At 48.9% G+C, this 114,499-nt stretch overlaps 5 protein-coding genes across 5 annotated transcripts; all 5 read right to left on the reverse strand.

Annotated features, from left to right (window-relative positions):
* Nucleotides 1–4,671: 4,671 nt before the first annotated feature.
* LOC132653805 (BPI fold-containing family A member 2-like) lies at nt 4,672–10,046 on the reverse strand. Its single transcript, XM_060383245.1, has 6 exons — nt 9,902–10,046; nt 9,289–9,430; nt 8,627–8,734; nt 7,460–7,612; nt 5,242–5,323; nt 4,672–4,758 (listed from the first exon to the last, which is right to left on the reverse strand). Exons 1-6 carry the CDS (start codon nt 10,044–10,046, stop codon nt 4,672–4,674), a joined length of 717 nt encoding a protein of 238 aa, XP_060239228.1.
* Nucleotides 10,047–15,040: 4,994 nt separating this feature from the next.
* LOC110550092 (uncharacterized) lies at nt 15,041–33,952 on the reverse strand. Its single transcript, XM_060383246.1, is given in 11 exon segments — nt 15,041–15,178; nt 17,133–17,278; nt 23,536–23,578; nt 24,556–24,647; nt 25,821–25,881; nt 26,282–26,345; nt 27,412–27,552; nt 29,626–29,730; nt 31,000–31,286; nt 32,471–32,667; nt 33,868–33,952. Coding segments are annotated over 11 exon segments (1,359 nt in total).
* Nucleotides 33,953–51,847: 17,895 nt separating this feature from the next.
* On the reverse strand, nt 51,848–74,364 carry Bpifb4 (BPI fold containing family B member 4). The gene is made up of 16 exons (XM_021639732.2): nt 74,247–74,364; nt 73,310–73,372; nt 72,271–72,784; nt 71,206–71,310; nt 70,465–70,608; nt 68,072–68,135; nt 67,647–67,707; nt 66,542–66,633; nt 64,858–65,061; nt 63,135–63,188; nt 60,796–60,966; nt 58,358–58,425; nt 56,645–56,687; nt 56,168–56,231; nt 54,402–54,478; nt 51,848–52,116 (listed from the first exon to the last, which is right to left on the reverse strand). The coding sequence occupies exons 1-16, from the start codon at nt 74,347–74,349 to the stop codon at nt 52,093–52,095; spliced, it is 1,851 nt and encodes a 616-aa protein (XP_021495407.1). The 5' UTR covers nt 74,350–74,364; the 3' UTR covers nt 51,848–52,092.
* A 6,458-nt stretch (nt 74,365–80,822) lies between these two features.
* On the reverse strand, nt 80,823–92,925 carry Bpifb3 (BPI fold containing family B member 3). The gene is made up of 15 exons (XM_021639717.2): nt 92,814–92,925; nt 91,902–92,058; nt 90,326–90,430; nt 89,862–90,002; nt 88,647–88,710; nt 87,673–87,733; nt 87,065–87,156; nt 86,761–86,940; nt 86,111–86,164; nt 84,655–84,825; nt 84,114–84,181; nt 83,038–83,080; nt 82,281–82,344; nt 81,788–81,864; nt 80,823–81,101 (listed from the first exon to the last, which is right to left on the reverse strand). The coding sequence occupies exons 1-15, from the start codon at nt 92,923–92,925 to the stop codon at nt 81,072–81,074; spliced, it is 1,419 nt and encodes a 472-aa protein (XP_021495392.2). The 3' UTR covers nt 80,823–81,071.
* Nucleotides 92,926–98,966: 6,041 nt separating this feature from the next.
* On the reverse strand, nt 98,967–111,801 carry Bpifb6 (BPI fold containing family B member 6). Its single transcript, XM_021639736.2, has 17 exons — nt 111,770–111,801; nt 110,194–110,294; nt 109,635–109,742; nt 108,322–108,421; nt 107,344–107,448; nt 106,752–106,901; nt 106,534–106,588; nt 105,970–106,030; nt 105,242–105,333; nt 104,606–104,779; nt 103,391–103,441; nt 102,872–103,045; nt 102,288–102,355; nt 100,927–100,972; nt 100,208–100,271; nt 99,775–99,851; nt 98,967–99,170 (listed from the first exon to the last, which is right to left on the reverse strand). The coding sequence occupies exons 3-17, from the start codon at nt 109,732–109,734 to the stop codon at nt 99,138–99,140; spliced, it is 1,350 nt and encodes a 449-aa protein (XP_021495411.1). The 5' UTR covers nt 109,735–109,742; nt 110,194–110,294; nt 111,770–111,801; the 3' UTR covers nt 98,967–99,137.
* Between the last annotated feature and the right edge of the window lie 2,698 nt (nt 111,802–114,499).

Here is a 114,499-nt window from a genome sequence, read left to right on the forward strand (position 1 = left end):
GGAACCTACCACAGAGGGCCTCTGAAAGCCTCTGCCCTACAGACTTTCAAAGCAGAAGCTGAGCCTGATGGGCAACTGTTGGGCAGAGTGAATGGAATTTTATGTAAGAACTGGGAAATAGTAAGAGCTGGAGAGGACAGGGTCTCCACAAGGAGAGCAACAGAACAAGAAAATTTGAACACAGGGAACTTCCCAGAGACTCATACTCCAACCAAGGACTATTCATGGAGATAACCTAGAACCCCTGCACAGATGTAGCCCATGGCAGTTTAGTGTCCAAGTGGGTTACATAGTAATGGGAAGATGGACTGCCTCTGACATAATCTGATTGGCCTGCTCTTTGATCACCTCCCCCTGAAGGGGGAGCAGCCTTACAAGGCCACAGTAGAGGACAATGCAGCCACCTTTGATGTGAACTGATAGACTAAGATCAGAAAGGAGAGGAGAACCTGCCCTATCAGTGGACTTGGCATGCATGCACAAAGGGGAGGCAGGGTGGGATCAGGAGGGGAGGAAGGAGGGGCTTATGGGGGGATACAAAATGAATAAAGTATAATTAATAAAAAATAGAAAATAATTTAAGGCATATGGAAAATGGGAACTATTTCAGATTTCTCCCCGCCTACCCCACCCCCCATGCTACGTTTGTGATTCTGTTATAAGGTTTCAGAAGTTCAGAGTTTTGACATTGATCAGGAGAATTTTGGTTAGTTGGTGGAGTACTGACTGCTTATTATCCAGTCATAAGCTTGAGATTTTGATTTCCTTTTGGTTGTCTTCTGAGATAGACTTGAAGATGCATCTCCTCATACTAAGAACATTTGTCTAATGTGTGTACCTGACCCAAATGCCATAGCTTTTACTAGGTCTTAATGTCATGAGTTTACTTCTGCTGTCTTGTAGACAACTCTTAACTGCCTTGTTTAAAGTATGGATCTCAATACAATGGTGATACTAATATACTTCCTGTTGTAAACTAAAATTCATATGAGTTTCAGGAAATCAAAGGGTCATGAGACCTGGATCTGGTACCACTCAAATGGACAGCAGATGACTTTTTCCCTTGGTCTTGGGATTCCTCACTTTTCCTAATTACCAAACAAATTTTAACTTCTGTCTCTAGTCCAGATTTTTCTCAGCAGATTTTCACCTGGTTGAATCTATTTGGGGATCAGCTATGGACTGCAAGCTGAAAACTAGACTTGCTGGAAGCTGGTATGATTGCTCCCTGCCTCTTCAGGTACATCAACTAAGCAGACACTTCTGAGGACTGCCCCATCGCCCAGCCTTTTGCTGGCATTTCAGTTTTCCTAGTCCCAGAAGGTGCTATTATCAGCCATGAATCAGATACAGAAGAGCCCTCCATCCTAATCCCACCTGGCAGGCTGAAATGCTAAGTCACAGGAGCTCCATGACATTACCTATTATTTTGGGGGCCTGCTGGGTTGGAGCAACAACTGGACAAAAAGCCTGGAGAGAAAGTAGAGAGAAAAAATTTCAGAGGATGGTTTAAATCCTGGTTTAATAATTCTCCTAGGCTCACTACCGCTATATGCATCATGATGGGACCCCAACTCATTTTGACTCTCACCTTTGCGCTGTGTATTTTAAATTGCTTGAATGCTTGGGAACACTATAGTAATGGTGCTCAGATCCCATTATGGGAAGGTAAAGCGAGATGACTCCATGGGTCAAATCCGGAAGACCCATGATTGGGTCTTCAAATGATCATGGGAAGGGAGGAATGAGAGACCAAAGAATTAAAAAAATAGTGGGTTTTTGCGTATTGGTTTGAAGTACAAGCCTGAATAAAAAAGCCAGCTAGTTGGATGCATGTCGAGTCACCTGTAGGGAGGAACTAGCGTTCCCACTTTCTTTTCCTACCCACTAAAGATACAGTTCCTAGGAAACCAGTCTGGATGGCCATACCAGAACCTTTTATGGTCTGGCCATCTACAGTAAACCAATTATGTCAAAAGTCAGTCTCCCTTATTCAATTATGTAACACCAAGGACTCTCGGTGTTGTTAGGCCTGGCTTGTCACCTCACTGACACATGCACTGCTCCTTTGCTTTGAAGCATTTAGTTCAGAGGCTCAGCTTTTGCTCTGCTGCAGGATTCTAAAAGGACCTGTAATGTTGGAGGAGAACTGGAAGAAAATGAGGGGCTCAAACAGGTTTTCCCTGGAACAACTGAAGAAGAGCAGAACTGGGTGTTGAGCCCTAAAGATTGGGGCAGGAGCTACTGATTGGCTACTGGCTGTCTTGGGACACTTCATTGACGTCTTTTCTGAGAGGCTTCCTGAAAGAGGTGGATTGTCCTCCAATTCTGCCCCAAAGGAACTTCCTCGTAGCCTATGGGGAAGTGACATATCTCTTACAAGAAAGAAACAGAACCTGTGCTAATTAATCAACACAGAGTATAAGAGTTCCTTAACTTTGTCTGGTGCCTAAGAATGAGCTCATGCCTGGAGTATCCTGTTGCCAAATTGCATGACTAGTGTTTTCATGGTATAAGTCACAATTACATGAAGTTAGAAGGGGGTCAGCATAATCCTGGTTCTGACCTTTGCTCACTGTGTGACCTGGATGAATCAGTTTGTCTCTATAAGCCTCAGTCCCTGTTTTGGTCATCAGGGTGTGTTAAGTATTAGGAAGACCTCTTTAGTTGCAGCTTCTCTGACATGGGAGGATCAGGGTCAATTGGGTGTCACCAGGATCTCTGACCACCTCCCCTTAAGGTTAACATTCCTGTAATCTGGAGGTTATGTGCAGAAACTGAGTGCTTTGTGATGGCTAAGTGAGGGTGGAGAGCATGAAAGACTGAGATGCCCCTTAGGAAGAGACAGGCAGGGAAGTCCACAACCACCCGACCCTGTCTGTCTGTGTTCTTGGTTGTCATTGGTCAGGGTGGTGCCAAAACACACTTGTGCATGTGTGCCTGATGGCTGTGGTTCTGCCACACTCACATAGTGGCTGTGTGCCCACTCTCTCAATGTTTCTGCAACTCTGTGCATAAGAGAAAACTGTGAGTCCCTAAGTCCCTTCAAGTTCTAGCTTCAGCCACTCGGGTACAATCTCACCCTGCACATAGCCCACACCCTGCCAACAACTCCTGGTGCAAGAACTGAGGCAAGCCACACTCCAGGGTGCAGTTAGGATTTTAATGCTGGGGTGGTGACAACAGCTGTGGAGACTGCTGACATAAGAAGGAAGTGTGGGAGGGTTCTTCAGATGTTCTTAGGTGATCTCTCTGTAGATGACAGTAGCACTTTCCGGAGATAAATGCCACAGAGATTAAGAGGAAGCACTGGTGACTAACCTGAAGTGAAATCACAAGGCTTTAGGACACTGGCTGTCACAGCATCCATGAGAGGAGGCTTTCACGGGGGTTGATTAAATCCATAATGGCCTGGACTGACTGGGCCCACTCAGTCCTACTGTGCCCAGCATGGCTTAGGCCATCTAGAGGGGAGAGACAGCTATAGATTTTAGGTCTTGTTCTCTCATTTTGTCCTGACCCCTTCTGATCCCTTCCTCTGAAGCCAAGGCACATGTAAAATGATGAGTAGAGGCCACACCCAGGAAGCCACGGTCCATATGCAAGCCACGGACAGGTGTCTGTGCACAAAGTTAGGACTCAGTAAAAAACTCCTGGTCAATTCATTTAGTGAGAACGACCCTGGATCAGTCTGGGTTCTTGATGCAGGCTCAGGGTTCAGGGTGTACTCAAGTTCAGAGTTCAGCCTGGAGTCAGGATCAGGTCTAGTCTTGTGACAAAAGCAAAATTACCCTAGTCCTGCCTTCCCACAGGCTGCTGTGCATGGAGTGCAGAGCCTACCTGTGGGGTTTGATGAGAACCACCCACATGGGCTCACATACTGGATACTTGGTTCCCATTTACAGAAACTGTTAAGGAAGATGGAAAGTGTGGACTTGTATGGAGAAAGTGTGTCAGTAGTGATGGGTTTAAGATTTCAAAAAACAATTGGAGTTGGCTCACTGTGCCCAGTGATTGGGTCTCAAACAGAAATCTCTCAGCTACTGTTGCAGTGCCATGCTGGCCTGCCTGCTGCCATGCTCCTCACTGTGATGGCCATGGGTCCTAATCCCCTGGAACTGTGAGTCCCAAATTCAATGGTTTCTTCTATAATTTTCTTTCTGAAAGCTGTTTTCTAATAACAATAGAAAAGTAACTGCCCATACCTTCCGATGGCATCATGGCATTCTCTTTCTGCTCCTTCTAATTCAGATGACTACTGGTAACTGTCCTGTCAGATTAGCTAAAGAAACCAAGTCAAGATCACCATAAATCTTTGTCATGGTAAACAAAACAGAGGCCCACCCAACTTGTTATCTCTGTCTATCTCTATACCGCCAGGTCACCTGGGAGACCTCAAGTACACCTGTATTCACTTGTGCTGTACAGACTCTTGGGAGGACCCCAGGAGGTACTGCATGCAAGACACAGGAGGGTTGTATAGAGGGACACATCCATAGAAGGGCCACCTCAAGGTCTTGACACCATTGGTGCACAGTTTTGTTTCCCCAGCTATTCTGTCAAGCATGGGAAGACAAGGTTCAAATGAAGAAAGAGGCCAGCCTGGGTCAGGAGGCAAGGTCCCTGCCTGGGGCTATCCCACAGCTGTTTTCATGGCCCATGGAAGGCTCTCTAGTCCCCAGGCTGCGACTTACAGATGAGGCCCTGAAGAATATTTGCATTCAGGTGGCTGAGGATGTGCTGGAGCAGTGGACATTTCTGAGAGACAGGGAGAAAGTTGGAGAAGGAGAAAGGGCAAAGAAGGAAAACAGATGAGACTTCACTGGCAACACACTGCCAACCCTCCCCTGAAAGATGGACTGGTTTCTGGGACCCAAGAACTGTCCAGACTCCTGAAAACCAGGAACCTTGGATTGCTTAGCTTCTCAGAAGGCTGACACCTTTGGGGAAACCCACTTCCTAGCTTCCTGCAGAATCTCATTCACAGCTATGTAAGCACAGACATTTAAATAAAGATGAATCCATTGCAGGAAAGCTTTAGCTTAAGGAAGTCAAGGAGCACGGATGTGGTAAACATCTCAAGGCAACATCTGTGATTGCTGCCTCCTCTCTCTGAAGCCCAGCTACTGAGGAGAAGGAGGAGGAGCTGGCACCTTCTAGAAAACAGTTTCCTGACTTTTCAGCCATACCTCTCCTACCCACATCAGGCCTGGCTCTGGGTGCCAGAACCTGGGGACTTACTTGATTCTGAAGCAGGGATGACATCATGTCTGTAAGGAGGTTAGTTGCACCATCCAGAATGGTGTTGATAAAGGGAATTCGTCTGGAAAAAAAAAAGAAGAAGAACTTACAAAGCTTGGTCAAAAGTTCAGTATGGACGAGAAAGTGTCCTTGAGGTCAGGTGACCTGCAACCCTGACCTATGGTCTCATTACAGCATGTTATCCACTGCACCTTATCAATATGGCCATCCCTGAGCATCTAAGCATCTCATGCCTACAGAGCTGCTTCCTCAGTACCTGGGTGCTCATCACAGCCCTAACACTGCATCATTCACTCAGCCCCTACTTACAGAGCACCTGGCTGAGCCTTGGGGCACTGGGCAAAAACAATCAGTCTTGAACCTCCTTCCCAAGCAAGTCTCACTGAGGTTGCCTCTTCCCAACTTCAACTCTCATCCAGCTGTCATCTCCTGGGACAGCCCATCCTGAGTGTGCACCGAAGGGAGTGTTTGCTCTCCTTGTGCCCTGAGAAGTATGATGATCCTTGCAGGGCTCTTCTTCTTCTTTTTTTTTTAATTCACTGATAAATGAAATATTCTTCTATCTGTCTAATCCTCGTGATATATTCCATAAGACAGAGAGCCTAGTTTTTTCACCAAATAGTTCTCTGGATCATAGAGCAATGCCTACCTGCTACAAAGCAGTTTTTTCACTAGAAAAAAATGATGAAGGGAGCCAAGTAAAGAACTCAGTCCTCCTAATATTGCCTTGTAAGCATAAAGACCTGAATGCCATCTCTGGTGACCATTTTTTTTTTAATGGAAGAAAAAGCCACATGGATAGCAAATGCTCTGCATATGGGAGACAAAACTGTGTTGAATCCTGGAACTAGTTAGTCACCCCGCTTAGCCTACTTGGTGAGCTTCAAGCAGGTGACACATATGCATGTGTGTCCATGCACAAACACACGCCTTCCTGCTTCCCACACAAAACAAGTAAAGTAAAGCTCCAATTAAATATATAGTGACACCCGAAATGGTATCACACACCTTTGCTCCCAGCCTTCCGGAGACAGAAGCAGATAAGATCTCTGAGATTGAAGTTAACCAGAACTGTACATTGAGACCCTGTCTCAAAATATGTATGCACACAAATTACAACAAAGACAAGTACTCAAAGGTTAGGTGTATATTCTCTTACAAAAAAGAGAAGTAGTTTATCACAGACAATGAAGATGAAAAGGTCCATTGAGTTGAAGTAAAGAGAAACATTTTTATCAACAGAACACCCATGCTAATGTCTTGTGGTGGGAAACCCTTGCAGGAGGCAGAGAACAAAAGCCAATGTGTCTAGAGGCAGAGCCACATCATGAGAATATTTTTGGACATGGGTATTCAGACCCAGTGAAACAACATGAGTTCCCTAGGGATGCTGGGAAAACTGTGGTCCTGTCAATGATGTGAAATCATATCTTTGGTAGAGGGAGGATGGGTGGCCTCAGGCCATGATTACCAAGGCTTGGAACAGAGGCCATGCCTCTATTCCTGCCTAAGGCTCCCCAGCCTTAGCCTGTGACTTGAAGACCAAGTTTCCTCTCTCAGACACTGGGTAGCATCATCTCACCCACACCTGCCTGAGCCAAACCTGCCTTTTAAAGCATTCTGCATTTAAAGAATTTGAGGATTAGCAGAGGTCAGTGAAGGAAAAAGACAAGATTAGGATGTCAAGATCTCACTGCAGGAATTTTCTAGACTGTAGAGATGACTTCACAACTGTCAGAGCCCATGCTGGCATCTACTTTTCCAAGTGTTCCCCACTGGTGGTGGATATGTGTTAACATGTTCAGAGGCATGAGGCACATTGACCCAGCTGAAAGGTACCACACATAAATGTAAGATTATGGCTGGAGAGGTTAATCCTCCTGCTTCAGCAATGGAAAGGACCATCCCTAGAAGAGACTCACAGATTATGGTTCTTGAGCCCTTATCATGTTCCAGGCTCCCAGCTAAACATGTGTATTTTCTCATGTCTTCATCCAGGAAGCTGATGATATGCATCTCTACTGTTTAAAAGCCAATCTGCAGCCTCTAGAGATGAAGCTACAGAGTGACAGAGCTCATAGTTTGACAGAGTTGATACTCTGATTTTGTACTCTACCATGCTGCTTCCCAGGGACAGGAACATAGTTATGGTCCAGGGTCCTGAGGCCCTATCTGTGCTGGGATGGATGAGCCTTACCTGCCCAACAAGGAAATGGAGATTTTGTCTGTACCCCTAGAGCATTTCCCTGTGGTCACCATGGGAAGGCTGGTCTGAGGATTGATTTGAACAGTGAGTGAAGAAATGAGGTCCAAGGAAGCAGCAATATCAACCACGGGGCCAATTAAAGGCCTGCAGAAAAAAAAAAAAAAAAGAGTCACATCAGAAAAAGGTCAAGAAGACTTTGCAGGTTGTAACGGTTTTCATCTATCTGTGTGGATACAGTGTAAGGTGTCCCTGGATAATGTCAAGAATGTCTAGCTAATGTCAACATGTTACATATTCTCTGCAAAATTTATGCATTTATATTAGACTTCTCTGGGCCATGCATGTTTAATACATATAAGATTTTTGCTTGGTATGAGGTTAATACTCAAAATAATTGCTAAAATTTTGTATCGCAAGTTTCCAGTTGTCATTTCATTTAAAGTACTGTACCTGGTTTAATCCATTGAATAGTATGACAACAGAAATGTGAGAGAATCACACTCTTTTTTTGTGTGTGTGAGTAACCCTGGACATACAGTGTTTAAGGAACAACCACAGGTCTCACAGCTCATGGCTTCAGAGGACTTCAAATACCAGAGCCTCTCAGTGCTGGTGACTGATAGCAGGGTCACACACATACTAGGCAATTGCTCTTTCTGAAGGACACCCACAATCTCTAGAAATTCTTGTTCACAAGTTCGTGGTCATTTTTCTGGGTCTCTCATTTCAAATTCAAACACCTTAAAACTCTATTTTTCTTATTCTGCATTCTTAGCCCAAATCAATGATTTCCAGGTTCTGTGAGAGAGCCTATCAGAAAGCTAATGTGGCACAGTCACCACATTGAGGCAGAACCCTGGTGTTGACCTATGAACACCACAAAGACTTGTGAGTGCTCATGTGAAGCTGAATATACACAAGTGCACACACGCAACAAATACACAAAATTATATTGCATCGAACATCCTTTTGAAAGAGACATCACATGGCCAGTCTTTGCTAGGATACTTTAAAGACTGGTATTTTGTGCCTCAGAAGGTCTCCTCTTTTACAGATTAGGAAACTGGGGCAGAGTTCACACAGTATCTGGGAATTCAGTGCCTACTCAAAACGGCCATGTTGCACTGCACCCCCTAAATACAGGTGACAGATACTCACAGATGAACGGCAGCTTTCAAGGACACAGGCAGCTTCAGGTTGATGCCTTGGCCATCAGGAGATGGGCTAGCTTGCAAGTCCAGGATTTTGAGTTCATCGATTCGCAACCTGTCCAAAACCCACAGATGTCCTCTTGTCATATATCTTTGCAATATTGGCACCTCTCTTCATCGCCCTCTTGTCCTCCCCACACCCTGTGAAGAAATGTGTGCCTCTACACTCTCAGGAGCAGTGGACAGAGGGAGGGACACAATATGCAGCAGAGCCAGAACTTGAACCCAGGACTCTGTGACTCATAACTCCATGACACCTCTGTTTGGGACTGGAGGTCAAGAATTCTACACTTGTGTCCCTTGAAAGAACTCGGACTTTTACTCCCAGCTATGTTTGAAGAAGAAATATGTTATTCTTTGAGAAAGGCTTAAAGCACCAAGATGCAGGTGGAGATGAGGACATATTGGAACACTCAACTTGAGCCTAAACTTGGACTGTGGGAACCCAGATGTGTGACCTGTGCACACTGGCCCTGTAGCCCTGCCTCAGACTTGCTCAAGCTGTAATGAGCCTCAGGACTCCTCAGCTCTGTGGGGAACGAGAGCTTCTCCATCTGTCCTTGATATTGGGTGGTCAGGTAGTCAGGAAGAAAAGAAGCACCAACTCACCATAAGTTATTCCGAGATGAAATGAGATTTAATTTGCTAAAGTCCAGCCCATTCAAAGCTCCCAGAATGTTGTCCTTGGCAGATGGCCAGCTGGTGGTTTTCTGAAGTGACTCCACATCCAGGTTCAGGTTCTCAGGGACAGCTGTCAAAAACAGTCATCAGTCAGTCCCCAGCAACACGAGGGCTTGAGCCCCCAACCTCCAGGTTTTAGAAAAGTCAGTTTCCCTGCACTGTGTCATCCAGCCCCTGCATCAACGTAGTCAGGGTGGCATTGCCACCATCTCTGTTGTACAGAGGAGGAATCTGAAACCCCTATGTTGGGGAAATGTGTCTATATAATTGGTGTGTACAATGGGATAGGGGAACACTTCTCAACAGTTACCATAATTTAAAATGCAAACTTCTTAACAATTTGAAATCTCACTTTTAAGAATTTATCCTGTGCCTATACTTGAAAGCTTCTATTGGTGTATAATGTGGCACTGTTTCTCTCTAAACTGTGAGCGAGGCAGGAGTTGAATGGCTGCACGTATGAAAAACAACACTGCCTCCTCCCAGCAGCCTCTGAAACTCAACCTGAGACCAGCTTTCTGAGGGGCTTATATTGACTCACCTCCAGAGGCAGAATTCAGAATCGTCTCTGGCGCAGAACCCAGAATGTTCAAATTATTCACAGCACTGCCAAGATTGCCCAAAAGTGATTCTGTGGTGCCAAAGATCAGGCCACACAAGACAACAAGGCTCCCAAGTTGGAACATCGTTGGTCCTGGCACCTGGAGGGTCATAGAGGAAGAAGAGAAAACAAGAACCCAGGGTGAATGCCTGTCACTCTCACATTTCCCTTCCTACAAGACAGATCTGCTTCTGTTTACAGTAGGTAAGAAATGGAGTCATCAGAGATGCCCACCCTCAGGAGTGGATAGAGAAAATGAGGCCAAGTGCACGCTGGCATTTTATTCATTCATAAGGAAAAATGAAATGATGACATTTCAGAAAAAGGATGGAACTGAAAGTCATTGTGCTTAGTAAAATTAGCCAGTTCAGGAAGACAAATTGCACTATTTTCTTTCTTCTGCAAATGAGATTCAAATTTAGATAGATAGACAGATAGATAGACATGATTGATGGATAGTAGACTGATAGCCAGATAGATTTTATGTAAATATATATATATCTGAATTGTTGAATATGAGCTGGCATGAAATTATAAAAAAAAACATAAAGTAGGAGAAATCTTAAGAGAAGAGGGGTAAGTAAATAAACTGTAACTAATATAAAAAAGAAAATTTTAATTAAAAAAGAGAAGAGGGGAAAAGAGAGTAAGAAACACATGACATGAAAGCAAAAGGAAAGTTGTAGAGATTAGCAAGGGCTTGGATTGGGAAGGATATTAGGGGAGGGAGAGAAGCAGGAACTAACCATGAAGGAAAATGCTGCAGTGAAATATACTACTCTGTATGCTGAATTTATAATTCATAAATAGAACTAAATAGAGTTGCAGCTTAGGAAAATGAGCAGGCAAGGTTGGGAAGGCAGAGACCTATAGACACACAGCCTGGGAGTGGAGGGATTGGGATGCACAGCCAACCTGACTCCAGCCTGTGCTCATTATGCTCAGGGCCTTTGTGTTCCCTGCCTTCCCTGCTTGAAACATGTTTGCTCTCTGCTTTGCCACCCAAATCTGTTCTCTTGCTTCCGTGAAACTTCAAACCTTCCATGACACCAACTCTAAAACCCTCACCCTGGACCAGTTCTAGGTTCCCCACTGTTGGAAGGGACTTGGGGCAATGGGATCCTTAGAGAAAAGCTATGACTTGAGTCACTGTTGAATCTAGACTCCAGTAAGAAGCCTTTCTTATACCCTAAGACAAGTCATTGATGGATAAAATCTGAACAGTCAACAGGCCACACGAATCTAGGTTTTCATTAGCCTGAGAGTGTCATCTAGGTCTTCAAGATTGTTAGAGACAAAACTTCCCCAACACAACCAGCGCCTTCCCTCTGCTTCTTGACCCAAAGCCTCCCAACAGCCCTCATATGGGTGTCACACTGGGTTGCCCCTACTCACTGATTTAGAGAAGGATGCACACGAAATCCTTGTTTCTCTGCACAGGCTTCTGGGATGTGGGAGTTACAGTGGCCCTTATATTGTGGTGGCAGGAGGAAAAGCAAGCCCCGTTCCCAAAACATTCTAAGGAGACTCCAAAGAAAATACAGATTAGCCAAGATATTCCACCCAAAAGGTCACCCAGGATGCCTGAGTGACAGCGAGGGACCCTGTACCAAGACTAAGGCCCAAAGTTGTCAAACCTGAGGTTGCCAATGAAGGGTCATTTTGCTATGGGCTGGGAAGAAGATCCAGAATGAATCGATGGAAGAATGTTGTGTTGGGATGGCTCATAGTGTTTGCCTAGGCTAGCCCAGTCGTCATTTGAGACTGCACAGAGAAGCCACCAGCTTCTGGTTGTCTAGTGAGTACAGTACAATTGTCGCTCTCAGATCCCTCTAGCCACCCTTGCTATGCTCCTGAGCAAGCCACTCGATGTGGTCATTTGGGAACTGTGGAGAGACACCAACTTTGGTCATACAATAAATAGGGAAGAATATGGCTCTTAGGTCGCTCTGACCACACTTCCTCAGTTCCTGTATCTTGGAGCCATAATCACCTCTCCTGGTCAATGCCAGCCTCACTGAAAGGTGCTTTGAGGGGGCGAAAATGATGCCTCCCCATCTTGCTGACTCAAACATCTGTACTTAAAACTGACTTCTTACATGACTTTATTTAATATTCTCCAACCACCGTTGAAATTGCTCATTGTAGAGAATCCCATCAACAGTAAAGGAGGGAACATGGGCTCGCAGCCTCTGTGCTGTGGTGAAGGTCCTCCTCAGTATGGTGGGTGTGGCTGCGGACTGGCTGCTAGATCTTAAGGAATAGCCCAGAGTTCTCCTCAGGTGGCTGTGACCCAATGAGACCCACAGGCTGTGGCCTGGTGTGGGGGTGTCTAGCCTGTATGATCCAGAGGACCAGTAGGTCTCCTAAGGAACACTGAAATCCTCCTCTCTCAGGGGGAACTCCAGGGGTCAGCTGCCCGGCCACTCACTTGGTTGGTCCTCTTTGGGGTTGCCGAGCACAAGCTGCCTAGACATCATGCAGGCTGGCCGCCAACATTTTGCATTGAGATCCTGTATGCTCCTGAGGTCTGGCTAGTCTCCTCAAGGGAGACAGGTAAAGCTGTGTTCAGAGGCTGGGACTGTTTCCCTGGATCCAGGTAGTGGGGTAGCCAGAAGCTAGAATCACACATCCCTGGAACTGGGGACCTTTCCCCAGGAAGATGGGAAAAGCCAGGTGGAGAGGCTGGAACTGAGTGTCTCAGAATCCCAGAGCTTTCCCCAAAACACAGTGTGCACACCACAGGTGTTGCCATCTTGGATCCTCCAAGCATCTATATTTTAAACCACCTGCCTAGATGCTTTTATTTAATGTCTCACCCCCAAGTGCTATTGTTTCTTAAAGGAGAAAATTCCAGCAACAGTAAAATAAAAGGAGGAAAATAAGTGGGTTCATGTCCACTTTGCTGTCATGGGAAGTGCTTCTTCTTTATGGAGCCCCAAGGCTGGTTCACTGATTCACATCCTTCCTACCTTGACATCAACTATGTTTATAGTGTGGCCATGTGGCCCACATGTTACTATTGGATTGAAAGTAAACAGTATGTGAATTCACAAGCCAGGACCACTGTGGTCTGAAGGGAGGGATCCAGCTTCCCTGATTTAAGAATAAACCACAGAAGCTGAGAAAATTATAATTTTAGATGAAAACTCAAAAGCCCTGTAAGCAGCAATGACCACTGTCTTTTATTTGCCATCAAGAACAGTCTTGCTCCACCTTGTTCTATTTCCTAGTGACCTGAAAGGAGCTTCAGACAGAAAAAGGCTTTGTTGCAATTAGGAGGCCTGGTCTGTGTCCCTACTGAGCATAAGAGTAGCTGTTTCAGCATATGGCCTTGTAGGCAATGCAGTGAGAAGTTCTTGTTTTCCTGCTGTCTGGTTTCCAGGTCAGATATACTTCTTTAATGGGCCTGTTAACTGTCAGGAGGTTAATTTGAGAGCCTCAAATTTCAGTGAAAGAAACAGGTTTCTGAGAGGCCCACAACTGTCAAGATTGTATAGGGGTAAATGTCCATTCCTCGGGTTCTTCCACCTACATCAGGCTGTAGACAGCCAGCTGGGCAGACTGTTCCTAGAGTTGTACATTCTGTTTCCCACAAGCTCCATTGTTTGAACTGGTCACCAAACCCTGGTCCATGTTGAGCCAGAGCAGCACAGAAACAGGTAGGAGTGGAGCTTGGGCTGAGGGACAGCACTGAACTGGGTCACAGCTCTTTAGCAAGCCCTGGGGGACTGTCCTGAACGTGAGATGGTCAAAGAAAATTGTTATGGCCTTGGGATTGAGTGAGCTGGCCTTGCTGTGGCTTCTCTGAGCAGAGCCTCTTTCTGCCTGACTATCACCATGTCACACAAACCCATAAAAATCCTGATTCCAGCTATGGGGCACAGAGTAAAAGGCCATAATGAAATCTTGTTAAGAACGGTATTCATGGAATCTTATGTAAGATGTGGGAAATAGTACGAGCTGGGGAGGATGGGAACCCCACAAGGAGAGCAACAGAACCAGAAAATGTGAACACAAGAAACTTCCCAGAGACTCATACTCCAACCAAGGACTATTCATGGAGATAACCTAGAACCCCTGCTCAGAAGTAGCACATGGCAGTTCAGTGCCCACGTGGGTTAAATAGAAATGGGAGGAAGGCCTGCCTCTGACATAATCTGAATGGCCTGCTCTTTGATCACCTCCCTCTGAGGGGGGAGCAGCCTTACCTGTCCACAGAAGATGACAATGCAGCCACTCCTGATGAGATCTGATAGACTAAGATCAGAAGGAAGGAGAAGAAGACCTCCACTATCAGTGGACTGGGGGAGGGACATGCGTGAAGATGGGGGAGAAAAGTTGGGATCGGGAGGGTAGGAGAAAGGGGTTTATGGAGGATACAAAGGGAAAAAAAGTGAAAAAAAAAAAACAAGAAAATCATGAAATTTGCAGGGAAATGGATGGAAGTAGAAAAGATCATCCTGAGTGAGGTAACACAGACCCAGAAAGACACACATGGTATAAACTCACTTGTAAGCAGAATTTAGTTATATAGTACAGGATAAACATATCCAAGAAGATAAGTCAGATGGGCATCTTAGGCTTCTTGTGGGCCCACTAGTTAGGGGAGTGGAGGATATCTCTGACATGGACTATGTTGCCTGCTTTTTAATCACTTCCCCCTACCAGGCCACAGGGAAGAAAGAGGAACTAAGTTCTCATGTGAATAGATGGCCTGGAGATTCTGGGTTGATGGGTCTCCTCTATTCTGAGGAGTAGAGGAGAGGAGATGCAGGAGGGAGAGTGGGACTGAGAGCTGAGGAGGGAGTGACTGAGACGTTAATTATTTGAAAAATATGCAATCAAAAAGAAAATATGTAATAAATGTAATTTAATAAGTTAAAAAAAAAAAGAAGGGTATTCATACTCCAGGAACATAGACTTGGCCTGGGGGACATCAGACCTGCTGCTGGTGCCTAGCCAGAGTTACCTCAGCTGTATCACGGGTGAACATCTTGTGCCTTTGTCTACTTGGTATAAAAGCCTGACAAGTATCTGAGACATCATGAGGGTGGGGAGGGCCTTGGAGAGGTATGCTCAGAAGCTGTCAACGGGACTTGGAAGATCTGAGTTCAAATCTTCACTCTTCCCACTGTGGGCTGCATGACCTGGGATGGGGCTTCTTCCTTCTGCACGCAGTGGGACTGGGAACTGCAGCTTACCTCCCTGCTGTCCCTGTGGAGACAACACAGGTGGGAAACACATGTGACTGTCCTCACGGTGGGCACACTGTGAACGCGGGCCTGTGATGTCTGCCATTACATTATATTGCACACATGTAAGGCTGTTGTTGGGTGGAGGATGGGCTGTCAGGGGCCATCCCAGGTCTGTGCTGACTGCTCTGAGTCACCCTGGAAAGGCATCCTTCTCTCTGTACAGGAAGTCTCCTCTAAGGAAAAGTACTTGGCTGTTGCAGACAGAGGCAGAGCCATAAGGGGCGTGGGGTAGATTTCTCATTGAAAATCTCCAGTGAGGCATTAAGGATTAGCTGTCCCCGGCTAGGACTTCCTACTACCAAAATGACTGCTAATCCCAGTCATGGCAGCTTCCTGTTCTCACTAACCCCAGCACTTAGCAATGAGCTGGTATTTGTTCCCAATCACTACTCAGCTCTCTGTTTGAAAACAGCTACTGAGACAAGAGAAGCCAAGCAGTGAGGCTGGGGTCACACAAAAACCAGGACAGGCTGAAGCTTAGGGGCTCTGCTAACTGGAAGTCCCCCACCCATAAGAACAGAAAAGTCACCCCCCTACCCCACTCACAGGACTGCACAAACTGCCCTGAACTACCAATGCGATGTCCTGTGACACGTTTTTAAGTTCTTTATTGCTGTGCTACATCCTAGCTGCAATGTTTAGAAAATGACAGAAGGAGGGAGACAAGGAAAGAGGGACAGAGACAGGGAGAGAGGGACAGAACACAGACAGAGACAGAGAGAGGAAAAAGAGAATTCATCCACTTTACCCTAGTTCTCACAGTCAAACCCCCAGAGGAATGTTTTTTTCATGTAAGAAAAACTAAGAAAAAATAATCAACCACCTGCCATTTTATCACAGCTAAATATAGCAATTAATGAAACTGTATAACCTTAGTGTCTGATGATATTTTTCACTTTCAGCAATATTGATACTTTTAAATGACGTATTACTTTACTTAAACACTGCCCCATGGGTCTGGAAAGAAGTCTCAAAGAGACTTGACTTCTGTAAAAGGGCCCTTATTTCTGTTTAGAGAGCTATGATTTCATCCCAAGGACCCACAGTGCAGCTTACAACTTCATGTAACTTTCTGTCCCAGGAGAACTTTTCAGAGAGCTGCACACCCAGGGCGTACATAAAGTCATGCAAGCAAAGACCCACATAAAATAAATCTTAAAAATAAACAAAAAACAAAACTGAAACATTGCCCTAAGCCTTGGTCTTGAATTTGGATTACATAGAGCCCCTCAGACCTTGTCCTGGAAGGTGGGAACTAAAGATCTTGCCCACTCTTGACTGGGATTTGCTTTTTGTTCAGTGGAATTTGCTTACAGCATTTGCTGTAAGGTATCAAACATGCCTCAAACTGGGCCTAGAAAGAGTTCTTGGTGGCTTTGGCTCCTCTGAGCTGCTGGATGTCCGAGGGCCCTACTTTATCCATCTTTGTCACTAGAGATGGCACCTGAAGTACAGCAAGTCATAAATGTTTGTGAGAGGAGGGGAGGTTGAAAAAGGAAAAAGAAAAAGTGAAGGAATGACACAGAGAGAGTGTGGGTGATGTAGAGGGAAAGAAAGAATTGTTGAGGATGTGTGGGAGGAAAGGAGAAGGTGAAGGAAGAAAAAAGAGAGAAGAGGCAATGAAAATAAAGAAGAGGAAGAAGAAATGGAGCAAGAGACAATGGTGGAAAAAGTGCAGATACTAAGGGCTGGACCCCAGTGTCCCTAGGCTCTTCATGTCTTCCACAGGGTCCTGCCAGTTTACTGCCCTTGGCTGCCTGCTTAGCTGCACCAAAAGGGAAGATGAGGTGAGTGACCCTTAGCATAGCCACTTGGTTGAGCTCCTCAGTTCTCCTGGCTGACTTCCAACATTTGGCCTGTAGTCTGTCCTTCATTCTTATCAGCTCCCAGGTCCTTCCCAGACCTGACTTTACGCAGCCATCTGTTCCTTCCTCCATATGATCATCCTTGCTGGAACCTCCGATCATTTTGATAACTGTCAGCTTCTGCTTGACACTAAGGGTTGTGTTGGAGTCAACAATGAAGACTCGAAGTTCTAATCCCAGCAGTGGAGGCCTTCCTGAGGCAATGGTCAGCTCACTACTGAAGAGAAGCTCCCTAGCCTCTCTAGCACCATGTCTTCATGGAGGAGGCACCGAGTGATGGGGAAGGGTCATTGTGTAGAGGTAAACAGCCAGACAGAAAGGCAAATGCTGTATGACCTCGCATACAGGTGGGATCTGAAAATGACAGCACTCAGACACACAGAGAACAGTAAGGTAGTCACCAGGGCAGAAAACAAAATGAGGCCATCAGGCAGAGGTGGGGAGGGGGAACAGAAATGGAGATTAGGAGACAAAGTCCCAGGTCTATGAGAAGAGCAGGTCTAGACATGTAATGCACCATGACCACACGAGGTACCAGGCTTTCACTCCAGGAGGGAGTTGTATAGGGCTCAAGATCTTCATGCTCATAGTGCTAGAGAAGCCAGACATGTTAAACACATGGGCTTTTCTCTTCAGTAGATGAGATCTAGACCTGTGTCTGCTCAGAATGCTGAGGATGGATGTAGTTTTTAACCTGGTGATTTTTGCTATCTGTAGGACTAGGCCTCACCCAAATCCATAAAACTGTTATGTTTTATCCTAGCCTCTTCCTGGACTCTTGAACACTGTTTCCCAGTCAACAGGACTCATTGTTATGAAAGAGGGACCATGGGCTTTACATGGGATAAGTGTTATGCTATCCCAGATCCTTCCTCTCTAGATCTTTATCCTGATCATTGTTTCTCAGTCAATAGAACCATTCTTGTAGAAGAGGTCACAAATGCTTTGCAAAGGCATTTTAATGTGGTTATGTCTTAAGCTTTATTGTGATAATTTTCATGAGAAAATTTTTTCCAAAGTAGTACTGTGCTTAACTATGTCAAAAACAAACTGCTTGTGGTCAAACACACAACACCAGCTAGCTATTTCCTTCTTGCCTCAGATGGGTTGTTACTCTGCCAGCCATGGCATTTGCATGGATCCCCACAGGGAGTCATGCTACTTGAGTAAATTCTAGCTGATATATATATATATATATATATGTGTGTGTGTGTGTGTGTGTGTGTGTGTGTGTGTATACATATATATATGTATATGGTATAATATTTATTTTTAAGAAATGGTTGGTTGAAGGAATGTGTGCTGGGCTTCCTCTTCTGCCATCCTGTGACTTCCTCAGGCTGACCCTCATTCTGCCCTCTTGATATCCATAGCTATCAATCTGGGGCTAGCTTCTGGTGGGTACCAATAAACGTCATCCAGATCAAAAGTGGCAAAAGAGAGCTGCTGATTAAACTGATGGATTGACTAGATGGACAGGAGCTGGAGACGAGACCCAGAAATCAGAAAGGCTCCATCTTCCACCCTGCTTCCCGTGAGCCTTCACTCCCATCTGAGCCTCTGTTTCAGCTGAAGCACGTGCTCATCCTCGGGCGGGGCATGGTGGAGGGAAGGAGTTTGAAGATCTTCTCTATGCTGACAGCCTCCAGGAAATGACCTCTTACTCTTTCTGCATCAGTTCCTCCGGGCACCTGAGAATGTCACATGTCACAACTGCAAATCTTCCTGTCTTTACAGCTCCTCCCATGTAGCCACCTCACTTTCTGAGACACACACACACACACACACACACACACACACACACACCCAGCTCTGCCTGTCACTCCTCTCTCATTCTCCACTCCAACTTATACAGAATGAACTGGAATGTGTTTGTCAATTGCATTTGTCAGGCTCCTTGGGTTACTTGTAAAGTAGAAGATACAACCCCAAATGACTTAAGGACCAAAGAGGGTCCATAAAATGCCATAGATTCATAACAGGCCCGTGTTTTCTCTGTGACTGGGCTCTGGTTTCTTCTGCACCCTCTTCAAGCTGACTTTGCCCAAGGGGAAAGCAGAGATGACCACCAGTATCTCAGTAACTATGGTAGAAAGAGGACATCTCGTCCTTAGCAGCCCTTCAAGCCTTCTAGAACTCATTCCTACTAGGCCTGAAAGGGTTACACGCTGAACTCTAAAGTAAAAATAGCATCGAGGATGAGGAAAATACCTGTGGTTCAATATCAAGGTATTATTCCTGCAGAGAAAGCCTTGGCAGAAAGGCAGAGGAGTGAATGAAGAGCAGAGAGCAGGGCCAGCGCTAAACTAACCAGGAACTGTGTGTTCCCATCTACCGCCATCCTCCCTGTGTTGTTCATGGAAGTCCCACTGCAGGAGTGACAACAGGAACCACACAGGTAAAGAAGGGGGTATGCCCAAAGCAAGCACTTTGCTGGTATACCACTAGTCTCTTCCCATATGGAGCCTCTGCCCAAATCTATAGCAAGCACCCAAGTCGTCTGTGTGGATGGCCAACGCTCAGCAGGCAAGTGGAGGTAGGAGAAAGCTTGAGGGCATGAGTCCAAGGCGACCTTTACTCTTTCTGAACAGAGAGACACTAGAGCCTGTTTCTGCCACAGTCTTAGCACCAGTGACACGGGGGGAGAGGACTTATTTTATTTAACTTTCTGTTCACACCATGACACTTCATTAATGCTGCTCAGGACACCATGACAGATCCACACAAGCAAAGTTCCATCAAGTGTGACCTGCAGGAAGAATGCATGTCATGGCAGAGAGGTTCCCATGATCCTCCCCTGGCAGATCCTTGGCAAGTCTTGCCCTCCATTTGAGCCTTCATGGTTGGTCTTTGGAGACTTCAAGGGCTACATAGACTCTGACTCCACTTCTCCTTCTTTGAGCAGTTGTATGGCTTTAGGAGTCTTCCTCAGGCCAGCAGGGTGTCTCACGTAGTTTACAAAGACGGTGCTGACAAAAGAAGGTTAAGAAAGCAAATGTCGTTACCTGCTCACCAGACCTGGCTCTGTTATCTCAAATGAGCCTAAGCTTTGGCAGCCTGTGGGGGTGAAGAGACTCCAGACACTTAGGTTGTCCCCTCCTTGCAGGGACCTCAGAGTGCAGAGAATCTTTAGGGCAGAGTCAGAGAATCAGACTTTAGACATCCAAACCAATAATTTTGCCCATCTAGTAATTGAAAGATTGGGGGGGGTGATTATTTTAGTCCTTTCTACATACTCCATATCAGTCCTTTGTTGGCAGCACAGTTGACAAAGGTGCCCTTCCATCCTGCCTGTGTCCCTTCACTCTGGAGATCATTCCCTCTGCTGTACGAACACTTTTACATTTCCTGTTCTCCCATGAAAATCATTCTTAATAACATTTTTATCTGTTAGAAAATGTTTAACCTGTTTTATTCATATAAAATCCCCATATGTGATGTAAAAGTAGAAAGGGGCAGTGGGTAAGGGGTCAATATGATCAAAACACCTGAATGGAGATGCCATTATGAAATCTCCACTTTTTACAATTAATATACATTACTGTTTAAAAAAAATGACCCTGCTAGTGAGAGTAAAAATGAATGAATTGTTTCTCTTATTGCCCTCAGTGGAGAGACTGAGGCATAGTGAGGGCACATACTGGGATTGGAAACTGGGAATTCTGACTCCAGCCACAGATCTGGCTGGAAGCCAAAAAACGTGTGCTAGCAGTGTCCTGGCTTCCCCCTAGAGGCTTATGGCTTATCTGGGAACTGAACAGCCCTGGCCAGTTCCTTTTTTTTTTTTTTTTTTTCCTTTTTTTTAAATTTATTTATTTATTGATGTTTATTAATTACAGTTTACTCACTTTGTATCTCAGCTGTAGCCCCCTCCCTTGTCCTCTCCCAATCCTACCCTCCCTCATCTCCTCCCATACCCCTCCCCAAGTCCACTGATAGGGGAGGTCCTCCTCCATTTCCATCTGACCTGAGCCTATCAGGTCTCATCAGGACTGTCTGCATTGTCTTTCTCTGTAGCCTGGTAAGGCTGCTCCCCCCTCAGGGGGAGGTGATCAAAGAGCCAGCCACTGAGTTCATGTCAGAAACAGCCTCTGTTCCCCTTACTAGGCAAACCCACTTGGACACTGAGCTGTCATGGGCTACATTTGTGCAGGGGTTCTAGGTTATCTCTATACATGGTCCTTGCTTGGAGATCAGTCTCAGAAGAGACCCCTGGGCCTAGAGTTTTCGGTTCTGCTGCTCTCCTTGTGGGGCTCCTGTCCCCTCCAGGTCTTTCTATCTTCCCCTTCATAAGATTCTCTGCACTCTGCCCAAAGTTTAGATATGAGTCTCAACATCTGCTTTGATACCCTGCTGGGTAGAGTCTTTCAGAGGCCCTCTGTAAGAGGCTCCTGTCCTGTTCTCTGTTTTCTCCCTCTTCCAATGTCCATCCCATTTGCCTTTCTGAATGAGGATTGATCATCTTCCCCATGGTCCTCTTTCTTGATTAACTTCTTTAGGTGTACAGATTTTAGTATGTTTATCCTACATTACATATTTAATATCCACTTGTAAGTGAGTATATACCATGTGTGTCTTTCTGCTTCTGGGATAGCTCACTCGGGATGATCTTTTCTAGTTCCCACCATTTGTCTGCAAATTTCATGATTTCCTTGTTTTTCATTGCTAAGCAGTATTCCATTGTGTAAATGTACCACAATTTCTGTAGCCATTCCTCAACTGAGGGACATCTTGGTTGTTTCCAGGTTCTGGCTATTACAAATAAAGCTGCTATGAACACGGTTAAGCAAATGTCCTTGTTGTATCTTGAGCATCTTTTGGATATATACCTAGGAGTGCTATAGCTGGATCTTGAGGTAGCACTATAACTAATTGTCTGAGAAAGCACCAGATTGATTTCCAAAGTGGTCGTACAAGTTTACATTCCCACCAGCAATTGACTGGGGTTCCTCTTTCTCCACATCCTCTCTAGCATGTGTTGTCACTTGAGTTTTTTATCTTAGCCATTCTGGTGGGTGTAAGGTAAAATCTCAAGGTCATTTTGACTTGCATTTCCCAATGACTAAGGTGTTTCTCTGCCATTCGATATTCCTCTTTTGAGAATTCTCTGTTTAGCTCTGTACCCCATTTTTTAATTGGATTATTTGATTAGTTGCTTTTTAACTTCTTGAGTTCTTTATATATTCTGGATATTAGCCCTCTGTCAGAGAAAGAATTGGAGAAGTTTCTTTCCCAGTCTTTAGGCTGTCATTTTGTTTTGATGACAGTGTCCTTTGCTTTACAGAAGCTTTTCAGTTTCATGAGGTTCCATTTGTTGATTGTTGATCTTAGAGCCTGTGCTGTTGGTGTTCTGTTCAGGAAGTTGTCTCCTGTGCCAATGAGTTCAAGGCTCTTCCCCACTTTTTCTTCTAACAGGTTTAGTGTGTCTGGTTTTATGTTGCAGATGGGAAGAAAGCCCAGAGAAAGAAAGAACAGGACTCACAGGAGGGCCACAGGGTTGGTGGTTGTGATGATTAGTACAGGAAAGTCTAGAGCCACATTTGGGTCCATAGAGGAGGTAGCTTCTAAGATGAATTAATAGAGCAGTGAAGGTCCACCCTGAATGTGTCCTGCGTTGCACCACAGGGATCGGGAGTTTATTCAGGACAAAGTAAGAGAAACACTAGCACCACTTATGTTTCCTGATTACAGATGTAATATGACCCCTGTTCTCTTGTAGCCATGCCCTCCTTGCCTGGTACCCTCTTCCTTCCTTCCTTCCTTCCTTCCTTCCTTCCTTCCTTCCTTCCATGGTTTCTTGTCAGCTGTTTGGTCACAGCATTAAGAAAAGCAATTAATACATTGGCTGAACTGCAATTTAAGTCCATCACTAATGCACAGCTCAGGATGACTGTCCCATGGAGTGGGCTATTCCAGGAACTCCATCCTAGCACTTACCTCTATGGAAGAAATTTCTTCGGGAATCCCTTTATAACAAAAATCAATGCAGATTGGAATGCCTCAGAGTGTCATTGTAATCATAATTGCTGTGGAGTGGCTATCTCAGGAACCTCATTGTTCCTGGGTGACCTCATTGATCACTGAGGAAGATATCCCACAATCATAGAAACCTTAATAACTGAAGTATATGATTACTCAGAAACCCTTTTAAGGCACCAGCCACCAAGGACTAGACAACTCCAAGAATTTCTCTTTATCCTAAATCAGTGGGTCCTAGAGACCCACTAACACTAACACATAACCTCTCAAGAATGGACTGTCTCAGGAACTCCACTGGAATACTGTAAAACCGGCTTTCCAGGAACCTAGGTTCAGGAAGGTTTATCCAGGCATGGGCTCTGTGGCTCCAGGGTTTCATATCCATTTTCAGAATCCTTTCCAAAGGATGCTCAGCATTGAACAGGGGAGAGGATTGTAGAATTCTGGGATGTATATGAGAAAGAAAACTTACTTCCAATCAGCCAATTGACGAAAGAAGCCGGGAAGCTTTTGTTCTGGAAAAACAAAATAAAAGCAGAAAACTCACAGTATGCACCTACTATGTGCCAGGCTTTGGGTCTCCTGTAAACCTGACATCAACTTTGCAAAAAAGGATAACAGACAAGGAAAAAAGACTCAGAGATGGGGGTAGCTTTGCCCAGGTCAAATACTGAATTGTCACAATACTGTTTCTAAACTCTGGGCTCTGTCCTTGGACAGGTGAGGGCTGAGAGGCAATAGACTGTTGACCTCAAGATCCCAGTCTGTGGAAGAATTCAGGAACTGCCCCAAGTTCCTGGCCATGCCACAGCCTGGAAATATTTAGAGTGTAGAGGATATAGCCAAGGCTGCCAGGACCACTGCCCCAGCACCCTGAAGGCTCCGTGTATGATTATGCCAAGCAATAAGCTTGATTGGTTGTTTAATTTTTTTTAATTGGGGGCAAAGCAGAATAATCCAGTGGTTTTTTTTTGGGGGGGGGGGAAGGTTCTTCCTTCCTTCTTTCCTTCCTTCTTTTATTTCTTTCTTTCCTTCTTTTTTTGTTTATATGTATGATCTATGTATGCTAGGTACTTTTTCACCTAACTGTTAGTTCAGATTCATGGTACTGAACACCATCAATTCAAGTACACATTACTCAATGGGCCAGTAACACATTTTAAAACTTGCCGGTTAAACTATGCTAACTGTTAAATAGAAGACACCAATTCCAAGAATGCTATGACACAGGGAAACATGTGTCTAGAGCCAGGTGGTGATAACTGTGTGAGGCTATGAAAATCACCTTCCCCACACACCTGACAGACAAAAAAAAAAAAAAAAACTGGGGTTCAGAGGTAAGGGTACAGTGGTTGAGGCTGCACGGTCATTCAAAATCAAAGCTCAGGCTGGCTCTCTTGGTAGGATATATTGGGCACATTCTCAGCCAAGGAGCCCTCACGTGGAGAGACCTGGGTCCTCTGAGTCCTCAAGGGAAATTGGTTGTTCATACCTTAAAGTCCATGTGATAAGAGCGTTCATACAGCAAGGGTTGTGGGGTATTGAGCACGTTGTTGCTCCCCAGCATCCCTAATGAGGCAATGTCTGATGGAGAGAAGGACAAGGAAGACATGAGACACTCAACTGACTGAAACAGAAGCTCATAAAATTCACTCATTCCTTCCTGTCATGAGCAGGTGTGGCTAAAAGAGAGGCTATTCCCCAACGATTGAGTATGTGCTGAGGACACAGAGCCCCACCATCATCCAGCACAGGGTGGTGGTGCCCTCACTCTGGCAATGGCAATCCACTTCTACAAAGCAGATTCTCCTTTTCCAGGCCCACCAGACTCCTTTCTTCCCTCTTACAGTACTTGCCTTCACCCTTCCACTCCTCTTTCCATTCATCTGCCCATTTTTTCTTTCCCTTCTTTGCTTTCTCTTTTTTTTTTTTCCTTTTTTTTCTTTCCCTTTTTTTCCTATATCGGCAGCTTATTTTTTTCCCCTTGACTTGGTCAGTGTCCATCTTGCCTCCCTTCACTGTTCTGCACATCTGCTGACTGACCTTTTTCCCATTCATCACTTCTCAGTCACCAATAGATCACACGTGAGCACCGCCGTCTTCCTACCTGTTTTTTATCCCCTATTCCACATTTCTGATTTCCCACCCGATAATGTCCACAACATCCCTTCCTTCCCTTTCCATTTCACACACCAACAGAATTTATTAAGGGTGATTTCTACTCTGTGCCCAATCGAGGATGCCAGACAAATGGAAGGGCAAAGCAACCAGGTTGCCCTCAAGAAGTGCTGGGCTACTGGAACAGTCAGGAAGTAAACATTTCCACACAATACAGTGAATAGTGGGTTGGTGCACCCAAGGCTGTAGGAGTCCTGAGGAGGGGGCTCTGCTGGGAGAGAGTTCCAAAGGCTTTGAGATGCACCAAACATGGTGATTACACTGGAGGGTGATGCAATATCCCAGGCATAGAAAGCTGGATGGGGAAGTCCTGCAGAACTAGCCATTGTAGCCCCAAAATTGTGGGGGATATGGAGGTGGCTTTGGTCACTCCTCTAGAGGAGGATGAAGGGAACACTGGAGACTTAGCACCTGGAAAGATCTTGAAGATATGCCCTGAGGTCTGCACTTGACCCCCCAGGAAATGGGAGATCTGAGGTGTAACTCAAAAGGATCTCTGTAGCTGCTGTGTAGGAGTAGATGTGGTTGCTAGTATAGCAGCCGACACAAGAACAGTGCACAGGCAGCAGCTCTACTTACTTCTGAGAATGGTCAACTGTTGGTTGATGATGTGGAACCAGAATCGGACCACTGGGCACAACTGCAATAGAGAGGATCAGAGGCCTTGCTAAGAAGATGCTTGTTCATACCTAACCAAAATATACATGTTGGGTCCTTTGTAATCTAAGACATGGCAGGACAAATCTCTCACATAAGATGGAGAAGGTCTATCCTAAACATGTCTCAATCTCCCTCTTACACAGGTCTAAGTCACCTGCTACACAATTACCTCTCAACCATTGATTTTTTTCTCTGTCCCTTCTACAGACCAGGGGCCTTGACAAAGGATGAGAGAAAAGCTCTGGGAGGCTGCATAGCTCAGGAATGAAGCCGTCCCCTGCCTCTGCCCTTATGGGTTAGTCGTCCCCTGTCCCACTAGCTACAGAGCTTTCTCCACAACTCATACCAAGGGTCTGCCAGGACCACATTGTCAGACTTACTATTCTGGGCAAGGAGATGTTCAAGGACCATTTCATCATTGATTCCATCATTTTGAAGAACATGCTGGAGAAGGGAAAGGGAAACATTGGCGGTGATCATTGCCACTAAGGACTTTGAAGTACTCTGCTATACACTCTGAGTAATGGTTATGTCTCTGTTGTTAAATCAGTGAGTGTATCTCAACCTGTCCTTTGTGACCCCTTTGGGGGTCAAACAATACAATCACAGGGACCAGATACCAGATATCCTGCATATCAGATATTTTATAATACAATTCATAACCGTAGCAAAATTAGAGTTATGACATAGCAGTGAAAATTTTATGGTTGTGGGGAGTCACCACAATATGGGGAACTCTGTTAAATCGAAGAAGAATGAGAACCACTGTGTTAAATAAGCAAGTGTGTGCTTTCAGACATCCCCAGTGGACCTAGTTTAGGCCTCTTAGGTAGGCCACTGATGCCTTTTAAATACGTCACTTATCTACTCTTTTTTTAATTCACTCCCAAATCCACTCATGCCCATCCATCCACCAATGCACGTATGCACTGATTTATCTTCCATCCAGCCAACCAGTTTTCCCTTCTGTCCCCTTCATTTTCTTTCACATATCTTCCATGCTCTTGTTCCCCAGTGTGTCTTCAGGAACAACAGTGTCTTCTGGCTCAGGATGTGCTGGATAAGTGGATGCCAAATATAAGGTAACTTCTGTGCTAAAGAGCTCACACGGGCACACTGGGAGATAGCAGCCCAGCATGAAAAATGACATGACAGAGTTCCTACCCAGGACCTTTCCATGAGAGCTGGGAAACAGGAGCACCCAATATCCCCCACGGGTGGGTGCTGCCAGGGAGGTGTGTACTGGCCCAAAGACATCCCCTTCTGCTTGGGATTCCAAGCTCCTTGAGATAGAAGCTTGATAGTGTGTGATGCTGTGTGCGCACATATGTGTGGTTGTGTGTGTGCATGTGTGTGTGTGTGTGTGTGTGTGTATTCATGAGTGATTAAGCAGAATTAAAACACTAGTGGCATCTTGGTCAGACCCCATGGAGCCTGGTATCTACTTCATGCATGGCACCATCACACACCATGCCCTGGGTGGTGCCCAGATCTCCTGGTTTGTACCTACCCTGTTTTCACTTTGATCCTAGTGAACACTGCCTGGCAGTTCTTCACAGAAAATGAGACTTGGCCAGGCTCAGTCTATTGCAATTCCAAGGGGATCACGAGGCTCACATCCACTGTGGAGCCGCTGAGAAATGAGAGCATCCTGGGCACAAGGGAGAGGGCTGTTAGAAGCCGAGTGCTCATTTGGGAATTCTCTAAATGGTGGCGCTGGAACTTGCAGGCAGGTGGAGGCATGTGTGGGTGAGAGATGACTGTTATACATACTTCATAAAAGGATCCCTGATATCCTATGTATACTTCTAATTTGTCTTTATTATATGTAGACATAAAGCCAACGACATAGTTTATTGGAATAAATGCTTATTGATACCTCAAGACTCAAAAAGCGGTGGTTAAAGGCTGACTCCTGCGCTGTCCACCTGGAGCTCTGCTGACCTCATGCACATCACCAGCGTTATTATCTCCTCCTGGAGTTACATGTATGCCTACCCCTGTGGAATGTGGTGTGTGTGTGTGTGTGTGTGTGTGTATGTATGATATGTGTGTGCGGTGCATGTGATGGTATGTATCTGTGCATGTGTGATGGTGTGAGTATGTGGGATAGTTTGTGTGATGCTGTGTGACAGTGTCTGTATGTATGTGATGTTATGTATGTGTGTGTATGCATGTGTGATTGTGTGTGTGCTGGTGCTATAGTGTGTATATTATGATGATGATGGTGTGTGAGAGAGAATAAGGGAGAGAGAAAAGAGAGATGATATGTGTTTGATGGTATGTGTGTGTGGTTGTACTGTGATGGTGTGTGTGTGTGTGTGTGTGTGTGTGTGTGTGTGGTGATAGTGTGTACCTGAAACTCATCTATTTGGTTAGGCTGGCCAGCCAATGAGCTTCAGGGATCCATCTATCTCTGCCCTCACCAGCAATGGGGTGACAGGCACAGCTCATGAATCAGATCTGAGTTCATGTCCTCAAGCTTGTGCCACAGGCACTTTCCCATCTGGGCTCTCTCCCCATCTTAATGTGTAATCTGACTGAACTTCTCTGAGTTTCTATCAGTTGTTCAGTTAAATGGGCATAATGGCTACCCCTCCCTCAGAAGCCGACAGTGGGGATTGAGAAGAATGCTCAAATGAACTGCTGCCCAGAGCCTGGACTGTATGAAGTACTCAAGAATGTTAGATACATTTTATTACCATCACCAGGTCTCTGTGAGATCATTTAGCAATGTTGATTACCAGGGTGGTGAAGTAGCTCAGTGACTGAGTGCCTGCCTAGTACATGTGAGGTCCTGGGTCCCACACTCAGCATAGTAAGTAAGCAAACAGATAACAAGCTAGAAACTGTGCTCATGAGACCTTCTAATAACTAGAGAATTGACAGGTTTATTACTTGTACCAATCACAGAATTACTGAAAGGAGTGATGCAGTGAACAGTCTGGTGGTGTAAGCTCACAAGTACTGTGGTGTGTATGTGTCGTGGAACATTAAGTACCTCTCAGAATGGTAGTGGGAAAAGATCTGAAAAGAAGCCAGCTGAAATCTTAAATGCCACTGTCTCTCAATTGTAAAACTGGAGGCTGTTTTCTTTTGTATTTTAATTTCCTCCCAGAGTTTCTTTCAACACAGCCTCAGAATATGGCCAATAAATAAATAAATAAATAAATAAATAAATAGCATAAAGGTTGACTTCTATTCTTGTTCCGCCAACACTGTCATCTCAAGAAACTGTATACTTGGGGAAATGCTAAGAAAAACCAAAGGCCATCTTGTCTGTTGAAAGAGGAAAAACACACACACACACACACACACACACACACACACCATCAATAAAACCACTTTCTATCTCTAGGATTTCCTTCCCCTCACTTCTCTCACTGTGTTAGTTACTTTGCACAACTGTGACCAAATGCCCAATAGAAATATCTTAAGGCAGAAAGTGGTTATTTTGGTCTCACAATTCCTAAGACATTTTAGTTCGTCTGCTGGGCAAGGCATGGCAGTGGGATCATACGGTGGAGAACATCTGCTCACATCATGACAGGACAGGAAGCTGAGGCAGCTGGAGCTGGGGAACAGGCTGTGACCTTCCAAGACTTGCTTCTGACAAAATTCAGCCAGACAGATTCCACTTCCAAAGGGCTCCACAGATCCCAAAACAGCACTAGAGTTCAAAGCATGAGCCTGCAGAGGACAGCTCAGATTCACTATTGCTCACCCTGAGAAGTTGATAGTCAACTCGGTCTGAAGTTTGAGTTCAACACTGGATGAGGCAGAGACTGTCCATGACAAGCGGACAATGTCAAAGCGGGTGACATTGAGCCTGCAGAAGAGGAATAAAGTGAAGTGGAAAAGCCAATTTCTAGGTAACCTTGGCTCTTTATCCGGGCTCCAGTGGCTTCCATTCCCTCTATCCCATGCCTGTTCCTCCTAACCTTAATTTTTTTTTATTATTTTTTTTACAATTGATTCATTTTACATCCCGATTATAGCCGCCTCACTCATCTCCTCCCTGTCTCACCCTCCCTCCCGCACCCCCCTTTTCCCTTCCCCTAGTCTAGTGAAAGGGAGAGTTCTTTCCTGCCATCTGACCCTACCTTACCAAGTCTCATCAGGACTGTCTGGATCCTCTTCCTCTGTGGCCTGGCAAGGCTGCATCACCAGGGGTGAGTGATCAAAGAGCAGGCAACTGAGTTCATGACAAAGGCAGCTCCTGCTTCCCTTACTTGGAGGACCCACATGGAGATTGAACTGCCCATTGGCTACATCTGAGCAGGGTATCTAGGTCCTCTCCATGCATGATTGATGCATGTCTCTGCAGGGCCTCCTGAGCCCAGATTTTTTAGCTTTGTTGGTCTCCTTGTGGACCTCCTATACCCTCCAGGTCCTTCTCCTAACCTTGATTTCTATTCTGAGTCCCATTTCTACAAATCCTACATCAGGAGAGTATCAGCCCATAACTGACTTTTAGGTTGATTAAGATGGTAAGACAAAATGCAGACACCTTACTGGAAGCCTCAGCTGACTACTATGGGATTAGCTTGGAACAAGGGGGTTCTATTACTCACTGGGGACAAAATATAACTAAGAGATAAGTAGTCAGAGCATCTGTGATATGCTTTCCTGATGTGACTTATAGTATAGCAGGGCTCGGACAAACCCACATAAACCCAAGGGATGAGCCATGTTAGAGAAACACTAGGCAGTGCCTCTGACTTTGGAAGAGATTGGTGACCTCTTGATACCAAACTTTTAGGGGGAAGGAATGACACTATTTTTAAATTTGTTTTTACTGAGACCACATTTTTAATTTATTCACTTTACAGCCCAATTGTAGCCCCCTCTATCCTCTCCTCATAGTCCCACCTTTCTTCCCTCTTCCCCCTATCTCCCGTCCCTTACTCCTCAGATAAGGGAAGCCCTCCACCACCAACCCACACCAGAACACCAAGTCAAATCAAGAAATGAGCGAATCTTCTTCCTGATGTCAATTTTCTAAAGAGTGAGTCAGACCAATGTCTTTCAGGTACCTGGAACCTTCTCTGACCAGTTATTTAGGTAACAGTTTTATTACTAAAGAGTTCAAACTCACCAGCTATCAAGTTTTTCAGAATCCATGGTCTTCAGAACATCATTCATGCCAGAGAGACTCCCATGGCCACAAAGGCCACCCAGGGAGCCTTTGCAGACCAGGCCTTCCAGAGCCTTGGTCCCTGCTGCCTCCAGGAGTTCATCTTTGATACCAAATGATACACTGCCACCCAGAAGAAGGATTTGTAGTTCTTCCCTCTCTGTGATTAGATTCTGGTTGTTGAGGATAACAGTGCTCAGTAGCCCTTCCTGGGCCAGGATGTCTGGGCTGATGACAGGTGTTGTCAACTATTGGTTAAGGAGGTTACCAGCTGTCTTGATAGTGCTTCCCATTAACTGTGATGAACTGATGGAGTTCATCATCCACCAGAATTCCCATGAGAACAAGACATTCAGGAAGTACTTCCCCAGGGAGATCAGGGTGGTTAGGGTAGGTTACAGCTCTCTCCAAACAAAGCTCATGAGAGACTATGCTGGACCTCAAACTTCATGCACATCCAGTTCTCTTCTTCCCACAGCTGTGGGCCCATCTACACCTCCTGATATATAGACAAAAGAAAATTATGAATTATAACTTCACTTTTATCAATGATTTCCAGAGTCTGGCACATAAAGCTGGCAAGGCCAGGTCACATGACATGGAGCTTGCCCACCTCATCCCTTCAAACCTATAAGTCAGAAAACACTTTTTGTCCTACAGATTTAAAGGAAAGGCCCTCTGTCTCTTCAGTGCTCCATTATGGCTGCTTATAGCAAAATAATAGCTCTCTCCAAAATGTTCTCCCACATCAGGGCCTTATCATGGCTGCTTACTGTGATGAACCTGTAGCTCACCTTCAAAAACTCATTCTAGCAGCACCTTCCAATGCACCTGCCTTGATTTTCTAACACAAAGATGATCTTGCCTCAGAATTGACATAACCATTATGTCACCTAGAGCCAGAGGGACCAGAGCCAAAATGCCAGATACCCTAAGCCTAAACTAATTGTGTCTGCTGAATAGTCTAGATTGGTCATGGTCAGTTGATGAAATAAAACCCAGGTAGACCACTCCAGAACCGGCTAAATCCCCAGATAACTCAACTCTAAACTCACTATCCATTGACTTTCCTTCAAAACCATTAGATAACCTAAAGCCAAGTGGACATTTATTGGTCCTGCTCCAGACTAATCAAACCTTCCAGAAGACTGATCAGCATCACCTGGACCTCAGCAACCACAACGACCTACTATCAGTCAGACCATTTGTTAGAACTGCTCAGATTGAGCCACATCACCAGATGACCCAACCCCAAACTGACCAGAACCACCACCTCAGCCCTGAAAGAACAATGTCCCAGATGAGCATAAAGTTAGCCAGTGCCTGTAAATCTCATGACACCCACCACCAAAGGGCTAGACTTCTCAGGGCACTTGTGGCCACAGTGGCCAGGACTGCTTATACTCTTTTCACCCATCTGCGCAGAGGATACTTGGCTGGTAATGTCACTTGTGTCCAATGAGCCTGGAATATTCATCTCGGGTTGATCAAGTTCACCCACAGTGTCCTGAATGTCCTCAGGCACACTTACAGGTAAAGTAACAGTCATAGAATCAAGGAGTTTTCCACTGTCACCATCAGTATTCAGGAGTTCTGTGTTCAACCCATCATCATCTCCATTTTCGATGCCTGATGAGACAAAGACATATGGCTGGGTCTGGGGCACAGGCTTCCACTGGGACCAGGAAAATGGGTATTCAACCCAGGGCCAGCTGTGGCCAAACCCTGGAGCTGATTCTTCTCAAAAGGAAAACTAAGGTTGTTTGTAGAGGGTTGATCATTACATAAAAAGCTGTGTGTCTGAGCTGTGTGCTACCCAAGCACCTGCTTAAGCTCTTACTCATGTTAGCATAGTTAGCACTTAGGGACTGACTGCTTTCGTTAAAAGCATGGACACTCCTGTTTGCTGCTTCCCGGACACATCAATCACCTGCCCACCAAGCTTAGCTCTTTCTCTTGCAAAGTGAAGGCACAAACATAGGCCATTCTTTAACCGGCAGACATCTTGGACTCCAGGCAGAGCAAGCCTCAGAAGACAGAACCCCTGCAGATAAAGACAACTGTCCATGGGGGGGGGGTACCCCAGAGCAGAAGTACTGTCTTGTGAGAATCAGATAAATCTTCTCAAGTGATGACACCAATAACAACTTCAGAACATTCTTTGGAACCAGGATGGAGAACAAAGTAGACCACACCTTGACCATGACTCTTCATCATGCAGACCTGGTGCCCCTTGTCCTAGTTCTTACTCTATTAAACTGTAAATTTCAGAGTCTAAAAAAAGGGGGGGCACCAGACTTCTTTATTGTTCCTCTGAAAATTAACTCTATCTCTCCATTTCTCTCTGTCTCTCTCTGTCTCTCTCTGTCTCTCTCTGTCTCTCTGCTTTTCAGAGACTAAACCTCATCTCTCTGCTTTTCTCACCATTGTTCATGTCTTTAATTGGCACTTTGTGGCAGGTGGCTGAGCCTATGATATTGCAGCTGCCAGAGCTCAGGCTTTTGCTCTTTGGGCAAAGTTTCATGAGACTTAGATCATTAGAGTTGAAGGCTACAAAGACCTAAAACTAGGAAGCAGGTATAAAAATGGAAGTCTATGTTGAGACAATCGATAATGGGAAGAGAATAGTTTACATGAAGTAGGTGGTCTGGATACTAAATGTGGTCCAAAAGGGACAAGGGTCTCTGGGGGAGAGTACATTGCCTCCAGAAGTCCAGAGACACCAGCAGATCTATATTATTCTGTTAGGTCAGATACACTAAACGATGTCAGCTTGTCTCTTTGGGGGTTTCCTTGGATGGAATTTCCAAGAGAGATGGGGTGGCTCACCTGATTCGTAACTGGGATCTTCAGATACAACCTGGCTTCCACTAAGCAGGCAGCCAAGGAAGAGGAATGTCCACGAGAGTTTCATGTTTACTACAAGCACCTGTGGATGGAGTAACAGTGATGTGGGGCTGAAAATCCGATGGCTGAAGCAATGACCCCATTAGAGATCATCTCTGTGAAAGTTTTCTGGATCCTGAAGGGTCCAGCGCTTCTTCTAGTCCACTCTGAGGTCCTGAAGTGAGACCACAGTTTAAACAGACAAGTGAGGATATGAACATACAAGAAGTCTTCCCATCGGGGGTCAACTTGCTGGGCTGGGGGAAGCCCCGAAGATGTCTTTTCTCCTGAATTGGCTCACCAAAGTTTGTAACCACAGCTACAGGACAAAACCTGGGATCCATCAGCCACAGGAGCTAGGCTTGGTCATGTGTGCACCACATAAAGAGATAAGTACTGGTGAGAAACAGGGGCAATTTGGGGTTCACTGGGGAGAACAGACAAAGGGGAGTGATGACTTCCTAGTCACCTTCAGTGTGCTGACGTCAGCTTTAGATTTAAGTAGAGGAAAAAGTGAAGTGATCTAGTTTTGTTTCTTTTCTTTTCGCTGTGTTAAAAATACTGTGATCAAAAGCAACTTCAGAAGAAGATAATTTATTTGGCTTACACTGACAGTTCACAATACACCACTGATGGACGTCCAGTCAGGAACTTACGCAGGAATTCAAAACAGAACCCATGGAGAAACATTGCTTGCCATCATGCTTAATGTCTGTACAGCCTATGACCACATGGCTAGGGATGGTGCCCTCCAGAGTGGGCACTGCCTCCTGTGTCAATTGACAGTCAAGACAACTCTCCTCTAGACATGTCCACAGGCTAACCTCATAAAGACAATTACTCAATTGAGAATTCTCCCCCAGATGATGTTAGACTAAGTCAAGTTCACAATTAATGCTAACTAGGACTTGGGGCATGAGGCAAGAGGTATGCACAATTGATCAGCCCTGGCCAAAGCTGAGGTCTCATTGAGCATTGTCTCAGCTCTGGATCTGACAGGAGAGCTGGTCAAAGAAGTCTTTTCCCCAGCTGTCACTTGAAGTGACCTAGCTGGTTTGCACAAGATAATTTCTGCTCCAGGGAATGTCCTTATCTTTATGGGCAATTGCCCTCTGAGACTTTCCCTTTAAATCCAAAGTAATTCATGGGCCAAGCAGGTGATAAAGGCTTTTGAGCAGCAAAGAGGTGAAAGGATTTGTTTGGCTGACTATTTAAGTTTATGGCTCATTACTGTTTCTGCCAAGGCAGAAACTTACAGCACCACATCCATAGCCAAGAGCAGAGAGAGTAAACGGTTACTTCCAGGTTACTGTTTAGTACTCAGCTAGTTTTCCCCACTCTTATGTAGGTCAAGGCTCAGCCCATGAAATGTTGGCACCTACATTTGGGGTGGGTCCTCCTACCTCAATTAACAGTCCCTATAGACTTGTTCACAAGCCAACCTGACCTAGGTAATTCCTTGACAGACACACCATCCTCAGATGAGTCTAGATTGTGGCAAGTTGACACTGAAAGCCAAACATCACAGTTTGTGATTAGGGTCTTAGTGGGTATCAGCCTCATATCCCATAGAAAATCACACCAGGAGAGTATATTTCATTACTGGCTTGGAAGGTGCTCTAACAGTTCAGCAGAGGTACACATAAGCATTGGCCACCCACAGTCCACACAGTTGGAGTTTCCTGAATCACGTAAGAGAAGCTAGCTTCTGACCCATTTGTGGCACTCTAAGAAGGACCTTCCATTATACAGCAATGACCTAAAACAATTCCCTAGAATCCATTCTTGCTTCAGCCACCAAGATGAGCATCTAACCCAGGAAGGCATGGTCAGCTCTTCCCCTCCTCCTAGAATTCTTTAAAATAACTAAGTGGGAAACATGTGGCTGCTTGATTTTTGCACATTTTCAACTTATCCAATAATAAATATCTCCATTGAGAGAGTGGGGGTTGCATATTAGCCATGTTGTTCCTGCAGTTATAACAGAAAATAATGAAACGACTCAAGGATATTAATGGTTTTCATATCTGCTACTGCCGACACTCGTCAGTCTTTTTCTCAGGCCCACAAACCTAGGCACATGTGAGCAGGGCTGGAGGAGGTTTGTGGGGAGTGACTTCTTAGCCCGCCTTTGCAATACTGTCAGCACCCCTGGAGCAGATGTTGCTTTACACAACTGTGGGCTTTAGCATCTCAAAGCACAGTTTGGGATCCAGAGGTTGCCTAGACACAGAGATACAGGCTTATAAAGATGGTTTGGCTCAAGTGACATCCACTGACAGCCACAGAGAGCAGTGGTTTCCAGGTCAGCCCCCTCCCTCATGTCATGCCTAATTAAAACATATATGTGTAAAGTATCATAAATATTTTGGGCATAGTTTTGGATCTTGCTTGTAACATCAATATATTGGGGCTGTTGGCTCTACATTTTTGTTCATTCCCCTCCCTGTTGATTCTTCCTGTTACTCAAGGTCCTTGTCCTAACCAAGGTCTCACTGCCATGCAAGAATTTCTTTATTATCTTGGGACTAAAGAATAAAGAATAAAATTGGGTGTTTTAAAGCCAAGTTGTTGCTGGGGGTTTTAAAGGCTTCAACAGGTATCTTCAAGCTTGCCTGGGCAGACAGGTGGCCTTAATATGTCCCATCCCATCATAAGCATTGTCTAGATTCAGCTCTAGATTCACTGTCTAGATTCACTGTCTAGATTGAGACTGTTAACAAGTGTATTTTCATAAATTACTAATGTGTAGAAAAGGGATTTCTAAGATGGCTTTTCTCTGAGTCTTTCCTAAGACTAACATTATTGAGGTAAGTACTAATTAGAAGGGATGGAGAGAAGTTTGGTGATAAGTGCACTGGCTGCTCTCTCAGAGGGCCAGGATTCAGTTCCCAGCACCCACAGGGTGCCTTCCCACCATCTGTAACTTCAGTTTCAGGAGATCTAAGTCCCTTTGCTGGCTCTGTGGGTACTGCATGCATGTGGTACATATAAACAAACAGAGGCAAATACCCATACACATAAAATAAAATAAAATAAAAAGTTAAAAATCCAGTTAATATATTTAGAAAGTGTAAAGAATTAAGATGTGTGTTGATGAGAAAACTAAAAAATAAAGTATGTAATAAAAATACTTTCCTGAATTAAATCGTTGTAGAAAGTATTTCAAAATAAACTTAAAGTTTCTAAGGTCAAGATTCAATGCACTGGCACAAATCTGGATGAAACCAAATTATCTGTGTCTAAAGTAACAAGTAATTCTCAAGAATATTGCTATGGTCCTAGGAGCATTTGAAAACAATAGACTTGAAATACAAAGGCTTCTGCTTTATCAAGATGGTTATGGTTTTTATGACTTTGTCAACTTTGAACTACTCAGGAAATCAAGTCTTAACAAAGTCAAGTAGTGTTTACTTATGTTAGTATTTCAAACAACCACCTTGTAAGCAATTTTTAATATAATTTTTAATATAATCAATACCATATGTGTACATCACTAAAATGCATAAAATTGTATGTCTAAACTTTGTACAAGTCTTATGCAAAACTTTATGGAATTGAAATCATGTGACTAAGTATACAAAAAGCCGATAAATGCTCATTGTATGCATCTGGACGTTCAATACATGAAATGACAAGAAGAAAAGAAGGAAAGATAGAGAAGAAAGGAAGAAGATGGAAGAAAAGAAGGAAAGATGGAGTGGAAAGAGGGAAAAAGAAGTGGCGAGAGGGAGAGAGGAGACAGTCACACATGGCTCCTTGGACAACTGTACCACATCATCACGATTTCCTTTACCACATCTCATTGGCTCAAAGACGTGGCTACTATGCAGTTGATGATGTTTCAGTCCTCTCGGAGGAAACTTGCAGATGAAATAGTTGGAAAGGATCACTTATAAACTGAACAGATAAATGGAGCTAATACAGCCATTATTATTGTTAAAGACTCAACTTAATAACTGCCCCATCAACAGCTCTTGGCTCCTGCACTCAACTGTCCCCAGCCGGAGCTCAGTTCTGCAAAAGACTTTGTACATCTGGCACTTGTGTTAAAATAGTAAGAAGCACCCTGTTCCCACTGAATAACAATGGTGAGAAGGATGCTGTGTAAGGCCAGGCACTGAGCTGGCTCGTGGCTCACATCAGGTTTTGTCCCCTTCTTGTGAGGAGAGCTCTATCTTTATTTCAACAGAGCTTGTCTGGCTTTTGTTTTCACTTCCAGAACCATTATTTTTTATTGTCACAGAAAAAAACTTGGTATTGCCCAGCAATACTGTGGGCAATGATTTCAGGGCACTCTATTTGTCTGTGACAAGGCAGGATGGACCTCAGTACTCAGGTCCCTCCTCACCTACATATTCTCCTTGCTTTGGGAGTTAGGGTTACTGGGACCTTACCTGGGTTACAGCTCTGGCCACTTAGGATTCGTGGGTCTCCTTCACCTGTCTCCAAAGTGACAGCAGAGAGAAAAAGGGCACTTAAGTAGTAGAGGCCCAGTCCAAGGGACTGGTCAGGAACAGGGGGTTGGGCCAATGTACCAGAGACCTGAATAGGCTGTTAGAAGATGGGCTGCTTCTCTAATACAGAGCAGAGGTGAGGCGAGCAGGGCCATGCCCTGGGGACCTGAGGAGAATGAGATCATAAGTCATGCATACCAGTGACGTGGGCAGGAGTGTGACTTCCTGAAATTACAGAAATCCATGTTTGCTTGAATGCATGTGTGCCCATAGGTAAGTCAATGTCTCTCTCTCTCTCTCTCTCTCTCTCTCTCTCTCTCTCTGTGTGTGTGTGTGTGTGTGTGTGTGTGTGTGTGTGTGATTAGGGATAGGATGGGGGTGTCTCTGCTCTGTGTGAACATCTACAAAGCATTGGAAAGAGTTTTCAGCTTGGTCTGACTCCCCTAGAGCACCCTAACCATTTAGAAAATTGTTCCCAATTCTAACATGATCTCTATGCTGGGAAAGAGTTTCTGGCATAGAGCAAGCTGTCTCTGTCCTGTGAGGATCTTGCTGTTCCTCAGAGACATCTTGGAATCCCCTCAGAAATCTGTTCACACATTCCTAAGAGAACATAGAAACTCTTGAAGAATCTTGACATAGTTTGTCTTTCTTTTCCTTTTGGGCATACTGGGACAGAACCAAGAGTGTCAGAGGGACATGCCATGGCTTCTGTGATAAAGTGGAGGCCTGTGACAGCTCCTGTAGTCCTATGGGGACTCCAGACACTAAGAACTGTTTGCATTGTGGATTATTCACCAGAGAAGACAGCTTAGACATTTGTTTAAGCCCATAGAAGGTCTTTATTAGCTGGCCGGCCACTACACTGGGTGTCCAGGATCCCAATGCAGCCTAAGTCTTTCTCAGGATAGACTTTTAAGCACAAAAACCATGTCCTGGGTTGACATACTTCAGTTAACAAGAACAGTTAGCCAGAAGCAGAACTACAGAAGCCTAAAAACAAGGTTAGTACATTCAGAGACTTTCCCAGAACTATGGACTTTGATAGATTAGGTTTTTGTTTTAGTTCTGGCAGGTGGTACTGTCTACATGCTGAGTTTTGCAGCCTGAGTGGCATTTCCATCATGGAGTCAGTTATGCTAAGGTCTCAAGGCCTATTAAGACCTGGACCCTATTACAGTCAGTCCTAGGGCATGTGGTATTCCAGAAGGAATGCTGGATCTAGCTCAGTCCCAGCACCTTCCTACAAATGTCAATTACTGCACTCAGTTCACCTCCCCCAAGGCCACACATGCATCCAGGCTGAACCTGAAGTTCACACTGAGCCTTTAAGGGCAGATCCTGCTCTGTCATAGGCCAGCTGCAGGACTCTGACTGTGTCTCTTCCTGCCAGAGGGCCACAAATTCCCCTTGGCCCTGTCCTCAGCACCTGATTTACTAGCCATGGATAACAAAGCTGTGCACTATGATAGAGCACTGTGGAAAGTAACATGAAGATGGGTCCTTCTGTCACCTTTCATTTTACCTCGGTTCTCCCTGTGCCTGTCCTAGGGGTGAAATGTCAGAGCAGGAGGAGGCAGCAGCCCAGGGAGCCACAGGTTCTGAGCAGGGGCACAGTGAGGGTCCTAGCCAATGACTCAGATGGACCCTCCCAGTTAGACCTATTTGTCCCTTCCAGACACGCTAGCCCCCATACTTGAAATTGCTGAGGGCACTGGAACCAGTCACAGGTGATCCAGGTAGAGATGGCTGGGCATGGCTGGCAGGCCTCAGGGTATTCATAGGCTTACTCACCTCTTATTGTGCAGAAGGAAGGAAAACATCTCCACCAGAGTGGGCGGCTCCAAGCCTGAGAGACTCTTGCTTAGTTGGGGCTGAGGATGGTCAGGGCTGAGAAGGCAAGCCCTGCTGTGTGAGGCCTTCTGAGATACAGGCTCAGGAGCACTGCCTGTGCTCTGTGGCTACAGCAGCCTCTACCGAGTTGCCATCACACCTTCATCAAGCAGAACCCACACACACATGCACAGTAAGCGGCATAGAGGGACGACTTAGGGAAAAGATGGCCACCAGCAATTCAAGGAGAGTGGGCCTGAGTGAGTCAACCCAGCCACTTCTTGAGCTCAGACTACTGCTTCCGGAAAAGGAGGAAAATTCACTTCTATTCTGTAGCTACCAAACTGTGACACTTGCTTACAGCAAACTTGCCTGGCAGACCAAGTCTCCTTGAGACCAGCCTCCAAACAAGGATCAGAATATTGGCAGTCTTGCCTGGCCCCACCCTGCAGAAGTCTTCCTTGAGCCCCTCCCAGAATCTCACTGTCCCTAAGGATAACTCCTTCTCAGACACCTCACACCGTAGGTTCATTTCTCCTGCCCTCTTGTGTTCCATGGGTGGAGGGGTACAGCATATACCCTTTGGGGTAGTGTTTTTCATTTCACATTGTGTTTGTAGGGTTCATCCATACTGCGAATACAGCCATGGTCTGTTCATTTTCCTTGTCATACAGTATTCCAATATAGTTATTAAGCCTGCTGGATATGGGTGCCTGGTACCTCCCTTTTGTGACCAAGTGTGCACAGTGCCCTTGGGTCATGGGTTGTGAGTGACCTGTTTAGTAAATTCTGCTAAGGCAGTTTTCTAAAGATATGCCTTCTTATACTAAATTCCCAATGGCCAATCCGTGGGCAGCTCCAACCGAGTCATGGCAGCCATTCTGGCTGTAGTGCCTGATGCTTACTTGTTTAAGCTGTTATCTCAAATGTTGCTGCGTGCATTGAACGAAGTCACAAGCTTTAACATTTTTGGAAGACTTCAGGCCAGGGCATCACAGGACCATGACTTCTGTTTACATTTACAAATGTGTCTGATGGAGTATGGACAACCTGAAGGCTCCATCGTCACCAGCACACATTGAAGACAAGCAGGAGAGTCCTTTACAGTTGCAAAGGCTGCAGCTCTCCTGTCTCTCTGGAAATGCTTTGCCCTCTACCTCCTACAGCCTTCCAGCCCTAGTAATGTACATTCATCCACAAAAAGCTTGCTCCTGGCCAAGCTCACTCATTATTTCTCCTTCAGTCATTCTTCTCTTAATTTTATTAGAGTTTGTTGAAGAAGCCAGGCATTGCACTGGGGACACCAGAAAACTAAACTGATTTTAAGTTTTTATCCTCATAAAGCTGGCATTCTGGTTTAATTATGAACCAAATAAATAGATGCTACACATGTATGGTGCTAAGTAGAAAAAAAGACAACTCAGAGGCTTGAAAGGGCTAGGGTAATGAAGAGGTGTTTGAGAAACAGAAGTCAGAGGAGACATCACTTAGAAAGTGACTGACAACTTCAGGAGACAAGAGACCATAACTCTATTGAGAGGAAATATAAGCAATCCAGACATGTGCCGAGGTCCTGGAGGGGGACAGACAGCTCCTGTGTTAGAGGAATAAACAATGAAGAGACAACAGACCTAGTATAAAATAACACACCAGAAAAGAACAAAGGGTGAGATCAGACAGGCAAGGACTTTCCTGCACAAAAAATATATGTCTTGTGGGGTAGGATATGGGAGAGAGAGAAATTACATCTATACATGCATATACATATACAAACACATATTACATACACAGCATATATGTACACACACACATACACACATACACACATACACACACACATACATACATACATACATACATACATACATACCTCTTGAGCTCTTGAGCCAGGCATGGTGACACTGAAACCTAGCACCCTGAAGGCCAAAACAGGAGAACTGAGAGTTTGAAGTGATCCTGAGCTACATAGGAAGACCCTAGGTAGGAACGAATAGAAGGAAGGAACAAGGAGGAAATGGAGTGTGGGAGGGAAATACAAACCTTGATTAATTTTTTCTTAATCTCCTTTTGTCTTAAGATATTCAGTATCTAAACAGTCTTTGGGCTCAGTAGGTAAGGACACTTGCCACCAAGCCTGCCTATGTGAGTTCAATCCCCAGAACCCACATAGTAGAAGAAGAAAACCAGTTCTGTAAGTTGTCCTCTGACCCCACATGAGTGCCATAGCATACAGGTTTCTGTACACACATACCCTCCACCCGCACAAAATAAATAAATTCTGAAAAGGTAAAATTAGCACAATCTTTCCATTGTTATCATTAGAAGTACATATAATTTATTAATACAGTTTTTAATAATAATTAATCACAAAGGAATCAGAGGAAGCCCCCCACCATTCATTCCTTTATCTGTGACTTAACTTACTGATAGGTGGAGTAGGACCTCAGTACCCATCAGAGGCCCAACTGTCATTGTCAGTGATATAAATGTTCTCAGAAAACGTCTTTCTGTTCAGAATGTTGCCAAGCAGGAACCTCAGGAGTTTCTCTGAACAGAGTTACTCAGCACTCTGGGCCATTCCAGAATCTTTGCCAGGAAGCACATGAGTGGCTGTTATCAGAACTCTTATCACAAACACAGATCAACAGCAGCTGTAGTGACAATGCTCCTCTTTGTTTGAAAACAAACCAGAATGCATGTGGCTGCCCTTCTTTTTAATTTATTTATTTATTTATTATAATTTATTCACTTTGTATCCCTGCAGCAGCTCCCTCCCTCATCTCCTCCCTGTCCTGCCCACCCTCCCTCTTCTTTCGCTATTTGCCCTTTCCCTAGTCCTCTGATAGGAGAGGACCTCCTCCCCATCCATCTGACCCTAACCTATCAGGTCTCATCAAGACTGGCCTTCTTAACCTGAGAGGGTCACTCACAGTCCTTTGTTCAGAGTGTGTTCCCAGCCATGTACTTGAGACTGTGACAGATCTGCCTACCTTCCATGGAGAGGGAGAAGGAATGTGTGTAAGAGGGAAAGTGGGAGAGAAGAAGCCAGACTTGAAAGAAGAGTTCTTGGGGAAGAACACTGTGGTGTTCAGACTCCAGAAATAGTTCCCCTTAATTTGTTCTGTGAGGAGCCTGCAGAAAGTATCATGCATCCATCCTTGCTTGCCCTGACTTCATTTCTGTCATATACGGTACGCCATCCTAACCAAAAGCATCCTAGGGAAGGAAAGGGTTTCTTTGGCTTATGATTTCAGATTGCCATCCATCTTCAAGGGAAAGTCAAAGCAAGAATTTAAGCAATTAGTCACATCACAATCACAGTCAAGAGCAGAGCAAAATGAATGCACCCAAAACAATGCCATTATCATCTAGTTTTCCATTGCCACAAGGAGGTTTGGTTTGGGGACCCCTGATGTGACATGAGCTCCTGATTTCCAGTTTCACCTACCTCCCAGGGACCCTGTCTAAGCTCCAGATCAGTGTTCTACATTCCATCCCTCATGTTTGTGCTTTATGGTAGAAGCAGGGACACGGTCAGGCTGGATCATATCAAGCCCAACCTAAGTTTATCCTTCTGAAGTCACTTCTTGCCTGAAAAGGAGGCAGGCTGCTGCCATCATTCAGGACAATGAGTCTAATTTTCTTCTGGTTTATAAGAGAGATAGCAGAATAATAAACAAGAAAATTCAGAATAGAAGCAGGTGGTCTTCATTTACCATACTCACAGTTGGGATTTAACAGTGTGTTCAAAGTCCGACAACTCTGCACTGCCATAAAGGTTAAACATTCTAACTTCTTAAAACCTAGTTTTTAAAAAAGTGTTTGGGGATCTACTAGATGTTTTCATAAAGCATTATAACCTTTTGAATATAGCATGAAGAGATCATTTTAGAAAGACAACATGTGTGTAAAATAAATTACTGAAAGAGTTTGTTGGTACAAAACATCTTTGAGACATGAAAAAAGAGCATAGGCAGGGCCCTAGGATGAGAGGGAAAGGAGGCCCTGGGGGTCTGGGCTTGGGCTCCCTCAGGCTAGCGGTGCTGACTCCACAGGAGTGGAGTGGAGAAGCAGAAACGCTCCTACAGCATGAGCGTTGGGAACAGGTTCCAGACCAGCAGAGCTCTGGCATTCTGCCCTCACCACTCTTCAGCGGATCTCTCTTCACCCCTCTCCAGACAATGCATTTGTGAGCTGTGTCCCCCAGGGTACCCCACTGCCAGTCTTATCAGACGGACTGCTGGATAATGGGGATAATGACCACATCCAGACCAAGCCACATTGAAACACACACAGAGAGAGAAGAAACCTCACCATCAATTGCTTGTCCCCCTTCCCCAGAGCACAGCCACTGTTACCACACAGCCAGCGAAGCCACCACCCCATCAGCACAGCTGTTTACCACCATCTGAACAGCTCATCCAGTTCACTGCTGTCATCTCCCTGCCCAGCACACCTCCACTGCTGCTGTTGACACTCCCTGCTACACCACCAAAGCCACCTCTTCCGACACCAGCCACTGTCACTTGGGGGCGTGGCTGTTAATTTGACAACCTCCCCCTGTTCTCCCTACATTAGTTACTTTTCTGTTGCTATGGTAAAATACCTGGAGTAAAACAACTTGGGGAAATGTGGTGGGCAAGAAGCAGGTGAAGCAGGTGAAGCAGCTGGGCATGTTGTATCTGCAGTCAGGAAGCGACATTGATGAATGCTCACGCTCAGCCCACTTCTCCTTTTGGTTCAGTCCAAGACCTCAGCACATGGAATGATGTCACCCTAATTAAGGTGGATCTCCCCATGGAGATTAATCTAACCTGGATTATTCCTCACAGCATGCCCAGAGATCGGTGATTCTAGCTAATTTTAGACCATGCCACACTAACTCCAGAATCGTCTGTATGAGCACAAAAATGTGCTATGTAAGTATAAAATTATGCTGCCAGACGGGCGATATGTTTCCTACAGGAATCAGCTTCCTGGAAGTCATTGGCAAAAAATGTTTCCTCTGGCCATCTAAGCCAAAGAGACACGCTCTGAAAATCCTGTTTTCTCAGATGCAAAATTGGATTAATGAGCTTCTTGCTGTTTCTCTTGGAACAGCACAATTAACTATTCAAGGAAACACATTTCTGATAGATTATTAAAAGCTTTAGCAAGAATAGAGTAGGAGAGAAATAAAATCTTAGAAAAGTAATGTGTCAGATTCAGTATCAGAAATTGCTTGTAGAAAATCCAAACATTGTAGGTAATAAAAGAGTAAGAGCTTTACACAGGTGTTTATGGTGAGGCAGAAAGAAGATAGGCAAACATAGGAGGTCAGAAAGTTTTAAAATATGCTGTGAGTTTTACGGACAGGCTAGCTCAAGCATCTTATCTCTAAGGAAGATTGTAAATCCTTAGCAAGACAAACAGGAGGAATTCCTCCTGATGCTTATATCTAGGGAGAATTGTAAATCTTTAGCCAACTTAGCTCGGAGGACCATTAACAGCCCCTAGCTAATAACAATAAACTACGTAAACAAACCACAAGTTTAACAGCCCCTGGCCCTCTACTCACTAAATTAGCAGCAATAACACTACATAAATAGTCACTAGTTCTATGTTTGCTCTGCTTAAAAGGCTTTTAGGCCAAGATTTTTTGTAGACACTACCTTTTACCAGATCGCCTTTCAGTTAAAAAATAAACTTTGTAAATGTTCCGGGAAATGTGTCAACTTCAGGTGCTTCTTTATGTAATCACTATATAAGTGTTGGCTTGACTTCAGTAAAACGCAGCAGATTCAAAACACTACTTGGTGTGGTCTCTGACTGTCAATCAATTCGCCTACCTGTGTCTAACCTGAATATCCGAACGCCTGATTTTCCCGCGGTTGTGGGGCCCCGGCTGGGCTGGTCCTCGGCAAGACCATATTAGCAATTAGAGCCTCCCATGCCAAGGTCTGGTGTGCTGGTCCTTGTGTTGGCTAACTCCGTGAACCACGCTGAGGAAGGCAAGGCTGGGAGATGGTCTAGTTGGAATCCCCATTTGGTTCAGGTTATACACACCCCCTCTTGTAATAATGCACAAAGTCAAGCTTCTTCCCCTGCACACACATCCCTCTCCATGCAATGCAGCTAGCTGCTCAGACCCCCCATCTTGAGCCCCCACCGCCATTGGTGATCCAGTGGAATTTGTACTGGGTACCAGCAAAGGTATGGGTGAGGGGTTAAGGAATGATTCAGAAGGAACTATGTCGCCAAAATATACACCCCAAGACCCATGATGACTCACAGAAGCTGCAAGCCGGAGCTTTCTGCACAGCCTGTAGGCAGCGTCTAACCTGCTCCCTTCTGTAGCTCTCCTGGTCAAGAGTCTCCTTTTATGAGCTGGAGGAGGGGTCTTGGAAAATCTCCCAGGCTTCAGTTTTCTCAGACATGATCTTCTGCTGATCCCCGGAGTCTTGTGAGCCTCCCCCATTCCCCCTAGAAGGAATGTCTCCTCTGAAAGGAAGATGGTCATGCAGCATCAGGGAGCCCTGCTAAAACAAGATAACACAGCCAAGCATTTTTTCAGGTTCCTCCGGCAAGCGGGGATGATTGCAGCTGTGGCGAAAGTGGGCCTGGATACCTCTTGAGCTGGCTCATCAAGCAGACCTTGATATCATCCATATCACGCTGGTTAGGAAGCATTCAAAATGGAGGAGTCAAGAAGATGTGGAGGCTTGTGCCAACATTCTGGAGAAAAGACTGTGAGCCCAGGAAATATATATCAGGGTCAGACTTCCTTCTGGGGGAACTGAAGTGTGAAAAAGAATATTAAAGGGTAATTGAGCCCACAGAATAATAAAGTGCCAGGAATGGAGAACACTACCAAAGAAAACCCAAGGCATTGAAGGGAGCAGAGCCAAGACAGAAGCCATGTTTGCAATAGGGCAATAGGGCCTGGGCTCTCCAAGACTTTTGGAGCACAGATTGTTCCACCATGTGCCCCAAATGCTGGAGATGGAGCTTTGAGATGTAATGCTTTTTCCTACTAGGTTTGAGTGTTGCTCTAGATCAGTCTTTCGTGCTGTCCTCCAGTCCTCCTTTTTGAAATAGGAATGTTCCATGCACTGTGGATTAGAATTGTGTAACTTTTTCTAGTAGGAGTTCATAGATGAGTCTGGCTAAGGCACTCTGGGCCTCAAGAGTATTTGGAGCTGGTAGGAGTCTCTGAGTTGGGACCTAAGTCTTTTTTACTCTGTGAGATGGCCATGCACCTGCAGGAGCCAAGAGAAGACTGAATCTGAAGTTTCAATCTCAAGTGTTCCTCCCCATGTATATGTGATCTCCAGGAAGGTACTATCTGAGGACGCTGTGGGACATTTATAAGATGAGCCTGGGTGTGGGCCCTCCAATGTTCTAGCCCAGCTCTGGTCTAGCTTCGCTTCCTGTTCTGCCAAGATCTGAACATTGGGCCACCAGCTCCCACCAGCATGGACTCCAGTCCCTGTATCTTCCCATCACGATGGACTGAAACTGAGCCTCACCCCTCCTCCGTTAGGAGATTTCTGTTGAGCTTTTTGCTGCAGGGATGAGAGCTGCACCTAATACAGTTCAGCTGCTCTAATCACTTCTGCTTTAGGATCTGCCGGCTCTAGGGCTGGAAAAGTGGTGCAGCAGTTAAGCCGGAGAACCTGGTTTGGATCCCCTGCACCCACAGGGCAGCTGCCAGCCCTCCGTAACTCCAGGTTCAGGGAAACCAGTGCCCTCTTCTGGCCTCCACGGGTACTGCACAGGTAGGTGTGCAGGCTAAACACCCACACACATACAATAATCTTTTAAAAGAATTCGTTAACTCTGTTTCTAACCACAGTGGGCATAGGTTGAGAACCTACTTTGTGCCAGCCTCTGTGCTAAGCTCCCCATGGGGAAAATAATCTTATTTAATATCTTCACAACCATCTTTCACATGAAAAAAATTGAGTTACAGGAAGGCCAAGTACCTTTTTGAGTGTCACAGGTGGGGTTGGAGTCCTCTTTTTTTGTTGTTTTAATACTTTCATTAATTATTTGAATATAACAATTTTATGCATCTATACAATGCATTTTTAACTAAGCACCTTTTAAATATTTATTTAAAGTTTTTTTTTCTTGTTTTGTTTTATGTGTACGGGTGTTTTGCCTGCATGTACAACTGTACCACGAATGTGCAGTGCCGGCAAAGCCCAGAAGAGCTGTAAAATCTCCTGGTCCTGGAATTACAGACAGTTATGAATTGCTACGTGGGTGCTGGGAATTGAACCTGGGTCCTCTGGAAGATAGACGGGGCTCTTAACCGCAGAGCTCCCTCTCCAGCCCCTATTTTTAATAAGCAAAAAAAAAAAAGCCTGTGTGTGTTTGTGTGTGTGCGTGTGCACCAGGATTGTGCATATGAGTACAGGTGCCCACCGAGGCCAGAGGAGGGTGAGGATGTTAGATCTTCTTGGCATGGGCACTGGGCCCTGCCCTCAGTTTGTGCTCCTAACCCCTGAGGTATTCCTCCAGCCCCTTGAGTCTCCTTATTCTAACTCCAAACATTCCTCTCTCTCAATGAACTCCTGATGTGGTGAGTACAAAGCTGCCTGTTTGCAGGGGACCCTCTAGAGAACACTGTGTGGTTAATTTTGATTATGAATCATTGCCCTCAGGTATTTCTAGAAGTTTGGGAATGATGCAGGGACCAGTGCCTAGATTCCCTTGAATGTGCAGCCATTGTCTTTGTGATTACAAGCCAAGGACACATCCATGAGGACTGCTTTGGGAACCTGCTTGTTCTCAGAGCTGTTGTTCTATGTCCTGGACCCACAGGCATGAGGTGCCAGGTACCTTTACAAGGTCAATAAGGAGACAGAAGGAGTCAGTCCCTCCTCCCCCAAACTGCTTCCCTGGCTTCTTCTTATCCATCAGGAAAGTGTGGTCATTGGTGTGTGCTTTTCCTCCCTGGTCTGGGCAGGTCAAGCCCTGTCTCTAGAGAAACGTGAGTAGATTGGCTGTGTCCTGTGAGGAGCCAACTACTTAAAGGAGTTCAGTAGGCATGTGGGCCTTCTGGAAGGAACCTGGTTTTTTGCAAGATCTGTACCAGGATATACCACACACACCCCTCCAGAATTGCTTCCAGCCTCTGACAGATGCCAAGAACCATTGATTTGGAGACTTCAGTAGGCATGTGGGCTTTCTGAAAGGGATCTGGTATTTTGCAAGGTCTGTGCTATGATGCACCCCAGAATTGCTTCCAACCTCTGACATCCCATCATTTCTGCATTGCTGCTGTATCTCTCAAAAAATGTGACACAGTGTGAGCCATTACTTTCTGGGTATTTACCCACTCTGAACAAACTTCCTATGGGATCTTTTATGAAGATGTACTGCTGTTCAGATGAATTAATTCCTGATTATTGGAATTCCTGATTTGATTCAAACAATTTTAAAAGTTAAATTGTTTTATAACTTCTAAAATAATTTTAGAAGTTTATGGCTGCAATAAATACCTTTGTGGGCCTCCAGATGCCTCACTAGGAGACAGGCTTGAGATAGATTTGTGGCTTGAGATAACTTTCACTTAAGATGGCACCACAAATCCTGGTATACATCATAAATATAAGCAATTTGGTTTAAACTTCTCATGAACCCAAAAAATAATGATACTACCAAGGACTATCTAAATTAAGTACAAATTTTGATGTCAATAAAAACAAATTGTTTTTGTTATAATGCTTTACCTGGTCAGCTTATAGAATAAAACACTGTCATTCTAAATTTACTTTGTAACTTGGGATGTAAGACAGAAAAAGAAATTATTTTCCTGAACTCACTATGAACTAAGAGATAACTGGAAAATGTGTAGCCAAGTCAGTCCTAATTGAAAAGACATATATTGTACCCTATTGGACCCTGTTAACCTTTAGGCTTTGTCAACCTTTGTCATTCTGAACTCATTATGTACTTATGTAATAGATACATAGATAAGAATTGTTTAGTTTTAATGGAACCTGTTGTATTTTCAAATTCATCTCTTTTTGTGATTAATAGCCTTTTGACTATGAGGTAATTCCTTTTCTGATGTAGAGAGCTCTGTCTCAAAAGGTATAAAAGTTGTGGCCAGACAATAAAGGATGGTTGAAGCCCGCTGAAATTCACTTCATCATGAATTGTATCTATGTAAATATATTAATAGATATGTGCTTGCATGTAAATATGTCCACCTGGCTGTTTTTTGTACACATGTTACATGAGCATCAATTGTCTGTCTATATACAAGGAGCTCCTTTTGTATCATCTATTGAATATGTGTATAAATATGTACAGGTCTATATGTCTGATTGTTTGTCTGTGTGCATGTATGGGCTGATATTATGGAACCAGCAGCCTGAACTTGCTGCAGTTTCTGCAGAGATGATAAATGAAATCACCATCATCATTGTATGTAAGCTTGTGGGAATTTGTTAAAATTGAAGTTAAAGTTTTGAACTTCATCCACCTATTTCTCTTGAGTGTATGTGCATGACTTGTCATTGCTTACTTTCTCTCCTCTTTCCTTTTTCATATTGATTCACAAATAAGTTAGTAAACTCAGGGCCTAACTAACTATCAGTCTTCTAAGATAAGCAGGACAAAGTTTACTTTAGCCTGTGGAGCCCTCAACAGCACCCTGCTCCTGAGCAGGAGCTAATCTCAGATCAAAGAGCCTTCTTTTACAATCCCCTGCAGTTTTGGATAAAAGCCACTTCAGGAAAAAAAGTGATCAGTTTAAGTTTTCCTTGTTAGCTACAGTACAGCCAGTCCTAGTCCTAGAGAAAAAAACCTGGTCTTCCTCCCTTCTTTCTTCTTCTTTCAATCATCTATCATGATCAGTTGCCTGAGCCATCAACTCAACAACCCAAGAGATAAAGTGAAACCTTAGAAATAAAGCAAACACTGGATTTTGCATCCCATCCCAGATTCTACCCTGGATCTTGTCAAAAGCTGAGAAATATTGGCAGTATCCAGCAGAAGCAGGCTTGTGCTAGCATGATACTGTCCATATTCTGTCTTTCCTCTGGAGATCATAAAGCTTTAAGGCCACATGAAACCTGTCTCTCTCTGTATGTCTCTGTGTCTCTGTGTCTCTGTCTGTCTGTCTGTCTGTCTGTCTGTCTCTGTGTGTGTGTGTGTGTGTGTGTGTGTGTGTGTGTGTATTAGTTTGGGAGAATATGGGATACAGCTGCCCACAAGTCTGTACCAGAGCAAGTCACAGCTTAAAAGCAAAAGAAGGGGAAGGGGAGAAAGGAACCAAAACCCAGAAGGGACAGGGTAACCTGGTCATAATGACACAATAGTAGGCCATGGCCATCTTTTAGTAACACGATGTCTGATGGCTTTGAATTTGTTGCTCCTAGGTCCAGGCCTTCCATGTGCATTGAGCAGTGGTGGGGAAACTGAGGCAAGAGGTATGCACCAAGGTGAGTTCAGAAGGAAGTCACTAAAGCTGAATCCAAGTCTCAATCCCCACCCTGTCCCCCAGCCAGCAACTCTGCATGGTGGTTCGTGTGTCATCCTCCAGGTAGATATAGTTCCACTGCCAATGCCCAAGGCACAGTCAAGAAGGGAAGGAAACACTAGGCTTCAGGAGGGTCCTTCATGGAGACACCCCAAGTGCAGGGAAAGTGAAATGTTTTATTGAAAACACAAGATCTCAGTGCCCATGCTGTCCTGAGCATGGCATTGTTAGCCAATGGGCAGTGGCTGCATCCTTTCCCAGGGTTAGGGCTGGGTGGGAGAAGGGTGGGAGGGTTTGGAGGGGACCTGTGGTGAAGGCTGAAGGGACTTGAGACCAAGGCGGTGTCCAGGCCAGTCTTCTCTGAAGCTGATTCTGGCTTCTCATAGCGTCTGCTTCTGTCACTCATGTGCTCAGCACCAGAAGGTCCTTCAGGGAAGAAGAGAGAACCAGGTGAGCAGGTGGGTGGCACTGGCTACAGCCTTGACCACTTGCTTGCCATCTCCTGGGATGAACAGAGTTGGGTGGCCTATGGACCACCTGTCTCAACCATTATCTTGCCTTGCACAGAGGATCTTGGGTAAGGTGTGGGACACTGTCCTTTTTGTCCCTCATCTCTCTTTTCAAGCAAATCAGAGAAGAGGGCCTATACCTCTGTTTACAGCCTTCCCAAATCCAGGACACATAACTGAAGGGTTTTCTACAACAAAATAAATAATTGGATTATAACCCAGGATAAAATGAGTCTGTCTTATTACAGATGGTTGAGTAAACACATAAGTAATGGGAGGTGAGAGATGGCTATTTCTTACATAACAATTCTTATTAATAATCATAAAAGGAATTACATATGCAGGAAATAGCAGCAGACAAACACATGGAGATAACTGTTGTTGACAGGAACCAAAGAAAGTGGGGGTGAGATGGGAAACAGGACATGTGGGCGTCTGTGAGTTCCTGCATGAGGTATGTGTGTGTGTCAAAGGGAAAGACAGTGTCTTCATGGTGGGGAAGCCAGGCAGGAACCAGGTAGTGATGACCAGCGGACTGTTCAGGAGAAGCCAAGTGGATACACTGTGTCCTGGCAGGGGACAGTGGGAGAGACAACCCTAGCCCCACCACAAGGGAGCATCAGTTCTGTCTAAGCTGAGGCCCTCCCCACAAACAGAAAATGTCATGGTCATGAAGCCAGTGAAACAGTGAGGCTCCATGTGGTGGCAAGACACAGGAGACAGGACAACACAATGCAATGTGGGACATCCCAGAGCAGACCCTGAGCTGGACAGAGGACACGAAGAGCATCTGATAGAGCCCTGCACTGGTGCTCACTGCTTGGCTTTGGTCAGTAGGTGCCTCAAGATGAAGGGAAGCTAGGAAAATAGCATTCTTGAATGATCTGGTCTTACTTTTTTTTTAATTTTTCTGTAAATTTAAAATTATATCAAAACAAAAAGATAAAAATAAATGGCTATATATACCCACATTACCTGAGGCTGCAAGGCCAGGCCCAGAGCTGACCTTATCTTCAAACTTGCCTACAAGTGTTTACACTTCCTTACAGTACTGTGCTAGTTCCTCATTACTCTGGATAAATTACATAGCTTAATTTAGAGATCAACACAATTCCCATACTGGGATATGAAGGAGAAATAAGCACAAGCCATTTATATAAAGTAGTAAGTATTTTGACATGAAAATAGTCATGAGTCGTTGTTTAGGAAGGAAAAATTCATTCCTACCCAGTTTCAAAGCCTTGGGGTTGGGGTGGGCACAGCTCCTCGGAGGGGCAGCGTTTGGAGTCAGTGCATGTTATTTCCCTGCAGACTCCAGCACAGTGACTTTGGGTAAGTGGTCTGCCCCGCTGACATTCAGTCCTTCTCCCGGTGTGTTACTCTCTGCCATTACAGTGCCATAATGATAATAGGTCCAAACATCAGCTGGAAATTGTGCTGGGCCCCCAGCTGCAGCTGTGACTGAACTCATGACGTGGTAGACAGGACACATGCTCAGCAAACGGTGAAATGATGACAGGGACAAGAAAGCTGTGCCAGTCCTGTCCTGGGTCCCAGCCCATTGGTTACAATAGCTAATGCTGGGTCGTGAGATTTCTCCCTCAAAACACCAAGATGAGAACTGCTGTGTATGGTGGGGTGACTTTTGGCTCGAATGTTCATCTGCGTGATACTGAGGCTGAACGTTGCCTACACTTCTCACAGGCCACGTGCTGAGCACACATGTCCTTACAATGGAATCAAAGCCCCTCAATTTGGATTTCAAGTCACCTGCCATCAGTGCAGTTAATTTGTCAGTTACTTCAGGAGTGTGGATCTCTGGTGGGCTGGGGGAGACAGGTTGGAGCTAGGATTGAACTTGCTCCCAGCTCCCTATAGTGTGTGGCACAAAGTAGGTGTTCAGTAAACTATGCCACACCTCAACTTGGCACACCTGGTACTGCTTGGAGCCTCAGATTTCCCAGCTGGAAAATGGGAGTGTCAGGCACAAGAGTTTTCAGCTTTGTACCTTGTTTCCCTCAGTCCTGGTCCTGTGTTTTGAAGGAGAATATCTTGACTGACTCTCTCTCTCTCTCTTTCTCTCTCACTGTGTGTGTGTGTGTGTGTGTGTGTGTGTGTGTGTGTGTGTGTGTGTGTGTGTCTCACAGTGGGCAGAACTGATTGCAGGAGCTGAATAGGAAACCAGCCTTTATTTCTCCTTACCTCTAACACGTCAATGTCAGCGTTGCTGAAGTCAATGTTGAGGATTTTGGGCAGAGGAACTCCAGAACCCAGTATAGCTGTAAGAAAGTAGGGGGAGTCAAGTCAGATGTGGTCCATGTGGCCAAAAGGGGACAGCCTGGCTAAAAGCAATCAGCATTTGCAAGACCACAGCTGTCTTTTCTGCCTCTCAGCTTTTGTCCTTGTGGTTCCTGCCTAGAAGCCCAGGCTGGCCTCAGACTTGCTTTGTAGCTGAAGATGACCTTGAACTTCTGATCCTCCTGCCTCATTTCCAAGTGCCTCATTTACCACCATGGCCAGCTTATGGTGCTGGGGACTGAACCTGGGATAGCATGCATACAGAAAAGCACTCTACCAGCTGAGCTACATCCCCAGCCCCTCCCTGTGGGTTCTGAGCCTCCCCTGTGGCTATTCCATGTCTTGTCATCTACACTGCTTCCTAGACTTTAGGCCACTAACTCTGGGCAGATGCTTCTCCTGCCCCACTCCTGACTCCTGTCACCAGAAAAGCAAGGACATGGTAATTCTGTTTCTGCACCTGCTACACTTACCTATGACAATTCCTTAGGGACTATGTCCCTAGTGTCAAAGAAGAGGAAAAATATTTGCTAAGTGCAGAAACAGAATGATGCAAGTAGACCCCAACATGTGACTGCTGTGGGTGTTTGTTTGGCTTAAGAATGCCAGGGCAAAAAGGAGGGAGAGTGGATGGCTCAGCAGGGATTGCTGCAGAGGTTGGTGGCATGAGTTCAACCCCCAGAACTCATATAAAGGAAGAGGGAGAGAGCCAACTTCACACAGTTGTCCTCTAACCTACACACACACACACACACACACACACACACACACACACTGTGGCACACACACCTCCCCATGCACACTGCATGATAATAGTAGTAGTAGTGATAATAATAATGAAACTTTAAAAACAAAGTCAGAGACTAAATATATTTGCTGATTGATGTTCTAGAAGAAGAAAGAAAAGAGGAAGGTAGAGGAAAGGGTAGGTGGAGTTTGGGACTAACTGGACTTGTCAGCTGGGATGCTTGGAGCCTGCCCTACAGGGGTAACTACACTGTCCCAGCCTCACTTGGCCACAGAACCCTTCATTTAAGGTGCTATTGCTTTGTGGAACCTGCTTTGGGAAGCATAGATCTAGTCAGATCTCTTGGTTTGAAGGTGACAGATTGCATCTGGGGAAACTAAATGGACTCGCCTCAGGAGTACTAAGCCAGGTCAAGAGTCTCCATCTCTGGCCTACCCAGTCCTGACACTTCCCTCTCTCCCTGCTAGATTTCTGTTCTTAGATTGCTGTGACGCTTAAGGAGTCCGGGTGATCCTGAAGGTGCAAAAATGGGAAGAGTTTAAAAGGAGGCACTAAATGCTCAGATGTTCAGGCGACCCTTCTGTAGGTGGCGCCTTCTGAAACTTATTCTGCGTCTCAAAAATGTACACACAGTTCTCATAGGAATCAGAGACATGAAAAGACAAATGTTAGCGTTGGCACAGTGGCCTACACCCGTAATCCCAACATGTAAGTGGCAAGTGAAGTGGAAGGACCACAAGCTTGTATTACACAGCGAGATCTTGTCCTTCAGACTGTTACCTCAGTCTATTTGGATGGGGTCCTGGGAAATGCTACGGTACAGTATCCAGAGTGCAGTGTAGCCTGCACACAATCCCTATAAGCCCGTAGTTCCCAGCTTTCCAAGCCACACACCCAGAGAGGCACGGGCACCCACTCTTACCATTCATCGCGGGCATAAATGCTAGGTCAAAGATCTTCTCAACCAGCATTTCCAAGATGAACACCTGAGGAAGAAGAACTAAACTCAGGCAGGGCTTTGGCCAGCTCTGAAGGACCCTGGCTGGCCTGGGGTCCAAGGTGAAGGCCTAGTGCTGCCTTGAGAGAACCCCAGAGGGTCCAGATGATTGCCCCTCAGGGCCCTTGACCCACCTACTCACAGTACAGAGAAAAGGAGGATCAGATTAAGGCTGCTAGGAGGCCAGGGGCAAGGAAATAAGCAGTGCCGTTGCAGCTGAGCAGGAGCTGTGAGTCCATGCCCACCCCTTTCTCACTCTGCAGCCTGGGTCTCCATCCCCGAGAGGGGGTGACAGCAGCAATGCCAGGTCCTGCAAATCCCAGCCCTGATGGCCTCAGCCAGGCTCAGAGGGTGTGGGCCTCTCCAAAAGGTCTGTTCTGGTGCCTAAACCCTAATACTTACATCAAAGTTGCCCACATTTGAGGTTCTGAGGTTGAGGCTGGTCCTGCAGAGGAAGAACGTGGCTCGTTAAAAGCAACAGTGACCCAGGACTCACTACCAACTGTCAGAAGCCCTTCCACCGGCACCCATGGAGTCAGAGCAGCTCACTTTCCTTCACTGAGCACCAAAAATATTCCAGACACCATGCTAATAGATGTTCACCAGGAAGTATAGCTTTGCCACAGACTGGCAGTAGGATCTTAGGAACTTGACCCCTCTGTGCCTCAGTTTCCTGGTCTGTCAGGACTAAATGAGGGACCCTATGGAGCAGTCAGAACCATGTGTGATATGTAGCCTGTGCTCTGGGTGGGCATGGACTTCTCTCTCTCACTTGATTCTCATATCACCCCTGACCCCAGGCTGAGGCTGCAGGGTCTTTCAGCTCAGCCACAGAGCGAGGGATGGGTAACAGGATTCTCCTCAGAGCCTGTACACTCTGCTCCCGTGCTACCCTGAGGAGGGAGGCCTGGGTGTGAGCTCGTACCCTGCATCAAGAGGGTCCTTGTCTCACTGCACCCCACAGCCCTGCCTTGATGGACTCACAGGCTCTCCCAATAGGCAGAGAACATTTCTGGCTGCTCAAAAGGAAAGTTCAGTTATCTATCTGGAAAGACAGCAGCCTCCCAAGGAGAACACTCTCCAAGCTGGACATCCTGGGGTCCAGGCCCAGCCCTCTCCTTCCCACGCCACCTCAAAGCCTTCACAGTCTACAAACTGTCACTCTCCATACTGGGAAGCCCCTGTCTTCTTTCCAGAAATCCTTGATCTCCCCATTGCTGCTCTTCTCACCAGACATAGCTGGCCATCTCCCCTTCCTTCGCCCCCGGGACTGTCCTAGGTGGCCAACGAGCACCACCCATGAGTCTTCCATTGCTGGGCTTCAAAACCACTTATCATCAAGAAGAACATTTACCCTGAACTAAGGGTGAACTGACAGTCCAAAGTAGAATCTCATTATCCTTGAAATGGGGGTGATAGTACCACTTATTTCTGCATAGTTGGGTCAAGATTAAACAAAGACATTTCTAGAACCTTGTGTCTGCACCAGAGATACCCAATGGATGGCTGTATTTTTCATGGATCTTGTGAGGTAGAGGCTGTTGTCCCCATCTTCAGATGAGAAGACTGAGGCTCAGAGAAGTCAGCTGGCTGACGTCACACAGCCAGTCAGTGATCAATTCCAGAACTAGATGGTATTGCTGGACTCAACAGACAGTGCTCAGCATTCAGGGTAGCAGGCAGCGGGACCTGCACTGGCTCCTAACTCCTCCCTATGTGCCCTTGAGTTAACACACGCACCTCTCCCAGTCCTGGTTTCTCATCTCTAAAAGAAGAGAGTGAAGGTCCTGATGTCACAGACCACAAGGAAGGTCACAAGGTATGGATGAAGAACCCAGAGTAGTCTAGCAACATATTAGCACCAGCACCATGGCGGGTCCTGAAGAACTTCTCGGAGCAGCAGGTTCTCTTGGCTCTGCTCCTAGCTTTGGCCCATGGTGGTCTCAGCAGACAGGGTCGTAGTTACCTGTGCAGCCTCTTGGGTTAACCCAGCCCTGACAGCCACTCGGCTGACCTTGATTCCTGCCTGGTGTCAGTGCATGAACCAACACCAGCTGTCCCAGTACAAAAGACGCACTCTGAGGAGCAGAAACCCACCACCACGGACCCTCTTACTTGTCCAGCTTGGCATCAATCATGAGTTTATCCCCTTCTACAGAAAATGAGGCCAAGAGGTCTGTGTCCTGGAGGGAGAGGAGGAAAATAAACACCATTGCCATCACGCAGGCTGCTGCCGATGAAGTGCTTGCTCACAGTGCCCAGTAGTTGGTTCCCCCATTCACCCTAGCATGGAGGGCCACCCCCCATCAAGAGTCCTGGCCTTCTCATAAGCATGAGACTGCCAAGACCACCCAAAACATGTGGCTTTCACACAAGAGTCAGCCTTTTTATAGGGGTTGAGTAAATGTTTTTCAGAGATATGCCCAAGACCCAAGATTGTGGGTGTTGACAAAATCCCCCAAGGTCCTTTGGAGAGGGGACTTGCAGACCTGAAACTTGCTGGAAATGAGCCACTTGAAGATACAACTGGACAGCACCCCAGCCAATCATAATTGCCCTGCCCCATAAGACATACATAAAATGTCTAGACTCTCCCCCTCTTCAAGCAGGAGCTTTGTCGAGAGAAAATTTCTCATTGTCCCCAACCACCTTCCTCTAATAAATAAAATGAAATAAAATAGCCTTATGAAAACTAACTTCTGCTTCAGACAAACTCAGGGGACAGTGTTGGTAAGACGGCAAAGAAGAGCTTGGGCCCCGGTGCCTGTGGCAGAGATCCAAGCTGGCACTGGAAGCCATCCTGAGGAAATGGAGTTTGTGCTGAGGACTGAAGGGTGTAGGATTTGAGCAGGTGATGAAGGGTGGAGAGCCACCCAGGCTAGAGGGGAGGGCACATGCAAAGGCCCTGAGGTGGGGAGGAGAAAAGTATTTTATAACAGAAACCCAGACAACAAGAAGGTGAGAGCAGTCTGAGACTGAGATGGAATGATCTGGGCCAGACCAAGCAGGGCTGTAGGCTCAGAAAGCCAGGACTACAATCTCAGGGACGGGTCACTGTGGAGGGTCCTTGGCTGGCTAACATCCCTGGGCTGCTGATGGAAACTCACATGGTAAGCAGAGCACACACTCCTATTCCCACCTCTCATCTGGTGATGCCCAGAAAGGACGAGCCCCCTCACCCACCACCCTGGCCACAGTGGCTTGTCAGGCTTCAGCCAAGAGAACTACCTTTCAGCCACAGAACTGTGAAAACAGCAGATGGGACCAGAGCCCTGAGTTCTGTCAGAAGCTTACTCTGAAGAAGGGGTGTCCCTTACTATATATTCCTTTGCAAAATGTTTACTTGTGTTGGGCGTGTTTTGGACTCTGAGGATCTAACAGTGAATGGGATCAGTCTCTGTGCCCAGCAATAAACTCACAAATGCATCTTGTAATATCAGGATTAAGCTTCAAGACCGGGAGACACAGTGCAGGAGGGCAGTGTTCTGGTTGAGTGATCTGGGAAGAGAGGGCTGAGTTGTGTGATGAGAGGTGCCTCTGAGAAGGTGGTATTTGAACAGAAACTGTCAGCAAGCCATTTAGCCATCCAGGGAGAGCCCAAGCAAAGGCCCTGAGGTCAGGCCATGCTCCACTTTTCTAAAGAGCATCAAGGAGCTGAAACGTGACCAAGAGAACAGCTTGCAGGACTTTGGGGGACATTTTTAGGGGACTGACTTCCTCCTGAGGGTTGAGGGAAGCAGGGGAGAAGGATGGTTTTTATTTTAAAGGACTCCCTGGGAAATCTTCTATAGTACAGCAAAGTGACGAGGGTTCACCAGAATTTATCACACCTCAAGTTAACTGGAAGGGAGAGCGTTCAGTGTTTCCAGTGCAGAAGGGAGGTGAGTGTGTGAGGGTGTGAGGGTGTATGAGTGTGTGAGAGTGTAAGGGTGTGAGGGTGTGTGAGGGTGTGAGCTGGTGGGTCGTGAGGTGAGGCTTGTGTGAGTGGATGAGTGTGCTGACTGCCGTGGTTCTGTCACCACACGCAGTATGTGTGCATTGAAACATCTTGTGACCTAAAAAATATCCAGTGATCAGTTACCAACTAAAGTAAATGTTACTAAATAATTGTGGAAACGTGAAACGTCTGTGTTTTGTCCCTTACTAGGCCCCAAGGGAGTGGGTGTTGTTTCTCTCTTGCTTGGCACCCAATAGAAGGTACAGCACACAGTCACAGTAGTGTCCAGCAAGTATTGCCTGTGTTGTCTGTCTGAACACTGACTGATACACCTCAAGATTTCCATGCTGTCCCCAAAGCTGCTCCAAGCAGCTTACTAATGCCCAGCTGCCACTCCTCAAGGAGAGGGAAAGCCTGGCCCAGAGACAGGGAGCCACTAACCCAGTCACACAGCCAGAAGTAGTAAAGGCTGGGTGTGAGCCAGCTTCCCTGACACTGAAGCTGGACGGCCCACCACTGGTAGGGCTGTGAGGCTGTGAAGGGGACAGGGAACCCCAGGACACCTCGTCGCTCTGTCGTGAGACCCGGCGGGGGAACTTCACCCTGAAACACGTACCACGTCAATGAGGCAGATGGTGGTCTCCACATCGTTGGGCTGGGAGACCACAACCTCAGAGGTGGCAAACACCTTCACCAGCGCCTTGTCCTTCTGCAGTGTCACCGTCGGGGGGTTGGGCACCTGGATCCTGATGGTGAGTGGTCGGGACTCGGGGTATTGCTGGAACACCTGTAGACAGCACCAGACAGGATGGGCAGGGTCATCGGCACTGGACTTTTGTCAGCCAGCCTCCAAACACAGACAAGACAGACACATGGAGACCCTAGGACCTGGCTCAGAGCCAAGGGGGGTCTCCTGAAAGCACTGGAACAGGGGCTGAGTGACAGTCAAAATTTCATTAATTCAACCATTCAAAGTCTGGGGCACTTTTTTTTTTTTTTTTTTTTTTTTTTTTTTTTTTTTTTTTTGTCCTGGACTTGAGGAAAAAGCAGAGGCCAGAAGCAAATGTTACAGAATACAGAATACTGTCTGTGACCAGCAGGGGGCGCAGGACCCTTTACACCCTTCCTGGGATATAAAGGCAGCCCCTGGCCATCTTAAGGTTGAATTCACCAGCAGGGACTGGCTGGGCTCCCTGAGGACTCCAGTGTGGACACTTGAACCTGCGTCTGCAGATCAAATCCTCAAAGCTAATTTGCTAAAGGGACAGCTCACCCAAGGACTGCTTTGTCACAGTTACTAAATACCCAGTTAATTCCATGTAAAACTCTTTATAAATATGAAAAGCAGCCCCAGACGTTAGACAAACCCTTAGTCACTTTCAGAGGGCGTGGGAAGCAACTGTTTCTCAAGCAGAATTTGCCCACGGCTGGGATAAAGGCGAGTATGCCTAAGAATGTGGGTCTTCGTCTAGGCACAAGTGGGTTGGCAGTCTTCTCTATGAACTCTTGGTCCACACACAAATTCAGTAAATTCAGCCATTTGCTTCATCTTCCAAAATCGCCCTCAAGGGCGTGAGTATAAACTAATCAGGCATTTGACCAACTGACTTTTCATGGAGATTTTCAAAATGATTCCCCAGAGGGATCCCAGTCTCTGAAACTTAGCAAGGCAGAGACCCCAAGGCAGCTGAAACTGTGTCCCCGGAGCAGCAGGGTCCCCGGAGGCCACCAGCTTGACCAGAGCCTGGGTCAAGCTGCTCTCTGTGGCTCAAGCCACTTCCCATCTTGTCTAGGCCTCAGCCCCTGTGACCATCTTGAGCCATTTAAAGCCCGGTGTTCTTGTTGATGGCATCTGGCACTGTGTGTGATCTCTCTAGGCCTATTGCCCAGCCCCTCCTTCTCTCAATGAAAGAGGGGATTGTGGGAGAGTCTCATGAGCTGTTCGAGGCAGTGCCAGTGTGCACAGGGAGTGGTCCAGGATCAGAGATCCACGATGGGGTTAACAGAAGCTCAGAACTAGACAGGCGCTTCTGCTATTCAAATGCAACCACACGAGGGCGGTAGCGAACACTTGCTAAATTTTATTGGCAATCCCTCCCCTCCCCTGAACTGAGACAGATGAAAAGACATGGAGAATAGTACAGGGGGCTGTAAATGAGTATCCCCCATCCTCTGTGGCACCTCGTACACATACAGTCCTTTGATGCCAGGGGACAGGCCAGGAACTAGAGTTGGGAATAGGGAGGTCTTTGTTCTGCCTTTACACCTCCACTTGAAAGGGAATCTGTAAGTTTCAGCTGTTAACATCTGCCAAACGCCCACTCTGGGCCTTCATTTTCAGATGCAAAAACAAAAGCTTAGACAGATGAAGTCATCAGCAGCTGTAATATGACTGGGACACACCCTTCTCTAATCACCTGACAACTCCTCAGGACCTTCCCTGTGCCTGTGTGTGCCCAGCCCTGGGTGTCCCTCTAGACAACATGGACACGCCTTCTTCTACAAATAATGAGAATAAACTCAGAAATGCTGAGACTACGTCCAGAGCCTCACAGAGGAAGAGTACTTGTCCAGAATATGCAAGGCCTTGAGTTCAAATTCCAGTACTACGTTGTCACCCAGCTCAGGAGTGGCCAGGCCAGGGCAAGACTGTGCAGGCTGGTCCTCCACCAGGGTTCAGGATCTGTCATCCTCAGCCCTTCTTGTGTCCCCTGGCATCTGGCCTCCACACCTATCCTGAACCCCAGGGAGCCAGGTTAGAACCCTACCCAAATGTGGAGGCAAAGCCATTCATGGTTATCAGTATCTGCAGAGTCCAGTATGACTTCTGTCTTCTCTTAACCAAAAAGGCACCACTTAAAACCACAGAGCACCATCTGTTCCGGTGACATGGAGTGTTCCCCTCAAGACACGAAAGAAGCCAGAGACAGGACACCATTGGTATTGAGGACATACCTTGGGAATCAAGGCCCCCAGTGTGGACGTGGTCAGTGGAGGGAGCTCTTCAAACTGTAGGTCAAAGACAAGGTCATGTAAGTCCTAAGGCGATGGGGACAGATGAGTGCCGTAACACACCGCCTAGAGTCCAGTGCACCCTGAAGCAGACACATCCCTTGGAAAGCCCACACTCTAAGAACACACCCCAGGGTGGCCATTGTGCGTGTCACATTGCAGTTGCGTGGCTGAGTGGATGGGGCCAGCCACTTAGACTTTCTGTCTACAAATGTGGCTTGCTGTATTCAAGGTGAGCCCAAACTGTGCTTCTCTAGTGGAATATAAAACCCAGGAAATCTTGAGCAAGTTCATGTGCACAGCCTAGAATCTGTTTGACCTCCTCTCTGTTATTTCATTCATTTCTTCTTCATGTCTACTCACTTTCTAAAATTGCAAATGATAAAGAATGAAAGGCAGTGCCACTTGTCAGAGAGAGAAAGAGAAGGGGAAGGAGAGAGGAATAGAAAGAGGAAGATAGAGAGAAGGATAGAGACACACAGAGAGAGACAGAGACAGAGGGACATGAAACCAACACAGTAGATTAAGTGCACTGTCAGAGTAGGGCCCTAGCCACATGTTCAAAAGGGACACTTAAAACTACAAGAGTGCTACCTATGCTGGACCTAAGTGGACACTTTCTTCTCACCAGAATTACAGATTTTCATTATTTCATAATACCTCATTCTTAGAAGAGGTTGTGAAATTTATAGATTATAATGCCATGTCTTGGAAGCTCAAATTTTCCAACACATTGGAGGATGAATGGTTAGATCGATAGATAGATAGATAGATAGATAGATAGATAGATAGATAGATAGATAGATAGAGAGTGGACACCCAGGATGGGTGCCTGGGTGGATAATAGATGAATGGGTTGGTGTGTGGATGGATGGATGGATGGATGGATGGATGGATGGATGGATGGATGAATGTGAATGGTAGATAGATGATTATATGGGTTTGTGAATTGTTGGGTGGGAAGTGCCTGGATAAATAGTGAGTGGAGGAGTGGAGGAGTGGACAGGTAAATCAGGAGGAAGGTATCTGAAGGGATATATATGAACTGTGTGTGGCAAAATATGGTCTAGCAAATTGGGTGAAGCACATATGAGCATGACTGTACTATCCTGTAGCTGTTCTAAAGGCAGGAAATCTTTTAGAGGAGTGGGGATAGTGGCTCCTGAGTGCTTCTCCAGGGTGCTGGTGTCTTGTTTTCATGCCTCATTTGATTAGTTTTGAGTGCATGTTGACCAACTGAAAGAATTCTAAATATTCATGTTAAGGTGCCTATGTGCGAATATGCTACGCTTTTACTAAAGGGCTAAAAAAAAAAATCACACAGAACAGAGAGCAACTGCCTCCTTCTGGGACAAGAAGCAGAACACTACCATGACTATGAGACATGTGAGAGGCTCTCATAGACAGATAATGGATGGGTTGGGTTGGTGTTTAGGTGGAAGAATGGATGGATGGATGGATGGATGGATGGATGGATGGATGGATGGATGGATGGATGGATGGATGGATGGGTGGGTGGGTGATGAGTGAATGGGTGGGTGGATTACCATCTTTGGTGCTAACTGGAGTACAGGGTAAAAGGCAGAGCCGTCCCAAGTCCTCCCTCTAAATCATGGGCTACAAAGGACCCAGGCCAGCCACTCACTGCCCTTCAAGGTGGACTCACCATGCCATCTGTGATGTCGATGTCCAATGCACCTTGCTTCTGCAGCATGGCCAGCACAGAACCCAAGAAATTGGCTGAGATGGCCAGCTGGGAGTTGGTGTTGTCACCCATGGGGGGTAGTTCTGGCATCGATGGCCTGGGCAACACAGCTGGCCGCCCCAGGGGGTAGTCGATGAGATCACCTCCTGCCTCCCCGACTAGAGTCTGAGGAGCATAGAAAGGGGGAGGGAAGAAAAGGAGGCTGGAAGGAGGTGTCTGGACAGTCCGCTTGATTGCTCCCGCGATTCTAAACTACTCTTACGAACAGATCATCCTCTACTTGATAGAGGAGACGGTCAGGGCGGCTCCTGCTTCATGATCAGTTACAACTACAAGTGCACACAGTCACGCCCACACCCACACGCATACCCTATGGCACAGAGCCAATGTCTCAGCCCATTACAGTGAGCCAATGGAGCCTGTCCCTGCACCATCCACATTGGGGCATCCATCTCCAAAGATGATGCCCTGTGCAGAACTCCAGGCACCTCTCTGGACTCGGAGGCCAGCTACTCTGCCCTCAGCTTCCTCCTGTACCTCAGCCACCCTCCCACCTCCCTACCACCTCCACTTTCCCCCACTCATGTACTATTGCATTCCTTTCATTAGACAAGCTGTTGTTCAAGGGCTACTTCCGCTTTGAAGCCCTTATTGACTTTGCTAGTGCATTCTAGTCCCTATTTTAGGGACTGTCACAGCACTCGGTCTGTGACTGCCTGTTTACTTAAAGGAATCGCATGGCTTCTCCTGCGATAGACCATAAATTTAGAGCAAAGCTTTTGTTGAGTTCCTTGCTTCACCCTCAGCACCAGGCCCAGGCTAGACAGCATGTCTCTCCAACGGACACTTGTGTCTGTGCACGTGTTATAGCACAACCACATGACACTGGTGTGTACCTACATCTCTGTGTTAAAGCCTCAGAGGAACATCAAGTCCACTTGGCCCAGGGATGGCCTGCCTGCACAGGTGTCCATGTACAGTGAGTGCCAGATCCTCAGGGTGCTGGAGGATCCACCCACCCCCAGCTCACAAGATCCAACCCAACTTCACATCAATGTAGTTGTGTTTCCCAGGCTGACGCCGGCCTCCATGGGAGTGCTCAAACCCTGAAAAGCAGCCAACACTGCCAAGCAGAGCTTTGGAAAAATCATTAAGAGCCGGTTGTTAACTTCGTACTAGCCTGCTAGTGGCCAGTGTTTCTCCAGCAGACCCAAGCTCCCAGCAGCAGCTGCAGACACCAGCAGTGGGATGCCTGGGTTCAGAACACCAGCATATAATCACTGGCTGTGTGACCCTGATAAAGGAATCACCTCTCTGTGCCAGAAGAACAAGTCTCACGGTGCAGTGCCGAGAGTGCACTGAGCTCATCAGCAAGAAGCGCTCTCTCTCTCTCTCTCTCTCTCTCTCTCTCTCTCTCTCTCTCTCTCTCTCTCGGGATATGCCTGGCTCACCGAATGGTGTGTGAGCATGCTTCCAGCTCAGGCCTGGAAGGTCTCTAATCCACAAAGGGTCCTGGTCAGATGTTGTTCCCAGTGTGTATGTGTGTGTCTGTGTGTCTGTGTGTCTGTGTGTCTGTGTGTGTGGTGCACACCAATGGTAAGCCCACACTCAACTTCAGAGAGAAGGTTTCCAGTCTATCACTTACATTAAGGTCCAACTCGAGGAATTCCCCGGTCACCAGTGGGAGGCTGGAGAAAGTGTACTGCACACTCCCGAGTATCCCCAGAGGCACCAAAGCTGCGGGCAAAGGGGAGGGTCACATTTTGGTCCCTCCAAGCACACCTCTAGAGGCTTCAAGGAAGAGCCAGCTCTGCCTCCTCCTTGCCGTGTGACCACAGGCAAGCCCCTGCACCTTTCTGGAGCCCACTTCCTCCCTTGTAAAGTGTGTTTCATGTCACCCCTCAGGTTCTGTGGCAGAGTCGGGAGAGCGACCGCAGTGGTGAGAAGCTTTGTAAGCTGTGCAGAGTGGTGCACCAGGGACCGCTTCAGGGTGCAGAGTGTGCTCCTCCGCTGGATCTACACTTCCCTGGCCACTTGTAATAAACACATCGCCTGCTGCACTTTCCTTCCCCATTTTGGAAAATCCTCCTTAAGCTACCTGGTGCTTTAGAGACATGGGCTCTACAGCAGAGACTGTGCTATGTGGCTGCGGGAGTTAAGCGCTGAAACGCTGCGGGCGCTGCCACGTGAGAGAAAGTGCTACGGGACTGCCTTGCTTTTGGAAACAATTTCTCAGAAATCCGGGACTGGTGGTGGCACTGCAGCCTGGTCCTTGGGGTCTGCTCAGTGTCTACACTGCCTCCTTTTAGAGAGTAAGGACTCTTTCTGATTCCATAGCTGCCAGGGCAGAGCCAGGCTTCCACCTGGTATTCTGTTGTCTAGGCCCCACCTCCCAGGCCCTAAGGTTGCCCATGGCAATGACAACAGCCAGGGTGGGAGCCCTGATTATTCTTTTTCTTTTCTTTTTTTTTTAAGATTTATTTTAGTAGGTATACAGTGTTGGTTTGCACACCAGAAGAGGCACCAGATCTCATTATAGATGGTTGTGAGCCACCATGTGGTTGCTAGGAATGGAACTCAGGACCTCTGGAAGAGCAGCCAGTGCTCTTAACCTCTGAGCCATCTCTCCAGCCCCACCACAAGGACAGCCCACTACCCTAGATCCTCCTCCCAACCACTGTAGTGTCCCTGAAGCCAGGCCAAGCAGCTATCAGTAGACATTGGCCACACAGCAAAAAGGGAATACTTACAGTCCACGAGACCCAGCTGGTCATTGACAAGACCCAAAACCACGTCCACAATGGGGCAGAGCTGTGGAGAGAGAGAGCAGGGAACTCAGGAGGTGTGGAAGCTGGGAAGCAATGGGCACCATGGCAGAAGCAGCAGGTGGCTCAGATGGCTTCGCTGTTATCTGTGGGGCCTGTCCCCACCTCAACCCAGGGGAGGGGAGTCTCTCCTAACTCCCATCATTATGATGCGAATTTAGGCAGGTGATGAGACCTTTTCACATAACAAGAAAGCACCCCAGCTTGGGGTCCAGAGCTGTGGGTACTCAGCCTGCGACTCCCATCTTGCTCCTCAATGGTCCCAGCCAACATGAACATGGCAGCCCTGGCCCCCTTTGAATCCACTGGGTCACTTGTCTGACCTTGAAGACACACAATCCCATCCTTACCAGGTCGGGGAGGACATTGGCCAGCACTCTGTTCACCAAGTTGTCCACCAGATTAGGGAGAAGCCTACAGAGGGAGGGACAGGGTAGGGAGGGGCAGAGTGAGGGCGGACTCGCGGGCATGGAGGACTCTGGGCTGCCCATCCACACCAACACCTTGAGAGCCCTGAGCTCTGGACAGTGCACTTGACAGAGGGCTCTCCCTCAGGCCTGCCTACATTGGCCAACAGCAAACTTTCCTCCCTCCATAACTACCTCTCTCCTTCTCTCCCTTCTCCTTTCCTTTCTCACTTCCTCTTCCTTCTATCCTTGCTTTAACCTCTCTTCTCTTCCCCTTCATTCCTTTCCCTCTTTTTCCTCCCTTTCCTCCCTACTCTCCTCTTTCCTTTTCCCTTCCTTCCTTCCTTCCTTCCTTCCTTCCTTCCTTCCTTCCTTCCTTCCTTTCTTCTTTTCACAAACCAAAGATGTCATGACTGTCATGTCAGAGAGGCTGGGATATCCCAAATTCTCAGCTGCTTAGACCTTCCCCCCAACTTCTGTGGTCTTCTTCAAGGCTATTGGGTTGTTGTTTTCCCAAGGGACAAAATAATTTCGTTCTTTATCTAAGTTTACAGCACAACATCCAGAATATTCCATGTGCTCAAAAAAAAGATATTTATGGATGGGACAGAAAAACTAGCTAAGAAAATGTGGCCATTAGGCTCACACTCAAGGCAAGTAAGTGGAAATGAAAAGCTTGGATGGTGGGAGCCATTTAATAGAGCAAGAAGGAGACCAGAGACCTGACCAGAGAAGGTCCTCAATGCCTGGATCCCAGCTGATGAAGGCTAGAGACAGGTCACATACACACAGATGATGCACAGGTAGTCAGTCAGTCAGTCAGTCAGTCAGTCAGACAGACAGACACAAAGCCTCCGTAGTGGGCTCACTCCTTAACACCGCTCCTGTTCACCCCTCACACTGTTTCTGGACCCTTCCCCCACAAAAAGCCAACTGCTGCTTCTCTGGCAGGCTGTGGCGCAGCATCCTGGAGGAAAACCCATCTGAGACACCTTGCTGTGCACCTCGGTCCTCTTCCTAAACAGATTCACCTTAGGGGTTGGGGGGCTGATCCAGTCATGGTTCTCCTGGGGTCCCTGGGAATGTGCATGAGGGCACACAGGTGCACATGCGTGGGTGTGTTGGAGACGGTGTGCCACTGATCTACATACATCCCCTTATGGGAATTGAGGAGATACACCAGGCCTCCTGTAAAATGGCATCTGTAGGCAGTTATTCGTGTCACAGGAACGGAAGGATGAAACGGGGAATGGGCAAACGAATGCCAGCTCATCCAGGCACAGCATACAGCTTTAAGAAGTTGGACAAGGGCACATCAGGGCTTGGGTGCAGAAGAGTCCCCCAGCTAAATAAAGGGAAAGAGCAAAGTACTACAGGCTTTAGAGCAGAAGTTTGCATGCGGGCAAGGAGGCTGAGGAGCCACACTGGTGTCTGCAGAGCCACACTGGTGTCTGCCTGGGGTGACGCAAGGAAGCAGAAGGAGACCTAGAATGTGCAGCCATGGTCAGCTCTGCCTGCACCTCTGTCCACTGACATTGTGAACAAAGTGAATGTAAAAGCCAGGGAGGATCCATGTGTGGACCCTGGAGAGAAGCTGCATGAGGCAGGGGCACAGTGAATCTCTCACTCCTGGAGTCCACGTGAGAGGGGCGAGGGAGGGCACCAAAGGATTAGTAAGACAAGAGAACAGGGACCGGAGCCCCCAAAGACTGAGAGTGTAAACAGACAGGCTCTGTGCCCTGAGCCGGTGTGAGTGCGCCCTCTCCCAAGATCTCCCAGACCTGGGGACGACATGCTGGCCAACACGGGGATGCCAGGGATGCAGCTCTCTGGACAAAGCATAGGGGCTTAGTCATTTCACACACCAAATCAGAGGTGCATTGACTGTAACCACATGAGAACGTTCTCTAGGGGTTGGGACACTCATAGACACATAAGCCCTCTCAGATATATTTTCATAAACTCTGACAACACGCCAGATGCTGTACCAACTGCTTTATACCCTATATCTCAGTTCCGAAAGACAGAATTTACCCCGTTTTCCCAGATGCAGGATCTGGGGCTCACGGAGCAACAGAGTTGTTCGGGGTCACACAGCAAGGAGCAGTGGAACTGAGGTGTGAATGTGGTCAGATCTCTCCAAGGCGAGTGGATGCCTACATCCTGGTCTCAAAGGCACAACCCTTGAATTCTCACCAACCCAAGGCCGGACACTGCCACAGCAGCAGTGTAAACGGCTCAGGATTCGTCACCTCGGTGAGGGATCATCTGATTTCCTGGGAGGGGTGACGGCCGTGCCCTGCAGCCCTGCCCTGCCTTCCCCACCTCGCACTCACCCCCGAAGCAGTTTGACTTTGATGCCTCCCAGGAGGGTGTCACAGCGCTCAATGACCAGCCGAGGGTAGCCTGTGCGGTCCATGGTCAGCCGAACCTTGGCCGTGATGTTTACCTCCACCGCAATATCCAGGAAGCCAATGAGGCTGGCGGGGACAAGTGACCAATGAGACCATGAGCATCACTCACCGTCAGGTGTCTCAGTCTTGGGCTGGCCTGTCAGGCACCTGTCACCTCAAGTCTTAGCGCTGGTTCTAGGGGCTCCAGACCAAGTGCTATCCCACTGCTTCAAGGCACGGTGACAAATCTCCCTTTCGCTCAGCCACTGAGAATTGTAAAGTCTACGAACAGGGCTTGGTACGAAGTTAGGTAACCCTCCTGAGCTTGTAGATATGACCTCACCCCACCTGAAGAAATGGGGCCCGCTCTCCAAGGTCCACATAATATGTGGCTAGGAAATTGCTCTGCCTGTGGCCTCAGCCAGCCAGAAGCAGTGTGGCCTTGCTACCCTGGGCAAGTGAGCTCAAGAAGACTCGGGGGCATTGGGAGACTTGTCTAAGTATTAGAACCCAGGCTGATCCCGACCTCTAGCTGCCCAGATCCTAAGCACCACCCTGTGCTGCCTTTCCTACTGAAGAGACTGCCACAGGCTGACTTGGAGTTCGGACACTTGGAGCTCCTCCCACCACGATGGATGCAGCATCCACAGCATTAGAGCCCACGCTCTCTGTCAGGGAACACACCTCTTTCCGTTGATGGCCACACGCGTGTACAAGCTCAGGTAGACACCCACGCCAGGCAGGAGCCTCACAGATACCCTCGGAAGGGTAAGCTCTACGATGCGCAGCCTGCAGGCAGGCAGGAGAGGTGAGCTGGCGACTGCTGCCATTCCCTGCCACAGAACGCACACGCGCTTACACACACACACACACACACACACACACACACACACACACACACAGCCTGCCTCACTCCTCTTCTCCCCACACTCTCTCCTCCTACCACAGAGATACCTGAGGTCCATGGGCAAAGAATAAGGAAATTCAAGGCAGAAATCCACATGACCCAGCATCCCCACCACCACCACCAGGGCATCTATTAGCATGTCTGTGCCTTTCCTTTCCTTTGAATCTTTTGCAGACACTGCCCCCTGCTGGAGCCTCCCTGCACACTCCTCAGACTTCGCACTCCTGTGTGAAGCCGCCCGCCCGAGCCCCAGGCTGATGACACCCTCATTCTGTGCGTTCTTGTTCGCCAGCAGCTTCTGCCAGCCCTTGTGACTGTGTGACTGAGCTCCAGCGTCTTTCTCCAAGCCCACACACCCCACCAGCCAGCAAGCTCCCTGGGAACTGAGGTGTGTCTGTCTCCAGGCCAAGTGTCCCTCACATCCTAAGAGTTCAGTATATTGGTTGAGTTAAATGACTGTGGCAGGGAACCTGGGCATGGCTGGAATTATAAGTCATAATTATAATATTTCTAACGTACTTCGTTATGAGAGTATAGCGTATGGTATGCTATAAATGTCACGTGATTTTTAAATCCTTGGCTTTTTTTTTTTTTTCTTTAGAAATTGAGTTACTCTGGTCATTCTACAAACCAAAAAACTGAAAGACAGAGAGATGAAAAGAATGTCCAAACATCACACACAAATAGAAGAGGCAGAGCTGGGTCTAGGCTTCTGACCTCTTTCATGTGAACACTGCAAACTGTGTAACTTGGACCTGTCAAGATGTCCAGTGTTGACGTCTCCTCAGATAGCCCCTGGGCCTGGTGGCTCATCTGTCAGCAAGTGGATCTCAGGTCCTTACCCAGTAATGCCTTGTACGGTGCTCAGGATGCCTCCTTCCCCCAGCACACCGAGCACACCTCCTCCTCCGAGAAGTCCTCCATCTCCAAGAAGACCACCTCCTCCGAGCAAGCCCCCTTGGCCTGCCAGGATGCCTTCATTTGCCAGTATGCCCCCGGTGCCCAGCAGACCACCAGGGCCGAGGGCCCCGGTGGCCACACCAGCTGGGATCTCTCCAGGCCTCAGCTCGCGCCTGTGGAGCCTGCCCACCACAGGTGAGTCTGCTGCAGACCTGTACCGCCCGGCGCCACGATGGTAGGCGTGGTCTTCAGAGCGGAAGTCTTCGTGCCGTAGGTCCCTAAGGCTCCCGTCAGAGTCCATGATCTCCCCATAGCGGTATTTGCCCCCCAGCTGAGCAGTGTTGTCGTTCGTCTTAATGAGACCATATTTGTAATTGCCACCAAGCTGTCTGCCATTGGTGTATTTTGGGGGAGGCTCTCGGACATGAAAGTCGTTGTAGGGGACACCACCGACACCTCGGGGGAATTCAGCTCGTCTGTAGTCATCGTAGTGGTGCCTACCACCACCCAAAAGGCCACCACCACCCAGCAGACCCCCACCATGGCTACCACCCCCCAGCAGTCCTCCACCGACACCACCCAGCAGCCCCCCACCATGGCTACCACCACCTCCCAGCAGGCCCCCACTGTCGCTACTATCACCACCCAGCAGCCCCCCACCACTGCTACCACCACCTCCCAGCAGCCCCCCACCATGGCTACCACCTCCCAGCAGGCCCCCACCACCGCTACCACCACCCAGCAGCCCCCCACCACTGTTACCACCACCCAGCAGCCCCCCACCACCGCTACCACCACCCAGCAGCCCCCCACCACCGCTACCACCACCCAGCAGCCCCCCACCCAACAGGTCACCACCACTTCCTCCACTCCCACCACCAAGCAGGCCCCCCAAGAGACCTCCTCCCCCACCACTGCCCCCACCACTTCCACCAAGCAGCCCACCCAAGAAGGGCCCTCCACCATCACCACGGGCTTTACCCATGGGCACCTCCCTCAGGGCGGAGCGGAAGGCATCGCTCTTCTGAATTGTGCCTGAGATGGCTGTGGAGAGACACGGGTATCAGCCAGGGAGCTCCCCTTCCCAGTCCGTAGGCACCACCTCAGAGCATCGCCCTACTTGTAGGGGCTCATCCCGCCACCTCCATCACAACCCCGGAGGGGAGGGAGGGAAGCCGTGATAGATCAAGAGACAGACTAGGATCCAGTGAGCTTATGTCCTGGGTGTTACTGCCACCCCTGTAGCTAGATTCCCACATAATTGGGCCAAATCTTGGTGGGCTTCCTTTCTCCCTCTTCCTCCTGAGCACCCCTCACTTCATGGCTTGATAATGTCTACTTTCCCATGAATTATGAATTCCTGGGGAGCCAGCTAGGCCAGAATAATGGCTTCCATTTGGTGGAATGAAGACACCAAAGGCTGGGAGGCTCTCAGATCCGTGCAAGGAAGTCATCATGCAGCATCCTCACTGGAGCCCTGGCCAGGGACTGGGGCTACAGCAGGCCATTTCTCAGGCTACAGAGTAAAGACTTGAGGTCCAGAGGCACCTATACCTGAACCTCTGTGCCCCAGGGACCGCATGAGTCTGCCCTCCCCACACCAGTCCTCAGAGGTGAGTCTGGCTCCACCCATTTCCCAGATGAGGAAACTGAGACTCAGGTTGTATAAGCAGGGTTTGAATCCCAGGAAGGCTGGCTTTGGGGCCCAAGTTCTTAATCTCTGCTGTCTACTGTCTGGAGAGAAAGAGCCAGCGCCTGGAAAATGACATCTTAGAGAAAAGGAAAGCTGAAGCCCAAAGGGGAGAGGTCACCGAGCCACTAACCATGAGGTCTGTTAGCATGGGGAGGGTCCTCAGGTACTGAGAGTGGGTTCCCCTCCCCTACCCCTCCCATGTCACCCAGCGGTGGCCAGACTCACCATCACCCAGCACATCTTTTGTGATTCTGAGGACTGTGGTTGGTCCTTGGTGGCCACACACAGCTGCCACAGACAGAGCAGCCACACACCAAGCGGTCCACATGCTGATGTCGCTTTCCTGCTGAGACAGTGAGTGTCACCACTCTAGTCACAGTCCCATCCATCCATATTCATCCACGCACCCATTCATCCGTCTGTCCTGAGTCTGTCTGCTCACCTACCCAGACAGTGAGTGTCACCACTCTGACTGCACTCCCATCCATCCATACTTCATCCACGCACCCATTCATCCATCTGTCCTGATGTCTGTCCGCTCACCTACGCATGCATCCATCTGTCCACCCACCCACCAATCCACCTACCTATTCAGCCACCCGTCTGTCTATCCTATCCATTTACCCACCTATTGGTTCTCTTACCCATCCATTTACCCATCCACTCACATACCATCCATCCATCGATCCACCCTTCCATCATCCATCTTTTCATTCCTCCTTTTCATTCATCCATCCAGCCCTGGCCAGCCAGCAGAGATAGGCACCCTTGTCCTAGAAGTCATATCAGAATTCTGAGACCCAGAGACAGGAAACTGGTAGGCGTCCCACAGCAGGACATAGTTCGGAATTCCTGATACTGCTTTAAATTTGTTCAAGTAAAACTTGACCTAATGACAAAAATACTCATTGAACAAATGATCCCAGAGCATAGAAACCTATTACCCAAGATGGAATTTACTAACTGAGCTGTGGGGGCAGGGGTGGAAATCCAACACAAATAGCACACTGGCAGCTAGCAACTCTGTGTAGTTCTCCAACGTCTATATATCTATTCATCCACCTACCTACTCATCCGCTGGTTTTTCTACTCTTTCTTCTCCTCCTATCCAGGTATCCTTCCATCATTCTACCCATTTCCCTGTCTATCCATTATCCAAATAGCTGCTAAACTGTACATAATTCACCAATCTATCCTCTAACTCACCCACCCTCATCTTCCATCTATCCATCCGACCACCTACCCACTCTCCCATCTATCACCCCATTCATCCATCTACACATCTACCTTCCCATCCACCCATTCGTTTTCCTATCTGTTTTCTAAGCAGCTAGACAATCCAGACCTCATGCCTAAAGAACTCTGCATTAAGATAGATAGATAGATAGATAGATAGATAGATAGATAGATAGATAGATAGACAATAGATAGACACTCAGCTAGACAATCCACCCATCCATTAATCTTCCTAACGCTGAAACCCTCTAATTCCTTATGCTGTGGTGACCCCCCAACCATAAAATTATTTTTCTTGCCATTGATAACTGTTGTTTTGCTACTGTTATAAATCACAATGTAAATATTTTTTTGGAGACAGAGGTTTGCCAAAGAGGTCAAGACTCACAGGTTGAGAAACACTGTAATCTATTCATCCATTAATCCATCCACCATGCATTAATCCATCCATCCTTCCACTCATCAACACATCCGTCAGGGTGCTCTTCTGTACTTCCAGTCTTCCTTCCCTTGGTGCAGCGGGGTCCACACGATATGCTGAAGACCATGGCTCTAAATCAGAGCCATCTAGATTCTGGTCCCTAGGCAAAAGACTAGGCCTTTTGGACCTCTAATTTGTAGCCACAAACGTGAGGTATCTAAGCCACGAAACAGGTGCTTAGTAAGGGCAGCTGTTGCTCTTGTTTCAGGACAGTCACCTCAGACCCTTAGGAAGTGAGGGGCATGCTGAGATGGGGGGACACCTGATTTGTACTCAGCTGATCGCCTTCCAGGAAACGTTGGCTGCCTCCATGTCCTTGCCATGCTCATCCTCCCAGACTGCTCATTCGTCCGCCTCAGAATATGAGCCGCTTCCATTGTTAGTGTCGGCTCCTTCCACTTAGACATTCTCGTCTCTTTAACCTGTTCCCACCACTCCTGAATTTCACCAAACTTCTGAGCTCCATGTGCTCCTTTCACCCATCTCATCCTAAGAGCTTGGGAGACACTCATTTCTCCAGAATATTAAAAACTGTTATGTTCCAGATTTTTTTTCTAGCTTCCTCACCTCATCCTGACCTCATGCCTAAAGAACTCTGCATTAAGATAGATAGATAGATAGATAGATAGATAGATAGATAGATAGATAGATAGATAGAACTTTTCATTTAAAAAAAATGGAGAGCAGTGGAAGCATTTCCAGCATTAGCAAACAACTGAAAAGTACCACAGAGATGATAAAAGTCCCAGAGGGCCCACAGTCCTGGGAAAGCTGGGTGCAGCTTTTACATAATATGTATGTCCTGATTTGGGCCTACTTGCTGATATCTGAGCTCTTGACAGCTGGCAGGGCTTCCCTGTGAGCATGCAGGGTGGGATTTCTCATCCCCTCACTAGACCTATGGCTCCCCTACCATCCTGGACCTGTGACAGAGAAGGGACCCTTCTTACCCCCGAGGGGTCGAGCAAGTCAATCCTGAGAGGTCCGTTGCCCAGGCCTCTGCTATGGGCTGCGTCTGGTCACAGGTCAGCTTTATAAAGTGGCCACAGTGTGAGCGGGGACCCAGACGGGGAAGGGCCATGTAATTATGAGAGACCGGAATTCAGATTTTCTCTACAACTTGAGCATTGAGCCCCAAAACCACAACAGTTTGTGGTTTGTGCCCAGCCCCGGATGGTGTCACATGAGCTGGGGTTTATCACACTGATCTGGGTACACTCTCGGAGATCTCAGAGAGGCCTTCGGGTGAGCACATCTGGGTTCTCACCCCTCCCAAGGTGGGTACTGCCTCTTCCAGGTGGCCTGTAGGTAGATTGCACCTGAGGTTCATGCTGCATGAGCCTGTGCTCTCCAAGTCTACATTATTTCAGTGGGGCAGATGGCAGCAACCCCTGCCTTGTCAGGCTTATTTGGGGCCTTTGGGGGGTTAGCTGAGGCTAACCTTGAACTTCTGAGCCTCCTGCACTCACCTGACTGAGACCTGCAGTCAGTCATCACCATACCCATACGTGGCCTATGTGGTGCTGAGGATTGAACCCAAGACTTTCTGCATGATCTTAGCGAGCCCTCAACCAGCTGAGCTCTGTCCTCGGCGCTGGCCTCGTCTGTTTCAGAGTGAGGAGCAGACCACAGCTAGAGATGGGACCTGGCACACAGTGCTTTTAGGGACAGGGCTTTCTCAGCATCATTCACCATCTAGGGCCCTTGCAGGCTCCACAAAGCCACACAGGGCATAAAAAAGAAATCCCAGATGAGCTCTCTAAACCCCATGAGGACCAGAGGGACCCTGGGGTTTACATTCACCCTCACAACCAGAGTGACTTCCCCCTCCCTGGCCTCAGTCTGGCTCTGCACCGTGAAGAATGTGGAAGATTATGTAGGAAAAGTCTGGATCATGCATGAAGCCCCAGGAAGCTCTGACAGGCCCTCATGATTCCTCCAATGAGAGCAATGGCCCTGTGTGGAATGGTTTCTGCTCACCTTACTCTGAGCACCAGTTTGGACCGCACCTGCTCTTCCCTGTGCTTCTGTCAGCATCTCTGTGTCATGAAAAGATTAGGAGTGACATTTGAAGATGATGATTCCCATCTGCGTCACTGGGTCTCCATTCTGTAAGATCTGACTTTCTACTGCCTGGCACCAAGGAATCGTGCTTCCTAAGCAAACACATCTATCACCGTTTCCTCACCCGAGGAAGCAGAAGCCCATGTGACCGGCTGAGGTCCAAGCACGGTGGCTACCTGAGGGCGGCTGTTGTCCATCCTTCAGACTCTCTTACGCCTTCAGTGCTGAGGCCAGGCTGGCTCTGAAGCTGGCCTGCCTCCTGGGGCCACCTTGGCCTTCCTGGAAGGATTAGTGCAGCGGCGCCCGGGAGATCACCTGGACTTACAGTCCAAAAGGCCCTTTGTCTAGAGCCAAGCTGTGACGTGAGCATGGCAGAAGGAGGTCCAGATCTCCCAGGAGGTGGCTCACCCTGAAGGTGACCCAGCTGTGCAGGGATCCAAGTGTGTACATGTGTGCTGGGTCACACTGTTGGGACAGAAAACAGCCCCCAGTCCACCGTGAATGCCTCCCCTTGGCACTGTCTCCTGTATGAATGGTCAGTTCACCAGGTCTGTCCACAGGGGTCATTTTCACACCATGTCCTATCCCCTATCCTACAAGTGGAAGTTCAGAGCCTGGGTTCTGTACCTAGAGGAGAGACACTGAGTTCAAATCCTGCTCTGTATAGCCTTGGCTTGTCTCGTAGGTTCCCTGGGCCTTAGTTTCCTGTACAGTGACTAGAAAGCAAGGCTAATTCAGGAAGTTGATAACATAAGAATGCAAGAGCATATGGACTGTGCTTGGCCCTTAGTGAGGGTGTGACGACAGCAGCACGGTGCCACAATGTCACCATGAGCAGCCCAGCTCTGGGGTTAGGGTCACCAGGATCGTATTTGAGTCACAAACTTCCTGCTTCTGCCACCTAGGATCTGTCTGACCCTTCTCAGGGCCTCACCATTGAAGCTGAAGTGAAATCCAATGGGAAAAACAGGATGTATAGTGCCAGTTTTTCCATTACTGTGACAAAACACTCGAGGAAAATAAAAGAAGCTCTGAGGTCTCGGCCTACGGTCAACTGGCTCCATTGACTTTTGGCCTGTGGAATGATGGAACATCGCAGCCGAAGGACTTGAAAGAGGAAAGCTGTTCGTCCCATGAGGAGCAGGAATCAGAAAAGGCAAAGGAAGGGGCAAGGAACAAGATACACTCTTGAGAGGAATGGCCTCCAACGAGACCCAGTTGCTATGTCCTGTTAAGCTTTGTACCCTTGTATAGACCAAGCCATGAAGCCAGTGCCTTCATGATGAAATCACTTCCCAATATGCCCACCGGCTGGGGATCAAGATTTAACACATGAGCCCTGTGGGAACATTTCCCACTTAAACCATAGCAGCATGGAAACCCTACCCAGTCTGGGCACTGTGGAAGCTGGTGCCTGGTGGGGTGGTATGCACACTCTGTCCCTGACTTTGGGGGATTCTCAGTCAAGTATGAGAATTAGACTGAGTGCCTTGACAGGGACACTAAGAACCCCAACGGCAGGAGCAGGGCTTCCAGCCTGATTCAGGAAGAAGTTCCCGGAAGAAGCAGCCATCTGAAGGCCCAGCCAGGTCCATACTCACTTATGCGTGCCGGGCCCGCTTGCCTGCACCCGACCGGGGCTGACTGCTTAGCCCCCTGGTGACCTGGGTGAGAACTGTGACATCCCTGTGCCACAGACAAGCACCTGCTGTCATCTGAGTGTGTTCCCTGTGTGGTGAGGCCAAGTGACGGGGCCGTCGGGGGTGTTAGGCTTATGGGTCCTCCAATCTCAAGGGTGATGCATACCACTCCAGCAGGCAAGGGGTGGGTTCCTCAGTGAACAGTTTCTAAAGAAAGGATTTTCTCTCTCTCTCTCTCTCCCTCTTCCTCTCACTTTTCCTCTCCCTTTCCCTCCTCCTGTTCCTCCTTCTTCCTCCCTCCCTTCCTCTACCTCTTTATCTCTTTCCTGTCCTTGGCTTTGTCAGGCATTATGGGATGGCACAGCAAGAACCCCAGCAGACACCAGCCCCTCTAACTCAGACATCCTATCCTCTAGAATGGCAAGCCAGTAAATTCCTGTTCATTGTAAACCAGCCAGTCTTAGACACCCTGCTACAGTCCACGAGCACACATGGGACTGAGACAGAGTCCAAGGCCAGGCATCTGAGCCCCTATAGATGCAGTAGGAGACTGCCTGGACCACTGAGTAGGAATTTGGACAGCTTCCTGCCATGTATATTGGGTGATGCCAGAAAGATTAGGAAAACCTCCCATGGATTTGTTTGAGTGATGAGCTCAAGGGGAGACCCACCCCAGATATGAGCAGGTCTTCCTGTAGACAGGAAGCCCAGGGAACAGGAAAGGAAGGGGGAAGAAGGAATTCTCCCACTGTTTCCTGACAGTGGGTGAATGTCTCCTCTGACACACTCCCAGCACCATGATGTCTGCCTCAGTTGCAATCCATAGCAACTATGTCCCCTAGAGAGTTGTCACACTGGTGAATGAAGCTGACCATCACGTGTGTCAAGAGAATTTGGCAGCGCTCTCTTGTGCTAGGAACATCCCTGTCTTCTCCTGAGTCAATGGGTGTCTCTCCAGGGCTGGGCAAGCCTCACTCAGCCTTGCTTCACAGAGTTCTAGCCTCCTCTTCTCCCTGGAAAAAATCCTATTCTCCTCTCAAAAATTCAGCTCCTATGCCCTTCTGAGAGGTGTCCAAAACTCAGAGACACAAGTTCTGATGGAGAGTGGAGGATGGATGACAGGGAGGGGAAGGAAGAGTCAGGGAGGCAGGACAAGGACCAGAGGCTGCTCAGGCCAGGTGCATGGGCTGGAACTCAGCACTCCAAGAACCAGGCTCCAGGTCCTCTCACCTCTCAGGAGCTCCTGCTAAGGATGAGAGAGGTCATTGGAGGCCAAGGCCAACGCTGTTCCTGTGTCGCTAGGGAACAAACCAGCCAGCAGGCACAAGGATCAGTTTATTGAAGCTGGGACTGAACCAAGGTACCATGTGCTTTCTGAGGCAGATATGTGGCCACTTGGCCACACACACACACACACACACACACACACACACACACACACACCCAACACCACCCTTCCTCCCCAAAAAAACAGGCAGAGTCACAGGGACAGAGGTAAGGTGGGCCCAAGTGGACAAGGGGCACTTATACTGTCACCAGTGCAGGCTAGAGACTGGGAGGGAAACTGAGGCAGAGTAGGCGGACAAACAGGACTCTGCAGTGAACAGGGAGAGCATCAGCCACACTGCCTCACGGGGCCACAGTGAGCACAACAGCATTCTGTAAGAACAGGAATTCTCAGTTAGGTCTCCAAGCCCCAGCCCCACATGCCTGCCTCATCCCATAATTAGCCGCCTGCTTGACCTAAGACTCAGCATTAAATGAGGGGTGAGCAGGTGAGTGAGTCTAGCGTGGGTCAGGTTGCTGACTCAGACTTAATTTCAAGGGCCATTTTTACCAATAACATCCTGAAAAACCTTGACATCCCCTTGGCCTTCATCCTCACTTTAAAAATTAGTACAGAAAGAACTATCTCAAGACTCAAAAATATGATGATTTGAACAGGTTTTTGTCAGACAAAAGGGGGAGGGGTCAGTGTCACAATCTATTAATCAGGCCTGCCATGGGAACAAGATGAAGGAAGGATAGCACAAGTATTTGCTATCCATGAACCGAAGAACTATGATTCTGTGAGTATATCTGAGGGCCGTTCTTCAGGTCAGACATGTTTTACTTACTTAATTCAACAAAATTCTGTGATTGATTGACAGTGTCTGCCATGGGCAAGGAAGGAAAAGGTAGATATACATGTGCTATGTATTTGCTATTTCTGAGGTAAGTGGTTTGTGATTCCCTGAGCTATATAGAAATGATACAGAGGCAGGCCAGAGGATGGGCAGGGCATGATCCTCAGAGGTGTCAAACATAAGCTAAAGTGTCATCTGGGGGCATGAGGGGACGCTCACCTCAATGATGTCTACTGCTGAATTGGCAAAGTTGAGGTTGAGAATCTTGGGCAGGGGTATTCCAACCTCCAGATGTTCTGTGAAGAGAAAACGGTTGAAGACAAAGACGGGGGTTTCTCAGACCCTGATGACAGTTCCCTGTGGGAACTCAGCTTCTTGTTGGCAAATTCCTACTTACCCCACCATACCCAAACAAAACAAGACAACGCCCTTTTTTCTATGTCATGTTTGTGGTACCCCTTCAGCCACATCTAGAGGCATCAGTCCCTACATCCTGTGCCATCTCCGGTCTAGCCATTGGTTGATATGGCTGCTTCCCACTTGACAGTGGGAGCTTAAGCAGGGCCTGAGTGAGGTTAGCTTTGGAGGCCCAAAGGAGAGCATGATGGTGCTGGTCCTTGCTGCATGAATGAAACACCGGCATCTCTATGGCCTCAGTATTCTCATCAGAGCAAGGGAGCAAGGAGCAAGTCAGTCTCCAGTTCAGCCTTACCATTGAGCCTCTGCATGTAGGCAGCCCGGATCACGTCGCTGAGCCATTCTTCTAGACGGGATGCCTGCAACAGAGGATGGTGTGGGAGGGGCTTCACAGGAAACGAGAGGCCCAGAAGCCTCCAGCAAGCCTAAAGAAACAGTTCCTGGCAGATAACGGGGCCCTTGGATTGGACTGTGTAACCCAGTAATATCAAAGTTAATGCAGGCTTCACCCTTAGCCCAAGCTCTTGGAAGATATTCTCTTCTAGGAGATTCTGTGGGTTAGGGTGGGTGTGCCTGAGAAAGAGAGAAGGACATGCACCCAGCTCTAGTAGAACTCTGTGAAGTCTGAGCTTAGGATCTAGGACAGTTTAGGAGCCCTCAGATCATTCTAGAATCTGAGGCTGTCCCTGAGATTTCAGAACCTCAGAAGTCTAAGAAGCAGGACTTTCCGGACTCAGGACTTTGTGTGAAGTTCCAGATCTTTGGACCTTGTGGGCCTTTGGATGTTAACAATTGTGAGGGTCCAAGACCTTGGAAAAACATGGGATTAGCTTGCTTTCCTAAGATGACTAGTGTCACTTGCACACACGAATGCATACACAAACACATGCACACAGGCACACACAAGCATGCACACCAGCACACTTCCTCTGGTTTTCTTCTCTGATTCACTGGGGCTGGGCCCACACAGAGGCAGCCATGACCTTGACTCAGCCCCTACCCCCCTTCCGAATGCTGTGCCCTCTGCCAAGCTCCTTCTCCCCAGAACTTACATCAAACGGTTGGGAAAAGGAGGAGGCCAGCTGGACCTTCAGCCTGGCAGAGAGAAGAGAGATGCTGAGAGGTTCTGGCCGCTCCTCACTCCCTGCTGAGATCTGTTTGGCCCAACCCACCCCAGCCCACCCCAGTCATGCCTTTCCAGAGACAGGAAACATGACTTAGGCCTAGCTCATCTCTCTCCAGCCTTTGCCCAGGGTCTCTGTTTTCTTCCCTGCGAAATGGACTGAAAGGCCCTCTCTTCCCTTCTGAGACATCACAGACCCCTCCTAGGAATTTCCCAGCTGTCTGTGTGTATGAGCAGCCTTCCCCTAGCCTGACACTGCACATGGATCAGTCTGCATCCAGCAGCTGCTCACTAATGGCCGGGCCAACCTCTATCTTCACCTCTGGAGTGCCATGTCATGAAGTGCCACCAGGAGGCAGAGGTGAGCAGGCAGCTGAACTGGTTGAGAAGGGCCGCGATGGAAGCACAGGGTTATACCGGAGCAGGGAGAGACATACTGGGGGCTGTGGCTCAGGACAGGTATGTCTCAAAGACACCTTAGAAATTCTCTACAACTGGGGAAGGCGGCAGACAGACCTCACCATGGCCAGAACACCAGCTGGAGAGGGAGGCCCGGATTACAGACCCATTGCCTGAGCCTGGCCAATAGTGTAAAAGTATGAGAATGGTCTTCCACCTTCATCTTGGCTGTTTGGATTCTCTTGATGTCCACTTAACATGGGACAGGGATGAGGGATCTGAGGAAGGCAGGAGCATCTGCCAGCACTCTGAGACACATGTCCCTGTGGTCAGCCTCAGGGCTATGATGCAGCCTCTGTGTCATGGGCAGGCTCCTGCCAGAGCCAGTCTCTGAGGAGAGGGAGCTGCAGGGGAGCTAGTCAGGGCCACCTGCTCTGAGGCCCTGCTGCTTGGTCTGTAGTGACCACCATGTCCCCTCCCTGCAGGCCCTAAGGTGAGATAAATCTGCTAAATACCCAGCTCACCGACACCAAGTGACCCCTGTTTTAGCCAGTCTCTGAGTCTTGTGTCTAGGGAGAGGGACAGACATCCTAGCCTCCACATTACCTTTCCAGGGACAGGGATATGTGCAGCTTGGTAGTGGATGGAACCAGGTGGGCATTTAGAATCATAACCTGAAAAGAAAAGTGAGCAGATGTTTTCTCTGACTCTGCAAGGCACGGGGCCAGTCACCCAGATTCCTGGAGAGCCTCTGACTGTTCCTGCCATGGGCCGCTCTGGGCCTATTGTGTGTCAGGAGCTGTGGGTGTTTTGAGCTGCAGACCAGGACCTTCTGTTTAACTCCTGAGGGAATCTAGAGGTTCCCCAGGGACACTCGGAGTTAGCCTAGGGAGATAGCAGAAGAGACAGCCAGGGCAGGCAGAGCACAAGGCATGCTGGGATGAGCAGGCTGAGGCAAGAAGCAGGTTCCTCAGGACGTGCCTGAGCAGAGGCAGGCCACTGAGGAGCAACTCCCGGGACTTGAAGAAACAGAGTGGGCCCACTGGGCTGGTGGGAAGCAGGCAAAAGAGTTGGGCTTAGTTCAGGGATGATGTGGGAGGTCTTGGTGTTTAAAGTAGGGCTCCCCAACCACCCCTCAGCTGCTCACCCCATTCAGCTGGAAAAGGGCTACAGGAGTTCCTTGAGGGATGGAAGACAGCACATGAATAGAGGCTGGGATGGAGACTGTGGCCTTCTTGTTCTGCAGCAGGACCATGGGAGCTTTTGACACCCGTAGCGAAAGCAGGAGGTGCTGGCCAGGAGGCAGTTTCCCCAGAGCCTGGGAGAGATAAGAAAAGAGCAAGGGCATGAAGGCAGCTTAGGGGCCCAGTATTAGAAGTGGCCAGTCCACACATTGACCATCTTCTAGGTCCCATGCTGGGCAGGGAGATTACAGGCTAGGACAGCAGGCACTTCGCCCCATCATGTAAGCCGTGGGGCCACCAAATCAGACTCTTGTCTCACTCACAGGCCAGATCTTCCCCAAGCAAGCTGGGCATGGGGAACACATCTAAAATCACAGCACACGGGAGTGAGAAATGGAAAGACCAAGATTTAAGGCCAGCCTAGGCTAAATAACAAGTTCAAGGATGACATGGGCTACACTCGGCTCTGTATCAAAAATAAAACAACGAACATCCGCTGCTGCCCCCGAGGGTCTTCCTGGTTTTCTCTGCCACCCAGCCACTCTTGCATTTTCCTCCTGCCATCAAGAGGTTCTCCTGAGGGTCCATACCCAGCCCCCTCCTCTCCTGAGCCTCCTCTGCCCTTCAGCCCAGAAACTCACAGACCTTGTCTTCCACAACCAACTCATCAGCCACACCCACCTCACCCCTCCCCATACCACCCCACCTGGTCCTCTGCCCCTCCATCCAACCCCTCTCAGGCGCTGCTGCTACCCTAAGATCCCTAACATCATTTCAACTTCAGATGATTTCTAACTCTCCCAGCTGCGCAGTGGCGGGTCTCATTTAAATTACTCGGAAGCTGGGCCTGCCGAGTGGATCATGTCCACTATCTCCACCTCCATGACCCCTCTCCTTTGCCTCTCCAGGACAGAGAAGGCTAAGAGCAGGGGACATCTTCATGTCTGAGGAACCCTTGAGGGTGGATCTTATGATCCCCTGGGTTGATAATTCGGTAACTCGGGAATCTGGGCTTGGGGCACCGGCCCTCAAACCCCAGCATTCAGGTGTCCTGCAGGCCATGCCTCTGTCCTCTAAGCTGCTGTACTCTCCTGATTCCCATCACTTCTCAAAGGATGGGGGTCACTATGAGATTCAGAATGGTGTAATTATAAATCTGTAGTCTGGGAAGACGCCCCTGTTCTCTGCTTGCTGGAGCGGCCATGACCACAGGACTCAGGTGGTTTCTGAGACATGCTGGTTCTTTCCTTTCTAAGCCAGTTTTGCTATCAGAAAAGGATATGGTGTTAGCACTCCACACTTGGGTATAAGTTTGGACTCAGTATTAACTATGGGTGCCTGAGGAAATTTCTAGGGTCCATTCAGATTCAAGGGGGAGGAGCCACACCGGTGGAATGAACCCCTAAGAGGGCCACTCACCTCAGGGGCCAAAGATGCCAGGTCGGTGGTTGTAAATAGGATATTTCTGGAAATCTGGACATGAGAGCAAACAAAAGGTTAGTGGAGAAGAAAGGAATCCCAGGGGACAGGTGCAAGACAGGGGACTGTGCCCTCCCTCCTCTGCTCACTCCAGACTCTCCCACTATTTAGTGACAATCGAGGCTGACACTGTGCTAGGTGCCAGGAGCATGCTGCACGCTCTTCCCAGCTTCCTTCACACAGTCCACCCGGCAGCTCAGCGGCCGGGCTAAGGCTGCCCTCACTTCACACAAGTGATGCTAAGGCTCTGCCCAGCATCTTCCCTTGGCTAAGGGTGGTCCAGGACGTTCAGGATGTGCAGCCGAGCTGCCTGAGAGCAGTCCCCTCTCATTACTGCTGGACCACACTGTCGGAAAAGCTCTTGTCCATCACCGCGGTGGTCGCTCCTGAAACCACTTCCAGGCCTTATAAGTCAGGGGGTCACACAAGCTTGCCAGCTCTGGCTAAAATGTTAGGAAATGCGGTCCCACTGGGCCCGTGCCCTTTCCTTTTGGAAGCAAGGCTAGGAGTGATGATGGGAAACCTCAGAGGCAGCCCTGCCAAGGCTGGCGAGCAGGTGTCCCTACCCAGCGTCCCCATGTCCCACTCACCATCTCAGGAGTGATGTCTAGGTCAAGGGCACCATTGGTCTGCAGGAGCCCAAACACGGTGCTGAAGAGGTAGAGTGGGACAGTCACTTGGGAGGTATGGTCCTCCTTGGGGGGCACCTTGATTGGGAGGCGTGGCTTGGGGAAATCAATGACATCACCAGCTATGCTCTTCACGATGGGCTACCGGGCAGGAGGCAGAGACAGGAGGGTCCATGACTGCTCAGCCTCCCAGCCTTGCCCAGCATTCCCATCCACCTCTGGGGCTCCACCAGGAACCCCGCTGCCCTGGCCTTGGGGCACTCACATTCACATCCAGCTCAATGTACTGGTTGGAGATTAGGGGCAATGTAGCAAGAGTGAACTCCACAGACCCCAGAGGCCCAAGGGGCACCAGGCCTGCAGGAAAGAGGGCAGACAGGAAGACCTCAACCCAGCCCCCAGGGACAGCGCCACCGGCAGTCATTGAGCACCTGTTGCACACTTACCCTTTACCCAGAACTCATTCGGGTGATGCAGTCACCCCACTTCACCCAGCGGTGGAGGTGCACAGCCCAAGGCCACACGGAATGGCAAGGCCTGTGCTCCAGTTCTCAGGACTGCTGGAACTAATCCATGACTCCCTGCCTCCCACAGCCTCCCTGAAGGAGGGGTGGCCACAGCACATCCTTTTCTGTCTTCTAACGCTTCCCTGAGCACAGAGGTCTCCATAAGGCTCTGGGGCAGCTGGGCTCCTCCTCAGACATCCCCCCAAGACCTCTTCCTAGGTCTCCACCTTAGGGCTTCTCCAAGAGTCTTCCCGAAGTAGACAGCCTGAGGAAGAGGAGAACCTTCCTCCCCCACTTCCTTCCATGGCTCAATGGCGAGGGAAGGCAGACAGAAGGAACACAGAGGAGGGGCGGGGCCCCAACTTACTCAGAGTAGCCCCCAAGAGCTCGTTCACCACACTCAGCACACTGTCCACCACTGGGCACAGCTGTAGAGGAGGAGACCGGGGTCACCAGAAAGATAAGGGCACACCCTGCTTGGGGCAGGATATGGCTGCCTCTCTCCAAAATGACTGGCTCTGTGACGCTGAGGCTCAAAGCAAAGAAGGTTGTGGAGACAGATCACACCCAGTCTCTTACAAGAGCCCCATTAGGAAGTGCTAACAGTTGTCGGGGAGGCACGGTAGAAACTGCAGGGGCCATGGGGGCAAGGCCAAGGCGGCTGCTTTCCCCTCTGTGGCTGCAGGTCCATCCTGCCACCCCAGTGCTGAGCCAGAGGCCTGTGGTCAGGAGTCCCCAGATAACTCATCTTCTCTGTCATCCCAAAGACTCACCACACCTTGCCCTGCCACTCACTGGACCCTGCATTGTGAGTGCAGCAAGCAGGCTCTTTACCCAACCAAGAGGGCTCCAGCTCAGGACCTCAGTCCACAGTTGGGGTCAGAGACAAAGGGCCCACCTGTCAAGGTCACAGTTATTGGCAGACACAAAAGACAGGGCTGAGGCCAGACTGATGCCCAAGCTCCAGGCCCACACTGGGAGGAGAATGGATGCAGGCGGCCAGCTGGTGCAACCTACAGATCAGGCGGCCACAGACGAGAACTACACAGAGATGCCACAACACAACACTGACCTCAAAACACAACCCCAACCCTGCCCGGAATTATGGCTGAGAGCTCCGGCTGAAAGCGCTTCCAGCACACAGAGCCAGATTGCCAGGCACAGCCCTAGAGTCAGGATGAACCTCCTTGAGCCCACCTGAGGTGTCAGCTCCCCTCCCGTGGCCACACTGCTCCCTTCAGTCCAGGTGACAATCCACTGCCACCCACACAGCGCTCCTCACGGTGTCTTAGGGATGCCAGAGCTAACTGCCCTTGGCAGCCTGGCAGGGCTCACACTCACCAGTCCGGGCAGCACCTTGCACAGCGTCTGTTCTACAAGCCCGAAGATCGGTGTGGGCAGCAGCCTGGGTAGAAGAGACACGATGGTGGATGGCGGGGCAGGGGGACCAGGGGCCCCGTCTTTCTCCTGTCTCTTCACAGCCACCTCCTCCTGCGGGGTTGTCTCTTTCATGAGGTTGGCTGGGACTTTGAGGACCTGTGTTTAAGCTGTGGCCCCGCCTTACCTTGGGACACCCAAGATTTTAGCTTCCCTGGCTAGGCAGCCCCACCCTACCCAATGCCACTGCCAGATGAGAGGAGCCCGCACATGCCAACTAGGCAGCCTGTGTTCCGGAACTGTCTGACCCCCCGTCTCACACAACGATCGTAGACAAGAGTCACTGCACGTGCAGCGATGTCTTGCTCAGCTTGGGGCGCAATAAACAATGGACGAGTACTAAATGAGTAAGGGGCCGAGGATGAGCAATGTCAGTAGTTGGGCTCAAGCCTGCCTGGAGACCATGCAGGGTCATACCCCCACAGAGCCACATCCCAAGACAGCAAATACCCTGGGCCTACCACCACAGGAGCGTCAGGAAAAATGCTAAAGTTTAAGGCACCTGAAGACCCCACCTGCCATCCCCTTGCTAAAGCCTTCACAGAGAACCCCATCCTGCAGCTAACACCAAGCCAGCTAAGTAAGGAGCTAAGACTCAATGGAATGAAAACGTTGCCAGGAAGACAGAGGAGCAGTGGGCCAGGGAAGGGCAGTGCAGTGGTCAGAGACTTTCATGCCTGTCTCATCTGTGTGTGAGACCTTGGGCAGGGCTCATGCCCTCCGTGGGCACTGCTCTCGCCCTGGAATGAGTCCGGTCACTAGTATGGGCAGGTGAGTGGGTGTCCCACAGAAAGGGATGAGTGTGAAGGTGCTTGCAGATACACACAGGAGACACTGAGGTCCCGGCGTGGAGGAATGGCCAGAGTGGAGGGTCACTCGGGTCAAGGATTGAGCTGGGACTCTTACATGTTGAGTGTAGGGACAGAGATTCTGGGAGACAGGGAGCCCTGAGTGGGACCCCAGGGGCAGGAGAAGGACATCAGTCTGGAGTAGCTATGTTGTGAGCTCAGGTCTGGGATGAAAGCGGGGACTGCAGGGCGGTGTGACGCTCTCAGACAGAGCTGGAGACAGGCGCCCCATGCTGAATGTGTGTGAGTGTGTTCCAAGCCAGAGACTCACCCTGACATCACACTGATGCGCCCCAAGAGCGTGTTGCAGCGCTTAAGGACCAGGATGGGTGTCCCCCGTGGGCTCATGCCCAGCGCCACCTTCGAGGACACATTCACCTCTGCGGCCAGCTGTAGGAGGCCCACAAGGGGACTGCGAGACCCCCAAAATGAGCATGGCCTGGTTCCCAGACCTTACCCATCTTCATACCCAGGCCATGCCCACTCCATCCTTGGGCCCTGTGGATGGCAGGGGCCCTATTCCCAAAGCCATCTGCATGGCCCCTTTCCCCACTTCAGGCCGTGGGGGAGGGCCTGGCAAGCTCCATGGGAGCCTGGGGAAAATCCATGCGGTAGAATCCTCTGGGGGAAGGTAATAGAGTGGGGGCCCAAGAGAAACAGGATGGGCTTGCCCTGGGGAAGGTGGGGCAGGGGAAACAGGAGGACAGTGGATGGGGTTCCCAGAAGCGCACTCACCCAGAGCCGCGCAGGCTAACCTTGGTGTGCAGGCTCAGCTGCACCCCAACCCCTGGCAGCAGCTTGACTGACACTTTTGGGAGAGTTAGTTCCTCTATCTTCAGCCTGGAGAGGAAGGGAAGTGGACTGCTCGCTCTACCCGGGGGCCTGGGTGGACCCAGCTGGCAGATTCCCAGCAAGGTTCACTCTCAGCCATGTGACCCCGCATCAGAGCTAGAGGCCCTACCTACCCAGCACCCTCAGCCCCAGTTTGGTCTCTGTGACATTGGAGCTCCACCTAGAGCACAGCCCACAAGGGATTTCTTAGCCGGGTGTTCTTCCAGCCCATTCTTGCTATTCCTGTCTGGAGCACCCAGTCCTGACTCTCTTTGCCCTAGCATCCTCCCCGCTAGCTGAGTCTGCCTGGCTCTCCTGACTTTAGACATCCCCTTGTCCAGGAAGTCCTCCCTCCTGGGTCTCAGCCTGCATCTTACAGCCCTGCCGTGCCAGGCTTTGGCACATTCTGCAGCTCCTTGAAGCAAGGACCGTGTGAGGTTCATTCAGTGGAGGAGGTATGAAGAGATGCGGAATCTGTGGCAGCATTTATTGAGTGTTCACTGCATATGTGGTTTTATTTGGCCCGAGGCACGCAGACAAATGCCGCTCTGACATCATGGTGTCCACAGGACGCTTCATGCCCCTGCTCTGTGGCTACCCAACTGTGGCCAGGGATACATCACAATGCTGCTGTCACATGTGTAACGCCCAGGACTACCTCAGAGTGACCCGGTGAAGCTGAGCGCTGTCGGCTGTCACTAGCCTCCTTTGTAGATGAGGGAGCTATGTGGGGACCTGGCCCCCATCTCCTCTACCATTACAAGCCTGAGCTCCTCCGCTAACTGACTGCCCTGATTCACTCCAGCCATGGTCCAGCAGCATGGGCTGCAGCCATACACACAAACACGGTCCCCTCCACCACTGAATGAGCTCAGTGGGGAAACTTCCTGGTGGGGCTTCTGCCCCCTGTAGAGGGATGTGACAGTTGTCCGATCTCTGCATTTGGTAGACCAACTCACCAACAGAGTTTAGGGTCACTTAGAAACCCCTACAGGTGACTATTCTGCTAAAAAAATATTAGCCATTTATTTCTTTCATTCTAAACTTGTTTATATGCTGAGGGCATTCTGATGTACAGCTCAGATGAGAATTCTGCCCCTCCTTGAGCTTATAATCTGCCATGGTGACAAAGACAAACCAGTAAAATGTATGGTGTGTACAGAGTGAGTGTCCCCTAGAGGCCCTGAAGGTGGGGAGGGGTCCAGAAGGACCTCATCAGGGCCAGAGTCTTGTGAACAGATACACAAAAGAGGTGAGGAAAGGAGCCAGACAGACACCTGGGTTAGCCCAGAGAAATCAAGCAACCTTCCCTGGGTCACACAGCATGTAACTAGAGTTGTCTCAGCCCCATGCCCTGAGTGACAGTCATTTCCCTACCACCATCACTGCCTACCAGTGATCACTGTCCCCCACCCCCCCTGCCCAGCAGCAAGTGGAGACAAGCCTTCCTACAGAACCCTTCAGAGCCCTGAGGACTCACCCGGAGAGTTCCTGCACAAGACTGAAGATACCCCCGTAGCTCAGCAGGCCACCGCCTCCAAGCAGCCCTCCTGTGCCCAGGAGGCCCTGGTTCACTGATGTCACTGTTCCCAATACATTTTGTAGAATAGGGCCCCCAACCAGTGAGTTCTGGATGGCTGCAGAGAAGGTTGGGTCAGAGGTACAGTCAATAACTGTTCTTCTACCCTGAGGACAAGACCATGGCTGACACCCTTTTCTTTGAGCTTTAGGAGCTGTTTTTCACTGGGATTGACACTTCACATTCAAGGGGTGGGACCTTCTCCCAGTAGCTCCACCTGTGGTACCCAGGGGGTGTCAGGAATAAATGAACACCCCCTCCCCAAACATCTTTCATCTCCAGACAAACAGGAGACTGGAAAGGAACAGGCACTTGCCCAATGTCAGAGCAAATACAAGGTGAAGGCCTTGAGTTAAACGTGGGCTCCAGATCCCAGGCCTACCCTGAGGCCAAAATAGAGAATGGATCCAGGGATTTGATGGGGTAATGCCATAGCAACCCCATCCTGAGGTCCACAGCCTGACCCTATGACTGTGGGGGGACAGGATGGAGAGACCCCACTGTGGGAAACGCTGTACTGTTCCTGAGATGGTCATGCCAGAAACAAGAGGGGGGAATATGACCCAGCCAGCCCCTTCTCCATCTCTGCCTCCAGCCCCAGGCCATCCTATACAGCCTAGTTCCCTGCTCAGAGGGAAGGGCAGCAGTGGCCACTGAAGGAACTGGAGAGCAAGCCCAAGCTTCCCAAGCGTATGCTGCCGGCACCCACAAGGTCCTCACAGACTGTCAGTTGAGCATTCGGCCCCAGCTCGAACATGTCTCCCATGCAGACAGTTGAGTCCCTCCCGGCCTGCCCACCTGCCTTTGGCTCACCTTTGCCCAGCTCATCTTTGTCAATCCGAGCAAGTGTGCCCACTGTCTCAAGCAGCCCCAGGCACGGAGTGGCCAGACCCCAGAGCAGAAGCAGGGTGTGCACACCCAGCATCGTCAGCTGCACACCTGGGGAGGAAGAGAGACTTCACCCGGTCTGCATAACCAGCCCGCCCCTCCTGCGCTCCATCACTGTCACTGCTGCTCTGGAGCCCTTTCCTTTCCGCACAGCCAGGAGTAGCTTGAATTCTGCCCTATCCAGCCACACAGGGGAAGTATGCATTGCCCAGCACAGCTTCCAATGTCTGCAGCAGATCCCTTTCGCAGGTGGAAAAACCGAGGCCCAGAGATTGGAGGGAACTCAACCAAGGCCAGAGAGCTGATCACCAGCAGGACTGACAGACCCTGTGTCTTGAAAGTCACCATGTGTCCCTGGAAGCCTGGCAGGGTCTGCTTCAGTGAGACCCTCCATGACAATAGGGAGGGAGCTGTGGCTCCAGGTTGCTTCCCTGCTGGCTCCAAGTGCCCTTTCAGAAGGAGAGGCTGGTCTGAGACACACACCCCTCCTCTCCATCTCTGTTGCAATTGTCTCTGCAGTGGGAAATGGGGTGCAGGCAGAGGACAGACAGCTGTTTATAACTGCAAATCTACAGGGCAGATTTCTCTGTAGGTGTATCTCCAACCATCCCCTCACACTAGATGTCCCTCAGTGGCTCCCGCTACCCAGGGATGAGGCCCAGGGCTTCTCACCATTATCCACTAATCTTAAACCAACAGAGTCTTAAATATACTAAATCCTGCCCCACCCTGGTTTGCACATGTTATTCTAGTTGGTAGGAACTCCATGCCACCTCATGGCTGACTCTTGAGCCATCAGGTTCACCACCTTCCAGGAGAAGCCTCTCCCTTGCCTTGTCTGGAGAATTCTACCAACCAGTGGGATGTTTATTTTGAGGCACTTCTCACAAGTTGCATTTATGCAAATGTGTTTACATATCCTTGCTGGCCAACTCTGTGTCTTGGGCCTCGGTGTAGCTCCCATGTGCCCTGGAAGGGCTACTATCATGGTGTAAGGATGGGCTCCAACAACTCTTCACTCACCAACCTGCAGGCTCAGTTACAGCCTGAGTCAACCTAGAGCAGGCACCTTCTTCTTGGCACAAAGGTGTCCCATGGGTACCACAGGCCCCAGCAAGAAAGCTGCCTGTGGACCCTGCCTACCAAAATATGGCCCTGAGGGGCCTTGTCACCTGAGCATCTCTCACAGAAGGAAATACGACCATAGTAGGAGGTCAGTCAGGTCCTGCCATTTAGAGAGAGAGGCTAGCCTAGAACTCTGTCCAAGGGCAATTTCGGCTCCAGCCCCAACAGCTCTGTCAAGCCTTTATATAGACAGAACCCCATGTCTGTAAGACAGGGAAATTCCCTCCTACTGCCCTCCAGGCATGCCTAGGCTCTGTCCCTTCTGAGAGTGACCCCTTCTGTGTTTGTTATTCAGATGGGACATCAAGAGTCACAGGGTGTGCTGGGGGCTGGGAGAGATTAGGTTGGAGCCAGGTCACCTGGGCCGCCTTACCAGCCTGTTCCTCCTGCTCTGTGGGTGGGTCCCCAGCCTCCTGGCAGCTCCTCCACAGGGCAGCCCAGGGCAGCCCTTATATACCTACACAAAGGGGGCACAGCGGCCAGAAACCCGTCAGTATGTCATGTCAGGAGCAAATTGTGGTTTTTCCCCTGAGGGCCTAAATTAAGCCTTCCTTCTGCAAGGAGAGCCAGGGGCTCGGGTCAGTGCCCAGGGGCAGGAAAAACTGAAGAGGGGCTGCAGAAGCTAGCCCCTCTCCCCAGCTGTGGCAGGTGGGGCTCTGACACCCCCCAGGTAGCTCCTTTCAGATCCCCAAGAGCCATCCCAATGGAACAGGGTCCATCTTGCCTCACTATCCCCCCCTCCAAAGAGGCCTGGAGGGAAGGAAGCCTCTAAGAGCAACTGAACACTCTTGATCTCTAACCCAGGCACAAGCCTAGCAGGAGAAGTCCAAGCCTGGGGAAAGAGACTGGGGCCTACTCGGGGAAGAGTCAACAACTCCAACTATCTCCCGTGGCTTGGGGTCCCCAGGACAGAGCAGGCAGGTTTCAGAGGCTGGTTCAGAGGCATTCATTTATGCAATCAGTCAGTCCTCCTACAGCAGGCACTTGTGGGGTGCCCACTGTTTACCAGAGATAGGGGGTCCCTATGGACAGAAGAGCAACCATGCTCCCAGGGGCTGACACACCGTTTGACATTTCAGCAGCCATGAATTTAAAATGTCAGAGGATGACGAAATCCATCTTCACAGCGTGATTCACCTAACCACCTACAGATGGCCAGCACGTTCCCATTTAACGTGTCCTGGAGAGAACAGTGGGGATGGCGGGCTGTCCTTCCTTTTCTCACACTTCTACCAGGTCCACTTATAACACGGCAAACTTGCATTTAAAGCAATGGCAGCCGGTAAGCACACAGCTCTGGAGGGAACACACACATATACACAAACACATAACACACACACACACACACAGGACAGTCAGCAGCCAAGGCCATAAAACAAGAAAGTAAGTGGTGCTGGGAGCACTGCATATGGTCGTCAGATATCCTGAATGGGAACATTTCCCAAAGAGGAAATGGAAGGGAGTCTGATGGGTACTTGGGAAAGAGTTTGTCAAAAAGAGTAGTACTGAGCCCCAGGGTGGTGGTAGGCCAGCAAGGAGGCCAGTGCAAATCACATAGTTGTGGCCTGGCAGGCTACACTATACACCCAAGGGCTTTTTTCAATCATCTTTTTGAGACAGGACATCTCTCTGTGGCCCAGGCTGCCTTGGAATTCGTGACCATCCTGTGCCCAGCTGGCTCAGCATCAGCTCCTCCAAGAAGTCTCCTGAAACTCTATACCAAATGAGGCCCCACTTCTGGGCCCAGCTCGGTCACCTGGACCTTCCTGTCTGAAAGCCTGTGACATCTCTGGTAGTCACTGTCCTTCCATGGTGCCTTCGCCAGGGTCTTCCGGAGAGATGAGGGAGATGTTCCTTGGCCACATGTCTCTGAACAGGAAGTGTTGTGAAATATGGGATCCAAACAGAAAGGGGACCTGTGGGTTCCAAGTGTGTAGCTGGATGGACTTTTAAGCTGGGTGTTCACCAAGTCCCCTGGTCTCCCCTTCAAATCATGGCGCACCAAAGATGACCACTGTCCTCCACCAGGAGCCAAGACCAGACCAAAGGGAAGCAGCTGGCCCAAGATTGCCATAGTCCAGCCTCAACCCTCCAAGTTACTGTCCAGCCAATAACCTGCAGATACAAAGGAATTTTGGGATCCAGGGAACCATTCATAGAAGGACATAGGTGCTAGTGCCTTACAGGACCCTTATTCAACACATCACAAAGATTGCTGTGAATCAGAGGCCAGCCTAGGCAAAAAAAAAAAGGCAACATGCCTGAGCTCTCTGATTCTACACTCACCATCCCGACCTGCCTGGCCAAGCCTCTTGGAAGGCAGAAAAATGCTACTAGTTTCTGACTCTCTCTCTCTCTCTCTCTCTCTCTCTCTCTCTCTCTCTCTCTTCTCATGGGCCTAGGCTCTCACCCCAAGGTCTTCACTCGAGACTTGCAGCCCAGGCATCATCCCCCACCGCCTCATGAAGGGTCTGGAAGTAGGCGTGTCTATGGAGGAGACTCATTAAAATGCAGTCTCTTGGTCCTACTTTTCACAGACCTCACCCAGCAGGCTCATGGCATAGGGCTTTTGCTTGCATGTTTAGGAAGGTGGTGCAGAGGCCTGATGGCGGTTATGGAAACCATGGAAGGGGTCAGAGCAGAGAAGGTTAAAGAAGCCCTCCACCCCAGGTATTGGCACCAGGGTTTGTCTTGAGTGGCTGACATGCCTTGCAGAGCCATTTTCTCCATGTGCAATGGGTTCATCTCCTATGATTGTTCCTACTGAATGTAGACTGGCACTGGGCAAGAACATTAGGAAACGGGGGAGGCAAGGGTGCTGAAGAAGCTCTGATGTTAGCAACATCCTGGAAGGCATCTGAGCAAGCAATGAACAGAGATTGGAGAGGCAGTTTAGGTGGGACCCCGCTTTGAGGAACATCCAGGGTCCTTCCCAGGCTGGCTACCCTGGCAGGTCCCTGGGCTTGGTAGCTGTGGCTCAGCATTGAAGACCTAGCTCAGCTCCCTGCCTACTCTGGGACCTGGCACCTCAATTTCTTTACATAATATACCCATGCTCAGAGCTTAGAGAGGAGCGGGGGAGAGGCTGGGACTCACATGAGTTCAAATCCAACCTCACATATTGTGTGGGCCCTCAGGGAAGTCACCTCATTTCTCTAAGCCTCCCTTTTATTAGCTAAGTTAGGGGGGTCTTGCAAGGTGAGAGAGTTCAGGGGCAGAGGACTTCTGTCATGGATCCTGGGGGGCAGGGTTGAAGGGCAGGACTCCCTTTCTTGGTCTATGTTCTTCTCAGAGCCAATATGAAGTATCTGACCACACAGCAAGCATCCAGACCTTTACCAACAAAACAGAGTGCCGTATAGGAGCTGCCATATATCAGAAGTTACACTGTGCCTAGGGTCCCAAAAGACCCCAGGCCTTCCTTCTCACAGCATTGTGCCTTGGTTTCCCAGCTGCACGCTGGACCTGAGTAGGTGGCTGTAAGGCTGTAAGTGGCTGTGTGGGCAGAGTCTCCGACATACCCAAGTGTCAAGTGTCACCGCCCTTGGATTAACTAGACCTGGGGACCTGCCAGAACTGCTTCAAGGGTGCTATTGTTCCACAGCCCAGGGGATGGCGGCTGATGGGATTAGGTGTTGGTGAAGGACAAGGACATGGCCCTGGCATCCGGGCCTTCCTCCTTTGTGGTGTGGATCGGTGCCAGGCTGGAGCAGGGCCACTGGCTAGGCCCCACAGGCTTGAGAAACACTGGCCTCCTGGCCAGCCTCTGCACACACACAGGGACCTGCATATGCCAAACTCAAGCCCACCCACACCCAACTCCTACGTCAGAGACTTGACCTGCCACATGCAGACACAAGTGTGTGCCATGTGCACACCGACAGACACTCAGCCACCACCCCGTGATCTCTCCGGCTAAGCAGCAGTAGGTCATACATTGTGTGTGTGTGTGTGTGTGTGTATGTGTGTGTGTGTGTGTGTGTGATCCTAAGAAAAGTGATAGCGGGAGCAGACGGGAGGCACAGGAGCCCTCTGGCTAGGTTGTGTGGGGGCGGGGTAGATGCAGACACCGCAGATACATGGGCCTCCCTTGCACATGTCCTTCTGGTGCTTATGCAGGCCCCAGATCCCAAACCCCACGGTCCATGGCCCAATGCTCACACTTTCCATGGTGCCCAGTCACACCCTGGCTCAGAGACACCTGCTCACTTCCCTTGAGGCCTCGGAACCCCCCTGGACTAGCATTCCCTACACCAGATGCTGTCCGGGCACTCCCCAGGATGCTGTTCACACAAGCTTTACCACCTGCGGAGATCGGCGCTGGCGCCACCTGTGCTGCAGGTGAGGCTTCTGTGGTGTCATGGCTCGACCGACAAACACACATGGGGCAGGACACGGAGAAGTGAGTCAAACTAAGGCAGGCTAGCTGTGCGCGTCTTAGTGCCCTCGTGTGCCCTGGTGTGCCCTGGTGTGTGCCTGGTTGTGCCGGTGTGTCCTGATGTACCTTGCTGTGCCCTGGTGTGCTAATTAGGCCGCTCTGAGCCTCAGTCTCCCTGTCTATGGAATGCTGACAGTCACCTCCTCAACTGTAAGGACTAACAAAGGTAACATGGAGGGACTCCTGGCAGCACAGGCTTCACATGAATAGAGACATTCTAAGGTTATGACGTCCTGGGCCACAGAGCTGAGGCAGGAAGGCCTGGACAGGAATTATGCCACCCTGGGCTGACTGCTCAGTGAATAGGGGTGACCCCAGTTGTCTCTTTCATGGGTTCTAGGTGAGGGAGAGCATGGAGAGTAATGGTTAGCAAATGCTTGGCCCTCACCTGACGCACCCCAAGGCTGGGCCAGCTGCCCTTCAGATCTCAAGCTGGTCTCAGCCCTTAAGCCCCATCAAAGGGGACCAAAAAACACACGTTCATGGGCTACAAAAAGAGACAGAAACACTGAGGTGTGTAAGGGTCTTCTTCCTGTTTATTGCTGAGGCCTACAGGCCTCTTGCTTTCTCCTAGTCACAGGAAGCAACCATTGGTGGCAGGGCCCAGCCCGTCAGGCTCACATCTGCGTTCCTCTGCTAGCTCAGAACCATGGCAGGTGAAGGCAGCTGACAGAGTCTTGACGAGGTCATTCCATCTTCAAGCCCAGCACCAGGGCATCCTGATGGGAGAAAGGAGCTGGGTGAAGAGGGCATGACAAAAGGAGTCTTCCAGGCTCAGGAACAGATGGAGCCAGCCATGGCCAGGGAGATGGAAAGCAACACTAGATAAGCAAAGGCCCTGTGACCTGGAAGTTCCCTTTGTCCCTCTGAGCCTTAACTTTCTCAACTATCAAAAAGGAACACACCCTGCCACCTCCTAGAGTAGAGAGAGGGCAGGGAATGTCCACTTAACACTCCAGGCTCAAACCCAACATGTAATGAGAAATTTGTATTTATTGAGCACTTACTATATATATGCCGCCAGGTTCGTTGTCTCAGAAAATCAGGACAGCTCTATGAGGTTGCTGTTCACATTCTCACCCCCAATTAAACCCAGAAAGGGGGGGAAGGGCATAGAGAGAGCACAGTGACAGAGCGAGAGGGTGAAGTGTCCTTCTATGCAATCCTGGCTGAGGCCTTTGTCCTGGGACTGGAGTGATTACACTGATGGCCCTTTGTTCTTCCCCACCACCTCGCTTTAGTTGGCCAGAGGCCAGCTCTTGCTGATCACCCAGTTTGGCTAAAAGTGTTCATTGACATGGCCTCCCCCGGCCCCTCCCTCACCTCCACTATGTCCAGCTCAGCCAGGTTGTAGTTGAGAGCCAGAAGGTCTGGGAGCGGAAGCCCAACATGAAGTACATCTGAGGAATAAATACAGGAAAAGTCAGCTCAGCCCAGCTGCTCGGCAATCAATTAAGGCTGCCCAGAGATGAGTGGTGGGAATCAGTGTCAGGATCGATTCATGATGTCTGCCGGCTACACAGGCAGAGAGCACCTGTCTGCCTTGTGTTTGTATCACAGGCCAAAATCTCACTCATTCTGGGAGGTCAAGGGTCAGAGCCCAAATTATGAGATGAGCTTTTGTCTCCAAGAAGGTAACATTAAGCCTACATTGGCCTCAATGTTTCGACATTGGCCATCTGCTCCATGGCTTTGAGACCATACAGGTGGAAGCACCCTTTGGGGAACTGCACCCTTATTCTTGGAGAAGCCTCACCGTTCACCACAGGGACGTAGGCCTTCTGGAGACAGTCAGTGATGAAGCCAGTTAATGCCGTCTCCTGGAAGAGACAGACGGGGAAACCCCCCAAAACAGCTCAGCACCCCTCCTCAGTTTCCCCTCACCTAGGCCTGAAGAACACAAAAGAGGACATTGGGGACAGCAAATAGCTTGTCCAGCCAGCCTCAGGCCTGGGGGCTGGCTTGCTCCTAAGGCCTGATCAGGTGACATGCAGGGCACAGGACTGGGGGCACTCAGGAGTCAAGAGAGGGCTATGTGTCCTACACTCCTGAGCTGACAGAAAACTCAGAGCTTGGATTGGCCATGCAGCCACCAGATCCTTGGGCCCGTGAATGTGAGTTATGGCAGTGCTTCCAGGAGAGCTCATGTAGCCACAAATGGGTATTTGCTGATGTCATATTGGTATCTGCTGGATTGGGTGCTGTGATGGGGACCCTGTGGCTGGCCATTCAAGGCCATCCAGGCCACTACCATGGTCATGCTTTTAGAATTAGCCCGTAGAGATGACCAGGTTCTATCTGGGAAAGGGAACAAGAACTCTGAAAGGCTAAGGGCCTTCTCCAAGGTCAGACAATGTGTCAGGAGCCCCAAAGCATGTGAGTGGCCTTGCTCTCACTGCTCTGGCTCCACTGTAGGGCCTCTTCCCTGCAGGCTCAGTGCTGCCTTCAGATGGCCAGGCATCTTAAGATACTTACATTGAAGTGGCCAAATGAAGAAGACTCCCGGGACAGGCTCAATAAACTGTGAGGGGTGGGTGGAGAAGGCACAGTCAGAGCCACCGAGAAAGGGGCTCCTCAGCTGCACATCCTTACAGGTGTCCCTTCTGAAGCCTGCTTGCTTGTTAACTGTGATAGGACAGCGACCACCTCTCATTACCTCCCATTCTGTCCTCGCAGCTGAATGGCCTCAATGGTTTCTCATGAACTCTGCTCTTCCCAACTCTGGGCTCTTGCTCATGTCACAACTCCATTCACAACCTTACAGGCCAGACTCAGATCCTTGAAGGATACAAGGAAATCCTTCCGTTCCCATCCCCAGGAGACACTAGCACATGCTGGCACCAGGATAGGCCATGTGCAATCATCTGGATTCTGCATGCTCACACCCATCTCAGCAGAAGACCCTGAATCTCTACAAACATTTCTGGCCAGCCATGTGGGCAAACATTCCCCAGCAGAGACAATAGTCCAGGACCAGGCCACCCAGGCAGTCTCTGTCTTGGTAAGTATAATTGGCCTAGCCTTGCCCATATGACCCAAACTAGACTCTAAGCCTTAGTGACTATGAGAACCACTGGACCAGGGTACCTGTTTCTGTCGGGGTCCCCTTTGCCTGATAATTTAGCCAGCAAAGAGCTCAGCAGAGAAAGGGAAGTAGAAAGCCAGAATCTTGAGAACTTTGTGTTCCACCAGGCCTGAAGCAGACATACTGCTTTCTGCCGCCTGAGCCAAAAGTTTTCCTAAAGCGAACTCTGCCTCTTGCCATTGGAAGAATCCTGGTATAACTCAAGTCAGGTGAATTATTGAGACAAGCACAGGAATCAGTGAGTGGCTGAGTGTAAGACCAGGTGTAACAAGTCCTCCCCCACCCCCACCCCAAGTGTAAGAATAAAGCAGGATAGTGGAAGCAAGGTACCTGGAAGAAGTGACAAAGGCCTATAAAGGGAGGGGCACCAAGGCCAAAACCAAATTCACTGTGAAAGATTATGGTGGGAGAATGAGGGCAGAAGGCGGTTAGAGAAAGGCTTGGAGTGTCAAGGTAAGGTTTAAGATAAGACCATGCAGGCAGAGTGGAGCCATCGAGGGTTGTAGAGCAGGCTAACTGACCAGAGCAACCTGGTAGTGTGGAATGTAGATCTCACTTAGATGGATCTAAGTGAGAACCTGGAGTTGGAAGCCAAGAGGTGTCACCAGAATGGACAAGAAGAACAGTAGACAGAGGCCTGTGGTAATAGTGGCCTGGAGGGGCACTTATCCACCAGTCTGTGCTGTAGATGATACAGAGAGGTAGAAGGTTGTGGGCTGGGGAAGAGAGTCAGGGCTACCACAGCTCCTACCTGTCCAGAGAGGTGGCCATCTGCAGACGGTTCTCCTGCACTGAGTAGTGGATTTCCAGACCAAAGTGCTGGCATGAGGGAGGGAGCAGAGAAGGCCATGGGTCCTCCATCGGTACCTCTGCTTCCTGCTCTGTCCTGGGACTGAGCACAGAAGCCTCTCCACAGCCCAGGATCTTTCACTCTCTTTATCCTGGATCAGCTTGAACTTTCATGTGCACCTGACCTATGGTTAATGCCTGCACGTGGGATGACTGTTCTGGGCCTTCTCCAGCTACTTAGGGTGTCCCCAAGCTCCTCAACATCAGCTCCTCCTTTCATTAGCTACTGTTCAACCTTCACACATCTCTCAGGCAGAGCTGAGTGTGGGGTATCTTTGGGCTTCCACAGTTCTCCCCGAGCAGGCTATACTGTCTTTGGGGGCTGAGGAAGATTGGAGAAAAAGAAGGAATGAACCACAATACAAAAAGTGGTGATTCGTAACATCAGGTTCCTCCATTTGTGTCTTGACTCTCAACTAAAATCCCAGCACCACCCAGCCTGAAGCATCCCCAAGGTGAGAGTGGCTTCCTATGGGCCCCACTCACAGTCTCCAGGCAGAAGAGTGACTTCGGGTGCTTGCCATGTCTACGTGCCACAAACATCTCCAAGCTGCCATGGAGGTGTATCAGGCTCTTTCCAGCCTTCATGGTAACCTTGGGGGGTTTGCTTATCTTGACCTTGATCAGCAAAGGCTTTGGTTTGTGATAACGCTTAGCTACCTGCAAAGAATGAGGCACCTCTCAGAGCCAGCCCAAGGGTGTCTGAGGGAGTGGCTGGTTTCTGCTGGGAGTCCAACATGCAAAGTTATGTCTCTTAGGAAATGAAGGAAGCAAAACACAACATTTTGGCTGTTTTCTATGGTGGGTGCAGGACTGACAAGATGCTATGGCTGAACTGTCTCTAGACCAGACACAGTACTAGAGCTGTCTCTAGTGCTCTATGGGGAGGCAGGGCTCTCTCCATATTGGGCAAAGGGTATGAACATTGAGTAGCTGCCTCCCAGGCCGGTCCAGTTTGCCTGGAGGGTCACAGGTGCAGTGGTCACAGGTGCCTGGGGCACTCACCTGTGGGATGAAGCCTGCCAGTGTCTCAGTAGTTTGTGACAGCTTACCAACCTATAAATCAAAGTCGAAGTGGGCCCTGGGTAAAGGCCAGTTATCCCAGCATCCACCTCTCTGCCTTAGGAAGGTGGGGCCTCAGAGTCTCCCTTCACCTGCACACACAACACTGTGGTCAACTAGTGGAGGACCCTCCAGTGCTCAACCTTCATTTACACACCCTGGCACCCATGGCTCCTGACGCTTAAGGTCAAATGCTGAGAAAATGTTGAATGGAAAAGCAGGAAGACAGAGGGGAGAATGGCCAGGTGTGATGGAGGAGATGGCAAGGCAACTTTATAAACAGGTAGGCAAGTGGAAGGGGAGACAGGAAAACAGGAGAGTGACAGAATGGGGGAAGATGGGTAGATGAGTGGAGAGAGTGTCGGGGAGACACTTATGTGGTGATTATGAGTAGGACGGAATGCTGAGTAGCCGAGTGAAAACCAGATGATGCCTGGAAAGAGGGTAGACTGGGTGAGAAGACGGGTGGATGGGAAGAGGATGGGTGGTAAGATGGTATGATGGAGGAATGGAGGAGGGAATGATGCACAGGTGGGTACCTGGCTGGGTGAACAAGGAAATGTCAGAAACAATGGCTGGAGGTGTGTGGTAATGGGGGTGTAGATGTGTACCTATCCACCCGTGTGTGATGACGATGGTGTGAAGAGATACAAGGGTGTGAGGTGGAGGCTAGAACCAGGTCATGAAGACACAGTGGGTGGGCGATGATTTGAGTAAGAGGAAGACAGTGGCTGCCAGGGCATGGGAAATGTAGGGAGAGGGAGGTAGTAGTGGGTTGTCTCAGAGAGTAAAACCTCTTGCCACACAAACCTTGACCTGATCCCAGTCCCTGGAACCCACAGTGGAAGGAGAGAACCAACTTCAGAACATTGTTCTCTGACCTCCACATGTACACTTCTTTAATTTAAAGAAAAGATCTTAGGTGGGTCACTAAATGGGGTTGATTATATAGATGATCAGATAGGCAGATGGTTAGACACCGGTCACATAGGCAGTGGAGTGAGTAGCAGGCACGGACAGCTGCCACAGAAACCTCAAGCAACCCTACATCTCCAGAGCCGGTCCTGCATCTGACCCCTGGATCATTCCCAGCCGCACCAGGCAGGCAGATCCTGTCACTCCAGCAGCAGAAGCAGGTGGGATGTGGTGCCAGCTTACCCTCTTGTCCCTGAGGTTCACTTCCAAGGACTTCTGCAGAAGGGCCAACTCAGCCGTGAGGAAGGCAGCTGAGAGCAGCAACTGTGAGCTCTGGGCTGAGCCCTCAGGGAACTCTGGTGCAGATCCATTTGTGGGAAGCTGAATAACTTGGCCTCCCTGAAGCTGCACCATGGGCTGGGGTGTGACAGGAGAGACACTTAGCCACACGAGAATGAGACCAGGACAGTCTTAGTTCTCCAACCACTGGAGCTCAGGTCAGACCTCAAGCCAGCAGGACATGGTTAGAGCAGAGCAAATTGTAGGTGGGTGTATGTGGCTTGAGAGGACCAAAGCATCAACCACTAGCAGTTTCCTGGCAGTTTCTCCAAAGAGCATTTAGGTCACCTTAGTGGCTCTGACTCTGGCTTGGGCCACTTGTGCAGACTGTGATATGAGCCCTGACACATCATTCTCACAAGTAACACCAGGGCATTGCCACTCTCTGAGAGACATAGATAGTCCCGCAGGAAATGAGACTGAAGCCACCAGCCCCACAGCCCAAGTGAAAGCGGGGTTCCCAGCCACCTGTCAGGTAGAAGCAGACACATCATGCCCACCAACCCTGCACCCAGCACCCTGGGGGGCCTCACCACTTACACTAAAGTCCACCTGGATGTGGCTAGCTGTGGTGGCAGCCGAGGATGTCAGGGCATATTTGACAGTGCCCATCTGGTCCACGGGCATGGGCTCTGTGGAGAAGAGGTTCCGATCAGATGGGCAGCAGCCCAGGAGCAGCTAGAAAAGCCAGAAGTAGCTACTGCTCCTGAGCCTTCCTGCCCCTCTGTGTGACCCAAGAAGTGGCTTAGACCTTGGTAACCTGTTGTTCTGCTGATCCCGTGTCTGGGCCTTTTCCAGGGCCCTTGTAACAATGCTAATACATATAAGGTTGGAATTATGGGCTGTTTACACATGAGTAAATGGTGGCTGGGGGAAAATGAAGTGACTTCTCTCAGACCACACTCCTGAGGACATGCTAGCAGGAAGGGGTCTTCAGGCTCAGCCGTTAGGATTTCCTTTCTCCCACCCTGAGGGACCCTATAGACCCCAAATGGTGGAGACAAAAGACCTCTTCAGTAAAGGATTCACAATGCCCAGGCAGGCCACCTCATTAGGTTGTGAGGCCTGGGGTTGTGTGCAGAGTGGCTGACATGGAATTCAGGTGGAGAAATGAAAGGACCCAGGCACCCCTTGAGGCTTTAGGCTTCTCATCTAGATAGTGCAGGGACACCATGATCTGAGCCTTCTTCTTATCCTGGAGACAGGCTGGAAGCAGCCACGCAAATGGAGGGGATGGGCACTGAAATCCGGAAGAGGGATGTCCTCACCAGTCAAATTGGTCCATTTCTTGTTCACATACACCAGGACAGCATCAATGGCTGGACACATCTGTAAGCAAAGAAGGCCCCAGCCTGAGTGGGTTATGTGCACAAGGAGACTCCACATTACTCCACAGGGAATCCTAAAAACCCCAGCAGGACAAGGGTGGGGCAGGAACTGGGGGGAGGGGAAGAGGACAGGGAACAGAGGTACTGAGGCCCAAATCTTGGGACTGCCAACAGCAGAGCCTAGATTAGAATCCAAATGGTTGCACTGCACACAAAACTGCCAAGGATTCATTTCCTGGGACTGGCCATCAGAGCAGGGTTGTCAAGCTGGAACACACACATACACACACACACACAAACACACACACACACTGTTGCCTTTGCCTGTGCTTGTGGCAGGCATCATTAGATGGCCATTGCACTGCTTCCTCCTGAGCCAGTCACAGACTCTGAACTCTTCTTAGCCACTACCAACCCATCAAGGTCCCTGCCTAAGGGACCACTGGCTGCCCCAGCCACAGCAGTCCCATCAAGGAGGGATAGAGGCTTGCTCGGGCCACTCACCAAGCCAGGGAGGACTTTGCGCAGAGTGCTGTCCACAAACTTGCTGATGGCCTTGCTGAGACACAGGCATGAGGTAGCAGGTGAACAGTGCATCCATGATACCAAGTTAGACAAGGGGCACAAAGGGACATAGTAATAGGAGTTCAGTGGTTCGGGAAGAGGAATGAGGGGGAGGAGCAGAGAGGAACACCATGCTCCCCAGACACAGGACCCCTTACTTGTTAAGCAGATTGGTCTTCACACTGACCAGGATGACCTCGCAGCCCTCGCTCCTGAACATGGGAGTGCCTGTCTCCTCATCCTGCAGAAGCCGGTCAGTGGCTGTGATGTTCAGGACCACATTGATCTCCATGTTGCCTCCTGTGAAGCTGGAAGGCCAGGCAGGCAGCACTGTTGGTATCTCTGCTACTGGGGCTGCTAGCCCCACCCTCTTTGCCTACATCCTCAGCATCTGGGAAGGCAGAGGGCAGGGTCTACCCCCATGTGGTAAAACACCAGGATGGGGCCGGCTCACAGTCACATAACCCACCTTTCCCCTCTTAAGATGAACTCTAACACATGTGAAACACTGCTCACTGTACTTCCCTCCCTAGAACCCCCCTGACGTTTTCCCCATTGCTCAGACCTTCCTCCTTCTGCCAATGATTCCGTCTGTGCCTCTGCTTCACCTGGTTCCCATCAGTGTAGAACCCAAGTCTACAGCTCCCTCAGACCCCAGCACCCGCATAATAAAGTCGGTACTCAGTGGATGCGCATAGAAGGGTGAGACGGGGAGAGTTTCCTCCCCCGCCTCACCCTTCCCACACAAACCTCTTGCCAGTGATGGTCATGCCCGTGGACACACACTGGAAGATGCCCACTCCAGGTACAAAGTTCAACGTGATGACAGGTTCCAGGACATCCTTTACCTTCATGCTGGGAGGAGACAGACATGCACAATAATGAGAACTGAGAAGGCAAGACCCAGGCCCTCAACACGCTCCTCCACCACCTCACTGGGAGGTCCGAGCAAACTCCTGCCCCATGCCTACGAGGGCCATCCAAATGTAAGCCAAAGGCTTGGACAGGGACCAATCTATGTACAGAAAACCTTCATGTGTGAAGTGAGACACATGGCCGACTCTATGTGACCTTGAGCTATTCTCTTTGCCTCTTTTGTCCTCAATTTCTCCATCAACAAATTAAGAAAGTTGGATTGGATCTGGGTTTCTCCACAGTGTCACCTTTGATATTAGGAGCTTAGTACCAGCTCTGACCTCAACCCATGCATATCCATAGCACCGCCCTCTGCCTTTGCAAGTTGAGACAACCAAAAGTGTCTCTGGGCACTGCCAACTGTCCCCCTAGAGACACAGCCACCTCTGGTTCAGAAACACCATTTGAGAAGCAGGATTACAAAGACAAGGCACACATACCTCCACCTGCCCTAATCTAACCTATTCCTGCTGAATCCAGAAAGCATCTCTGTACCTCCCCAGAACATCAGTTCAGCCAGCCCCAACCAGCCAACATGGTGCTTGCAAGGAGCCATTCCTCCCATTACTGGATGACTGTCAACACCTTTCCAGCTCCACCATTTGAAGATTTGCTTTTCCATTTCATTTCACGTATACTCAGTGAGCCCTCTTTCTCCTCTAAATGACTCCAAGAACAGGTCTCAAGGCATAATGGAAGAGTCCCAGGATAAAGCAGGGAAAAGGCCTGCCTGGACCAAGTTCCTCCCATGCTTGCCCTTTCTGTGTCTCCCTGAACAACCACTACCACCATCGCCACCAAGTGCACACTTACTTGCTGAGGCCTTTAATGGCCTTTCCTCCTGCCTGTGGATTGCTAGCCTCAGCAGCCATCTTTTCCAAGATGTGGCTCTCCTCCATGGCACTCTGGACCTCTGGAAAAGAAAGGGTGCCAAGAGCCTCTCAGCCAGGCTTCTACTGCTTCTCTGTCCTTCATCCATTTCTCTGGCATCCTGGCCACTCATAGCTGCTGTGCCCAGCTCCTGACCTTCCCCTGCCTGGTAGGAAGTGACAAAGTGACAACTGCCATGAAAGAGGAGTGCAGGAACCACATGAGGAGGAGTCTGGGTAGGGAGGGGACAGCTGCCAGGAGGAGGTGGCAAATATCACCAGGTCCTTGGAGGAAGAATGGGAATTGTCACTGGCAGTGAAGAGACACAGAGCACAGAGGGCATGGCAAGAGCAAAATGAGGAGGGAGGTAGAGCGGGGGAAGAGGGTAGGATGAGACACTGGGGGATGGGGCCAGGAGCATAGAGGCAGGGCTAGGTGAGGAGAGAGAGAAGGAAGGGAAGAAGGAAGGAGAGGAAAGGGGCAGAGGATAGACCAGGCACAGAGGTTAAGGGCAGCGAGAAGGGAGTGAGAAACCTAGCTAAAAGGTGAGGAGGCATATACAGGAACACAAGCATGGAGATCTGGAAGGACAGCACAGTGAGCACTCTCTAGGAGCTGGTTTCCGGGACTGGGGGGGGGGAGGGGTATCCAGACCTCAGATGATATTCTTGTCAGAAGCGCCTCCAACAGAGCCATTGGCTAACTTCCAGAGAGAAAGCAAATACTGAAAGAGCCACCATTGACCTCTTACACCTGAACTCAGCTCTTTCATGGAGCTGGGCACAGGGTGAAAAATAAGTCTCGATGCCTGGAGGAAATTATTCTCACATATCAACTGGACCCTGCCAGGGAGGAGCTGGTCACTCTTCCCTGTTTGTTCTCTCTATATTTACAAGTACACAAACAACACGGGGCACAGGACCTGCCTGGGGTCACACAGCAAGTTGTCAGAGCTGGGAACTGATCCATGCCTGTCACCTCCACAGCCCACACATGGGCACCAGCCCTTCCCATCAGAGTAAAGGAGAGACTGGAAGGGGAAAGGATTTATGTCTCTGTATCTAACCTGAGGGAGTTTGGGACGTTGGCTCTTTGTCTCTGGGCCTCCACTTCCCTTTCTGTAGAATGGATCGCTAGTTCTTGCTTCTAAGTTGGCTTTGCAAATCAGAGATGCTCAAGCTCTGCAGACTTGAGAAACCACTACGTAACACCTGCCCACTTGTCCCCTGGCCCCAACCCAGGGCTCGCTCACTCACCATGGTTCATGATGTCCATGCCCAACCTCAGAAGAGCCCCATGGTCAGCTCGAGTACCAGCCAGCAGGCTGCAGAAGACCAGACACAGGACCCACAGCATGTCTCCACCTGCACAGAGGGACAAGGACACTTCAGGGAGTGTACCCCCCAAAAAAAATTCCCCTTTCTTATGGGCAGAGAGAGATGGCCAGCATGCCATATGGGCAGTAGGAGGGTCAGCTGCAGATCTGCATGAGTTCCAGTGCAGCTCAGTGCCCACTGTGATAGACCCACAGGGGGATTCCAACCCATCTGCATCAAGGAGTTTTCCCTACACTCTGCACATGGCCACCAAGTCCCTCGCTTACTTCAGCCCAACCTCACTTACCTCTGGAGCCCAAAACCTGAACTCAGCCCCTGGAGGACCCCTGAGACACAGTCTTGACAAAGTAAGCAAAGTAAGAGGCCTCATAGCCAGAGAATACCAGGCTGAGTAATGGCCTCCTATCTTGACTCCTCACTGTTCTCAAGAAAGCCATGCTCTAATACTGGCCCTCCGGGAATACTGCCCTCAACTTACCAACTCCTGATGTTCTCTCAGCAGGGGCCAAGTGTGTAGTTGTTGTTTGAGCTATGACTGAAAGGGATCAAGAAGGGGCCGTGCAGCTGGCCCATGTCTACCTGGAGAGGGGAGTGCTATCTGAACTCACTTCATCATACTCAACCCATGGCTCTCCTGACCCCAAGCAGACCTCCCCTGGGCATACCTTCCCAGCCCAGGTATGAGCCTGTGTCTATTCATTTATTTGTGTATTTGTTTACTTATTTGTTTATTAATTCATTCACCAATTCATCTATTCATCTATGTTCATTTGTTCACCCATCCATTCATTCATATATTTACTTATCTAGCCATTTGTCTATTTATTCATTTTTCCATTCACTTCTCTGTTGATCCATTCCTTCACTCATACATTGGTTCACACATTCGTTCATTTTTTCTGTCCACTCATCTGTTCATACATTCCTTCACTCATCCATTAGTTAATACATTCATTAATTTATTCATCCATTCACCCATCCAGGTCCCACTTATGGCACACTGCTGCAGTGTTACCCAGTAGACAGTCCTGCTGGTTCTGGATTTGAGAGTTTAGAGAGCAAGATATGAGAAAGTTTAGAATGACAAAGTAGTCAGAAGGGCTGCTAAGGACTGTGAGACCCAGAGGATGAAAAGAGGCAGAGTCTGAAAAGCAGTCCTTTAGTCCCTAAGTGAAAGCGAAATCCATCACACTCTTGTCCCTATCATTTCTAGAACCATCTGGGCCCAGGAGTTCCTCAGCCCCTGTGAACCACACGTGTGTGCCCTAGGCAAGTGTTCATGGCTGACACTCCAGGGCGACGCTCCCTGAAAGCTGCCCCAGAGCTCTGCGCAAGGACAAAGGAGCTCTGAAAAGTCTCCAGTCTCACCCATCCAACAGGTAGGCAGATAGCCCTTCCAGAAGACTTCCCATTCCCCGGCCAGAGCAGATACACAAAATTCACTGCTTGGTTGGGCTGAGTTTTCACCATTTTAGAACAAGAATGCCATGCTGTATTCTCCGAAGACTTGGATTCTGGTTTAGGATGCACTTTTGCTGAGCTCTGCCTCCCTTTTCCAATCCCTGCCCTCCATCTACCTACCATCTACTCACCTCAAGGCTTCCTTCCAGTCCTCTCCTCCACCACCAGCAAGCTTCTCTCCCCACTGCAGCTGCTCACAGCCTCAAAGACCTCAAAACCAGTAGGAACTAACCATACACAGAAGGCTACCCACCATCCCACACTACCCACCCCGGCCCTTGAGGCCCAGCTGAGCTCTCAGATCCCATAGCTCAAACTAGTCTTCCCTCTCCCTGGGTGCCTGGATGGAGTCACAGAGGCCTGCCAGACTCTGATGCCCACTTGGTTACCCTAAGCCCTATGTGTTTGAAGACAGTAGTGTTCGGGGGTTACCTGTGAGATGAGAATGTCAGGCACATTGTACAGGCCCTACCCCCCCCCCCCCTGGCTAAACAGCTGCAGATAAGTTCCTTCTCTTCCTGCAGCCTCAGCTTGATAATACAGAAGATGGCAGTTCTGGAGACACGGGGGGGGGGGGGGGGCACTGGCCTTACCTTGCCAAGCTTTGGGAAGTCCTGCCGCTGACTGCCCCCTGCCTCCAATCCTGTGATGAGGAAACCCTTATATTCTGGAGCCTGATTAGCCGCTTGGATAATTAAGGGCTTAATAGGGGATAGATAATTATCTAGAAGTGCAGAGAACAGGAGACCCGGAGCTCACATGAGTGTTTGTTCTGTTCCAACATAAATAGCACGGAGGATGAGGGTGGCTGGGGAGCTGAAGAGCTGCACTAAGACTGGTACCAGAGACCGGTGTGACTGTCCCAGAGGGCATCAATGCCCCCACTGCTCCCTCTCTCTAACGTGTACCTTCCCCAAGGTTGAACACACAGGAGGTACACGCTCATGCCTTTAATCAGCACTTACTGAGCACTTACTGTATTCCTAGGCCTGGGCAGGCACTGGGATGACCTCGGTGAACAAGACAGCTGGGGTTCCTATCCAGAAATGAACCCTGCAAGTCGCTATCATAAGTCTACATCATTTCTGAGGCCACAGGGGAGGAGGTGAGGCAGGCAGAAGCCACTAAGCTAGAGGTATATTACAGAAGGAAGGACAGGATGATCTGGGAGCTACCCTTGCAGCAGGGATGTTGCTGCTGATACCTGGGGAAACATGTTTCCGGTAGGTAGGTGCAAAGGCCAGTAGAAACCAGCTGAGTCCAGGGGAACTGTCCTGAGATTTCCCCCTCTGCGCTACCTTGAAGAGATAATGATCAAGTCAAGTCTCCTGGGAAGGAACCTCCTGGAAGTGATAAGGGGACATGGTAAGGGAGCCCTGTCTCCATGAAGGCAGAGATGACTCCAGGGTGACAGGCCTCCAGGTCGCTATTTTCAGCCTTATTCCCCAGGAGTTCCTGGGAAGGCCTAGCCTGGAGACACTTGCAGCGTCCCTGTGCTTGGTGAACAATCCAGAAAGCTAACGGGGCCTGGGGCTTCCCCACCCCGGCTCAGGGAGCCCACAGTCTGGAAACTGGCAGGAGCCACTGTACACATGTTCACAGGGGGTCTGGAGTAGATGAAACCTGCTAAAGTCATGGCAGGGTTGGCACAAGGCCAGGGGCAGCACCAGGCAGCCTGGCCAGGCTCCACTTGATCTGCAAGGCGCAAATAGAATCTCTCTGTCCTTGCCATTGCACCCCATCCGACACACAGAGGCTAGGCGGCTCGCAGCCTCCTTATCCCATGAACCACCCACTGTCCCTTGGCCAGCCTGGGTACTTGGGAAGGTAGAGGAGTCAACAAGGAGAAAAGCAGTGTGGGAAGACGCAAGAAGCCTTTGAAGGGTTAAGAGATTATAAACTCAGTCCCAGCCACTGTCCTCCAAACGCATGCTGCCCTGGCAGCTCTCTGTCTCCCTGAGCTGCCATTTCCTCCAACCTAAGGGCAGAACTTTATGATCCAGACAGTGATAATGGACTGTTTCTTGATCAGTTCAGCTGGGCCAGCCACTCTATGAGTCAAGCACTCTAGCACTCTCCCCCATTTTGCAGATAAAAAAAAAAACTGGGGCTCACACAGGACAAGCCAAAATTTGCCCAAAACCACACAGCAAGTAAGTGGCCCGGCTAGGTGCTCTCTCTACAGACATACCATCCAAGACATACCCAGCGGGCTCCTGCCCACCTTCCTGGCATCCCTTCACTGCGTTCTGTGCCAGGACCCTTCCAACTTGTCCCACTGATGCTCCAAATCCAGCCACCCTTTTCCAGCCGGTGAGACTTCCTCCTTCAGAGAGCATTCCTATACCTTCCCCTTTTCCTCCCCTCAGACTCCTGAGACTCAGCTTCCTCTCTCCTTCCCCTCAGGCCCTCAAGGACCCAGCAAGGGTGATTCAAGACCAGTAGCCCCCAGCAGCCCCAGATGGCTCCAGCACAGACATTCACAAGCAGTTAACCCCCTGCACACTTATTATGCACCTGCTGTGTGATGAAATCTGGGAAGGGTCAGAGTGGAGAATCAAGTGTGAAAGAAGCCCCTTATGTAGCTCACCTACTCCAATAGCCATGGGCTACAGTTAACGGACATCAGGGTGAGGGACTTAAGGACTAGAGAACAGTACACTGTAGGACCCATCATCTGTGACGAGGCAAGGCCCCATCAGAGCTGGTGCCAAGGGATATCAGGCTCTGGCGAGCATAGCCACAGGACCAAAGAGTGGTAGCAAAGACCTCAGAGGAGCTATATGGGCTCCGGGTTGAAAGTTAAAAGAGAATGTTTGTCAAGAAGCCAGATGTGAGCTGCTCTCTGTTCCTTGGTGTCATGCAGCAGTTAGCCACTGCTCTGCTGTGAAGCACGCATCTGTGCTGGTCTTTGGATCTCCCTTTAAAGGGAGTGTGAGGTTAACCTTTCTGCAGATCAGGTGCTACCAGCAGCGCACAGGAAGAGACAGCCATGTGTGAGATGTTGGCTCATCATCAAAGCTCCCAGGTGAGGCAGCACCTCAGCAGTTTCCCCATGTTACAAACAGAGAAACTGAGACTTGGAAAGGTCAAACCATTTCCCCCAAATCACACAGCAGGTCAGTGAGAGAACTATATGGATGTCTTCCTCAGCCACAGGCTCAGAATAGTGTCTTTCTATTCTTTCTATTTCAGAATAGTCTCAGCCTGCAAAGGCCCCTTCTGTAGCTTTTCCACATTAGACGCACTTCTCTTCCTCCACCACTCTAAAGTCCGCCAGGCCAGGTCAGGGCCTAGATCCTCTGTAAGTACCCCTTTGTGGC

Source organism: Meriones unguiculatus, chromosome 4 (assembly GCF_030254825.1).
Source record: "Meriones unguiculatus strain TT.TT164.6M chromosome 4, Bangor_MerUng_6.1, whole genome shotgun sequence".
Taxonomy (NCBI): domain Eukaryota; kingdom Metazoa; phylum Chordata; class Mammalia; order Rodentia; family Muridae; genus Meriones; species Meriones unguiculatus.

Bases quoted from the DNA above. Each gene is read 5' to 3' on its own strand.
- Bpifb6 (XM_021639736.2), bottom strand. From the start codon at position 109,734: ATGCTGTGGGTCCTGTGTCTGGTCTTCTGCAGCCTGCTGGCTGGTACT. The intron at 106,589-106,751 runs GTAAGGGGTCCT...CCTGTGTCTCAG, and splicing joins AAGACCAATCTGCTTAACAA to CAAGGCCATCAGCAAGTTTG. The intron at 105,334-105,969 runs GTGAGGACATCC...TCTTCTCCACAG, and splicing joins GAAATGGACCAATTTGACTG to AGCCCATGCCCGTGGACCAG.
- LOC132653805 (XM_060383245.1), bottom strand. From the start codon at position 10,046: ATGTTCCAACTTGGGAGCCTTGTTGTCTTGTGTGGCCTGATCTTTGGC. The intron at 5,324-7,459 runs GTAAGGCTCATC...TTTTTTTTCCAG, and splicing joins TCCATTTCCTTGTTGGGCAG to ACGAATTCCCTTTATCAACA. The intron at 4,759-5,241 runs GTAAGTCCCCAG...CCTGTCTCTCAG, and splicing joins CATCCCTGCTTCAGAATCAA to AAATGTCCACTGCTCCAGCA.
- Bpifb3 (XM_021639717.2), bottom strand. From the start codon at position 92,925: ATGCTGGGTGTGCACACCCTGCTTCTGCTCTGGGGTCTGGCCACTCCG. The intron at 84,826-86,110 runs GTGAGTGGCCCT...TATCTCTCCCAG, and splicing joins TGGCATCTTTGGCCCCTGAG to GCTCTGGGGAAACTGCCTCC. The intron at 81,865-82,280 runs GTAAGGCTGAAC...TTCTCTTCACAG, and splicing joins CTACATGCAGAGGCTCAATG to AACATCTGGAGGTTGGAATA.
- Bpifb4 (XM_021639732.2), bottom strand. From the start codon at position 74,349: ATGTGGACCGCTTGGTGTGTGGCTGCTCTGTCTGTGGCAGCTGTGTGT. The intron at 72,785-73,309 runs GTAAAGCCCGTG...AATTCCCCCGAG, and splicing joins CCTGAGGGAGGTGCCCATGG to GTGTCGGTGGTGTCCCCTAC. The intron at 65,062-66,541 runs GTAAGTGATAGA...TATGCTCCTCAG, and splicing joins TCCTCGAGTTGGACCTTAAT to ACTCTAGTCGGGGAGGCAGG.